We start from the raw sequence: 144,179 nt of genomic DNA, 5'->3' as shown, positions 1-144,179 counted from the left end.
CATATCCCTCTGCTCCCCACGAGGAGCTCTGAGTCCACTCTGCCTTCATTCAGTCCTTCCTTGCAGAGGCCTTTCTTCATCTTCCAGGGATGTCTTTGCCCGCACCTCCTCTCTTGCCTTCTCCTATTCATCTCTCCAGTGCCAGTTTACATGGCACTCTCCCTGTGAGTCTCCCTTGCTCATCAGCCTAAAGCTCCCATCATTCCCCCATCATGTTCTATGCTTTTTCTATACAGAATTTACCTAGTGTAATCACATAATTATGTGCATAATTTATTGTTAATTATGTGTTGTATTTCTGTCTCTTCCAGTAAATTTTATAAAGACTATGAATTCCATTTGTCTTGTTTATAATTGTGTCTTCAGGGTCTACCACAGAGTCTGTTATAGCAGGCATTCAATAACTATTTGTTAGAACAAAGACATAAAGAAGAAGGAAGGAAGGAAGGGAGGGAGGGAGGAAGGAAAGAAGGAAATAAAGGGAAGAAGAAAGAAAGAAAGATTAGCACTTCTGTCACCTATCACCATTCTGCACAATGGCTACCCTTCTGTAAAAAAAAAAAAAAACTGGGTGGGGGGGCATTATTTCCATTTCATTTTCCCTTAATCTACAAGAACACTAGAAACTAGTGAGTTCTTTTATTTCAATCTGTTTAAAAAAGAACGACAAGTTTCAACAAAAGAAAAACGACAAGAAGCCACATCTATGGGCTCTGGATCAGACTCTGCCATTGGATGAGCTCTGGGAGGTCTGGCATCTGGTCCAGGAATAAGAAGGCTTTTTGAACAGCCACAACACCCTCTTTGCTTGCAACTTCTGATCTGTGGCAGCTGCATCTTCAGAGTGGCAGTAAACCAAAAATGGGTGAAATTAGCAGGAAAACACAGTTATTTTCATGTTATAATCTAAAATAGGCCACGGGATGGTGGGAAGGAAGGAACAGTGTGATCCAAAATTACTGTAGACTGTAGCCAGAAGTTGAGCTGCTTCGTTTCAAACGTGTTGTCAATAGGTGATTGTCAGACAGCTTGTGCTTTTATATGTAAGCTAAATCAGAGGTCCAAATGCAAAACCCAGCACTCAGGGACATCATTTGGCTTTTTAATGCTCCCTGGGGAACCCAGAGCCCTTAAAGCAATGAATGGATTACAATGAAGCATAAATACGGTATTTTCATTTCTGACAGGTATAACCTTATTCTAAAATGGCCTGTTATTTAAAAGAAAGTTATATCCATTTTTAGCAGCCCAACATTGAAATTTCAAGAGTTAAGAACCCCCTCAGCTTGAACAAACTCATAAACATATGAAAATTAATTTTGTATTATCCCTTGAAGCTTTACACTTAGCAAGACAAGCAGCAAAATTGGCACTGTCGTTCAGTTATTCCATCGACTGAAAAGGAAAGAGGACAATTAGGGATGTGGCAACTTTTCCACTCCTTTTTCTGTCCCTCAGCAGCTGAATGGCATCATTGTGCAGCAGCAACTTAAATAACAAACAGAGATGATCCATGCATTGGGCAATCTCACAAGATCAGGTTCAATAGCCAAGTTTAGGAATCTGTTGCTGGGAGAAGCAACACACACACACACACACACACACACACACACACACACAGCATCTAGCAAAGAAACCATTAAAAAGTTGCCTGAATAGATGTAAAACACAGAGGTGAAAAGTATGGTCTCTGAAGCCAAACTGCCTATGTTTGCATCCCTGGCTCTGCTACTTCACAAGAGTGCAACTCTAAGCGAGTCATTTATACCTCTGTACCTCAATTTTCTCATCTGTAAAATAAGATTAACACTATTATCTTTCCTAATGATTGTTGTGAGGCTTAAATGAGCTAGTGAATATGAAGTGGTTATGACAGTCACCTGAAGCATAGGAAAGCATAGATAAATGGTACTATTATGTTGACAGAACTTTCCTAAGAAACTGTTCTAACACTTGGACTTCTCCTCCAAAACAAACATATTCATGAGTACCTTTGGGTATCTTCATTCACTGCTAAGTACTATATACTTTTGTAATTATGCCCTGAACGATAATAATTCTGTGTTTATGATGCTGAGTCACACATAAGTGTTCATCTAAGGCACTTTCTGCAAAGGGCTAGAGAATAAGTATTTTAGGCTTTGCAACTACGTAAGTCTGTTGTTGTGTAAAAACAGCTATAGGGCTTCCCTGGTGGTGCAGTGGTTGAGAAACCGCCTGCCGATGCAGGGGACACGGGTTCGTGCCCCAGTCCGGGAAGATCCCACATGCCGCGGAGTGGCTAGGCCCGTGAGCCATGGCCGCTGAGCCTGCGCGTCCGGAGCCTGTGCTCCGCAACGGGAGAGGCCACAGCAGTGAGAGGTCCGCGTACCACAAAAAAACAAAAATCAAACAAAAAAACAGCTATAGACAATACTTAACAAATGAGCCTGGTGTGTTCCAATAAAACTTTACTTACAAATACTGGAGGTCGGCTAGACTTGGCCCCCAGGCTGTAGTTTGCCTACTCCTGATCTAATGGATCGATCATTCAACTAAGAAACCTTTGCATAAGTAGTTTCCTAAATGAAAGGATTTAGAAAAGTAGAATTCAAATTTCTTTAGTTAATTAACCCAGGGCTTCACAAGGCTTTCTGTACATGTGAGTGAAGTCCTTCCTGACATCATATTTAAATCCTCCTGAGACATTTAAGAAGCCTCAGTTTCCTCACAAATTTGCAAAGGAAATTTCAGACTGATACCAGTTTACCTGTTAATAAATGTTTACTCTGCAGCAGTCAATGTTTCAAAGGCATTATGGATTATCTTACTTAATAATGTTAACGGCAAATTCCAACATCAACACTTTCAGAATGTATCTACATTCTGCTCACATCTCCTCACCTCCTCCAGTACCACTGTGATCCCAGACACCTTCATCCCTGATCTGGTTTCATAGGTGTAGCCCTTAACTGTCCTCCGTGTTTTTACCTTTGCTTCCTATGGTCCCTCGAAACTTAGCAGTCAGGGTGTTCCTTATAGAATGTGTCAGATGATGTCGTTCTTCAGCTTGAAACCCTTCCACAACTCTCCTTTTCACTCACAGTAAAAGCCAAACTCCTGATGGTAGCCTGTGAGACTGTCAAGCTGGCTCTTATCTTCTCTCTGGCCTCATCTCACACTATCGTCACCCTCTGCTTACTCTGAGTCTCCTGCCCAAGGGTTTTGAGCCACATGTGGCCTTTCCTAGACCACACGACGTGAGCCTCCCATCTTCACGTGTTTGCTCAAATAACATCTTCCAAGTAAGCCTACCTTGACTATTCTATTTCAAAATGCACCCCTACCTGTCACCCTCCTTATCCTTTTTCTCTACTTCTTTTTTCTCTATACCTCTTGTTATCTATTTATTTGTTTTTTGTATGGTGTGTCTGTTTCTACCCACTAGAATGAAAGCTAAAGGGGGTAGGGACTTCTGTTCACTTCTGTGTCTCCAGCACCTAAAATAATTTGTGCCACGTGGTAGGTACCTCACAAATACTTGTTGAATGAATGACTCTATGAGACCCCTTCCCATATTCCAGGCGTGGTTATTAGTGCTTTAAAGGTATAAAAGTGCTTTAATCCTCACAACCTTGTGAGTGGCTCCTATTACAATCAACATTCTCAAATGAAACTGAACTATTGAAAGATTAAATGATTTGCCCCAAATCACATGACAAGTAGTGGAGGAATGCACTTGAATGTAGGTCATTTAGCCCCAGTGTCTGTGCCCACAACCACCATGTTCTCCTCCCCTTATTTATCCTCTGTTCTCCTGAATGAGGGACTATAATTATCTGGTTTTACAGGTAAGGAAAGTGAAGCTTATAGACATTAAGTAACTTGCTCAAGGTGACAAAGCCTGGATATTAGGAGGCTCAGATTCAAAACTGTTAGCCTATCTCAAAAATTGAAAATATTAATCATATTTTTGAATGCTATGAGATGTGATGGGCTTTGACAAAGGAAGGCTGATAAAATTTTACAATCATGCAACCGTTCACACAGTGATGGGTAAGGCAAACATCTAGAAATCACTTTTCTAACATCTCACTGAATGTGGCCAGTTCTCTGGAGGTTCCTCCAGAATTCAGGGAGTTGTCAGACAACCCCCAATAAGCCTGGGTAAAGATATTGTTATCATCTTCACTCCATTAAGGAAAAAGAAGGACACAATGGTACCATCTTTGTACAAGGTGATACAACTGCCTATAAGAAAGGAGAAAATAAGTCTAAGGACTTAACATTTCAAATTTGGCCAAGTAGCTCATTCTGATGCTCCCAAATTAAATTCCAACCACCTAAGTTCAGATATACACTAGCTGGGACTCAAGAAGGACTCAAAGATGGTGACAATGTGCAGGGAAAAATGAATAACTCCACTTGGAACACAAATGAAAGCAGTTCCTACCACTGAGCACATGTTGAGTCAGGGACCTCTTTTACTTGAAGGGAAATGACTGAACAAATATCAGAAGCAGGAGCAATGGTTGAACTAGACTCTGCTCATCAGAAGCAACGACGGGCTGAGCAAATCCAAAGGTGACAAACACACAGGAACAGTTGTTTTGATTCGGAAAAGCATAAAAAAGAAGGGACCATCAGGAAATTCTAATTTCTAAAAGGACATGGATAAGCACAAATGCTTTATTTTATATTTTATAAAAAAAATTTAGGTACAAAAGGAGGCTATACATACTAAGGATGTGTTCTTGCTTGCATTTTAAAGCAGTTAAAATTCCAACAATGCATCACAAAAGACCTGGAATTTTAATAATTTGGAGAGGGCTTCTGATGCACGAAGGCAAGGGGAGGGATTAGATTCTTGATATCCAGTTTTCATCACACCAGGAATCTCATATTAATGTTTGTTAGGAAAAGGAATCCACCATAATTCCTGCAGCCTTAATGTTGAACAGAAATGTCAATATGTTTTATTCAACCTTTTATTTTTCTTCATAAGGTAAAATCTGGCCCCTATATCTCAGTGTATAATAACCCTCAAAAAGTCTAAAGAAAGACAAAAATTTATACTTTGATAATTACTAAGCTCCTATCATTATTCAGAATGCACGACTACAACTACAAAAATATTTTATGTACATATGTGTGTCTGTACGTGTGTGTGTATATAGTGTGTGTATAAACACACAAATCTTTTAAAACATTTCTCAAAAGGTTAAGGAAATAAAATACTATAAGAAAAATCTAATATTATTTTAAATGTTATATGTAGAAGAACATTTTAAGCTGGTTCCACTGTGTGCAGATATATATACGTCTGTACACAATTAGGATACGTATAATGAAAAGCAATCACAAAATCTCAGAAACTCGACAATGATGAAGGGAAATAATTTGATTAGAGAAGGTAACATTTGAGGCTAAAGAAAGTTACATAAAATCCTCAAAGCTGAACTCAACACCTGTGGGTTGGAGGGGAGGAAAAGAAATGAGATTTTTAAAATATTTTACTAAAGATTCATAATTCAGAATGTTGCTCTGGAACCGTTCAAAAAATATGGGCCATATCTTTACTATTATCTACAGCCACAGCCATGCGTGCATGTGTACACACAGATACACACACACACACACACACACACACACACACACTCACACGTACAACCCTAAATGGAATTTGTCACTATAGGATATTTAAAAGCCAGACTTGCTGCATTTAAAATGTATGGAATTTATTTTTAAATGAGCCATATCTGAATTCAATGCCTTATATTTTGAGTTTTAATTCCAATCATGCTAATTTTAAGTCACAAACATATATCTGCCGGTAATGAAGGTGGTTTAATTAGGTCCAGATAAAATAGCTCCAATTCTGTTTTTGATCCACCTGTCAAAGCAAATCAGTCTTTTACATGGCTAAAAAAAAACAAATTAGACTAGCTGATGACTTTTTGAATATTCAAGTAGACACACCGAGGATAAATCCAAATAGAACTTGTGACTGAACAAAAGCCTGAAATGTGACCTCAGAGATGAAGATACCGTATTTGGCCAAAAGCAGATTTGCAGGCAGGTTCTCCCAGTATTATGAAGTCAAGGACGGGGTGCTAAAAAGTAATGGAAGGATAACAAAAATGAAGCAAGCACCACAAGAAATCAAACTGAGCAATGCACCAGGTCAAACCAGTGCAAAATAAACACAAACTGATGAAGTTGTTACAGAGGGGGTCGGTTTAACATTCTTTCTGCCAAGGACATTTCAAAACAAGTGACATCCTAGCTCATGGAGTATGCATTACCCAGAGTTACATATAAACTATTTTCAAGGCTACTAAAGATAGACACACTGTCTTCCTTACAAGTCTAGTATGAATAGTTTTAGAGTATCCTAGTCTTACAGATCTAGTTTACTTGTGTATAAAGCACTATACATTTGGGGACAGATCCATGGAAGCAGAGGGGTAAAGTGTTTTGAAACTGGCACAGTGGCCATGTGAACAGGGTAGATGGGAGGATGCAGAGGGGAGGAGAGAAAGAATAACCAGAAATCTAAACCTGTGGAGTCTGACTAGTAGTTGCTTCTACATAAGACCCTCAGAGCATTCTATCCCGAGCATAGATGTGAGATGGTATCAGTAGTCCAGGCTCCAGACGTATAGCTCTCCTCCTAATTCCTCACTACTGCATCCAGAAAAGAGACTCATGCTCAGCTCTCTCATTCCCAAAGTGCTTCAAACAAGAGACACAAAGTTAAAAATAATAATCTATGGTGTAAACATTTCACAGAAGATATATAGATTATATATATATACACTCTTCTTATGTTATTATATTATATATATATAATTACTTGTTACATACAGTAATTATATATATATATATATATGCTGCAAATAATTTAATGGGGAAAAGATAAAAAAACAATAGAATAGTTGAACATTCATTTGAAATAAAATCAGTCTCCATCCTTACCTTACACCATACACAAAAGTAACTCAAAATGGATAATAGACCTAAATGTAAAAAATGAAACTAAAATTTTATTAAATAAAATTTTCAGATTAGTGTAGGACAAAAAATCTTCCCTGGGGTAGGTAAAGATTTCTCAGATCAAGACACCAAACCTTTGAGTCATAGAAGAAAATATTGATAAATTGGTCTTCAAAGTAAAAGTCTTTGCTCTTCTAAACATATTAAGAAAATAAAATACAAGGTACAGCCAAAAATTTTTTGCTTTATCTATAGCTGACAAATAAGAAAAACAACTTAGTTATAAAAATGGGCAAAAGATTTGAATAAGCACGTCACAAAAGTTGATTGTACAAATGGCTAATAAGCACATGAAAAGAAGTTTATCATCATTAAGTCATCAGGGAAATATGCAAATTAAAACCACAATGAAATACCACTATACACACACTAGAATGGTTAAAATTAAAGAGACTGACAAAACCAAGTCTTGGCAAGGGTGTGAAGTAGCTGGCATTTTCATATATTGCTGCTATAAAGTGATACAAACAGAACAGCTTGACAGATTTTTTTTTAATATAAAGTTATTTATTTATTTATTTAGGCTGCGTTGGGTCTCCGTTGCTGTGCGCAGGCTTTCTCTAGCTGCAGTGAGCAGGGGCTACTCTTCATTGTGGTGTGCCGGCTTCTCATTGCGGTGGCTTGTTGCGGAGCACGGGCTCTAGGCATATGGGCTTTAGTAGTTGTGACTCACGGGCTCTAGAGCACAGGCTCAGTAGTTGTGGTGCATGGGCTTAGTTGCTCCGTGGCCTGTGGGATCTTCCCGGACCAGGGCTTGAACTTGTGTCCCCTGCATTGGAAGGCGGATTCTTAACCACTGTGCCACCATGGAAGTCCTTGACAGCTTCTTACATTAAAAACACACTTACCATATGACCCAGTAAATCTATCCAAATCCATTTCACCCCTGACTTCAGCCATGCTTAAGTTATTTGACCCAGAAACTAGAAAAAAACCTAAGTATCTATCAACAGAATATTGCCTGGGAAGGAGCACAGAGTAATGTTCTCAAAGATGGAAATTTTCTGTATCTTGAGTGTGTTAAATTTGTCAAAAACTATTGAAATATACATTTAAATCGGTAATTTTATTATATATAAATTATACCTCAATAAAGTTGATTTTAAATTGGAATTGAAAAACTCTTTAGAAAACACCTGTTGTAACCCTTTAATATAATAGGTGAAGAGTGAAGACCAAGGAACTTTGTCCAGCTGAGTCAGACAACTGATAGAGCTAGTAGAAGTCAACCAAAAATCCCACCTCCTAAATCCCAGCCAAGCACCCTCTCTGTGCAACTGCTACCTTTTCACTGAACAAAAGAATTAATTTAAATGGAATATAGCTTAAAATGGCCTGGAGGTTTGGAATTTTAATTCCTTGAAAGTTAGATTTTGTGAGGGTGACGATGATGATCATGACGGTAAAGATGATTTTGCTTCTTCAGGGTCCATTCTCTCTTTTCTAAGAAATAAACCCCAGTTTCCATTCATTGGTCCCTGCTGCTCTCCATCCATGTATTCTGGGCACTGAACCCCAGCTCCTGTTCGAAGGGACAGCATATGACCCAGGTCTTAGGCTGTCATTTCAATACAGTTGCCACTAGCCACATGTGGTTACTTGAAACATGGCTGATTTAAATTGAGCTGTTCTATAAGTATAAAATACAATCTTTTACATTCTCTTTTTGGTAAAAAGAAAAAAAGAATGTAAAATACATATTAATAAATTTTATATTGACTATATGTTAAAATAATAATATTTAGGATATATGATTGAATAAAATGTACTATCAAATTAAGTTCACCTGTTTTTTTAACATCTCTATAGAAAAATTTAAATTACATATGCAGTTCACATTTGTGGTTAGCATTATATTTCTGTTTGGAAGTGCTGGATTAGACAGCTATTGTATCCATAACTTTTACTGTATGGGTTTTAGAAAGGCATATGTCATGTTATAGCAGAACTGACTGTACTCAATCCAGTAAGTTATCATACCTTAGTCAGTTGTGTTGGATTATTTGTGACTTGCACTTTAAAGTGTCCTACATATTACTGTTCCCAAACTAAGTGTAAATCAAAATATCGAACTACATTGTATAAACCATAGTAGAGTTCTCAGGCACTTTCACGTTCATTATCTCTTATTTTATCAGGTAGTTATTATTATTATAAGGAAGCTGGGGTTCAAAGACGTTAAGTGAGCTGACCAAGGTCAAGCTAAGAAACTGACAGAGCTGAGTTGCTAAACTTAGGTTTTGTCTGAATTTCAGACCCCAATTCTTTCCCCTTTGGTACCACACTGCACTGATCCACCTAGAATGTTACCTTTTGAAGTTGAAGGTAACAGAATCAATGTAAATGGAAGGGACTTGCCATTTGTGGCTCCCTGTCCAGGAATTACTCCACCTAAAAGGTGATTTGCAATGTGTCTCTGATGTTAATATGCATTCCAAATGTTATTAGGCCATATAAAGCGACTGGTGACTACTTAAGATACGGTCAGAGAAACACTATTCTATAACAAAAGAAACAGAAATTAAGAGATGGTTTGTTGGTGAAATGACCAAGGTTTCTTTGGAAGTTTCTGATAACAATGTAAAAAAGTGGAAGGTTAAATAATAAAGAGTTTAATACCTCTTCAGGGCTGTCCAGTGGAGAATTAGAGTCTGTACATCGGGCCCAAGAATTCAAGCCACCAGGCAGATATTTTCTATAGATTAAAGGACTAGGAATAATTCTGTGGGTGAACAATAGCCTTGGAGACCTCATTCTATGGTCTCCAAGCTTCTCAGATTGTTTATTTGGTTTCCTAGATGCCATGACTCAGATATAAATAACATTTCATAGAGGTATAACTTAAAAGGCATATTTTTGAATGAAAATAAGTAATTCTACACTCTGTATTGTGTATTAATTGAAACTAATTCCCTGGAGCATGAATATCCTATAAAGAGTGATGATACTGACATTTTGAATATGTAACACAGAGTACTAGGCCCCAATTCTCTACCAAAAATGCACACACCCTATAAATTTAGCCTAAAAATGACAGAGCAGATTACTCTCCTCTTGGCCCTTCCAATAAAAGAAAGGGCAATACTGTAGTCCCCCCTTATCCATGAAGGATGTATTCAAGACCCACAGTGGATACCTGAAATTGTAAGTAGTACTAAACACTATATACACTGTGTTTTTTCCTGTACATACATGCTGACGATAAATTTTAATTTATAAATTAGGCACAGTATGAGACTATCCAAATTGCCAGCATCACTACTCTTGCACTTTGGGGTCATTATTAAGTGAAATAAGGGTTACTTGAACACAAGCACTCTGATACCCAGTCAATCTAATAACCAAGGGCTACTAAGAGACTAATGGGAAGGATACCCTGGACAAAGGAATGATTCACATCCCAAGTGGAACAGAGCTGGCTGCAGGACATTTCATTACGCTATTCAGAACGGCCACACAATTTATAATGTATGAATTGTGTATTTCTGGAGCTTTCCATTTAATATTTTCAGACCACAGTTGACCACAGGTAACTGAAACAGCAAGAAGTGAATTCATGGGTAAGGGAGACAACGGTAATTACGGTGACATATGTTCCCAGTTTACCAGAATGGTCCTGATTTCAAAATCATTTATCATTGTTCCCATGAGAAAACACCTTATGCCCTGATTAAAATATATGTCCTGGTTTTTAGTTATAAAAACCTAAGTTTTATAAACCCAAGCTCAAATCCTCATCCTCACGGAGATTACAGTCTATTGGGGAACTGAGGAAAGTACATGTACCAAAGGAATAGAAGGCAAGGGAATTTGCATTAACTGCCACATGTAGAGGATTCTCTTATGAGCATGTGCCAACAGTTGCCCAGCTTATTCTATTCTCTTCAGGCTGGAACCCAGAGGGGTCACAGGTGGGAACATTTCCTAGCAGGCATCTGGGCAAGCAGGGATAGTTGCTTAACCTCTCTGTGTCTCAGTCACCCATCTAAAGAATAAGTATAATCACACCAGTTTCACAAGGATGTTGTCGAAATTATATGTGTGCATGTAAGCACTTAAGACAGAGCTAGGCACACAGTAAGTGCTCTGCCATTGGCAGCCAACAACAGCAACTCTCGTTACTACTTTCTCTCAAGTGGGACTTAACTTCACACTGTAAGGAAAGGAAGACTTATTTCTTGCTCTTTAAAAAACAGACAAGGGAACAAAAACTTTACTTTTCTTCTATGTAGGTCCAGAAATCTTTGGACTGAAATTCTCTAAGGTGAGTGACATTAGCTTTGACTCAGCCCCCGGCCCCCAGCATGGGAGAGAAGCAGTAGCAAGACTAAAAAGTTGTGAGCCAGTAATTTTACCTCAACTATGGCTTTAAAGCTTCCTTTCCAACTCAGTTTTCTCTAATAAAAGTTGCTGTATAAGCAAAAATATTATTAGTATTAATAAAAATATTTCAGCCGTGCTGCTTCTTGCATCATATGTAATTCATTAGCAGCAGCTCATAGGCGAGGCAAAATTTTCATGTCAAATAATGTTTTATGGGTTTTTAGAATATTTTTACTCACTGGGGGTCCCCAAATCATGATGAGAACTCGCTAGGAGGGAAGACAGACAGAGGAGGCTTTTTGAAGCCCTTTCTTTTTCTGATTTGCTTGGGGAAAAGGTTAGTTTCTACTTCTTGTCCAGCAGCCACCGTGCCAGGAAGTTTAGGTGCTCCTCGAAAGGGCGCCTGTTGTATTGTTCATGGAAATAGGATTTATATTGATGTTAACTCAAAACAAGAAATTAAATATAAAAAGGTTAGTGGAAGGTTTCAGTCATGATTACAGTCACCATGATCAATCAAAGGCCATAGAAATGGCCGTTTTACAATTAAAATATCCCAACGCATTGTTATTTATCGCTATTGCCTTATTGCAGCAGCAGGCCACAATTAGTCATATTAAATCAGCGGTCCCCAACCTTTTTGGCACCAAGGACTGGTTTCGTGGAAGACAATTTTTCCATGGGGGGTGGGGGCAGCAGTGAGAGGGATGGTTCAGGCAGTAATGGGAGCGATGGGAAGCGCAGACGAAGCTCGCTTGTTCACTCACGGCTCCCCTCTGGCTGTGCGGCCTGGTTCCTAACAGGCCACAGACCAGTCCCAGTCCAAGGCCCGGAGACACCCCTATAAATCACCCTGATGAGCTAAATTATGAGATTCCCTTTTGTCATATAAGATGGCTAGTATTGTTAAAGCTGACAAAAAGACATTTTTTTCTGATATTGATTTAAAATACTCTTGTTTAAACGATCTCTTGGGCAGAGATTATGGAGAAAACCTAAGCAGGGAACTTCAGGAATTTTTTAAAAGCTCATTAGGTTTTAAGAGTAGATAGATACCTCCCATTCAAACGCATAACAGTGTTTTCATAAAGGTCTATCAAAAGATGCATTAACTAGGCCTTATGCCTGGTAGCCATTCCTTCATTCATTCATTTATTCATTCATTCATCAACCAGCTTGAGGGACTACTACATACCAGACCCTCAGCTGGGCCCCAGAGCTGTAGCATCCATGGCCCTAACCTCATGCAACTTAGAGTCTAGCAAGCAAGAACGCCATTGCAATAGTAATTGCAAAAGTGGAGAATGATATGAAAGACAGTATTAAAGACCCCTAAAAGTTACAGGAGTTTGGGTTGGGAGGGTGAAGAAAGGGCATTTCAATTGAGACCTGACAGAAAAGGAAGAGGAGTTGGACAGGTCATGGGGAAATATTCAGGCAGAGAAAATAGCTTGAATTGATCACTGCTGTGTTGTTGGGACCTGGCACATTGTAGATACCTGATTAATATTTATGGAATAGATTAATGTCAACCATTAAATTTCCAGAGATACTTGGCTTCATATACTCAGAGCCATGCCCTAGAGATTGATGGGCCCCCCAGGACAAAACCCACTCAGCTACCTCCTTTCCCTGCCCATAATCCTGCACAGATAAAACCTGACTAAGATGAAAATGCCAGATCGAGGGTAAAGAAAAAGAGAGATGTCATAAAAGAGCAACAGAGAATCCGTGTGAGGTAGGAGACAGGTGGAGAGGAAAGAACTTGGTGTTGAGAGTAGCCACTCTATAGGCCCACTTGACACTGGCGTTTGGCAGCCTGGTACAGCAAGTCCCCTACACACAAACCCTCAAATCGCGAACTTTCAAAGATGCTAACTTGCGTTCGAACGTCCAATCACGTAAGTTAGTTCACATGTCTGGTGTACACTGTCACATGTGTGCATCCTCTACAAGTGGTTGTGCTTTTGTGTACTTTACTGTACAGTCCTGTATAGAGTACAGTAGTACATATCTTTATTTCAAGCCCAGGATGTCCAGAAGCAAGTGCAAAAGCAGCGATGATGTAGCTGGTACGTGAAGGTTGCAGCAGCGTTCAGAATGCAATCCAGTGCTACTGTGTTATCTATGATGAGATAAAAAGAGCTACTACCCAAACATCACTGGATCATTTTTTCAATAGGGTAGATAGAATTGAATCCAGCAAGGAACCAGAACCTGTGCCATCAGCATCAGGCACAACGTCAGGCGAGTGAAATTGCAGCTCGCCCTCCGTCCCCTATTGCTGACGATCCTTCAGCTCTACCGTCTCCCACCTCCTCTCCCTCCTCCAGTCAGTAACTCTTCTTGACTGTTCACTCGATGCCAGCCCCTATATGCCAGCTATTGTACTGTACTACTGTACTTTTCAAGGTACTGTACTATAAGATTAAAAATGTTGTCTTTATTTTTGGTGTTTGTTTGTATGTATTATTTGTGTGAAAAGTATCATAAACCTATTACAGTATAGTACTAAATAGCTAGTTGTGTTAGTTGGGTACCTAGGCTAACTTTGTTGGACTTACGAGCAAATTGGACTTATGAACGTGCTCTCAGGGTGGAACTCATTCGTATGTAGGGGACTTACTGTATATGTTTATCGGAGCTTGGGGGTTTTGTCTTCCCACTAAGAGAAATGCCACCTTCCTCTCTCAGTGATGTCTGATTTTTCAGCAATAAAGGACGTCACCTGTTTTGCTTCTCCCCTTCTCCAAAAGCCAGGACCCAGAGTCATCACTCTACTGGTCCACGTGGTGGGATGAGGTCTGTGTATGCTCCATTCAATGGCAAATGAGCTCCTAGCCCCTTAGGTACAGGTTTACAATGAATGTGTCACTATGCAGTTTGCACCCTGCACAAAGGCAGCGAGTGGCAGCTGAAACAAGCCCAGACTCTTTCCAAGTTGAAGGCCCTGGTATCGTCTGTTCCCTCACAGAGATAGCACCTTTCCCTAATTTGTTCACCTGCAGATGATACTGTTTTTAAACTCCCACAAGTCATCTTATAATCCAGCTGCATCCCTGTTCCTTTGTATTCCTCTTCCTCTTGGATGGTTGGATACATGGATATTAGTTTCATATTTGGCACTAATGTCTTCACTAAAAATAAAAAAACAAAAAAACTGATCGAAACCAAATGACTACATCAGCAAAATGGAAAAGTGGAGCAGGGCTATTCTGGGGATGCGGGTGATATTACCAAAATGGAGGCCTTTGTAGTCCTAGGTGCATGGTTATAATTTGTTCTTCTCCAATGTCCCTGTGTAGACTCAAAGGCATTATTGTAACACCATTGCCTCCATGACAAAGTACCACACAGCACTGGAAAGCTCTAATTTCCCAAGCCTAATACATAAAGACCATAGAAAGTGCAGAGTTAATGCCAACAATGTACATTCCTCAAACCAAACAACCACCAAGCCACCGAACGGAGGCACTTGAAGCTACAACACTTCCCAGGTGCAGGTTTCAAAGAGGAAAGAAAGAAGAATGAAATTTTGTGCCTTTAGATAGTTTACATATAGTAAAAAATGTGAAAATAACTGTTTTTTCTACTATGAACATACAGATAAAAATTGTTCAATAGCACAAATATAACATAGAAAATAAAACTGTTTCTTAGTGTGTATGAATATAACATCAGGAAAATAAGTATCAAGACTAAGAGTAATCGCGTGTCTCATTTTGCCCCTGCTTTACCTGTTTCCGAGTGCATTCAAATATGATTCCCACTGAACCTCACGATAATCTTGTGAAGTTAGGCAAGCCAAACACTTTCATATTCATTTCATACCTAAATGAAGTAGTTCCTGGGAAACATTAGTGACTTGCCCAGAGTCACGTGGAGCTCAGACCAGAAATCAGGCAGCCTGACCCCAAGCTTTCATTGACAAAATGCAGACTAGAAAATAAAGCTACGTGTCACTTGTATGTGTGATTTTATGAGGCCGTGGGGTTGCCGTGACAATTCCTGGCAGGACTATTTTTGTTATAAATTATTATAAGTATCCAACAGAAGAAAACCTGGTGGATGAGAGGTACTGACAACATGTGGCAGTTAACTGAACATATAATCAGAGGCTGCACCACTGTAGTGGCTCTGGATTATATCAACAGGCATGATGATGTTGCTAAAATTATGCATCCACAATTACCCCTCAAAGGTAGGTGATAAATGAATTAACTAAGTACTGGAAGCACAAACCTTCAAATATTTAGAAATTGACTGCTGCAAAGTGTACAAGGACAACAACATATCAAGGAGTAGGCATTCCAGGCGATTAGTATGCTCTTTATTCATAACAATAATTTAGTAATATATTGACATGGGTGTTCCATGTAGTTGAAACGTAAAAAGGAAAAACTGAAGCGTTTATATGTTTGCTCTGGCAAAAGGGGGCAAAATCAAGTAGAGAATTTAAAAAGCATCCAATTAAAGCAGAGAAGGTTTCCCAGACTGTAGAGTATAGGTGATCACTGTTTGTAAAAAGGGGTCATCTCACGCACCAAAAGCATTTCATGATATTTCAGTACCAGAAACCTGTACACGAGAGGTAACCAACCTCTAAAAGTTGTTGAATCAAGGATGGGTGCTTGCCAAGAGGATGGTAAACAAGCAGGTGCCCCGGGCATTGTGGTGGATTCTTGGGAGCCTCACATGAGGCGAGGCATGGTGGGAGTGCCAATTCTGGAAGCAGAGGAGAGCTCAGGGGTCAGACATACCTTACTTGCCGTCCCCACATGGTCCTCACTAGCACTGCATGCAAGGTGAGTATTTAATTCCTGTTAAGCTTCAGTTTCCTCATTTAAAACAGAGGGATGGGCTTCCCTGGTGGTGCAGTGGTTAAGAGTCCACCTGCTAATGCAGCGGACACGGGTTCGAGCCCTGGTCCGGGAAGATCCCACATGTCGTGGAGCAACTGGGCCTGTGAGCCACAACTACTGAGCCTCCACTCTAGAGCCCACGAGCCACAACTACTGAGCTCACGTGCCTAGAGCCCGAGCTCCTCAACAAGAGAAGCCCCCGCAATGAGAAGCCCGCGCACCGCAACAAAGAGTAGCCCCTTCTCGCCGCAACTAGAGAAAGCCCACACGCAGCAACGAAGACCCAACGCAACCAAAAATAAATAAATAAAACATAGGGGTAACAATAACTTCATTGATTTGTTGTGAAGATTAAGCAAATAAATGTGAATGTTTAGTCCAGGCCTTGGCATGGAGTTAAGAGCTCAATGAATAGACACTGTCACCATCACTATCGTTATTATTGTTCTGTCTCAGGCCACCAGGACATATGTATGTTGTAGATGACTAGGAAAGCCTTACTCTTCTCATGGCACTGTGTCATTTATCAAGTGAGTTCCTACATCTGTCTCCATCAGTATCTCTACACTCCTTCGTGTTTCAAAGGGATACACATGGTCATCGGTGGGCTGTTCTTTTTCTGTTGTTGTTTATAGCATTTTGATGGGAGGGTTATCAGCCAAAATAAATAGGAAAGTGACCAAGATCAGCCATTGCAGCAGTTATACTCAATATTTGATAGGGATGAAGTATTAAAAATAATCACATAAATGAGGATAGAGAACTGCCTCTGTCTTATGCTCATCCATGCTGGCCAGGTCCCCATTACCATAGATAATTGAGAACTGACTGCATTTATTCCCAAAGACTTCCTTAAAATGCAAAGATCTCTGTGGCACCTATAAGATTCAATTAGAGGACCTTTATAAACACACATCTAGTTCAACCAAATGAGAGATAAATTAACCTATAAACAGCATGCTCTTTCTTGTGGAATCCTCTAATGGCCTGATTTAGGATATCAGCAGATGGCAGGTCAGTGCCCAGTGCTTTCAGAGTTCAACCCATTCATTACAATCAGGTTCACAATGCCATGAGAGGTTCTAATGAAATACACTCCAGTAAACCTCAGAGGGGGACAGTTCATGCGTGCAAGAGGCATGAGTTTAAGGCAGCAGACAATGATTTTGTATTTGTAGACAGGTAGGGGGTCCAAGCAGAGCCACTGCACATTTATTAAGTTGTATTCTTTCAGGGGAGAAACCCTTGCCAAGACATCTTACCTGTAAGCTCCTTTAAACTTTTAGCTGAAATGCTCTAGTTCACATACAAAGAAAATTGCACTGTTTGTCACTAGTCAACGTCCTCTAACATCAGGCCTTTAGTGGGAAAAAAAAAAAAAAAAACATTAAAAAGGTACCTGATCTTCCCTGTATCTCTCCATATACCAGTTGAGAGTGCTTTCTCTAAGAACTTTTTCTCAAGTCTAGGGGGATACAAACTTATATACCTTGCATCCTGCCGAACTATAGCTCCAAATAATACAAAATATGTGTCTGCATTTTTTTAAAACCAATTGACTCCAGAGGCCTGAAAAAATCTGCTTTTGTGGCCATGTCCACTAACAAAAAGCTTTATAAATTGTCTGTAAACCAAATTAAAAACATCACAGCAAGAAAACATCCACTTTTAGCATACATGTATAAGATCACAGGGCATCTTGTTGGTTTAGAAATGCCCCGTTTTATGTGGTGCTAGCAGATGAAGGATAAAATGCCTTTTACATGTGCTATACAGATGATCCTGGGGTACAATGAGATGGGCATGGAAATGAATTGTAGATAACAAATTGGAATCTTGATCTAACGCTTCCCCTGAGGACTCATGCTGAGAGGTACTCTTAGAGATGAGATGGCTTCTTCTTAGTTTGCATTAGTACTTCAGTAAATGAATCCCTTCAGATAGAAGTTTCTAGTTGCTCCATTTTATACTAAATTCCAATGTATAATGAATAGTTTTATGGCATAGTTTAAAAAATATTTTCTTCCTATTTTGTTATTAATAGTTTGTGTTTTTACCCATATGAGTATATTTATAAACCTACACTTTTTACCTCTCTTCTCAACTAATCAAAATCTTTATTGAGTTCTGGACATTCTTTCGCTATTCCTGAAGTTTACAGAGGTAGGTCAGCTGATTAGCCTTTATAATATCCAAGTTAAAAAATTAAAATCTGAAATTTTGGCACTTCATAATATGTATTTTAGAGTAACTAAATGGCCTGTTTTGCCTAAAAATATTTGGTGGTGTATAGAAATTTTTCCCCCCTAAAAACAAATCAGTAACTCTAGTGTCAAGCTTTCTTCCGGGCAACAATGGTTATAAACAACCAGGATAAGAGATTTCCTCTTCATAGTAATTAATATCTACCCCTTTGCCATGTATTCACTACTGTCCCCTTGACTACTGTTGACCTCACCCCAGGAAAAAAAAATCCCAGTTGTATATAGATAGTATACTTAGTATAGCCCCTTCACTGTGAGGTTGTAACATGCTTAAGGGCTCCTTCAAAAGCATTATAGGGCTCCTCTTCTATGTTGCACAAAATTCTTCAGAAATTTGAAATATTTGCTCATGCTATTCACTTAACTGTGCAGGTCCTCCTCTTCTTTCATCCCGAACTTACTCATTTGTTATGATGCATGCATTCTTTCAATGAATATGTCTTTGACAAGCATTATATACCCAGCACCATGCGAGGTAACAGGGAAATAGGAGAAAATAAAATACACCAAGACCATGGTCCTTGCAAAGCTTCGTGTGTCAGGGAAGACAGGCAATTATTACATGTGGGACAGAGTAGAGGAACCACATAGGAGGGACACCTAATCCAGACTTGGGGAAGACAGCAAAGGCTTCTAGGAGAATGAGATATCTCAGTTTGACCTAATGGAACACAGGTACCAGCCAGGGAAAAGAGAGAAGAGTAGGAATTGATTGAAATAATCAAGGCAGAAGAATAGCATGTGTGAAGATTAAGGAACACTAGAGTGAGCACAGCATGTGAAAGCACCTGAAAGAGAAGCTAAAGTTTACAAAGGCAGTGCCAAAAAGAATGCCTGTGCTGATCACCCAAGCTAACACTGCCCCATAACACACACCCCATGTTGCCCTCCACGACATTAGCTTGTCTTATTTTTCATAGCTTTTGTCAGTACAGTAGAAGCTCATTATCCATTAAGATTTGGAATCTTTGTGATAAACTAAAATGGAAAAAATATGAAAAAATATATATATAACTGAATCACTTTCTGTACACCAGAAACTAACACAACATTGTAAATTATACTTCAATTAAAAAAAAAAGATTTGTAATCTGTATTGGATCAGTTGATTAAAAATGGTATTTAAGTGAAGAAACATAAAATGTAATATCAAAAACCCTCAACAATTTTTTAACTTACACCATAAACACATGTTCATCTATCAATCATTTGAGATAGAGATAAGGCCTTTTCTTTAAGAATGAACCCTCTCACTGGCATCTTATTTTCTTTCTGTTGCATAAACCATACCTGTAATACATCATCTACAATTTCCTGTTTAGATATTTTTCAGGGTAGAGAAAGAACTTAAAGACATTTTGAAGTAATTTGAATGCAGATTTTTATAGAATTCTCCCAAAACTTTATAGCTGTCTTATCTACACCTGATTTGACAACTAATTTTTAGCAGTTTCTGTTGAATCTTTTCAAAGTTTTCAAATTATTTTTCACAGAAACAACTTTTTCTGAAATTATCCTAATCCTTTGTTTATTTATTTATTTTTTCAACTCCTCCTGAAAGTGAAGGCCTCAAATTTAGAGACCCATTGTATATGTAGCATTTAGACTATTGTCTGACACATAGTAGATATCAGTAAATATTTATTGAATGAAAAAATAAAAACATAATGCTAGGGAAGCAAATTTTGAAAGAACTAGCAAGCCAGGGTAAAGAGTTTGAATATTATTCTAAGAGAAATGGGTAGTCACAGAAAGATTTTGAAAGAGGATAATGGCACAGTAGAGGTGATACAATTTTATTTTCTAAAAATCCTTCTCATTGGGGGAGGAGAGAATGTGAGAGACTGAGGTTGAGAGACAAGTTAAGAACAAACAGTGAGCCATGACCTAGGCAATAATGATGGATGTGAATTGTGAATGGATATTAAGTGAATGGTTATTAAGAAGTGTTTGGGAGACAGAATTCACAGTGGCACTGGTTGTTTTCCTATGTCTTCCCGATAAAATTAATATCTACCCCCTGACAACTCTAGAAGGACAGGAGCTAGAAACCGCCTCTCATTTATCTCGGGATCCGCCCATAAAAACCAGCAGAGTTCTTATGCATAATATATGTTCACTAAATGTTCCAGGGTCCAATAACTGTTTAAACTTCTAGTTTGTTTTGACTCATACAGGAAACTTGAGCTGAATGTCAGAGAATCATAAGTAGCTTTTACCCATGTTCTTAGGACCTAAAATAAACAAAAGTAAGTCCAAAGAAATCAAGCAGAAAAGACATTCAGAAATCAAGCTGTTTATAGTGTCTTTTCCTTCTTTTCCCCCAGGAGATTCTGTAAAAGTAATAGATTGGAAGATCTGTCTTAGAAGATGGGAAGAGAGATGCTTGGTGGTTTTACCCAGTATTTTGGGGAGGACAGTGTAATGAGTTAGAGAGCAAAAGTGAATGCAACCAGCAGCAGCATTTCCTGAAGCCAGCAGTGAATTAGGCTCTCACAACTTCCATCCTTTCAAAGATGCTTCTAGAAAGAAAAACTTTCAGGAAGACTTGAAGGAAAGCAAGGACTAGGATCAATGGAGAGGAAGGGAGTGTCCTTTAAGCACAGAAATAGGAACATATGTGATATCAAGAGGAAGCCTTTTTTTTAATCTCCTCACTAAACTATAAGCTTCCTGAGGGCAGAGACTTTGTCTAATTATTCTTAAATCATTGTATCCACACTGCCTGTTATGGAATCTGGCATAAAATAAATATTTGATGAATGAATGTAAGGTAATGATGAGAAGTGAAATTAAAGTCTTAAATGTCAGATAAAGTGTCTCTGTACTTCAGTAGGCAATGTTTTCTGAAGGGGGTGTAGGAGTGAGAGTGATAAGTGAAAAGCAGCACCTTGGAAAGATTGAGGTAGTACCTGTGTACAAGAGAAGTAGGAAGAGGGAGGGAGCACACCTGTGGAATAGTGTGAAACTGTAATGGAATGGTAACAATGAGATCAGAAAGGAAGTGACAGATGTAAAAGATGTAATAAAGAATTGTCTGAACTTGAAGATGAATTGATGTGGGAAGAGAGAGAAGGCAAGGAGTACAAGATGAATATGGGATTTGGAGTTGCTACAACTGGAAGAGAGTAGGTCCAATGAGTCCGAAAAAGAGAAGACAGTTCTGAGCTCCTATGAAACTGAATTCATCCAAATCTTGGGTCAGTGGGCTCATGGTCAAAAGGCAAAGCAAAAGGGACAATAGGACAACAATGTAAACTACCAAGTCAGAATTAAAAGGCAAAACTGAGATGAAACAGATTCAGCCAACAGAAAGCAAATCCTTTTCTAGGGTCTCAAAATCAGGAAGTAACCCAAGGTAAAGTCAGAGTAAAGAAGGAGGTGGAATTCCAGGTCATAATGATAACAATAGCTACCACTTATGGAGAGTTACTATGTACCAGGCACAATGTTATTTTGTCGTCATATAGATGGTGTCTTTTAACCCTAATGGTCTGATTTCTATTTTACAGATAAGAAAACCAAGGTAAAGAAAGGTCAGATTTCTTGCCTAAGGTCACACAGTCAGGGCAATGCCAGAATTCATTTTCATTATCACCTGTCCTTGCTGCTGTGTAAGTTTATTAATCAGAGCAGTTCATACCTGAAAAACCAGGTCACCAACAGAAAGAGAAAAACTTAAGTGACCCCTTCTCTATGTTAGCCTGGCTAACCCTGGCTACCCCTGTAAGGTCAACCAACACCATTCCAGACCTACCCTAAAAGTAACAGAGACAAAAATCTTTCAAGCCAGGATAGATATTTTAAGTCCCTATTAATTTTGAAAAATATGAAGGTTACTGATAAAGAACACAGAATGCATAGGATATACTAATAGAGACTCTCAAATACTTACTGCATAAGTTAATCGGAGCTATAATTTACATCTTTCTTAAATTGCATATCAATTTCCTAAGTTTTTACATCTCACAATTGAACTGCTTTCTAGTATACCACTATCTTCCCATGCAAACCTGTGTATGATTCCATCTATTTTTACTGTTTAAAATGTATATATATGTAAATTATTATTCATTGGATACTTTTGCATCTGAGATATAAATGCTGAATCAATGTGGGAAACATCAAGTGTCTGTTTTAACCTGACTTGATTATATCTAAATATAAAATATAAATTAGCATTTTATTTTTGGTTGTATTTATTGTTGTATTATATCATGCATTAATTAAAAACATATGTGTTTTAAAAACACCTAATTTACAATTCACCTGTATACACCACCATAATGTCATAATTTGTAAAGGCTGAAAGATTTACGCTAAATTTTTAACAGAATGTAATATATCTTTATTGATTATTTTTTAGATTTATTATCAATTTTAGCTCGGTATTAAAGGTTTAAAAAATAGAAAGTAACAGGTTCTAAGATGTCTGTGTTTTGTAACGTTGCCAAACAGCATTTTTGTAGTCTATTGATGTGATTGACATGTAGATATGATTCAGAGGGGAAACCATTATTAATAAGAAGAAAAGTTATGACTATTGAATCATGACACTTTGCTGTTTTAAGTAATTTGCTGGCTCTGTGTTCTTGAGGAGAACATCGTTGAAATGGAGAACAGGTTAAGGAGTCTGCACCTTTTTACAAAAGCAAAACACTAATGGAATGAGACACTGAGATTTAAAATAAACTAAGTACCCAGAGGTGGGAAGTGTCAAGATGGCTACAACACCAAATCAAACTCTGTTCCCAGCTTTCCACTCCCACTCTTTCCTCCTCAATCCCCACTGCTCGTTACGGGAATGTGAACCTTCCACTGTTGTCACACAAGTGAAAATTACATCCACACGATTGACCGTGAATTATCAAAGACATTTCACCGGATAAAACACGACCTACCTACAAATTTGAGACATAGAACTCTCTGAAATGCAACGAGAAACCCTAGTGGGAGATATCCCATAATTTATTATGGTGGTTCTTTTTGTTCAACTGTAGAATTGATTAAAATATAGAGCTAAAGAGAAAAGGTTTCAGCTTTATCCTTATTTTGGTCCACTGAATTGTGTTCTTTTTCTCTATCCTGTAGCGCCTCCCTCAAACTTAGAAATAATGAGGTACTCTTGGACATAAGAGAAGCTGAGGATGGTGGGTGAATACAACCCTGCAAATCATTACGATGAGGGCAAAGAATAACTGACAATATAATACAATATTTGACAATATATATACAACAGTAATTGACAATATACATTGTCAATTGATGTATCATCTTTGGAATCTAAGTAGTCTATCTCTGAAATGTGTTGGGAATCCATCTTACCATCATATCCCTAATTTAAGTGCCCAACATTTATTGCTCAAGCTTAAAATTGACCTCATGCTGGGTTCCCTGCTCCTAGGCTCCTGCATATGAAACCATTTGCCACATTACAAACAGAATTTCTTTCAAAAGCATGGTTCTAGCTACGCTATTTGCAGTTCCCAAACCTCTGATGGCTTCCCTTTGTCTCTCAGGTAAACTTCAGAGCCTTTACAGGACATTCAAGACCCTATATAAACTGGCTCCAGTCTCATCTCCTCTAGTCGCCCTCAAGCTCAGGCCATTCTGTGCTACTTGCTAAATGTGCACACCCCATCACATCCCTGAGCCTTTGCTTATGATGTTTCTTCTGTCTGGAATGCTTTTCCTTCTATTCCTCACCTCATGAAATAGTATTCCTTTTCAATGCCCAAGTCAAAAGTTTCCTTCTTTGTAAAGACCTCTGACTACTACCATCCCAGAGAGAAATAATATCTTTCTTCTTTGTCTTCCCAGAGCACTGTCATGCCATGAGAATTTTTCTCATCCTTATAGTCAATTGAATGTCTTTATTTCCCCCTAAGAGATATTTAGGTTTTGTGAAATCATGTCTTACTTATCTTTATGTTCCTAGGGCTTAACATACAATAAGTGCTCAATAATTCCTTGTTAAATTTAATTAGAGGGAAGTAAGTTGTGCTTGTATTCCACATAAAATAGAGTAATTACAAGACAAGTAGAATAAAATACCTAGGTATTCAGGGGTCCTAGATTAAGTCATAATCAAAGATAGTGTTTATAGGTTTGCATAAGATGTGATCCCTAACTTTTATAACATTACAGACTCACTAGGAAAACTTATAAATAAAATAATACATGCATTCATTTGACAAGGATTTGTTAGGAACTATGTATAAGGCATTTTAGTAAACAAATATCAAATAAATATTGCAGATAAGTATTTCAAGAAATTCAGAAGAAGCTGAGATTATTATCAAATGGAGCAATTGGGAACAGTTTCACAGAGGAGCTAAGATACGACTTGGACTTAGAATAAGATTAATAAGTTAAAAAAAAACAGCAAATGGATCATGAGTGTAAAAGACAGCAATGGTAAAGCAGATTGCATAATAGGGGAAGCAGTTAAGTGCACTTGGCCAGAAGGTAGCATATATTTATGGCTGTATTTAGAGCTGGACAGACATTTAGCTGAAGATGGGATTGGAGAGGACCCTAAAATAAAGTTTAGCAGATGGATCTTATTTCAGAGACATTGTTGAGTCATGGAAAGTTAGAGTAGACAATAGTATTTTGAGGCCATTGTAAAAAGCAAGGAAAGAAAGAAATAAAGAGAAACTTTTTGAGAAATCTATAATAGTGCAGGCTCAAGGGGATGAGGAAATGGATTGGATGGTAGCAATGGAAAGAAAAACTTCCAGGTAGTAAATAAAAATGAAAAGCAGTTCTGAGTCTAAGCTCTGAATTCTGATATACAAACTTGGTCTTAAATTCCAGCTCCACCACTTTGTAGTCATGTGAATTTGATGAAACAATTTATCTACGCCTCAAAGGGGAATCCTAATATACATATACATATATATATATATATATATATATATATATATACAGTATAACCCATAGGTATGCTATGGGAACTAACATGAGATAAAGCATACGAGAAATAATGAGATAATGTACATAAAGTAAATAGAAATTCATAGAAGGAAAATGTATATAAGGCAAATAGAAAGGAGTCAAGAGTGAGTCAATAATTTAGAATCTCCGTAACTGGGGAAATAATAGGGTCACTGACAGTCTTAGAAGCTGGATTCAGATATGGTTTGGGAAATAATGACCATTTGGTTTTAGACATGTTGCGTTTCAGGTGACAGGGGACACTAAAGTATAGGCATCCAGTGGGCAGCTGAAGACCTAAGACAAGTGCACAGGAGAAATGACAAGATGGAGACATAGAAACTTCTCATTTATTCATTAATTCACTTATTCTTTCAACAAATAGTTATCAAGTGCTTTCTCCATTCCAAACACTGTGCAAAATGCTAGTTGGGAACTGATGAGAAAAGTAAACACAAATGCTGTATTCACATGGCAAACAATCTATTGAGAAATCAATAATCACACAAAGAACTACAAACTATGACAAGTAATGTAAAGGAAAAGACATTTTCCTAAAAATCACACAGGACACTGCCAGTGTGGCTAGCAAAACCAATGCAAATTGCAAAGAATTATATGTAGAAACTAAACTTAGAGGTATGGTTTATATTCAAGTAATTGGAAAAGACGATGCAGTCCATGAACAAGATCAAGGAGAGTAAGTCAGAGAGCTAGAAGGCAAACCAGGGCATGAGAAGATTGTGGAACCCATGGGAGAAGGATTTTTCAAGAAAAGAGGGAATTTTCAACAATGTCAAATGATGCAGGGAGGTCAAGGAGAGCTAAGAGTAAGTAAAAACACTGGATTCAACAGTTAGGAAGACACTGAATATCTTTGAAAGTACATTTTCAGAAGAACTGCAGAGAAATCATCAACATTCAGTGGGTTAGGAAAACATTGGGGAAAATAACATGGAAGTATAATTATGCTCAGATCAGTTACTGGATAAGTCCAATACAAGAAATCACTAAAATTAATAAAGTAAATGAATGTGAGTCTTAAGGGCCTCTGAGCAGTAGATTAAGAACAGGATGAAATATGAAAGTGGAGCGTATATTATTGTTGGGATTATCAATGAACACTTCCAATGTTTCATTTAATTTAAAAGCATCTGTTAGCCTAATGATCCCTCCCCCATTTAAAATTGTATGACTTCCGATGCTTTAATTTTCAGTTAAGCAAATAGCTAAGACTTCTAAATATGTTAAGTAAGAAAACTTTATCATCTGTTGTTCTGGGTTTCGGTAACTTGGAAATAAAGTGAATGGTGTAGTTTCAGGGTTTTTCAGTCCCAGTCCACAAAACATTTAATATGAAATGATGCAACTGTAATATCAGAGAACGGCTAGATCTTCATTGCCATTGCTAAATGAAATTCAGCTACAACCGAACAAAACACCACCAAGAAATCCCTTAGACAGCCTCAGTTATCCCCAGCTCCTTTGGTTAACCCTGCTGAATGAATGTTCATCATGTTAAACATGAGGCCACACAGACAAAAAGCATGAAAACTTGTGCGGTCAACTACGTCAATACATCTGACCTGTGGTCACATGCATCTACAGAGAAAAAGCCAAGAACGGATGGTCGTAAAAGGAATAATTTGAAAATAAAAGTTTGTTGAGTGCTGCTGTATTATTTGGTTTCCCTCTCACATCTGGTAGAATTTAAAAGAAAAAAAAATCAGAAGGGGAATGAAGAAACAACCTCCTTTACACACACACAAAAGGGAGGGAGAGGGCAAGGAAAGACTTTCTTGCAAATCTTGTTTAGAACAGTTATATGGAGATGTTTAGTATTCCCCTCCAGGCTTCCTTTGTGGTCTTAGAGTAGATCAAGTCCTACAGCCATTCTTCCTTCTCAAAAAAATTTCTGGAGGCTAGTGTGACAATGAGGGATCATCTTTACACATCACATCAGTATTTTATTGTAAACTCAAATTTCTCAAAACACAAAAGAACCTTTAAAATTTTTGCAGCCTTTCTCTTACATGGGGTATACAACCTGAGGATAGACCTTTTTTAGGGCAAGAAGAAACTTGAATACCATTGGGTCTCTCCCAGAGATGTTGGACCTGATAGTAGTTACCATGTCCACTGGGCCACTTCATAGGGGGCTGATGACAACACTAACATAAATTTCCACTCATATATAAATTCCCATTCAAACACTAGAGCAACAATTATTTTCCCTAAATTGAAACATAATTGAAATTTCCCCCTTGTATCTCATGTCTCCAAAATTTTTTTTTTTTTTTTTTTTTTTTTTGCGGTACGCGGGCCTCTCACTGCTGTGGCCTCTCCCATTGCGGAGCACAGGCTCTGGACACGCAGGCTCAGCGGCCATGGCTCACGGGCCCAGCCGGTCCACGGCATGTGGGATCTTCCCGGACCGGGACACGAACCCATGTCCCCTGCATCGGCAGGCGGACTCTCAACAACTGCACCACCAGGGAAGCCCCAAAATTATTTGATTGACATGCAACAAACATTTTAGATTCTCAAATAATCCAAGTCTATCTATACTCACAAGTTGAAATGCAGAAAAGGGGGACCTAGACAGAGCAATCATCCTTGCCCCTGTCATCTTTCAGCACGGTGATTAAGAACACAGGCTGTGGAGTCAGACCATTTGAGTTCAAATACAGCTCTGTCACTTAGTTTCTTCTTAAATTCTCTTCCCCAAATTTGGCATTTGTAAAATGTGGATAATGATTGTATTGAGTGGGCCAAAAAGTTAGTTTGGGTTTTTCCATAAGATGTTACCTTGTAGAGTTGCTTGGAACGTTAAGTGAAATCATTATTGTACTGTACTTAGAACAGTGCCTGGCACATAACAAACACTAAAAAAAAAAAATAGCTGCTGTCATAATAGGTCATTTTATTCTGTTTATTCAACAGTCAACACATTTTGAGCACATTTTAAAATTCTTTTATTAATCTCTATCTCCATCTAAATAACTGGGGTTACTCTCTTTGGGAAGCTTATGGTTTAAGGACTGAATTTTGGTTCCAGCAGGTAAACGCTGGGGTATTCAGTGGGAGCAGGCAGTGACTCATGGTGTTATCTGTATAATCCAGCACACGTGTGAACCCTTTCCAAGGGTTGGGCAACCGTTCCTCTGCCCACAAGCACTTCTGCATACAGGAATCATATTTTCTTATTGCCATTTGCCTGGGTATTAATCTTACAATTTGAGCTCATTGAGTTGAGCTTCACTGGTGCAACTCTTGTACAGTTGCACAGGGCCCCACTCTCAACAGGCCCTGCACTTGACTTAATGCTCTGTCATGAAATCCGTGATGAGTTTTGCACGAGACTCCACATTTTCATTTTGCATCAGCCCTGCAAATTATATAGTTGGTTCTGCCTGGAACCATGTCTTTTTCATCTCTATAACCCCAGGAACAGTACTAAAAGCTTGATAAATTTTATTGGAGGAATGACATTTATGAACAAATGAATGAGTTAAATGCATGGATGAATGAATGGCTCTGAAAACAGTCAACAAGTGAGACATTTAAACCCAAATTACATTGTTCTTTCCCTAAAAGGGACAATGAGTGGTCAAGCCAGGATCCCATAAAGCATTGCCAGGGATGCTAACCCTCCAATGGCACAAAGTGCCTGGCATCGCTTTGCTGGGTTTCAACCCTGGAGCTCCCACCAGTGTTAATGGGCACTAGGAAAGGGAATTGATAGTGGGCCCAAGCAAGACCTGCAGTATTCATTTTGATAACTGAATTCAGTCACATTTACTCCTTAAAGGTTATTAGTTATTTTAAATAATTTTGTTAAATGCTCGAGAGGGAAAATAAAGACATATTAATAAACACACAATTATACAGGTTAGAGCAACAGTGCAGTGCTGGTCATTCAGGAACCTTGTGCTAATTTTAATTAGCTGCTTTCCCTTGCTTTCAAATGTAATTAAAGGAGCTTAGTTGTGCTCAGTGATGCAAGCCACCTTATTTAATCACTAACATTATTTCCCTGAACTATTAATGATTTTCAAAACGCTTGTTTATGCAGAATTAGAACAGTAATTACCTTACCAGTTAATTTTGTACCTTCACATTTCACACCTAGCTCAAACGTCATTCATTTACCATGGCTTCTCTGTCAAAACAAAGAAATCCTTGTTCTAAATGTGCTTCTGAGTGCCAAATTGAAAGCCAAGTTTTGTAACACTAATAAAGTAACTCCCAAGTGAAACAGGTGTAGTAATTTAGACCCTTCCTGTCTCAAGCTTGCACATACATGCTATGTCTTTTCTTTATTAGCTTTAAAATGAGAGCTTGGTGTGCAAAATAAGCAATTTAATTCAGACTTGTGGAGCAGAATATAATCTTTAATTTAAACTAGTGCAGTAAAAAGAGGCCTTTAATTTTAACTGGCATGTGCGTGTGAATTTGAATTAATAATCCAGAAAATTGAAACTGTTTTGCCGCTGTTGGTAGATATTGACTGTTCTTCACATGCCCTTAGTTTCACTCACTCGATTTCTCTCCCTAACCATAGCTAGTGCTTTCTTTCCCATCTTTTTTTTTTCCCCTTATGATGTAGCTGCTTTATGCAAAGCAGAGCTTTCTGGAAAAAAAAAAGTCTCAGTTGACTGAACTCCATTTAAAAAAAAAAAAAAGCACTTTAATAAAGAAATGTTGAACGTGTACTAATTTAGTTTACAAAAAGAAAATAATTGGTGTATTCATTATACCTACTTAAGACCTAATTCAAGTGCACTCTGAATTCATGCCTGTTTGAATCCTTAGATGGGAAGACTATCTACCCACATTCCTAATGACAAAACATCTCTGAATCCAAAGTCACCAATTTCTACTCTGAATCTTGTTCTACTCTGAAGCTATGATTCTGTATTGATTATGATTTAGATAGCACTCAATCTTATTTATTCTTCATGGCCTTTGCATGAGGATTACCTACCCGGGAAGCCTCCAGGTGTGCTGTTAACCCTGACTGAACGTTCCTTCCCTGCATCCCAGAAACACTGAGCATGTGTGCCACACAATTAGGTCCTATCACTATGTATGGATTCCTCCATTAATAGGGGGCCTTTGTAACTGATAACACACCTCTTTGCTAAAAACATTTCCCAGATTCTCAGCACCTCGGGGCTGGGGCCATGTCTTTTCAGTTAATATCTGCATGTGATGTAATAACTTTCTGAGGTGGAAATTCATAGTAGAAGCATAAATGTGCACTCCAAAATGTCAAATAGGTGGGCTATTGTGCAAAAATGCACTGAACTGAAAGAATGTCGAGAATATTGGGGAACATAAAATATGCATTCTAGGGCAAAGAAAGGGAGGAAATAATTTGATTAGGATTAGGAGAGTTTACTGCCTTTATCTGATATGCATTTAGACTAGAAAGAGGAAAAGCAAAAAAAGAAAGCTTCCTCAGGCTAGTACATCTGGGATCAAACAACATTGAGTGCAAGCCCCTGACAGAGTTGACAAGGAATACACACAGCTTCCTCTTCCCCAGGAAGCATCTAATCAGGCCTTCAGCACTAGGAGCCAAGATCCCTATGAGAGAGGAGAGCGCCCTTCTGAGGGAGAGACCATGGATGGAATCCCAAAGGCCCCACTGTCTGCCAAGCCAAATATAGCTAGATGATAGATAAATAGACAGCCAGAAATAGATATGCACTCATGTAAATTTCTATACCTTTTCGCTAGTTCATAAAGCTCTTTTAATAGAAGGCAAAACTTTTCATTAATTAAAGCTCAAAATTTTAAATTGCTACAAGGCAATCATTTGCAAAGGTAAGACTCCTTGACACCAAAATGCAATAGTCGACATGAATGTCAACATGGGTACATAACAGTCCTATGTGATTTCAGCTGGATGGTTACACAGAGAAGACCTGTACAGAGGCAATTTGACGTTGTCCATAAGACCAATTCTTCTATTTCTGCTTCATGTGTACTTTGTTGTAATGAAACTCCATTTCCAGCAGAGACCTCGATCAAGGTATAACTACAGTTTTGTACGGTATAGCTTTTATTTCTTGTAATTTGGTTGTATCTCCCCACTCTAAGGTTAACTGCAAAGAACAAGCTCCTGGAAGGCAGGATCCATGTTGTATGCATCCATCTCCTCTTTAGTACTGTGCTCAGCAAATAAAATAGTAAATAAAACCCCCAAATTAATAGTATACTGATTGATATATTGCTTAAATCAATGGCTAAAAAAAAGCTAGATTTTACCAAACCTTCCAACCTGCTTTATTCCCTGTGAATACAGCTCAGCACTGGCAATACCCTTAGCCTGTGTCATGGCTGTGTATTCTACAGATAATTTCATTTACTGAAGACTGATTATGTGTTTACCAGGTGCCAGGCACTGTGCTGAACTCCGAGAAAACAAAGATTAGTAAGACCCAACCTCTGCCCCTAGTGAGGGAGAGAGACACATAAAATAAGTTGAACATGATGTGGCATGAATCACAAGGGGAGGAAAGAATCTCTCAGAATAGATTATCAATTCTTTCAAAAATTTCTAGGAATATTTGGGATATTTGTACTTTGTTCCATGTTGTGGCTTTATTCCTTACTATAGTTTTGTTCTAGAAGATGATTGAGAATCCTTTTCAGTTCTGAAATGTTGACTAGATTTTCCTTAAGTCACACTGGAATATATTCTAATATAAATCCACTTCCTATTGTTAAAATCTCCTTACTACTCTGACGAGTCTTTCTTCATAAAGGTTATTTCCCATTCTTTAATAAGTATAACCCTTTAATAAGTATAAAGTATACTTTACAAATATAATTGAAAGTAACCTTCAAGTTACTTTTCTCTTTTCTGTATAATTCTTCTCTTCTATTTTCTCTTGTATTTCTTTTTTTCCCCTTTCCTTTCTTTCTCCATCCCTCACTTCCTATAAATATATGGTCTCATAAGATATTCTACATGGAATACGAGGGCTGATGAATCCACTCTTGCCCTTAAGGATCTTATAGCTTTGTCAGGAAGATGTGTACATATGTTACTAAAGTAATCACAAATAAAGTACTTGGGAATTCAGAGTGAGTAAAAATGAATAATCAGAAAAAGAGTGATGGAGGAAGTAGATATGTGTAATTCCCACAGGAAGGAGAGTTGAGGAAATGAATTCTAGGAAAAGAAAGCAGGTAACAAGCAGTAGAGAGTGATGAAGAAAGAAAGAAAAAGAAAGAAAGAAAGAAAGAAAGAAAGAAAGAAAGAAAGAAAGAAAGAAAGAAAGAAAGAAAGAAAGAAAGAAAGAAAGGAAGGAAGGAAGGAAGGAAGGAAGGAAGGAAGGAAGGAAGGAAGGAAAAGAGAAAAGGAAAGAAAAGAAGGAAGGAAGGAAGGAAGAAATTTGGTGTGCTTATGGAATTCCAAATAATAATCATCATTATTGGGTGGATGTAGTAAGACATTGTAATGGAAGGTGAGGCTGCAAAAGCAAGTCGAAGTCAGAGGTTGGGTGCCCTTGCATGTCCTGTAACAGGATATTCTCCAGGGCGATGTAGAGCCACTGAGGACTCTTGAGCAGAAGAACAAAATTAATAAAAACAAATTAGTCTCTCCTTGCATTTTAGAAGATAGAGAGGATAAAGCATGAACTTCAAAATTAAGAAGAACCAGTTTAAATTCCAGCTATTCCATCTGCTAATTGCTTAATCATAAAACATTTCTTAAACCTCTCCCTTAACCTGTTTCCTCATTTGTAGTATGGGATAATAAACCTCCTTCACTGATATGTCCTGGAAGTGAATTACTGCACTATAGCAAAATGCCTGTGCCTGGTATAGAGGATATGCTCAACAAATGTTGTTTCCCATACCCTTTCCTGTGTTTCCTATTTGCATGGATGACATATCTTACTCATTTTGACACCTCAACTCCCTTTCCCCACCAAACCAGTGAACAAATCCTGTCAATTCTATCTCTGTACTAGCTCTTGTATCCATACTTTTCTTCACCTTCTCCCATCCTCTACCCTATTTCAGACCTTCTTTCCACTTGTTTGAGCTATTGCTTTAGGCTTCATCCTGATTTAGGCCACCTCTAGGCCTTCGACTCTCCAGCCCACCCTGCTGACAGGCTGGATTCATATTCCTATAGCCCTTTCCTGGTTCTATCACTGCCCTAGCTAAAATGTACCCATGGTTCTGAATAGTCTGTAGAATTAAGTCCAAACTCCTTAGTTGCATATTCGGGGCCCTACAACATACCTTTTTCAATATAAGTCCCATTAATTACTATATTTCAGTCAAATAAGACAATTTCTTATTTCCTATCTTGCCTTGTGGCCTTCAGACTTCGTGCCTTTGTTCACGTCATTCCACTGCCTGGAATCTGTTCCTTCTATCACACTTCATTCAACCACGAATGAAGCTGACTTGCTGAGAAAGACACTGGAGAAAGTTAGAAAGAGACTGAGTCCTTGGTGACATCACTGAACAACTGAATTAACCAATCCTAGGACCACCCAACCTCTGGACTTCTTATGTGAGTTAATAAACTATTTGTGGTTTAAGCCAGTTGTGTTGGGTTATTTTATGACTAACAGTTGAAAGCATCTTATATGATAATGTGGCCACTCCCTTAATGAGCTCATAATTTAGCATGATAACACAGTAGAAATAAGTTGTAAACAACTATTTGTATATTGGGATCAAAATAAAGCTTATCCTCTAGAAGGATCGATACCTCCATTCTCTGTATCCCTACAAAACTAGAAATGTTGAATCATTCTGCTCCATTGGCCACAGGAAAACCAAAGACTTAAGAAATAATTATAAAGTTCACCAATGTTCCAAATTCACCATAACCCCATCCCACTGGTCTAGAAGTTGTCCCACTTCTCTCCTAAAAAATGTATAAAAGCAAGAGAAACTACCTGGGGGCTTCCTTTCCTACACAAGGTACATGCTGTACCTGCTTTGGTTTCCATGTCTGGCTTTACTGCTGCTCGCCTTTCAGGAGAATTTTCTCTCCTGGCATGCAAATTATTTCAGAAAAATTTAGATATTACGCATTTAGAATGAATAAACAATCCTTTTCTTATCCAAAATTTAACTTTCCTTCTCAAGGAACACAGGCTAAATCCTCAGAGCCTAGGAGGGAGCAATGCAATACCAACCACAGCCCTGAGTCCCAGAGATAGACCAGTCCCTCTGCTCCCTGCCTCAGGGGACTTCTAGGAGCATGACTCTAAAAAAGCTAATGTGGCCATTTTCTCCTCTTTTTATTCTTTACTACAGTTTATAGTGCTCAGCCCCCAAATTTCTTTCCCCCTATTTCTAATGAAGCCCCCAAATAAGACTTTGATGTCACAGAGTTCATCTGGTAGGTGATCCACCATGAATCTTGTGATCTAAACATCTCCAACTTCATTACTAACTTCTTACATTATAGTGTAGTTTATTTGAGTGAGTGCATGCATTATCTTCTAAAACAACAAGCTTTCTGAGGGCAGTTTTCTTATTTGTTTCATCCTTGTTCCCCTAACACAGTTTCCTGAATACAACAGTTGCTGTCAAAAATAAGGAGGATATAGAATAGCCATGTGTAGAATGCAATGAAGGGGAAGGAGACTGAAGACAGGAAGGCTATTAAGGCGATGATCCAGGCAAGGAAGGAAGTGCCTGTCTAGGCCAATGGTGATGGCAGTGGACAAGTGAAATAGACTTGGGAGATATTATAGGGGTAGTATTGTCAGTGATTGTGATGGACTGGATATAGGAAGTTAAGAAAGGAAGAGAATCAACCTGATTAAGGAATATAAGCACAAAATGTTAGGAAAGAACTTTAAATGAAAATAAGGAAGAAACGAAGAGCAGATATGGAATCAAAACCAGAAGAAATGAGTTTAGTTTTAGTTTCTCTGCATTCCCGCAGGTTAGATCACCAAAATTCAACTTAATGTGCTACTAGGTATTCAGCAGACGGACAAGACCTCAGAGCTATGAAAATATTTCTTCTAAAAGATTGATACTTTTCTATCAAAATCCATTATTCTCTGTTCCCTGAGAACATGGCTAGTCTATATTTCCTAGCCCCTCCTGAATCTTGGAACATGGTGGTTCTTACCAATGGACTATGGATAGAAGGAAAACGTGTCACCTCCAGGCCTAGTCCTTGAGACTGGGTGTGACTTCTCAATGCTCTCGCCCCTGCAGCTGGTTAGATACCACAGCAACCTTGTATCACCTGTGAAATGATGGGAACGCCCTGAGAATGGTAGAGCAAAGGGATGGGAAAACCTGGATGCTGAATGTGGAGTAGAGCCACCTGCTGACCTGAAATGCTCAGCTTAGGTTGTTACATCAGAGGAAAATGAACTCTATATTTTGAGGCCATTGAATTATAATTAATTACAGCACAAATACTATGTTCTGTTTTTTGGGGGCTCCTATGGCATCAAAATGAGTCATCCTTATCCAGAAGCTGAGGAGAGTTCCACTGTCTCTAAACTATTTACTCATTAAAATGAAATAAAAATACAGAAAAATTGGGTAGATCTTAGGGTTAACCTTTAGGGTAATCTAAGGGTTAGAGGTTAGATTAGCTATACAACTTTAAAAGAAACTTTTCCTTGCTCTCAGTATCACAAAAATCTGAGTTGGTCCAGAGCAGAAAGTTTGTTTTTATTTATTTTTTAAAATTTTTATTGGAGTATAGTTGCTTTACAATATTGTATTAGTTTATACTGTACAGCAAAGTGAATCAGCTATATGTATACATATATTCCCTCTTTTTTGGATTTCCTTCTCATTTAGGTCACCACAGAGCATTGAATAGAGTTCCCTGTGCTATGCAGTAGGTTCTCATTAGTTGTCTATTTTATACAGAGTATCAATATTGTATATATGTCAATTCCAATCTCCCAATTCATCCCACGACACCCCCCCCCACCGCTTTCCCCTTGGTATCCATATGTTTGTTCTCTATGTCTGTGTCTCTATTTCTGCTTTGTAAATAAAATCGTCTATAACAAAATTTTCAGATTCTACATATATGCATTAATATACATTTTTTTTCTTTCTGACTTACTTCAATCTGTATGACAGTCTCTAGGTCCATCCATGTCTCTACAAATGACCCTATTTCGTTCCTTTTTATGGCTGAGTAATATTCCATTGTATATATGTACCACATCTTCTTTATCCATTCCTCTGTTGATGGACTCACAAAACCAAGCACATTTCCCTCCTTGCCCTGGTTGCTAGGAAACTCAGAGATATATTTGTGCTATAGAAAATATGCTAGCAAATACATAGGACCATGGATACATGATCTTTGAATTCTCGGTCACTGGTTTTCATTTACTAACTCTTATTTTCTCTCCTCTCTATCTCAACTATAAATTCTGCCCCTCTGAACTGAATAAGCTATTTATAAGTCACTTTAAATAATTTCAAGGATGAAATGAGACACCAGAAAAAAATAAGTAAATGCATTTCAAAAGTACCCATTTTTATAAAACTGAAGTTTTATATGCAGAAACTTTAAACTCGATGAGACAATGTGTACCGTTCCAAAGGTGAATTTGAAACAGTACCATTTGGATAATCCACTTTGTAGTCTGCAATTTTCTGCTTTTTACATGAAAGAATATATTTATTAAGCTATTTATAGACATTTAACATATAATTTACTGTTCTAAACACTCATTTCTTGATCTTTGTTCTTTATACCAGACATCCATTTAGTACAGCATATATTACTCAACTGTCATAATAAGAGAGGCAAAATGAAAACACTCTGTTTTAATTTAGTACAGAATTATGTTTCAGTAACTCTTTTCCTGCTTTTTGGTTATATTATACATATAAATTAAATAAATCATTTTCAGAAGAGTTTTAACCAAATTTGAATGGGCTTTTTGTAATGGTTTCCACCTCCTACAAGTTTAATGATACCATGTTGAAGGAATTCTACAATCTCTGAAAAGATTCTAGAAGGTAGCACAGTAGTCGTGTTGCATCTATTCCAAAGTGATACGAAAGGTCAATTCCTTTTAAGATTTAAAATATAGTCCCTGATCTTAAAGCTGCCAAACACCTTACATATAATCATGAACACTTTTGTATAATGGTGGCAGTGTTAAAGAAAAATATATTTTGAACTTTACACTAAATACAGTGAATATTTAAATATTTTCTATACTTTAAAGGGCTTAGGAAACTTAAGGTGACAAAAAATATATATTTCCAATATTTCTACGATGCCCAAGATTCATGGTCTCCAGGCAACTCGGGAGCACATGGCCGCACAGGGTGTGGCCTGTTCTTCCAGCACTGTTATGTGCTTGGTTGATGATTTATTCAAACCCAGTCTCAAACCTGCTATTAGCTCCCTCATTGCTTTAATGTGACTAGTCCACCATTCATAACTGTCAAGGACCAATTCATCAGAACTGGGACAGTTTAGGCCTCCAAACTTGTAAAAATATCTTTTTTCTTGTTAGCATATATAAGACTACAAACACTATTGTTCCATTCTTTCACAATCTCCCCTTTTTGTAAATATTTTTGAAGACACCCAATTTTTAAACTAACCTGTCAAAGGAAACATACTTGAATTATAAGTACACATGGCAATTTTAGAGATATTTTTTGTTTGTGGTTGATAGTGGTGGCCCCCGAAGGGCTCTCAACTAATCATGGATGAGTAATATTTGCTTTCATAAAATACAAATAAACCACAGCATGCACAACTTGAGAGAACTAAGTGACCAAGCAACTAAAAACTTGATGAGCTCACCTAAAAAAGGTAACAGAGAAATGACCACTTAACTTAGATTTCTGGTCTTCTTCCATTTAAAAAAAAATAACTTACAGTAATGGATGAATCTCAAAAGCATAACAGTTTAGGAAAGAAGTAAGTCACAGAGGAATGAATAGAATATATGCCATTTATTTAATGTTAAAACTTGGCAAATGAAAAAAAAAACCAGAAGAATGAGTAACCAAAAATTCAGGTATGGTTACCCGGGGGATGCAAGGCTGAGAGAATGAGATAAAAAGGCACATAGGGCTTCCCTGGTGGCGCAGTGGTTAAGAATCCGCCTGCCAATGCAGGGGACACGGGTTCGAGCCCTGGTCTGGGAAGATCCCACATACTGCAGAGCAACAAAGCCCGTGTGCCACAACTACTGAGCCTGCACTCTAGAGCCCTCGTGCCACAACTACTGAGCCCGCGTGCCCAACTACTGAAGCCCGCGTGCCTAGATCCCATGCTCTGCAACAAAAGAAGCCACCACACCACAACAAAGAGTAGCCTCTGCTCGCCGCAACTAGAAGAAAGTCCGCGCGCAGCAACAAAGACCCAACACAGCCAAAAAGAAAAAAAAAAAAAGCAGATAAGACTTCCAAAATTCCTGTGAAAACTTTGAGAAACAAACCCCATGAATCAGAGAACAACATTTTGAGTTTGGTTGGTAGATAGCAGGCAAAACCTTCTTTCTTTAAAATTATTTTGGTAAGAAAAATTTATCAATATTTTCAGGGGAAAAAAGGATTACGGTATACTAGTTCAGTTTGAAAATGTTAGTCCTAATGTTATAAAAGCTTAGAAAGTCTTCTCAGGAGAATTTCCTGATGTTTTGCCCATTTCATCAGGAATGTCAACAGAGGAATAAAATGGCACTCGATCTTCTGGACAGCATGGTGTTTGTCTTTGGCTGTCAAGTAAAAAGGGCTGCAATTCCACTCATCTGGAGAAGATTAGAACACTCTGCAAAATCAGAGAAAATTGAAAATGGAATCACAGAACGCTGGCCAGTCATTCTCCCCAGCTCCCTTTGGAAGAGGGCATAGTCCCACCTCATAGCACAGGGGTTAATAAGCTACATTCTCAACAGCATAAACACTGTGAGACAAAATGTACCTGGACCCTTACATTTCAAGTCATGAAGCATAAAGATTATGTAATATGGAAATTCTTCATTCAAAAGGGAAAAAATCCACTAGATACACAAAATAGCACTTTATTTTTGAATCTGAAAACTTCTAGAAATTAATCACTTCAGATAATCTGAAGGTTTTTATGTGTTAAAGTGCATATACTTAGTCAGGTGCTATCTGTCAATAGAAAGGTCACAGTTTAAATTCCAAGTTTAAAACTGAATACTTTCAACAGTTTTTCATGTGTCTCTCCAAAAGCAACATGCACCTGCTCTAAAAAGAGGGTGTTTACTATTATAATTATTTAGAGACCATTCAAATTCAGGATGAAACATGTATGTATGCATATATACATACACACACAAATGCAAACATATACACACAGAGACAAGCACACATGTATATACATATTACATATATACATATTACATATAGATATATGTATTTGAGTGAAAATTTGAATAAAATTACTTATTTTTTGTTGCCTTAAAATTAACTTTAAAGGATTTAAAAATTGCATTCCTCCTTTAATACCATGTACTGTGCAATAAGCCTTGTATTACATCATTATATCACTGAACACAGATATCCCCCAAAGAACTGGCTCAGGAAAGTGCCAAAACATGGCAGCCTGTCCTATCCTCGTTTGGGTTGGATTCCAATTAAGTCTAACCAGGAGGAAATGGCTTCCTGCCAAGAGCAGAAACAAAGGGACAGGACAATGTTCGTCTTGGGCCATGGGAAAATTAAAGGCAATAATGGAGACTCATGCTTCAGGAATTACCCGTCTGCTCTAACCTGGGAAATGCTGAAGTGACTGGTGTGAACCAATCGTGTCCTCTTATGTTCTGATTTGTTTGTTTATTTTTCTATAATAAACCTTCAGTACATAAGGCTTTAGAGTGAAACTCCAGCACACACAGGCTAATGAAAGGATGATGTCTCCTGGATCAAGTGTTCTCATCCTTGCATACCTTCTGGCAGCTGTGTAATACCACCACTCCATCCCCCAGAGCCTAGTGAACTACCTGAAGCCAAGTTTCCACAGTAGGAAACAAGTGCAGACCTCGAATTTTGTCAACTCCTCAAGTCACAATGGGGGCAGAGTTGTTCCTTTGGTAATTGAATCTAGATACAGTGAAGAGACAGGATAGCTGAGTTCTAACCCCACTTCTGCCATCAACTTACTGTGTGCCCATGGGGAAGTCACTTCACTTCTCTGAGCCTTTGTTTCCTCCTCTATAAAATGAGATTCTTTAATTGTTTTCAATGTGGTCCAAGGACACTGGAAGTCTCTGAATTCCTTTCAGTTTGTTTGTGAGATCAAAACTCTTTTCATAATAATACTAAAAGGTCATTTGCCCATTTTACTCTCATTGGCTCACAAGCATCCACTGGAGTTTTTCAGAGGCTCCATGACGAGGCCATTAGACTGAGGTAGCTCTAATGCCTTGGTAGCCTATATAAGCAAACCAAATCCTAAGCCACAGCCAATGCACCCAAATCCAAGAAAGTAAAACTTAAGAACACCAATCACAAACAGCCAACTTAGCTTTTCCAAATAAGGCAACCTTAAGCTATAGGCAATCAAATAATTTCTTTGCTTGGCTCTCATCTTCCCTATAAAAGCCGTGCCCTTAGCTCCTGTTGGTGGACTGCTCCTTACCACCTTCTTGGCACTGACCAATGTGAATCCATGCATGCTCAGAAGAACTCTTGAAAATTTTAGTGTGCCTCAGTTTATCTTTTAAGACATGTAATATCACAATAAGAGTAAATGCAGAAGCAGGTATGAAAATCTAGGTATCTCCCATTAAACCAGACCTTAAAAATATTTACCAAACAAAGTAAAACAATGTCACTCTTCTCATTAATAAAACTATAGTGCTTCTCATAGAAATATGTTATTTTATTTATTGATAACATATTATTATTTTTAAATGAATTAATAAATACTTGAAATTTTATCTTTCAATATCTAATACAATAGTAATGAGAGTTACGAATCACATAAACCAAAGCTCTTTGGGTTCTCAGTGATTTTTAAGATTGTAAAGTAACCCTGAGATCAATAAGTTTGAGAACTACTGAATAAGATGATTTCTATGACCGCTTTCAGCATTATGATTCTTTGATGTCCTATATATCATCAGATATTGTTACCTATAGTGAGCAACTCCATAGGAGAACTAAAATCTCCCGTTTACCTTGTATAGACATAATTTATAAATAAATAATTGACAATATTTTCTAAATTAAATAAAAATTGGTAAATAATTGTCTACCCAGAGAACCTAGTAGACACAAAATCTTCTCCTGAATAGTCACAACTAATTAGTTGTACACTGGTTACCCTGCAGTTTCAGATCTCTATTCCTAAAATCTTTATTTTAAATGTATGTACCAGGAATTAGTACCTGTTCCAAAGTCAGCCACTTGTGGAACTGACGTACGGGAAGTCCATACAGTGACTCAGTGCAAAATTCTAACCAAGAGTGTCTTTATATATTGAATACTAAACTAGTCAAGCAGGTCTTCACCTTGGGGAATTTGAAGGTGACATGTGGAGAGATCTATAAAGAGCTGCGTGCCACACACTCTGAAAGACACATGGGCAGAACTAAAGCCACAAATTAGGAAGAGCCATATGGTAGTAGAAGCAACAATTAAACAGAAGCCATGAGATAGAGAGAAGGAACAGAGAGAAAAGCCACCAGTGAATGCATCAGGAAAAGGGAAGTGGAAACAGAGGGAGGAGCAAGGTCAAAAGGAATCTGCCACACAAGAAGGGCATACCTCTGGAGTTGCTACCAGCCTGCTGGAAAAGTTTCCCACATGATGGTTCAGGTGTCCAGAAGCCGACTGCTCAATCACTAGAGTGAGTACCTGTTCTTATTTCCATGCATCTGTGCAATGGCCAAGGAAACTGCGATGTGTCTCTTTATTTCCTGGAAACTCTTAAATAACACAGCTCAACACTGCTGGAGCATATATTAAGAACTGAAATTTAAAGGGATGAGCAAGGGAAATGCAGTATATTTGCTTAAAGCAAATTCATATAAATAACCTTTAGAGAGTTATGTATATGGCTCCCTACACATGCTATATGTTATACACAAATGCATAATCTTAAGAGAGTTATAGTTTCCCTAAAATTTAAGGAAATAACAATATAAAATTCTCTTTAATAGCAGGGAATGGAGAGAAACTGACCAATGCTAAGACAGGGTGAAAGAAAAGGAGAAAGTACAAAGGTAATAAAAGGCAACGATCTGACTCATAAGAGTCTTATTCTTTGGGTACTTGTAAGAGAGGTAAGCTAAGAATGGCAGCTGAGAGCAAAAATCATAATAACTTGATATTAAAAGAACCTACATTTCCAAAGAACTCCCTTTGTTGCTCCTGAGAACTAGGATACCTTAGATTTTTAGACGCTGATCTGACTCCACTGCCAAAAGGAATCAAGAGTAAGGACATCACGAATTTCACTGGCTGACCATTCATTTACTAACACACTTCTTCACCTGTTTACTACTTCATTCAATATATGCGTGCTGAGTGTCAGGTATGGTGTTGGAGGCCCACACAGATTAGGCATTCAGGACCTTTTGGGGAATGAGAGAGGTAAATGTAGACTGCTAGGCACCACCATATACAAGCATGGTATAAACATGGTCCATGCTTCAAAGAGCTGATAATCAAGGAAACAAGAAACTAAATTCTCAAGGTGCAAGGCAGATGTGATCTATGCCTTGAAATGGCCATCAAGTCTTGACCAAGGATAGGGATGATTTCCACCTGTAGGGAAGAGGAAAGTTTTTGTGAAGGACTATTTAGACTGGGTCTTGGAAAGTGAGGAAGATTATGACAGGAAAAGCTATGGTAAGAGGGCATATAAATGGATGGGGAAGGCATAGGCAAGGCCACACAAACTGACATAAATGGGGCCTATTTGAAGGACATCAAACAGGTTGATGGATACACTGAGCATGGAAGTATAGAGAGAGATGAAGCTAGAAAAGATACATCAGGGTCAAAGCATCAGGGTCCAGAGGCTAGGTCTGGTATAAATTTGGTTTCTTAGAAGATAACAAGCAATTGTGAAGCCTTCAGTATAGAGGAATAAAATAAAAATTAATTACTATCATTTTAAGGGCTTATCCTATGCTAATATAATTTTATACAATCATTACAACCTCATAATGAAATAGTTATTTTTATTCTTCTTTTACCTAGAATAAAACTAAGGCTCAGGTTACTTCCAGAACTTGTCCAAGATCACAGAGCAAGTAGATGAGCTGGATTCAAGGTCACATCTGTCTCACTTCAACACCTGTGGTCTTAACTTGTAAGAGTGTAAACTCAAATGACTTCAGAGGCATACAAACAATGTAAGGAAGTGAGGCAGACTGCGTGTCAAACAACAGGGAGTGGTGGAAACTATAGCAAACAAGAGATATACATACAGGCATTCAAATTAAAGGGGAAAATGTGCTATCTGGCTGAGGCCAAACAAAATCCACTCAGGCTAGAGCAATTTTCTGCTGATGAAACTCCATCCTTTCTTTCTCTAATACGATTAGAAGTGTGTTTTAAGACAATTAATCTGAAGTCCTATGAAGATTATATTGGTCAAGAAAAAGGCAAGGGGCAAGGAGGCCAGTTAATAGGACCTCACCACACATCTCCAGATGACAGAAAATAAACTTGGTGGCCACGGAGAGAAAAAGGCTCATGGGACATTACTGAGGAAAGGTAACAGTCTTTAACTGTGGGAATGAGAGGAGTGGGGTAAGGCAGGAGTCAGCTGTTCCCTTGTTTCCAGTCATTTCACCCCCAAGAGATGTTTTATTTTTAGAGCCTCCACAACCCAAGCTCAGGACTCAGCATCTGTTGAACTTTTCCAAAGATTTCAATCTCAAAAAACAAACAAATCAAACCATTAGTGTATTTGGAGTTGTCACTGAAGATTTTATGAAGAAAACAGGTGGAGATTTCCTTACGTTTGTACATCAAGGTAGTCACTGCCTTCAAAACTCCCTAACCAAATATTTACCTTCTCCCAATCTTTTCTCACCCACCTGCCACAAGATGTATATGAAATTTTACTTTGCCTTTCTCTCTCTCTTCACTCTCCAACATAGTATCTAGCCTTGTTAGCATTTATCTCCCATTTCTGGATTTTTCCCCTAAGAATTTAAAATTTATCAGCAAATTGATTGTGCAAAGCAACACAGTCCTTACCGGCTACTACTCCAGATTTTGCATAGCCCAACCCCCCAAGGCCATGCTTATCAACTCTTGGGGCTCAGGTCCCCACTCAGAGAGGAGCTCAAACACCATATTCTGTTACTCACCGAGCCCTGCAAGGTGCTTAATATCTTTTCTAAGCACTTTCTGCAAAGAAGCATCAATTGGCCTCTCCCCAAGAGAAATCCTAGTGAAGAAAATTTTCTTTACATAGTTACATAGGTACTAGTTCAAAAGGACAAAATTTCAAGCCTGGATGACTGGGAGGGTGACTGTGCCTTTAATAACAATCTGAAAATAAAGAGCTGGAAATACAGCATCAGAGCCCAGGAAAGAGGTTAGCACTGGAGATGGGAATTTGGGTGCATTCAAGATAGAGTTGAGGTCATGACAGGGAATGAGGGCGAGAGCACAGGAAGAGAGAGAAGCCTGAGGTAACAGCAGAGGTAAGAGCTATGATAATGAGGCAGAAGCAAGAAAAGATCGTGTGAAAAAGACAACAAAGCCAGAAACAGAAGAGGAAACTGGAAAATGCTCTCCTGGAAGCCAGAGGAGGAGGGTTGCACGTTGCTCAATTGTACGGGCCAGAAACATAGAAATGATTTTCAGCTCCTCTCTCTCTCACACCTGTATCCAGTCCATCAGGAAATCAGGTTGACCCAACCTTCCAAATCTGTTCAGAGTCTGACCACTTTTCACCCTTGTCATTTCCACCAGTCTCATCCAAGCCTTCATCTCCTCTTGCCTAAGATCGAGGCAATCATCTCTGCTTCTACCCTTGTCCCCACAATGTTCTCAACCCAGCACCACAATCCCAGAGGGACTTTTTTAACTGGCAGGCAGATCACATCAGTCCTCTGCCCAATAACCCTTCACTTGCTTCTAGTCTTTTAAAGCCAAAGACCTTGTAATGACCGACAACTACGAGTGCCCAACTGATCTCTCCATGCATTACCTCTCCAATCTCATCTCCCACTACTTGCCCCAGCTCACTCTCTCCACTCTACCACTGTTCCTCCTAGAACCTAACAAGCACACTCCTGCCTTTGGGCCTTTGCACTGGCTGTCCCCATTTCAGTTCAAGTGAGACATCTAGGGCACAAAATTTAAAGATGGAAGGTAGTACAAGAGCCAGTCCTCAGAGCGAGTGCCACCTTAAATGTTGAGGCATCTCACTCGCCTCATCCAGTCCTAGCCTTGGATGTCTCACAATTGATAATATGGTTCTTGTTTAGTATATCAATTACTTATTGCCTGCATTCTTCCTTTAGAATACAAAGACAGAAATTTTTAGTTGCAATGTTCATGGATACATTTCAAGTGCCCAAATCAGTGCCTAGAACAATACAGGCACTCAATAAATGTCAGAGGAACAAAAGAGTGTGGTGTGGCCCAAAAATATCACATGTTGCAGGTAAGTCATGTAACTTAGAGATTATAAAGTGGTTAAAAGATTTGGGAATAAAATGATCATTGCTTCTTTCTAAAAACAGAGTCAGGGTCAAAAACCAGAGTGTAGATGGTTAAAGAATGATGATTAAGAAGTGAAAGCATGCGGACTGATATGTACACATGTTTAGAACGGATAACCAACAAGGACCTACTGCATAGCACAGGGAACTCTGCTCAATATTATGTAACAACCTAAATGGGAAAAGAATTCAAAAAAGAATAGTTACGTGTATATGTACAACTGAATCACTTTGCTGTACACCTGAAACTATCACATTGTTAATCAACTATAATATAAAATAAAAGTTAAAAAAAATTTTTAATTAAAAAAAGTGAAAGCAGTGAATACAAGGTCCACTTTTTAGAAACAAAACAGCAATATCCTGAAGAGTAAGGTGGTAAGCATCAGTTACCTGTTCTTGGAGTTTTGCAAAAGGAAGGAAAGTTGAGAAATAAGACCTTAGCTTGTAGGGCAGAGGCAGGGTGCATAGTGAGGCTGGACTGGTATTCAAGGTTTGTAAGGAGAGGGAGATCCATGATTTATACGCAAAAGGGAGAGATCCAGAGAGGATTGAGTTGTTGAAGATGCAAAAGACAAGTGATGATTGGTTCTGTGACAGGTAGGGTGAAAGAGAAGAGAGGAAAACAAACCAGGAGGAGGAAATAAAAAGACATGAAGCAGATTAATAAAAGGATTCACTTTGAAGAGACGGTCGCAAGGACGCAGTGTGACACAATGCTCATAAGACTGTTACCACATCACATATTAGTTCTCGATCCTGTACTGAAAGCAGGTTTACCGCAAGGAGGCGTATGAACTAACTAAACTGAAGACTAGTTCGCAGAGGAAAGGTGCAAAGGTAACAGGTAAAAAAAGCAGGTGAAAAACGAAAGAGTAGTCAAGTCTAAAGATAAATGCAAGTGGGATGTCCAACTAATAACATCAAATTGACAATCCTTTTAGTTCTTTAACAAAGGACTCCCTGCTGTTGGAGCCATTAAGATACCCACTAACCATCTAAACTTGCAACTTCAGTTGTAAATTAGGCCCGCTACCACAAGCTGTGAATGAAGGGTTCTGGTCTTAAGGAAGTTGGAAAACAGTATGGAAAAAAGAGAGGCAATTTTCATCGGTGTCTGAGGCCAGAGGGATATTCAAAATCACATTTCAGATGAAGTATGAGCATCAGCAATATATTCACCTGGTGCTCACAAATCCCAGGGAAAGTTAATTAGCCACTTGGGGATGCACTTACATTTTCTCCACCTTAGATGCACTGTGAGAAAAGGGCAAAAAGTTGGAATCACTTCTGCTAGGAATGAGATTAGTTTATACATTGGTTTCAAGCCCTAGTTTTCCACACAAGTGAAAAATGAAACTAGAAACATATGTGCTCTGAGGTTGCACCTGATTCACTCCTCATTTTAACAAGGACATCTCGAATGGCGATCAGGTCTGCTGTTTCATAGCGGGACTCACTCAGTCTTTCCTCAGAGGGTTCATCAAAGTACTCATCAATATTTTGCACAAGAGGACCGTGGTCCCTTTTCCCAGGATCTTGAAGGACATGTATTTCCTCCCACCCCCTGCCCCCTACATCCCTGGAAGATCCATCTGCACATTGTATCACTTAGTTATTTCAAACCTGCCCCAACTGGGCACATTTTCATTGTTACAGCTTCAGAAAATTCTAAGAGTGGTGAATTTCATTTCTATTGTATCAAAAACATTTAAAAAATAGGAACACTTCAAGTAAAACACATATCATATGTATCCAAAGTAATCAACGTCTCTTTCCAGGCTTACTCAAAATCTTTGTGCGCTCCTACAGACATTGTAACTGGGTGCAAGTGTTTTATCTTCTAAAGCTCAACACAGCTAGCTTACACATCACGAACAGTAAGCACATACCCTTTTTAGAAAATTCTATTACTATATAAAGTTTCAGCCCAATAGCCACAGGTGCAAGAGGCAGTGTGTCTGCAATTCTCAATCCCATTCTCTTTTATTATGGACTATGTCAGTCGGCACGATCTATAATGAATGTATGGGGTTTTGTGCTCTTTCAGAAGTTTCAGCCAGTGTCTATATGCCTTTCCCTTGGTGCTCCTGGGTACAGGAGAGCCTCGGGGAGGGGTGGACGAAATTGGAAAATATAAATAACAAATCAAAAATTACAATTGATTGGATAAACAATTTCCCTTAGTCTGTTTCTTAATAAGTGATCGATTTTATGATCAATCTTCATTATTTCCCAGAACATACCAAACTGCTTATTGAACAAATGAATGGCTGAAACTACAATGACACAGAATCAAAAAGGTGAACCAATTTCTTTAATAACATGGGTTGAACTGACTGTCTCATCTTACTTGGGTGTTCCACAACAATGCACTTTTCTGAATAGCCTTTTGGAAAAAAAGCTGCAGTTCAGGAAAACAGGGGAGGTAATTCATTACTCATTAAAAGAAATGGGTTATGGGAGCACGTGTTTATATATGTGAGGGCTGAGTTGCAGTTTGTGCTGGGCTGTCTTTTGTCTGTTCACAGTAAATTCTCCAAGCTGACAAACCAGGGTCTCCCTAAAGGCATTGCCTTTTAAATCTGGTGTATTCCATGGATGTGCAGAGAGTTGGAAAACCCAGAGCATATTCACTTTCTAGAAATATATTTATTAAAAGTCAGGAACATGACTAATGTAGAATCGAGGTGAAATAAGGTTAAATAAACTACTTGGTAGCCAACATCGTCATTTTGTTTGCTTGTTCTATCATAACTATCAAAGCAACTAATTGAATTTAACCAATTCTGATAAACTGTTATAGACATCCAGGATCTTCTACTCTGTGGTCCCCTTCATCATCTTGAAATAATATGATGACCAATAGATTTTTCAGATGGCTGTCTCCTCCCTAATTTTTAGTGATTTCCAATAGTCTTGTGTACGTAAAGAGAGAGCGTGGAGAAATGCAATTGCTCTGGCAGATGATGTTAGCACTAACTTCACCAAATTTCACACACTAATGTGTGAACAAACTCCAACGTTTAGCAGAAGTAGTAAGCAGGAACCCTCACCTGGTGATGACTAGTGTCACGGGTAGGCCTCCAACTCTGGTTGTCACAAATCCCCTGCCCCTTTGCAGCCTGCAGGGGGGTGAGGACCCTCAGCTGCTTGTGAGTTCCTTTGGGCTCTTCATTCTCATGTCTCATCTCATAGTCCCATTGTGTCTATAACAAATGCCTAATTACCCAGCTCTACAAGAAATGCTGGACTGATCAATTATGAAAGCAACAAATGATTAGTTAAAAAAAAACAGACAAACAAAAAAAACCCAACATATCACTTAAAGTCAGTCATCCAAGCCTTATCCAAACTATTCAGGAAAATCTCATTAAATCAGGCTCCCTTAATTAGAAATTAGATAATTCCGACAGGAGCAAAGCTCAAGTTTACCTCTGTACTGTCTGTAAAAAATATAGTTTTGTGAAGCAAAGGCATAACATAAACAAGGCTTAATGATTTTGTAAACCTCAAGTTCCAGGGTAGATTCAGCATTCTCCTAAGTACCTTGACAGCAAGTTGTCAACCTTGAAGCTATCTTCATGCTGTATGTAAACCTCCACCTACAGGAAACACTCAAAACTTTAATTATAAAAACATTCTTATCTATCACTAAAGAAAGTCTGGGAATGACTTTACTAGGCAACATAACTGCAGCCTAGTTGTAATTAAGGGTTTTTTAATATACGCATAAATATCTCATTTATATGCATCGTCAGGAATTCATACAAGTAACATTTCTAGACAACTGAGATTTTAACTTTAAGCAGTAATACTTATTTATTTCAATTAGGGAGGTGTGGCACAGTGCTTAAGTGGGGGCTGAGACAGAGTCTACTTCTTCCTCCACCTTGGGAAAGTTAAGGACTTTTTGCCTCAGTTCCTCATCTGTAAAATGGGGGTAATAACGGTAACTTCATAATGTTGCTCTGAAGATTTAATGAGATGATGCTTAAAAAGTCTTTAGGGCCTTCCCTGGTGGCACAGTGGTTGAGAGTTCACCTGCCGATGCAGGGGACACAGGTTCGTGCCCCGGTCCGGGAAGATCCCACATGCCGCGGAGCAGCTGGGCCCGTGAGCCATGGCCGCTGAGCCTGCGCGTCCGGAGCCTGTGCTCCGCAACGGGAGAGCCACAACAGTGAGAGGCCCGCGTACCGCAAAAAAAAAAAGAAAAAAAAAAAAAAAAGTCTTTAGATCAGTGTTTGTTCCATAGTAAATGCTCAATGAGTGCAAATTACTATCATTTAATCCTTTTTGAAAAAACTTAGAAAAATATATTGCATAATTATCTGCCTTATCAAACAGAATGCACTGAACATAATTTAACCCATTCTTATTTATTCAAAGTCGCCATCATGAAATTAATTCTATTATGCTTTAGGGGACCACTTTCTCCTTTATTGTCACGTCAAATTATCATACTTATATTGGCCTTTAATAGTTCTTCGCCCTCTTCTCATCACTGTTCATTATCTGCTATCAATATGTCCCTGGTATTTACAATAAAGTGTCTTATTTTATACGCAATGGTCCAAATGAGGTTCTGTGAGTAATGCAGTGCTCTCCTATGAAGTACGTTACATGCTCTTTCTGGAAGGTTTTTTCTGCACTGTTAGTAAGAGCTTTCCTATGTTTTGAATTTTAGAGTCTAGTCTTGATGACTAAATTTGCTAGACACCTGGGTTCTCCATAAGTACAGTGCTATTATATTTGAAAGCATTGGGTATATATTTACTGTACTTAAAGTTCTATAATCCAGAATTTTCACTGAGATTGATCATCCCCCAGATAACAGTATTGTATAGAATTCATTTCTATGTTTCATGAGCTCCTTTTAACTGGTACAGGGCCACTGTAATAAGAGTTGCTTATTTGGGGCTTCCCTGGTGGCACAGTGCTTGAGAGTCCACCTGCCGATGCAGGGGACACGGGTTCGTGCCCCGGTCCGGGAAGATCCCACATGCCGCGGAGCGGCTGGGCCTGTGAGCCATGGCCGCTGAGCCTGCGCGTCCGGAGCCTGTGCTCTGCAACGGGAGAGGCCACAACAGTGAGAGGCCTGTGTACCGCAAAAAAAAAAAAAAAAAGAGGAGTTGCTTATTTGGATTCTGTAGAGGAGGATGACTTGATAATGTACTGTTTTCAGTTCCTCTCCATCACCCACTTTCACCTATGAGTTATATCAATTTGAAAAGTATACAAGGTTGGGGGATTTTTTTTTTTTTTGGTAGACTTTTTACCCAGGCTTTCATCGTCTAATCTGAATTCTCTGAAATAAGGCTCACATTAGAGAAACGAGATATGGAAAACTGTTAACAGCAAAGTCTCCAAGCACGGTGAATGCATTCCTCTAACAAGTTTTCATCCATCGGCATCAGACTTAGCACAGAGTATAGACTTTATCTTACATGTGTTACATTGATGGTTTTTTCATCTCCTGGAGTGTAGCATAAGCTGATATGGCATTCAGGATTTACAGAAAATAGATGTATTTTTACTAATCAAGGGAAAATGTGTTTTCTCCAGAGAACACGTAGATGTTAAAAGACACATACGTTCTAAAATGTCATATTATAAAATGCCCATCTTACTCCTCTCAACGTCAAGTATAAAGGAACCATGATCTAATTACGTTATTTGATGGTGATCATCTGTGATGTTGAATACAAATGGTAGTGCCTTCCTGTGTCTGGTGGTACTGTTTCAGGGAATAGGTGAAGGAAACCAAGAAGAAATGGAAGAAAGAGGTGAGGTGATGGCACTACCATCCCAGAAATTAAAATAATACAGTGGACAAAATGAAATCCTCTACTTATGCTGCCAGCCTTAAAATAGAATAATAAGAATAAAGTTACCAACTCCAGTAGCTTTCCTGGGAGGACTTATGGAGTCTCTGAAAATACTGGTTTTGCCACTACCCTGGTGTGGGACCTTACTGTAACACAGTTAAAGTGGACAGTCACCTCAAACTTTCCCATTGGAAAATGGCATAGCCCAGAAAAGCTATTTGAACACTTAAATTTTAGACCTCAGAATGAATGCCAGACCATATTCATAATTCAAGGGAGGGCAACCAACCATCCATGGGAAGATACCATCGTTTGAGATCAAATCACCTATGCTTTGACCAAACACCTTTGCCATGGCTGGGGACCATGTCCAGACTCAATGTTGAGGATTGGCTATGCCTTGGCCCAACACCTTTCCTTCTGGTGGGCCCAGTACAGAGATATTCTCTGGACTGGAACATTAAGAGGACAGCTGCAGTGCTTGCTTTGTCCTGCCCGACAGTTCTGAATTCTCACAAAAGTAGAAAGAACTGACTATTGCAAAACCCTAGAATTTGTGTTTCATTCTCCCAGCTTCCTAGTTTTGTACATTATCTTCTCAGTCTCTCCTCGAATTCCAGTAACCACTCACCACCTCCAAGGGTCAAGTTTATTTACTTCACTCATGTTCTCAGTCTATCAAATCCTGCTTTCAAAAAAGTCGAATTAATTCATAGTGAGTGACATAATGTCTTCAAGAACTTCCACGACCCAAGGATATTTGCTTTGTAACAGGATCAGTGCTATAAAGGCACTGACCAGTTTCTAATCTGGGATGTATAGTGATATACTGGGGTAGGGAAGGAAAATATTAATTCTTCTATTCATATGTATTTTTCATGTAAAAAATTTCAAAGTTTACTAATATCTAACACCTATATTAGATTGACTCCAGTACCCCCATTCAATCTGCCTTTCAAGTGGTCACAGACCACATAAGTTACACAAGGTACCCTGAGGAAAGGACAGGAAGTCAAGTGTAGAAGAGTCAACAGGGGGCCTCAGAATGCCTCCCTTGGACTGTGAGGTTGTACAGTTTGCTTAACCTAAGTAGATGTATGTGCTATGTTATCAAGTTGTAACTAAATTAAGCCTCACAAAATGGATTAGAAGATTTAAAAAATTATGCAAAAACTCTTTTCATTGGCATCGGTCACAAGCTGTTCCAAGCAAAAAGTTGAAGCTAAAAGTCCCAGAGTCTTACTGTAGGATTAACAACAGCCATGACAACCACAAAACCTTTAAAATATAGTAAAATATTTATAATTCCCTACAATGAGATAGAAAGGGCCCATAAAAATATTTTGTACCACACAGAAGTAAACTAATTATCTCATGACCAAGAACTAGAAAATCTTGAGACACTTATGTTTTCATTTTTCTTTTACAAAAAGTATGACTTTGTTGACTTTCTTTGGAAAGAAAACATACTTCATCTGGCCTTTAATGTTTAACGGGATGTTTTAACCAGGATAAGAAACACTGTATTAAAAACAAAAGCAAAAAACGAAAACTTAGGCTATGGAAAGAATATTTATAAATTGGTATGTAGAATCATTTCCATTTTAGTATGATTTTACTACTGAAAATATGTCTGTCACCTGTTAAAAATCTCATATCTTCATACTTCTTAACAACTTAAAAATAGAATATTGTAACCTGTTTAAAAATCCTCCAGGTCAAAACTCTCAGAGGAATTTAAATCCATTTGTTAAAAATATTAAAATGTATACCTTCTAATTAGTTTGCAAATACAACTAATCAGCATCCAGAAAGAAGGACATTTTCTTGCCAAGGAGCAACACAAATGCCTGTATAGTGGTTTTAGTTTTAGGAAACTAAAAACTGGGTATCACAAATTGGTAAATGCAGTCACAATGCCTTTTTTTATTTTACCGACATACTTAAATGAAGTATTCCTTTTAGCTATAACAGACATTAAAACAAAATTTTAAAGTAAGCTGAACTTAGAACCAAACCAAATGATATCATGAAGTATTAAACCAAGATGATAAAAATTTTGAATTATAACTAATCATAGTCATAATAATAATAATTTTGTGAAAGTAAAGGGCTTTGTACCATTACTAAATAAAATATTTTATTCCACTTTTTCTCCTTCAGTTAAAATGTTTTCACATGTAACTTATAAATCAATAAATATGCATATTTTGGGGTAAGTACTCAAAAAAGTTTATTGATGTGAAATATAATTTTAGAACTTTGGACAACTACTTTTAGGAGGTTCACTTTTATTTCCTTCTTCTATCCCTTCCAATAAAATTTCTCAGGTAGAATGTCAAATTTTAGTAAATAAATGAAAGACGTGGGCACAAGAAGGTCTTTCCTTTTACCACTGAAAGTGTGCTCGGAATCCACCTATGTGTGGAGCAATCTTCAGCACTCATCCCACCTCGAACTAGATAATTGTGGTGGGGTTAACAGATATAAATAAAAGTTTGTATACAACGGGGTTAGTGGTTAGCCTCAAGCAGAAAAACGCGACGTTTCTAGTTATTCATTTTTTTTCAAAAGATTTTTGTGTAGTTCCTACAAGCTCTACCCCAGATTCAGGAAAAACAGAGTTGCTTTAAAATTCATTCATTCCTGAAAGAAGTAGACATAGCTCATCTTTTCTTTGCCTAGGGAATGCCAAGAACCCCATCTTAGAAATAAGAAAGCCATGTAACCCCACTGCGAAACAGTTATACAAATTGCATTTGCAATGTATCTTTAAATTGCAGGGAACAGAAGCACACCTGTGATTTTAAAATATTCCTAACAGTGTCCTCTGGAGATGCTCCACCTTCAGCTACAAACACTGCCGGCAAAGCTATTCCAGTCACTCTATTTCCTTCCTCGGCCCTTCTGTTCCTCTGCCCACACGTTTCACGGAACTACCAAGAAGCCACCAGGCAGGCAGCTGCCACAGAGCACCAAGCAAGAGGATGATTTTAACTTCTTGGGGTACATTTTCTAAGTGCCAGAAAATGCAGAATCAAAGAAAAATAGCCATTCTGACAATCACATGGTGCGGACAAGAGAGCAAATTCTATCCTGCCCCCAGTTACAGGAGAGGGCAACTATTTCAAGATCTGTTTTGTGTGCTTGTGGTTCAGAAACATTTTCCCTGAAAATACACAGGCAAAATCGCTCAGACCTTTAATAAAGTCCTGAGAAAATACTGAAAATCTGTAAAACTGGCTTACCACTGCACGACAAACTCCCACAGGCCATGAGCTCTAGGGTTTCCCTCCTCTCTTTAGGTTCTTTCTTTCCAACTTTCAAAGAAACATTCGTATCAGAACTTAATTAAAGGCAATGCAAAACCACAAGGTACATTGTTTAAGGATAGATATGTATGTAGCAAAAGTATAAAGAAATGCACCAACCAAATTCATTATCATAGTTATCACTTAGAGGAGAGGAAGAGCAGTGGCACCAGGGAGGGTAGGTACCCTCTACTAGGAGGTAAGCTCTGCGGTCTAAGCTGGGGGATGGGCAATTGTCTCAACTCATTACACATGTTGAGAGTCTTAAGTATAGTTTGTAATCTTTTTTTTTTAACCCTAATGCCTTCACTAACCTTTTCATTACCTAAACACTCAAGGGAAAGCGACTGAGTCCTGGAGTCAGATAAGCCAAAGTCAAAACCAACTCTGTCACTGGTTATGCAATTTCCTTAACCACTCTAAGCACTGGTTTATTCATGTGAAAAATATGCAGAAATAATAGTATCTATTTCAAAGATGTGGAAGAAATAAAGTCCTGTATGCAAGAATTTAGTACCGTGCCTCACATGTGAGAAGTACTCAATAAATGTTAGCTACCATCAATTATTATTTTATGCTTTCTCAATGACTCGCCTACTAACAATCCACTCGACTTTGGACTGTATTCACTGAGTAGCCCTTTCATCTGGCCCTTCAGAAGCAACAAGCAAAGTATGTATAGAGTCCCAAAAGATATGAGTATCCAACAGAGGAAAGCCATACCCTTTGAACCCAATTCCACATTCCCAATGTTTTATTTATTTATTTATTTATTTGTGGTATGCGGGCCTCTCACTGTTGTGGCCTCTCCCGTTGCAGAGCACAGGCTCCGGACGTGCAGGCTCAGCGGCCCTGGCTCACGGGCCCAGCCACTCTGCGGCGTGCGGGATCTTCCTGGCGCGGGGCACGAACCCGTGTCCCCTGCATCAGCAGGCGTAATCTCAACCACTGTGCCACCAGGGAAGCCCTCCCCAATGTTTTAAGACAAACATCTTCTGCTTCAGAAAGCAGCCAGTTGTATTATTTTTAGCTTCAGGGATTAGGAATGGATTGGCTCTGATGCACCAGAAAGTGTTTTTATTTGACACTAACGTAGGAATAATTTCACTGTGAGCTAGATTATATATATATATATATATATATATATATATATATATATATTCAGCATGTTGGTTTTTCCACAATTCTAGACCTGAACATTGTGATAATTATATACACACAAATATAATGACCACAAACAAGTACCCGGTATCCGTGTCTTTAGCTGTCATAAACCAAGAACTTCTGTAGCACACAAGGCAACTTCTAAGATTCTCCCCTCAAGACAAAACTGCCCAGCATTCACCAATACTACCTGGTAGCATAAAATATCATCAGATAGCCTTCCTACTGAAAGGTCTCCCATGGAATAATGCAAACCCGACATACAATGGGATGCATTCAACCCCTAAGTTGCCATCTCTGCAGACAGGCTGGCTGTTCTCCGTGGATTGAGGATGGCTCTTCGTGAGGCCAAAGAGGTAATTTCAGCAGCAGCATCAGTCTCTTGGCTAGTTGTTACCCTCATCACTCAGGGAGCTGTGAGGCTGGGAAGTAATCCAGGAGAGGTTTCAAAGCCTTTGCTAGTAACATAAGACCACGTCTGCTGCCCGACCACTGGCCATGGCCAATAAGCACAGCCAAGATGCAGTCTATTTTCACCTGATTTTGTTCACTCTTTTCGTGGTGGTAAATCTACCCATATTAACTGTGGAAAGTTCATTTTACATATATTTGTCTTCTGGATTTGTGGAAATGCTACATTTTTCTTTGGAGTTGCCTAATGCAGGAACCTTAAGCAGGTGTGTCCTCTGGTCTCAAGACATGGTTGATAAATGAAGAAGGCAACTCCTTTTATCTTTTAGGTTGATTATCCCTGATCTTTAAGATAAACTGAATCAATTATTATCATTGACTTTCAGCTCTCAGCCACAACCCACACCAGTCCATCTTTGACTCTGTATTGTGATCAGCTTCTCCTATTTACCGGCACTTCGTCCATCTAGGCTGTGGCTCTAGAGAGATTTCTGTTACCAAAAATCCAAGTCTGAGTCCTATTTAGAATCACTATTTCCTGATTGGCCCATACTTGGTCAACAGCAGGAAGGCCCTATCTGAATAAATCTGGTAAATCTGCCACATTTTTATAAGATGTGCCCCTGCATAGCTATCTTTAGTTTGTGATCTAGTCCTTCCAGATATCTAAAGAAATACATCTGCTCTTCAGCTCTGAGACCTCCTCTACTGGAACGTTATTCATGGATAACGAGGAGGAAGGGCCTCATTATCAAAAACAGCATTTCTCTCCACCAGATTCTGCCCTCTACACCACGCCCCCAGATCCCCACTCTCACTCAGTTTCCTCCAAATCCACAGCTCTTAGACACTGATATGAATGAGATCCAAGTTCAGAACTCATCATAACTTTTCACTTGTTAGTATCAAGCATAACATACGGAGAGTCAGGATGCCTTTTATTTATCTAAAGATGAGGCCCTAGTCTCCAGGAAGTTCCACTTTTAAAAAAACAAAAACCGCTTAGATGCAAAGAAATTGATTTCAAACACGTGAAACATAATTTAAGTACTAAAACAAAATATACAGTTTCATCTATAAGCATGTCTTTAGGTCGGTTTTGATGTAAAATTTCCACTGCTTTTCTGGATTGGCTTCAAAATAATCCTGTTTTTTTCAAAAAGCTCTGTTTAAGGAAAGATTTGTGTTGGTCTGAGCTCTTGCACTTTTCTGATTCAAACTTAAGCAGACCGGCATTGTGCATATCATGCATATAAATTTGTAAGCGAGACAATGTCTTGAAAATTGACCCCAGAAAAAAGTATACGAATGGGCCTAGTACAATGGCTCGCAAATAATAATAAGTACTCAATACATCTGAAAGATGAATTCAAACCACTTTGTCATAAATTATGATTTACATTTTTTCTATGAAGCACTGTACAAGAGAAAATGATTTTTTTTTCTCCCATTAACTATAGAAATTCTAACTCCAGAATAAAACTTGGAAAATAGAGTCAGGGACACTTACATATGTATTCTGAGAAGAAAATAGAAGTATAGGCAAATTCTAGAACAACCTGTAACTGGTGAAACTGTTACCAAATACTTTCTTCCAAATTTCTATATCATTAAGAGACCTATTTTCATGGGGAAAAAAATCATAGAAATCTTCTTTAAAAGAAATAACTCTCACAAGAGAAAAAAGATTCATTAAGAAATATGGTCATTCAGTTCCTCTCTGGCGGCCATCTTGTCTCCTACTGTAGTATATAAAGTTAGTAATTCTAAAACAATAAAGATGGGATGGGGAAACTTCTTACTAATGAAACACTTAAAATGAGCTCCCTAAATACTTTAACTAGCATTTAATTTATTTTTAATCAGGTGCTTATCATTTGTTAAATAAATTCCAAAGGCCCCAGGATTCCACAGCCCTTACATAGGCTAATCTCCCATTGGGAAGCAACACATATTAAATAGTTGCTAAACCCTGGTAAATACACTTTTAATAATTAATTCTAGAAGTATTTAACTTGCAGTAATATACCGAATATTTTCAGCAATATTGTAATCCATGGGATATTGCCGAGGGATTTCTCAGATTAACACATTTGGGTCCCCGAGTCCCATCTGTATACCTCAGTCTAAATTAACAGCAGGTGATTCAACACATGGCTCCCAGCCTCTGTGTGTCTGAGTGACCAATGATTTTATTACCCTATCAGGGAGATCAAATCAGTGAAATGCATCAGCTGAGGAAACGCTTAGTAAGGGATGAGACAGACGGTGGCTTACAAGTCAACCCGGGTTTTCAAAAATGATAACTACTGAAAAGAAAAATTACTTTTCCTGTTGAGATGTGTAAATATTATGTAGATATTCTAACTCAATCTCTGTGATGAATGGTGCTCAATTTTAAACATATTTCAGTAATGCCTTAATTTAATAGAATGGAAGATACGCAAGATGTTGAAGGATCAAGGTGAGAATAAATTTTCTTGCACAGATGGCTTAGTCTTGTTCTAAAAACCCCTGGGATTCTTACACTTCTCACTCCATAAAAACAAGGCTTTGCTTTCTTTCCTTCTTTAAAAAAGACGTGAATAGCCAGTTTCATATATATTCTATGTGGCCCATCCAGTTCCGTGACTTGCCTTTGGTTCCCTGCCCCCCTTATTCGGCATAGATTGCAACTCATATGCTGTATGTTAAAACTGAAGTCAGGCAGTGTGACCTTTGTCTCGGAGCAGAACGGGACACTTCGTCACCAGGACTGACAGACACCACAGGCTGACCAGCAGATGGTGCTACAGAGCAGGCAGCCGCAGGGGCTGAACTCCTTGGAGCTCCAGGACTGTGTCACTGACTCTTCTCCAGAGGATGTCTTCTAGCTACTCAGTTATCCCATTGAGTAAGGGCTTCTCCTTTCCCCATCTCCTTCTCCTCCACTCTTTTTTTCAGTTTCATAAATGTGTTCTTTCTAGTCTTAAAAAAGTCATGGCCTGTCCCCAGCACTGTTCCTGCGGGGCATCGTGGAATACCTGTGTAAACATGAACATGCTAGCTGTCTTTTCACTCAGAAAGAAGTATCCTGCTTCCCGCAGTGGCTAACGGAAGCACGCGCCACGATGATGTTTCAGTAGTGATAAAAATCAAACATTTTCTGCAGCCATTATAGTCTAAAATGTTAATGCAGTTTACTTTTTAAAATGTGATCGATAGATGCGGGGGAAGTGCCCATAAATTACTAAAGGCAAAAAAAAAAGTTCTATTAACACATGGTGGATTTTGCAGTATTTGTCAGTCCGTGTTTTACTGGGGGGACAATTTTTAATTTGCTGAAATCTTGAGGGTTTTTTTGTTTTGTTTTAAATACCTGTCTTTGTCTTTCTCTCTTCAAGAGGAATATTTTTAACATGAGTCATGTAGGAAATGTAATTCTAATGCAGTATAGCTATAGGTTTCAATTAACGTTCTACCTTTCTGACAGCCTTTACATTACATGTTTTATGAAATCATTAACTATTGTCATGTTTCTATTATGATACTATTAGGAAATAAAGAGACTTATGTAAATGGAGATGTAAAAGAAATGTATGACAGTTACCCGGAGCAACATCTGTGCACTATCATACATGCTCACACTAATTTTCTAAAGATTGTTCCATTCATTACGGAGCATTGTTAGTTGCAGTGGCACAACCCTTATTTCCATGCATTTAGGGAATGAGGCAGAGAGTGGGTAAATGAGAGCCTAATCAATACCACTTTTCATTTTGCATCTAATGTGCTGCCTTTCCCTTTCTTTTACTCATGCACAAATCCAAAAAAGATCCTGACGTTACAGTCATAAAATGTAATTCTTCTGCAGAAACACAGACAATAATGCTTTCTGTATTCAGGCGTATTGCATATTCTAATGGCATTTGGCTAAATTGAGTATGGATTTAACATCAAAGGCTTCATGAATTTTTCAAATGAGATATTAAAGTCAATATTTCAAGTGAAAGATATTTCAATTTAGTTGCATACACAACAATAAAAAACTTCTACAAGGTGGAGGTACTAGGGGCTGTAGCAGTATTAGTTCATTCAAGAAATTATTAGTTTATAAGAAAATCAAACACAAGGTTGTGATATGGCAATGACTCTGAATAAATTAGACTAACTGATATGCACTAGTGTACTTTATCTCTTGCAGGCTGAAGCAGTACACTTGCCACGGGCATGTTCAGGGCTCCTGGCTGATTTTTTCCTAAACTCTGTTGATTAGCGTGAAGATTTGCGTTGCCATTTCATAAATCTCCTTATTTTCATTTATACGTGTGGAAGATTTAGAATATGTGAAAAAAAAAAGCTGTTTTTCACCTTGTTTTTAAGTGGATCTTACTTCAAGGTGTCAATCCCTGCAGTGGTTCTCCGCCGTGATGCTGAATGTCGCTTTCCAGGCAGGCTGGAGAATGCTCGGATTCAGCATGTGTGTGTAGGGCTGTGGCTTGCTGACCGCCGTCCACACCATGGCAGGGCGCCAGTACCTTCAAACAACATATGCCAGCTTGTATTTCTAGAGCACCTTTCCATGGAAGAACTCAAAGCTCATCCACACACTTTATCTCATCCACCTAACCAAATCCCCAATGAGAAAAGGAACAGCAGAGAGTGTCATCATCCCCATTTCACAGATGGGCAAATGTAAGCAAAAAACATGAAAATGACTTGCTTTCCTACTGACCTGTGGCTTTGGGGAGAATGCTTTAACAGAGACGTCAGCACTAAAACTGGGATTGGAACTACATCTTCTGATTTCCAGACCAAAGTTCTAAATATTGAACAAACATCCATCTTCTTCGACCATGATGACAGCAGGTTAGTCTGTTTGAATTTGCATTGTCTGCTTCTACAGGCACATAGAAAGGCGTTAGCCTGAAATTTCTGCATAGTAGTCCCCATTGTCCTTCTTTGTTTTGACTCTTGCAAACTTACAGTGCCTTTTACTCAGTATTTTCAAGCCCTTCATCAGATTAATTATGGATTAACTCTAAACCTCAGATAAACCCTCTATTCACAGACACTTTAGGATAAAGAGTAAAGCAACTCACACACCCACCATTCTAGAAGAAATGACCATTTCTGGGTGATGACAAGCAGCCCACACAGCTGAACTGTATGTAAAAATCCCTTCCTAGAGTTGATAGCTAAGGCAAGACACCGAACAATGCATGTGCACTCAGCTCTGCTTCTGCCTGTTAACCCGTCTGCTACCAGTGCATTATTTAAACCAGGCTCATTGTCAGAATCCCTCATTTTATGGAGGTCTCTTAGAAGAGATTTTAAAGACCCAACAACCCTGAAATGCATGAAGATTTCATTCTGTAATTTGAAGGATGATTGCCCATCTTTAGAACAGGAAAAATCCTAACTCCATAAATGCTCTGTAATGAGGATGATAGGAAGATACACACCCACCACAAATGTTTTTTGTTTTTTGTTTTTTTTCACAAGAGAAAAATACTAGAGCCATCACTTCTTGCTGTTTCAAAGGACATAGAGTCCCCTAGGAGAGTGTTTTCCATTGGCCTAGTACACACTGTACCCACAAAATACTCATTTCACCTGTTCAATACAAACTCACATGCCAGGATTTATTTTGCAATTGGATTGCACAGAGCTATTTTTCAATGTATCTATACCCACCCTGATAGCAACAACAAAAAGCCTCCAGAACTGAAGATTGTTTCTTTGCTTCATTACATTTAAATGATCAGACTCATTTCAGTCTCAATTCTCAAACTTCCCTCCCTCTTTTTATCCCCCTTTCTTTTTAAGGGACCCTATTATAGGGAGGAAAAACAAACGGGAACAAAGCTACAATTCAATGCTCATTGTAAGGTTTTCAGTTATAACAGTGCTCCTGGGCATGACTATTACCTATTGGCTTCTTTGGAAAACTGTTGATCTTTTGATGTTTATCATTTCTTTATTTAAACTGTAAAAGGGAGCTTTGTGGAGAACTAGACTTGTCTCTAACCAAGATCTGTATTAAAACTCAGCCCAGGCCATGAATGAAAGTGGAGGCTGTGGACTCAAACTATTCCCTCATCAGCCCCTGCCCACATCATAAAACCAAGCTATTTGAAAAGAAAGAAGCTATTTGGCACAGAAGGAAGGCGATGGGAAAACGCAAGAACCAAAAGCCAGGGCCGACCCCGTACCTAAGAGCCACGAATATAAACCCAGAAGCAAGTGTTAGCTTAGCTCTAGCAGGTGGCAAGGGGACCATCAGAGGTTTATGTGATGTTCAGTGTTCACAGTCCTAAGAGAAAGTGCACATTTAAAAATTTCCACTGCACATCTGTGCGTTGCTACATTTTTAAGGGCCTGCTAGGACTGGAATTACAGGAGCTTTGAAGCCCACAACTGAGTGGCTCTGGCAAGGCTGCATGGGGGAGGAAGGCTACTGAAAGTCATGGGCGAAAGGCAGACCCTGAGCCAAAGAGGAACATTAAAAAGGGTTCTGGCGGAGAAGACAGTCAGTTTTCTATATGGGAACTTGAAATGCAAAACTTGGCCGTGCCACTGAACCTGAACAGCAGCTGTGAAACCAGCACTCACTCCGTAACCTGAATTAACTGACCAAACCCAGCTCACTCCTCTGCCTTCCCTCCACTACCCACCGCAATGCCCCTGGGTTATTTTTCATGACCAATCACCTTCTGCAGCAAAATAAATAAAGAGCAACAAAACCAGAAATACTAAAGGTCAAGGTTTCCCCACAGGACCCAACGCACTTGAGATTTATCAATGGAGGAAAAAACACACATTTTGTACCTTTCGTCTTTTCATCTTTGTGGTGCATAGACTTAGTGAAAAAAAGCAAGGCTACGTCCGTATCACCAATGTACTCAAATAGAAACCAAGAATGATTTTTAAATGACAACTTCTGAGATCTCAGCTCGAAAGAAAACTCAAAGGGAAGGGCTGCATGATGCAAAAGGACCACTGTACTAGTAATTTTTTAAAATTCAGATTTGTGGCTAATTTCATACGCAAGCACTTTTTGATCAAGCATAAGTATTAAATAAAATTGTACTGGTAAATTCTACAAAGAAGTACAATAAGGGGTGTACGCTAGCCAAAGCACGATGTGAAGCTCTTATTAACTGGTGATTATCTTCACTGATCCACATTACCATTCCGTTGCAGATGTTACTGACATTAAGATGTATGATGCAGAGGCTGGAGAAAAAGCCCATTTAAGACAGGTGAATACTTAATAGTAATTCAACATATGCAGCACAAAATGTCTTTCACAGGAGTTCAAGGATTTTCCCTTTTTTCTCCTTACAATTTTATGGGAATGTTTATAAATAAAATGAGAAATGAAACCCCATATGGTAGCCATTTGACTTGCTCAAGTTTAATGGCCATTTCAAACTTTGCAATTTATCATCGTAGCCTTCTTTTTCATCTGGATTTTTAAAAATTTATTTATTTTTAAAATCTTCCTCTCTTCTGAATTCTCATGGGAGATCCATATTTTAAGTATGCAGATAAAATTCATCTGTCTTAGAGCAGTTATCTTTCAGTTTTGGTAACTCTACATCCGATGTAATAGTTAACTGACTGTCCACTTGATGTAGAACCTGTAGAACACGTTCACCTGCTCAGTATTACAGAAGGACCCACTGCCTTTGTCCCCCTTATACCCCTACCCCTTGCTATGTAGCACAAGATAGATAGAGAAATCGATCTAATCTCTGCATTTCTAGGTGTAACAGAACAGCCAATAGGTTATTAGGGATGCTTTTCTCAAGTTTTCTCTTTTAGGAAAGAGAACCTAGATATTTCAGTAAGAAGTAAAGAGATTAAAAGTAAAGAGATTTGTGAGGAAGCAAATCCACACAATTGGAAAATTTTGAGTATGACTCAGGCCATCTAGTCAATCTCCCTCTCACTGTCTTCCACATATGAATACCAATTGATTACTAATTTTATATACAGGCTATACTCACACAGACCCTAAGTAGTTAAACAACTTCAAAAGCAACAAAGATTTCCTCCGCATATCTATCCTCCTTTCTGGACAGTTCTGATTTTAAATGTACAACTGTCTCCGATAACCTGTGTCCCACTGCAGTTGGTCAGAGTCTCTCTCTTCCAAATCCAACCTAAATAATGTTCCCCCAAACCCAGCTTCTTCTCCATACCTTTTATTCTCTGAATCTTTTCAGTCCTGTATTTCACAAACTCCCCTAATCTTCCTCTCTGCAGGCTTGGTTGAAAATAAAATATTAAAAGTCAATAATGGCAAACTATATGCCATAACCCAGCTGATAGTTCTTTTTCAACAATTTCCTCTACCCAAAGGAGCAAGTAATGGGAGATCCAACACATGCAACAGGGCCAGTGGGAAGTATATTTTGTCTGAGGAGGTTTTTTCTAATCACACAACATAAGCATCTACTTATTCTGCATAAGCATAACTCTGATCCTATAAACATACACATATGTGTATTCATAGTTTTCCTTTCCATATTTGGAAATATATGTGTGTTGCTAGTTATTGTTGTATATAAACAGAAATTCTACTCTCTTTAGGGGAATCTATATTATAAAATATCTTACATATTCCAACATGGACTTTCCAGTATTTCTCCTTATTCCATCAGACAAAATAGAGAGCAAAGAGTGACTTCTCTTCAGGTCAAGGGAAATGTGTCCCAGGAAGTCTGAGTTGCCTTGAGTCAAAGATTTTCAGACTGTGCTCAGGGAAGCTGTTAGCTTCTACCAAGGTTTCCAAGGAGAAAAGACTTGGGGAAGACAAGGTGTGGAGGTTGAGTTTGAAGGAGGTTCTGTCCTTCAACTTCCTTCCTTAGCCAGAGCAATTCTACTTTTATTGATTTCACATAAAAGAAATGTGTGAAAGATTTTGCCTATACACAGGTCTCCTCTACTCAAAGACAGAGTATTAGTCTCGTTCTAGGGAGAATGGTACTGGGGAAGTGAAGGCTGACCCCATGCACCCAAAGGGAAAGGAGACCGAACCATCTTTCTTCTGTAGTTGTAATATTCAGCAAATTCCCCTATCTTGGATAATGATCCTGCCAGGTTCTCTTCAACTATTAGGCCCAACTTAACTTTGTCTCTTCCTAGGCCACTTAGAAGTGCACCTAGAAGCTGTACTCAAAGTCTTTCAGCAGACCTCATCCTTGGACTTCTCAGGAATAGAAATGAATATATAAATAATCTATGTTTATTTTACTTCCAAAAGGACAGAATACCTAGTGGATGACATCTAATTTGTTTTTAAAGTCAGTGAGCTGAGATGTAATCTAAATATCCTTGCAAAAATATCACTAAGCGATGACCCTTAGTCCAAATTGTTAAACGTTGTACGTTCAAGATCCACTCTATTCATAAGTGCCCCCACCATCAGGGTTAAACATGCATTTTACATTTGTGGCAAGGGAAAGCCATGACATACTTTATAAGCTCCTTTCCTGCTGGACAGCCTATTAGATAGTAATATAAACATAACTGGGATCAAATGAACACAAGACACCAAACTTACGGTAAATACTTCGTAAAAGCAAGTGTCATCTCATACTGTCTGGTCCATCAACATTTCAGTGTACATTTTGCCTTCCTCACTGGAGAGCTGTTAAACTAATTACCTCAAATTCTGAAAGTGTGGGTAAAAGAAACAATAAAAACATAGAATAATAGTAATGAGGATTAAACAATAATAATAAATGTGCTCTCACTTTGTCAGAGTCTGATAAATTTCCATTTTGCAAAAGATTTCTCACTTCCTACATCTCTGTAGAACAGACGGTATGTTCCAGTGTAATTAGAGTTCATGTTTGACTGTTGATTCATCACTGTTTCAGAGCCCAGTGTCAGGAAAAGGTGCACACACAAGTTTGGAGCTACCGGGCACCAGTTAGTCCTTCACTTAAACTGATATGCAATCTATTAAGTTCCACACTTGAAATTGCATCAAAAGTACAGAAACAAAACACTGCCAGTGGGTTACCAAACTGTGCATGTTCAACAAAATGCTCCCTTTGGTTCTATATTTGAGAAGGTCTGTTGTCTCATTTCTTAACAAAGGAAGACAAAGGTCTGGTGGAACATTAAGGACACACAGTGCTTCCCTTGTGAAAGTGATTACGTGGTACAGGAGGGGCTCTTTGTCACCAGGTTGCTGTATCACCACCAAAGAATGCTCTTGTAGAATAGTGTGGTGCTTAAAATACAGTAATTACTGTTACAGTGTGTGCACAGGAAAGTAAGAACCATATCTAGAGCTATATGTGGTACCAAGAGTCAAGAAACAGCTGTAATTTTGGCTTTAAATATGTTTATGAGCATTCTGAATGGTTTAAGCTTGCTGTGCAGCATATGATTTTAATTTTGTTTATGGATATGGGGGGCCATGAAATGCTGACTTTTGATACAATAATCTTTCAGGTTTCAGAGAAACTATAGGAGACCAATCAGTCCTCATGCCTGCCCTCTTAAATCTCAACTTATAAATTTCTCAGTGGTAGATGTAAGTTAAAAAAAATCATACTGCACACTGTACAGTAAGCCTCATATCCCTGATTTGAATGAATGCTTTCAGTTGACTACTTAGGCTTTGGGAAATCAAAGAAAACCCGTAAAATGGAGCCACATATCTTATTTACCAAATCGTGACTCCTTCCTTTGAAACAGAAGAAACAGAGTATTCCAAAGGAAAATTCAATATCCTTATTGACCATATACAAAACTCAAGGAATAGTTGTTTTCATATTGAAACTAATATTTAAACACACTTCAAAGCAAGTGCTAAATTGGTCACTTCTCAGGAACTGCTAAAGCAGATTTGCTTACAATTCAAAAAAGAAAAACATTTGAATTGCCTCTAGTTATTGTAAGTTAATTGTGCCTACTTTGGTTTTGTTTCATTTAAAAGAACACATACCAGAGCAGGTAGTAGTTGAAAGATTAGTGGTGGAGAAGAAATGGATCCTACAAAAAAAGATGAACTTAATGAAAAAGAAATGATGTTATTTCCCTCAAATGATTTCTATTGTGAGAACCTTATAAATACCCATTTGACTAACACTAGAGAAAATAAACCTTGACAGACAAGCATTACTAGCTAAGGTGTGGACTCAGGCAGGTAATTCATCTGCTCTTTAAAAACATTTTACTGCATTATAATTTTTTAGCAACATGTCTTATTTCTGTCATAAAGGTACAAAGTTACTTCTCAAATTAAAAAAAATACATCTGTCAATCAAATATCCCTACCAGCTTCTGTTCACATCAAGACAGTATAATAAATGACACACTGAAAGCCCAGGAATATGTTGACAATTAAGTCCCAAGTAGCTGATAGCCAATCTGTTATGATTTTTTAAAAAATACTTGTGATATATAACCATTGTATGACAGGGGCAACTAGGTCTTATGCTCCCTGGATGGCAACGTGGTGGCTACAAGCCTAGGTTAACCAAACTGCATTTTATTTTTCTCCTGGAACATAACTGGATTACATTTCCAAACTTTCCTTCAAACTAGCTGGAGTCACGGGACTGAGTTCTGGCCAATAAAATATGGTTGAAGTTACATGTGCAACTTCAGGCTTTCTCATTCTTTCTCATCTCCCACACACTGGAGGAGATGGCAGAGCGATGCGGCAGAGCAACACTGGTTCTGAAGGACTGTGTGGAGCCAAGTGACGAGGAAGAAATCTGCTTTTATTATGTAAAATCCCTGAGATTTTGACTAATGCAAGCAGGGACATTGTTGTGTCTCCCACATATTAGAAATCCCAGTTTTCTTAAAGACCCCTCAGAGAAGTAGTGAGTACATTTGTTTGAAAGCCTGTATTTATACCTCATTCCAGGCACCATATGGAGTTGAAAGATGCAGGCTCTTCCCTCATAATTCTTAAAGTCCAAGGGTGGCGGGGGGGGGGGTGGGGTGGGGGGGGAAATGTTTGTGGGATTACAAAATAGCCTGCTAGGAGGATATACTGTATAGGGTGCTAAGTATGCACATAGAAAATGCTTCTAACACAGGCTAAAGGGGTAATTGAAAACTCCACAATGGTGGTTATAATTCAAATGAAAGGGTTAGTAGGGTGGGCCACATGAAAAATGGAGCCATGAGCAATGGTGGAGGGGCCTAAGCATTTAATACCTGACTCTGTGCCATGCTGAGGGCCTGATTGCTCAAGGAATTCAGTGTCTAGTGGAATTATAACATATCAGAGTCATGCCATAGGTTCCATCAAATCAGCTTCATCACAGAAATATCTATTTCACTACATTTAAACATATAAAATCTCTCCAGAAAAAAATAAAAATGAAAAGTACAGCCATAAAAAAAAAAAAAAAGAAAAGAAAGAAAAAGAAAAAAGTCCAAATGAAGGTCATATAGATTTTCCTGAATGTGATAAGTCTGGTCAGTTCCCTGAAAGGGATGAAGATGAGGCAGCCTTGTTAGTCTTCAGTTCTAGAAGAAACATTTTTATAGCCTACCTGTATGACATTCAATCTTTTTATGTTTTCTGAGAATATTATTAGAATTATTGCTGTGCTGTTAAAATTCAGACTAATATATGTGTACAATTATATATAGATATTGCTGAAAAAATTTCTGTTGTATTACTTTTTGAGTCCCATATGTGTCAAGTTCAGATATAGTAATTATTAATATAAGTGTGCTGTGTTCTCTAATGTAATGGGATTTTTTGTTTATTTACTTATTTTTGGTTTGGAAAGGGGATGCTAGTTTTCATTTATGCATACTTTTTTGACCAGAAGGCAAGAGGAAACAAAGTGGTACAGTTCTATTCTGGGTTTAAAGAAAATGGTTTAGAGAAAGGATCTACTAAAAACACTGAGAACTGGAGTTTCTCTGAATCAGAGAAATATACAGAAGGAGGGCATTTAAAAAAACAACAAAACTCTCTGTATTAAGAATGCCGGCAGATGAAAGTGGTCAAGGTAACATAAATAAGCAGACATTATGTTACAAGTCATTAGTCACCAGCTTTAGGAAATATACCAGCTTCAGGCAAAAGCAACCAACAAAATGCACTCCAGCCAATGCTATGCTGGATACGTGCCAAATCTTTCATAAAACTTTGGACATCATGGAAAATAGAAGAGAAGACAACACCACCCCAGGAGATAATTGCATGAATGCTATATCAACTCCAAGACACCTGCAGTGTTTCTTATCTAAATCTTTACTTAAAATAGAAAGGCCTAGATTATTCTGATCATGTAGTAAGGCTTATATATTATTTTAAGTAACAGAAAGACCACATTTCTATAAAAACATAAAAGAAGGTTTCTTAATGTGAAGAATGTATTTAGGAATCTCAGTCTAGATCTTGCTACATTGGATTTTAAGCCTCTGAAAGCAGAGGCATTGTGGTAGAATGCAACATGTACTTGTCACATACCTCCTTCTACAAACAGAGGGTAATATAAGAATAGAAAAACAAAAGATCTGATTAGACTTAAGACCAAGGTTAGGTCCTTTGGACTCCAAAAGGAACAGAAATGCAAAGCTGTGTGCTGAGCTGAAGCTGTACACCTACTGGCTTTCAGGTCTGGAGGCAGCAACGGCAATTGTGAGCCCAGCTGTGGTGTGTAAGTGGAATTAAAGTGCTTCGAATGAGATTGGGGTTTGGGGGTGAGGGGATGGAAGATGCTGTGAGAAGAGAAATGAGATCTTGGCTTACTGCTTGATGGTAGAAGGTAAAACTTGTTAGTATGCTCTATAAAGATAGCTTAAAAAAACATAACAACATAGCATAGCACAGTGTAACATAACAAGCAAAAATATATTGCTAACCACCATAGTCAGGTATTGAATCAAGCCGTCCATTGGCTCAATGAATGCATCTATGAGATCTCCAGCATCACTGTAGAGTATCTTGAGAGGACCTTCAAGATGGCGGAGAAGTAAGATGTGGAGATCACCTTCCTCCCCGCAAATACATCAAAAATACATCTACATGTGGAACAACTCCTACAGAACACCTATTGAATGCTGGCAGAAGACCTCAGACTTCCCAAAAGGCATGAAACTCCCCACATACCTAGGTAGGGCAAAAGAAAAAAGAAAAAACAGAGACAAAAGAATAGGGATGGGACCTGCACCTCTGGGAGGGAGCTGTGAAGGAGGAAAAGTTTCCACACACTAGGAAGCCCCTTCACTGGTGGAGACTGCGGGTGGCGGAGGGGGTAAGCTTCGGAGCCATGGAGGACAGCGCAGCAACAGGGGTGCAGAGGGCAAATCGGAGAGATTCCTGCACAGAGGATTGGTGCCAACCAGCACTCACCAGGCTGAGAGGCTTGTCTGCTCACCCACCAGGGCAGGTGGGGGGTGGGAGCTGAGGCTCGGGTTTCGGAGGTCAGATCCCAGGGAGAGGACTGGGGTTGGCTGTGTGAACACAGCCTGAAGAGGGCTAGTGCACCACAGCCAACTTGGAGGGAATCTAGGAAAAAGTCTGGACTTGCCTAAGAGGCAAGAGAACATTGTTTTGGGATACGCAACGAGAGGGGATTCAGAGCACTGCCTAAATGAGCTCCAGAGATGGGCATGAGCTGCGGCTATAAGCATGGACACCAGAGACTGAGCTGCGGCTATCAGCATGGACACCAGAGATGGGCATGAAACACTAACACTGCTGCTGCAGCCACCAAGAATGCTGTGTGCAAGCACAGGTAACTATCCACACCTCCCCTCCTGGGAGCCTGTGCAGCCTGCCACTGCCAGGGTCCCGTGATCCAGGGACAACTGCCCCGGGAAAACACGCAGCGTGCCCCAGGCTGGTGTAACATCACGATGGCCTCTGCCGCCACAGGCTTGCCCTGCATTCCGTACCCCTCACTTACCCCGCCTGAGTGAGCCAGAGCCGCTTAATCAGCCGCTTCTTAAAACCCCTCCCATCTGGGTGAAGAACAGACACCAGAGGACAACCTACATACAGAGGTGTGGCCAAATTCAAAGCTGAACACCAGGAGCTGTGCAAAAAAATAAGAGAAAAGGAAATTTCTCTGTGCAGCCTCAGGAGCAGCAGATTAAATCTCCACAATCAACTTGATGTACCCTGAAACTGTGGAATACCTGAGTAGACAATGAAACATCCCAAAATTCAGGCAGTGGACTTTGGGAGCAACTATAGACTTAGGGTTTGCAGTATGTGACTGAATAGTTTCTGATTTTTATGTTTATCTTAGTTTCGTTTTTAGTGCTTCATTGGTGGATTGGTTTATTGGTTTGGTTGCTCTCTTCTCTTTTTTTTTAATTACTTTTTATTTTAATAATATTGGTTTTTTTTATTTTAATAACTTTATTTTATTTTTCTTTCTTTCTTTTCTTTTCTCCCTTGTCTTCTGAGCTGTGTGGCTGACACAGTATTGGTTCACCAGCTGGGTGTCAGCCTCTGAGGTGGGAGAGCCGAATTCAGGATATTTGACCACAAGAGACATCCCAGCTCCACGTAATATCAATTGGCAAGAGCTCTCCCAGAGATTTCCATCTCAACTTTAAGACCCAGCTCCACTCAATGACCAGCAAGCTTCACTGCTAAACACCTCATGCCAAACAACTAGCAAGACAGGAACACAACCCCACCCATTAGCAGAGAGGCTACCTAAAATCATAATACGTTCACAGGCATCCCCAAACACACCACCAGACATGGTCCTGTCCACCAGAAACACAGGATTCAGCCTCATGCACCAAAGCAAAGGCACCAGTCCCCTCCACCAGGAAGCCTACACAACCAACTGAACCAACCTTACCCACTGGGGGCAGACACCAAAAACAACAGGAACTACAAACCTGCAGCCTGAGAAAAGGAGAATGCAAACACAGTAAGTTAAGCAAAATGAGAAGACAGAGAAATATGCAGCAGATGAAGGAGTAAGGTAAAAACCCAGCAGAACAAACTAATGAAGAGGAAGTAGGCAGTCTACCTGAAAAAGAATTCAGAGTGATGAAAGTAAAGATGATCCAAAATCTTGGAAATAGAATGGAGAAATTACAAGAAATGTTAAACAAGGACCTAGAAGAACTAAAGAACAAACAAACAATGATGAAATAAATGAAAAAATAAATGAAATTAAAAATTCTCTAGAAGGATTCAGTAGCAGAATAACTGAGGCAGAAGAATGGATAAGTGACCTGGAAGATAAAATAGTGGAAATAACTACTGCAGAGAAGAATAAAGAAAAAACAATGAAAAGAATTGAGGACAGTCTCAGAGAACTCTGGGACAACAGTAAACACACCAACATTTGAATTATAGGGGTCCCAGAAGAAGAGAAAATGAAAGGGACTGAGAAAATATTTGAAGAGATTATAGTTGAAAACTTCCCAAGTATGGGAAAGGAAATAGTCAATCAAGTCCAGGAAGCACAGAAAGTCCCATACAGGATAAATCCAAGGAGAAACACACCAAGACACATACTAATAAAACTATCAAAAATTAAATACAAAGAAAAAATATTAAAAGCAGCAAGGGAAAAGCAACAAATAACATACAAGGGAATCCCCATATGGTTAACAGCTGATATTTCAGCAGAAACTCTGCAAGCCAGAAGGGAGTGGCAGGACATATTTAAAGTTATGAAAGGGGAAAACCTACAACCAAGATTACTCTACCCAGCAAGGATCTCATTCAGATTCAACAGAGAAATTAAAAACTTTACAAACAAGGAAAAGCTAAGAGAATTCAGCACCACCAAACCAGCTTTACAACGAACGCTAAAGTAACTTATCTAGGCAGGAAACACAAGAGAAGGAAAAGACCTACAATAATGAACCTCAAACAGTTAAGAAAATGGTAATAGGAACATACATATTGATAATTACCTTAAATGTAAATGGATTACATGCTCCAACCAAAAGACGTAGACTGGCTGAATGGACACAAAAACAAGACCCATATATATGCTGTCTACAAGAGACCCACTTCAGACCTAGGGACACATACAGACTGAAAATGAGGAGATGGAAAAAGATATTCCAAGAAAATGGAAATCAGAAGAAAGCTGGAGAAGCAATTCTCATATCAGACAAAATAGACTTTAAAATAAAGACTCTTACAAGAGACAAAGGACACTACATAATGATCAAGGGATCAATCCAAGAAGAAGATATAACAATTGTAAATATTTATGCACCCAAAATGGGAGCACCTCAATATATAAGGGAAAAGCTAACAGCCATAAAAGGGGAAATCAACAGTAATAAAATAATAGTAGGGGAATTTAACACCCCATTTTCACTATGGACAGATCATCCAAAATGAAAATAAATACGGAAACCAAAGCTTTAAATGACACATTAAACAAAATGGATTTAATTGATATTTACAGGACATTCCATCTAAAAACAACAGAATACACTTTCTCCTCAAGTGCTCATGGAACATTTCTGCAGGATAGATCAGATCTTGGGACACAAATGAAACCTTGGTAAATTTAAGAAAACTGAAATCATACCAAGCATCTTTTCTGACCACAGTGCTACAAGACTAGATATCAAATACAGGAAAATACTGCAAAAAATACAAACACATGGAGGCTAAACGCTATATTACTAAATAACCAAGAGATCACTGAATCAAAGAGGAAATCAAAAAGTACCTAGAAACAAATGACAATGAAAATACAATGAGCCAAAACTTATATGATGCAGCAAAAGCAGTTCTAAGAGGGAAATTTATAGCAATAAAATCCTACTTCAAGAAACAAAAAAAACTCAAATAAACAACCTAACCTTACACCTAAACTAATTAGAGAAAGAAGAACAAAAAAACCCCAAAGTTAGCAGAAGGGAAGAAATCATAAATATCAGATCAGAAATAAATGAAAAAGAAATGAAGGAAATAGCAAAGATCAATAAAACTAACAGTTGGTTCTTTGAGAAGATAAACAAAATGGATAAACCATTAGCCAGAATCATGAAGAAAAAAAGGGAGAAGACTCAACTCAACAGAATTAGAAATGAAAAAGAAGTAACAACTGACCCTGCAGAAATACAAAGGATGATGAGAGATTACTACAAGCAATTATATGTCAAGAAAATGGACAACCTGGAAGAAATGGACAAATTCTTAGAAAAACACAAACTTCTGAGACTGAACCAGGAAGAAATAGAAAATATAAACAGACCAATCACAAGCACTGAAATTGAAACTTGGTTAAAAATCTTCCAACAAACAAAAACCCAGGACCAGATGGCTTCACAGGCGAATTCTACCAAACACTTAGTGAAGAGCTAATACCTATCCTTCTCAAACTCTTCCAAAATATAGCAGAGGGAGGAACATATCCAAACTCATTCTACAAGGCCACCGTCACCCTGATACCAAAAACCAACAAAGATGTTACAAAAAAAGAACACGACAGGCCAATATCACTGATGAACAGACATGCAAAAATCCTCAACAATATACTTGGAAACAGAATACTTCCAACAGCACATTAAAAGGATCACAGGGCTTACCTGGTGGCACAGTGGTTGAGAGTCCGCCTGCCAATGCAGGGGACACGGGTTCGTGCCCCGGTCTGGGAGAATCCCTCGTGCCATGGAGCGGCTGGGCCTGTGAGCCATGGCCACTGGGCCTGCGCGTCTGGAGCCTGTGCTCTGCAACGGGAGAGGCCACAACAGTGAGAGGCTCACGTACTGCAAAAAAAAAAAAAAAAAAAAAGGATCTCACATACCATGATCAAGTGGGTTTTATTCCAGGGATGCAAAGATTCTTCAATATATGCAAATCAATCAATGCGGTACACCATATTAACAAATTGAAGGAAAAAAACCATATGATCATCTCAATAGATGCAGAAAAAGCATTCGACGGAATTCAACACCCAACTATGATAAAAACTCTCAAGAAAGTAGGCATAGAGGGAACTTACCTCAACATAATAAAGGCCATATATGACAAACCCACAGCCAACATCGTTCTCAATGGTGAAAAGCTGAAACCATTTCCACTAAGATCAGAAACAAGGTTGCCCATTCTCACCACTATTATTCAACATAGTTTTGGAAGTTTTAGCCACAGCAATCAGAGAAGAAAAAGAAATAAAAGGAATACAAATCGGAAAAGAAGTAAAATTGTCACTGTTTGCAGACAACATGATACAATACATAGAGAATCCTAAAGATGCTACCAGAAAACTACTAGAGCTAATCAATGATTTGGGGAAAGTAGCAGGATACAAAATTAATGCACAGAAATCTCTTGCATTCCTATACACTAACAACAAAAGATCAGAAAGAGAAATTAAGGAAACACTCTCATTTACCACTGCAACAAAAAGAATAAAATACTTAGAAATAAACCTACCTAAGGTGACAAAAGACCTGTATGCAGAAAAGTGTAAGACACTGATGAAAGAAATTAAAGATGATACAAACAGATGGAAAGATATACCATGTTCTTGGATTGGAGGAATCAACATTGTGAAAATGACTATACTACCCAAAGAAATCTATAGATTCAATGCAATCCCTATGAAAATGCCAATTTCACAGAAATAGAACAAAAAATTTCATAATTTGTATGGAAACACAGAAGACCCAGAATAGCAAAAGCAATCTTGCGAAAGAAAAACGGAGCTGGAGGAATCAGGCTACCTGACTTCAGACTATACTACAAAGCTACAGTAATCAAGACAGTATGGTACTGTCAGAAAAACAGTACTACAGATCAATGGAACAGGATAGAAAGCCCGGAGATAAACCCATGCATTATGGTCACCTTATTTTTGATAAAGGAAGCAAGAGGATACAATGGAGAAAAGAGAGCCTCTTCAGTAAGTGGTGCTGGGAAAACTGGACAGCTACATGGAAAAGGATGAAATTGTAACACTCCATAACACACTCCATAATACACAAAAATAAACTCAAAAGGGATTAAAGACATAAATGTAAGGCCAGACACTATAAAATTCTTAGAGGAAAACATCAACAGAACAGTCTATGACATAAATAACAGCATGATCCTTTTTGACCCACTTCCTATACAAATGGAAATAAAAACAAAAATAAACAAATGGGACTTAATGAAACTTAAAAGCTTTTGCACAGCAAAGGAAACCAAAACAAGACAAAAAGACATCCCTCAAAATGGGAGAAAATATTTGCAAACAAAGCAACTGACAAAGGATTAAACTCCAAAATATACAAACTGCTCATGCAGCTCAATGTCAAAAAACCAAACAACCCACTCCAAAAATGGGCAGAAGACCTAAATAGACATTTCTCTAAAGAAGATATACAGGTTGCCAACAAACACATGAAAGGATGCTCAACATCACTTATCATCAGAGAAATGCAAATCAAAACTACAATGAGTTATTACCTCACACTAGTCAGAATGGCCATCATCAAAATACCTACAAACAATAAATGCTGGAGAGGGTGTGGGGAAAAGGGAACCCTCTTGCACTGTTGGTGGGAATGTAAATTGATACAGCCACTATGGAGAACACTATGGAGGTGTCTTAAAAAACTAAAAATAGAACTACGATATGACCCAGCAATACCACTACTGGGCATATACCCTGAGAAAACCATAATTCAAAAATAGATATGTACCACAATATTCATTGCAGTACTATTTACAATAGCCAGGACATGGAAGCAACCTAAATGTCCATCAACAGGTGAATGGATAAAGAAGATGTGGCACATGTATACAATGGAATATTACTCAGCCATAAAAAGAAACAAAATTGAGTTTTTTGTAGTGAGGTGGATGGACCTAGAGTCTGTCATACAGAGTGAAGTAAGTCAGAAAGAGAAAAACAAATACCATATGCTAACACATATATATGGAATCTAAAAACAAAAAAAAAATGGTTCTGATGAACCTAGGGGCAGGACAGGAATAAAGATGCAGACATAGATAATGGACTTGAGGACACGGGGATGAGGAAGGGTAAGCTGGGACGAAGTGAGAGAATGGCACTGACATATATACATTACGAAATGTAAAATAGATAGCTAGTCAGAAGCAGTCACATAGCACAGGGAGACCAACATGTTGCTTTGTGACCACCTAGAGGGATGGGATAGGGAGGGTGGGAGGCAGATGCAAGAGGGAAGTGATATGGAATATATGTATACATATAGCTGATTCACTCTTTTATACAGTGGAAACTAACACAACAATGTAAAGCAATTATACTCCAATAAAGATGTTAAAAAAAAGCAAACTCATTAAGAAACAAAGTAACCATTTTAAAGGAATTAATTATATAGAGCAGACTGACAATAACCTTAATAACATGTATGTTATTTATTAAAAATAATCAAGAAGTTATTTTTTAAAAGAGATAAAACAAAAACAGATGGATAGGGCTTCCCTGGTGGCACTGTGGTTAAGAATCCGCCTGCCAATGCAGGGGACACGGATTTGAGCCCTGGTGCGGGAAGATCCCACATTCTGAGGGACAACTAAGCTTGTGCACCAGAACTGCTGAGCCTGCGCTATAGAGCCTGCGAGTCACAACTGCTGAGCCCATGTGCCACAACTGCTGAATCCTTGGTGGCTAGAACCCCTGCTCCACAACAAGAGAAGCTGCCACAATGAGAAGCCCATGCACCACAACGAAGAGTAGCCCCCACTTACCACAACTAGAGAAAGCCTGTGCACAGCAAGGAAGACCCAATGTAGCCAAAAATAAATAAATAAAATTTAAAATTTTTTTAAAAAAGAAAAGACTTAAGAAAAAACAAAAACAGATGGATATGAAAAAGAACCAATTAGAAGTCTGGGAAGGAAGAAAGATTTACAGAAAAAAAAAATTAATAGGATTATAAACCCCAGGATGAAAATAGTGGAAGAAACAATTAGAAAATTGGAAAACAGAACAGAAATTTACCCAGAATGAAGCACAGAGAAACAAAAAGTTGTTTTAAATATAAAATATTAGATATAAGACATAAACAATAGATGACACGATCTAATTTATGTCTACTAAATGCTGCAGAAAATGGAAATATCATGAAGAAATATTATTTGAAGAATTAATAAGTATGAATTTTGCAAAAGTTAAAGAAATATATGAACACTTACATCTGAGTATTTTCTCTGGGTATTGAGCAGGGTTAATAAAGATAAATCTAGCCAAAAGGTGAGTTATCAAACGTGTAGGACATTAAAGATGTTTAAAAACAAAACAAAACAAAACAAAAAAACAATGAAACCTAACAGGAAAAAAAAGAGAGACTACCATGACAATTATACTGATAGTAAACTTGTCAGTAGTAAATAAATGTCAGAAAAGAATGAACAAATATTTTAAAAGTGCTCAGGGAAATTTTCTGTCAATTTATCAGTTTTTACCTAGTTAAGCTATTTTTCAGAAAGGAAAGCAAAATGTAAGCGTTTTCAGATATGCAAAAACAAAGGGAGTTTACTACTCACATACTTTCACTAAAAGATCTATTAAAGAATATATTTCAGGAAATTGACAAATTAACATATAAGGAAGTTGCCGAAATGAAGGATCAATGGTGAGACCAGAAATTGATAAAATATGTCAACAAATGTAATCAATGATTATCTTTGAGAGCAATATTTGTGTGTACACACATTTAAAACAAAGAAAATAAAAACAAGAAGTATTGTGTGTGTGTTGGGGGGAGGGAGAGAAGGTGTTCAGTGGCTGCTGAAAACTTGATCAATCTAAAAGTTAACAAAAAAAAAAAAGAAAACAAAACAGAATTCCAAAATAAGTTTATAGAAATAGGCCCAAATATAACAGTATTCTCAATAAATAAAAATGGAAGAGAGAGAATATCAGAATAGACTGAAAAAAACAATAGCACTGTATTGCTTACTAGACACAATCTAAAACAAAAATCACACAGAATGGTTAAAATAAAGAATCTGGAAAATATCAGAAAAATACAGATTAACACAAAAGGAAGTCTTGTGAATTAAGGAAAAAATGGTGAAACCAAAAATCCAAATAAGCTGGTCTATCTATACATTTTTTAATCGTAAGTATCTATGACAATGTGTTAAAATTTGATTAAGCTGATTTTTTTTGTTTTATTGCCCTCTGGAACTTTCCTTATAGTAGTAATATTTCCTAATAAAAATATTGTTTAAAAAATTATATTGGATACAGGGAGCCAGGAGTTTTACAATAACTTCTCAGCTATGTCACTAATTTTGGCAACTCTATAGTCTTGAGGTAGTACATCTAGAAACTTAGAATTTTGGATTTTCAGTGGTTCATGTATCTGTTGCATCAATATCATTGTCACATATTAAAAAATACCTCTTGGATCAGAATCTTCAGATGGGGTCAAGTTTGATATAGGGCAGGCATGTCTATTTTTAAAGCCCACTCCCCACCCCCATGAAGGACATCTGGATTTGGAAACCATTAATAAAGAACCTCTCATTTCAAAGGAAACTGGCTATGATTTCTCATAATCTCAAAAACAAACTGTTAATAATCTTTACTCTTCCTTTTATTGGGAAAAGATCCAAATACTAAACCAAATTAAAGGCTAAAGACATTAGATTTATATGTATTAGCAAAAAAAGCAGAAGCAGAGCATAATAATTATTTTTAGTAAATAATACTTTAAAAGCTTTCTATCACCTACCACAGAGGTTCTTAACACAGACTTGATAGGAGTTCAGAGGCTCTACAGAACCCCCTAAAATGTGTGCAATTGTGTGTGTATGTGTGCATTTTCAGGAGGACAGGGTAATTAGTTTTCATTTAGTTACAAAGATTTGTAATTCTAAATAGATTAGAAACCACTGATTTAAAAAAATGACCATAAGAAACTAAAAATACTAGAAAGAACCTTCCCCAAACCTTGTAGCATTTCAGTGTGATGCTAGAAGTCATGACTAAATGTTGCTTTGTGTGTAGGATTGAGGTCAGCACTAATTCATTAGGAGGTAGTGACTGAGGATCCAAGAGAGATAATTTACAATGACATGCCCTGACACCTTGAAACACCATAAATGGAAAAGGGGATTCTTTAAGCTGGTACTGTGTAGAAAAGGATGGTCAAATAGGAGACCATTATAGGAGGTTAGAAACTGGGTTCCAGTCCTGCCTTGCCCCACAAGGAGGAGTGTGGGCAAGTCACCTGGCCTCTCCTCATCAAAACGTGAAGGTAGTGGCAGGTCACTTAAAAGTGCCTTCCTGTTCTAGATTCCATAATTCTACAGAAACAGTGTTCTCTCCTCCAAAACAGAAGAAAAAGCAACATCACACCCCAAGTACAGATCTAAATGCAATCCAGAAAATCCAATGAAGGATCAGAAATAGAAAAATCCAATTTTAGGAAAAAAATTAATTTTGCTAATCCAATAATCTGAACATCAGTTCCATGAAAAATTAGCACAATACACTGTACCTCTTTGAGCAAATAATTAAGTTTCAGCAAGCAGACAAAGGCCATTAGGATGACTAAAAGTTAGGGATGTGATTCTCCTTTCAAGGTGTTCTCATTTCTCTTGAAAGTTCAAAATTAACAAATTAGATAAGCTTGGGCAGGCTAGTATTCAACTGGCAGTCAGCCCAAACCACCATTTATCCTAGGAGTCCTACAGTCAAAGCACGATCATATGAGCTTATGCCCACTAGATCCTTTGAGTTGTGAATGCATTAGTCTTTAGCTGACCCAAACTATTAGTATTTATTATTCCTAAAAGTCTATCTAGTTAATCCCCTGGTTTCCAAACTGTGTGCCAAGCCATCATGGAATATCTGAAGCAAATTCACAGGGCACAAAAATATTTTAAAATTAAAGGGACACACATCCATATTTCTCAGACCTCCTTTGAACTGCTAGCATGGTTTCAACTTTAAGCCTTGCAACATTCCTTTCTATGACATTGGATATTGGCAAAGTTAGGTTTTTGATGATTGCTATGTAACACATAAGTGTAAACTAAGTAATACACAAAAATCATTGTGGAATAAGAAATGAGGGAGGCAATATCCAACCTGATTCCAGAGTTTTAAAAGTTGTAAAGTATCCAACAGGTACACATATTCCATTAGTAAGTAATTGTGGTTATTTAAGAATGAAATAAAAATATGATTTTGTGTTTCAATTTCTGTGTATTAGCTTTTTTTCCAAATGTTATGTTAGGACATAAATACTAAGTTATTTGGACTTAACCAACTTAATGAACAGAAAAATCACCGAGACACCAAAAGTCACGAGAAAGTTTGGGAAGCACTGGTTAACGGTCAAGAGTGGTCCAAAGCTTGGATGGAAAACAAGAGACATTCGAAGTTGTAGGGCATATATTTGTTCTTGGATTATACAATATAATAGGAGGGGAGGAAGAGGAGGGAAAAGAGGAGAAGAAGGAGGAGAAGCAGTAGAAGAAGAAAAAGAGGAAATAGTAGTGGTGGTATTATTAGTAATAATAGTATTAACTGAGTTCTTACTACGTGACAGGTATTATGTTAAGCACCTTAACTAACTTAATTTCTTTCAGTCTCATGACTGTTCATCCAGCCTGTATGCTCTCATCGGTGTTGAATGTCCTCTGTTCTGGTTAGTAAACAGCTGTTATTTCAGTCCTTCAAGGGCTCCCCCACTACTCTGGCAGTCTCAGCCCCTTCCCCAGGTATGCCCCTGGACTACCTACAATACAGCAATTAAAGTAGCCAGAGAGGGAGTCCCCAGAACCCTGCTCCAGCCCTATGACTGGCATTGCTATGATTGATCAAGTCCTGGGCCTTCTTAATTGTTAATGAAATATTTAGCATTCAGCTAAGTTGATTCCTCATGGGAATACTATGAGGAAGGTGCTTTTACTCTCAGATTTAGATGTTGATCTTGATTCCAGTTCTATGTGATTCCCAAGTCTGGGCTCTTCACCACCAAACGTAGGTAACTAAATACCATCTAGTTAAAACTGCAACACATTTCTATCACACGTTTGACCAGTAGGCCTAGGCCTATTCCAGTATCTGGAACACCTTGGACCTGCAGCCACTTCACATTCCTCTTGATTTGAGGAGCAATCTTAAACATAAGGGACGCTTTCCAAAGAAGTTCTTCATTAGCTGACATCAACTTTCCAACTTGCAAGCACACTTTCTAATATTCTATAGTAGAATTTTAAAAATCAATAAACATCATCTATTCTGCAAGAGGCAAATCACAATCTCACAGTGTCTTGCTTTTCGATGGAAAGAATCATCTTAGCAGGCTTGGCTGGCAGGAGCAGCTTCCACAGTTGGCTATACCTTTCCCAAGTGATGCTGGCAGAATGACCCTCTCCTGGTCCCAGGGTACCTACACACTCTCAGGGCACTCTCAATGTTACTAGAAGGAACCTGGGAGTTTCCTTTCTGAGTTGACATAGGAGTATAACTTTTCCAGAATACAGCATATCTACTGACAGTAAATCTCGTCAAGAGAATTGCTTCCTCTCCTTGCAGAATGAGGTTTGGATCCCGATCCCTTTGAGATTGGTGGGAAGAGTTGTCAAGAGCAATTCATCTATTTTTAAATCAGCTATACTTCAATAGAAAAGGGCAATTATTTTTAACCAAGGAAGGGTGAAATTCCACTCCAACCACAGAGTCCTTTTTCTGTTGACTATAGGACATTGTTTCCTCCCTCTCCTAGTCTAGGATTTCTTCAGGCTGACCCCACAGTGTGCTCCTATTGAGTAATACCATGAGATTCTTTTTTTTTTTTTTGTGGTACGCGGGTCTCTCGCTGTTGTGGCCTCTCCCGTCGTGGAGCACAGGCTCCGGACGCGCAGGCTCAGCGGCCATGGCTCACGGGCCCAGCTGCTCCGCAGCATGTGGGATCTTCCCAGACCGGGCACGAACCCGTGTCCCCTGCATCGGCAGGCAGACTCTCAACCACTGCGCCACCAGGGAAGCCCTACCATGAGATTCTTGATGGAACAAAAGCAGCTGCTGCCCTCCTTCCCAGAGGAAGGTCTTCACTCTTCTATTTGTATCTGTTCTCACCTATCATGAGGTCACCCTTCCACTCCCCTAATATAAATCCGAATTATCCATTAAATTGAAGTGATTATAAAATGATCACAGTAAAACAAATGTCATCAGGCTTGATTTTGTGTGAATAAGCAACTTTCTGGAAACAAAATGCCCTTCACTTTTCCAGGCACTATTAAGTAAATTTCCTTTTTCAGGGCTCTAATCAGCATCCTTAAAGGGCAAATTCATCTCCTATGGGTAATGATTTGCTCCCACTGAATAGTTTAATTTACTGCAGCTCACCAAAGGTTCAGGTCCAGTGTAATTAGAATACTAGCAACTGGGTATAGCAAGGACAGTCATTTTTGTCTTTACTCTGCCCTAATTTTACAAGTTCTCAGGGTAAGTTTTCAAAACTCCAGGTATTCAGAGCCAGATATTCAGAGTGGATCTGCTTGATGCAATTAGAGAAGAGCTCCCTAGGCTGAGAAAATTGGAGGGTAGATTAGTCGTTTGGTAGAAAATTTAGTGTCTAAAGGTAGAAATGAATTGATACCTTTATTTAGGTAACCAACACATGTAAAAATTAAACCTAGAATAAGAGTAAAATAAATATTCAAATGAATGTATTTTAGAGTTAATAGGCACTTAGCTTCCACGTCCTCAGTTTGAAGTTCAGACAAATTAAGGTTGGTGGAGGTTATCAATCAAAGGCACATAACTAGTTAATGGAAGAGCCGAGTTAGAACCTAAGTTTCTTGCATCTCAGGTTTCCATTATTTCCCATATACCATATGGCCCTGCAAATGGTCTAGAAAGAAAAGCTATACTTTTTCTTTTTAACTCTTTGTATATTCTTTGAATAAAAATACAAACAACGAAGTCCAAACATCCAATTTCATTCAAAACCAACTTACTAAACATTTTTCATGTGCAAGATATTATGTAAGGTACTAAAAAGGGGCTGGAAAGTTGACCACCATATATCCTCTGTACTCAAGGAACATACAATCTAACAGTAATCTAATAGTAGTGTCCTTTTTTTCCTTGAGCAAAATATTCTAGTTAATCGCTAAATTTTTACCAAGTTTTTTCAAACGGGAATTGATTTTATTTTTGAGATTGGACAGCTTCTATCAGACTATAATCCTTCCTGATATGTAACATTACTTTTGGACAGATTTGTCCTTAAAGCTAAGCATTCCCCTTTTCCCTTGCAAATTTGGAAGTCAGTTTACAGGAGCCACACCTGAATGAATTCCTAATGACCTACTTTAACTATTGTGAATTTGCCTTAAGTAGTGTGATTAACCTCTCCTGTAAAAGATCTTTTTCTAAATATAGAGCAGAGTTACTGTAATGGGAAGAAGCCCTTTTGGATGCTGAAGTTCTCACTCAGTCAGGGAGGACAATGTTGGGGGGATTCACAGAAGTAACCTAGAGAAACGCCAAAATCAACTCCACTATTTTAACGAACTCTGAAATAATCCTATACACTCCCTGAAAAAGAATAGATGGGTTTCTTAGTGGAGAGGGGAAATAAAGAGCTTCCACTGATGATAAAGCTCCCCCCACTTTTTTGCTTATCTATAAATTTTATAGATAGAAAAACTGTATTAGAAAGAAGATAGGCAAAGAGGATAGGCAAAATCATAAGTCAAAGAAGGAGCTTTTTTTTTTTTTTTTTTTTTTGCGATACGCGGCCCACTCACCGTTGTGGCCTCTCCCGTTGCGGAGCACAGGCTCCGGACGCGCAGGCTCAGCGGCCATGGCTCACGGGCGCAGCCGCTCCACGACATGTGGGATCCTCCCGGACCGAGGCATGAACCCCGCATCGGCAGGCAGACTTTCAACCACTGCGCCACCAGGGAAGCCCAGCATTTGTATTTTTAATTCCATCACTAGCTTACTGACATTGAGCAGGAACAGAAGTCCAATGTCCCACCTGATCTGTAATACATATGTGTCCTGTGCCTACTGAGTCAAAGAATAACAGAAGTAATCAGGACAGTGATTTTTATGCCGGAGCCTTCACAGGAGAGCATTTAGACTGTGAAGCTTAAGACGGTGAAAATGAAGAGCACATAATGTCAGCAGAGCTATAAAACTTGAAAGGGCTGAGAGTATGAGCAAGTTCAGGACAGAGCTGAAACTTCTTATTCACAAATTTCAAAATGATGTGTCGAGACCTATTTGTACCATTTGGGACTTAGAGTCCAGCAGCTCTCAGACTCCATGTATAGCCTAAAAACATCTGGCATGAAATTGCAACTGCTCTAGATCAGATTGTCTAATGGTGAATCGCACAGTTGGTGTCTCAAATTAGGCCAGGACCAATGTCAAAATGGTGCTTTATCTTCTGTGCAACCAACTCAGTGCAGCTGTTTTCCTTCCACCGTCATGAGATTTCTCATGTCAGGACTGCCTCAGACGTGCCAGTCCTGTTTTGCCCATACAAAGTAGGACGGGGAGTCAGACGTTCAATCATGTAGTACATATTTATTGAGCACCTGTAATCAGCATGTAGAACGCAGGGCACTGAGAAAGCAGGATAAATGAGACCCATCCAGCTCCTCTGCCATTCACAGTAGTAATGATCCTACATACAGGATTCCAGAACATATCTTTTCCCAAATATTCTGTTCCATTGTCAGACATGTCCTGCCTCTTAATTCATTAAATAGAGTCACTGCATAACTCTTAAAGAATGGTAAAATTGGAGCTGTTGAAATTTCAGCATGTGACATTTAGGATGTAGGGATTTGAAGTAGGAGAAGAATCCTTGTACTTTTAAAGGTAAGATGGCATGGAATTGAAAAGGCCTTGGTTATAAAAGGCAACCAAGAATCGTGCAATTTCAGATGGTGTTAAATAAACTTTACCCCCCGTTGGACCAAATAAATTAGAAAACATGTAATAGGGCCAACTCACTGCATAACTTCGGGGATGCCCTTTATATCATAGTCTAAATCAATGGCACCCTTGAAGTTGTGCAGTGCACAGCGTGCATGGGCTATATGCAGAAAGTCTGTATGGATGTAAATAATACAGTATGAACTATCAGTCACCTTTGGACCTGCACGCTTTCCCAGTTACATCTAATGTTCTTCAAACTTCTTTCTCACTGCCTGTCACAGGGTCATACCCAATAGGATGTGGGGTATGAAGATCTTTCTTCCCATTACCTCATATCATAGGAACAAGACGCCTTTAATAGGAAAGCCCAGCACTGCAGGAGACTTACTATATGCCAGATACTTTACTAAGTACTTCACCTTTAATATTTAATCCTCAAAACCATAAAGAGATTATTATTAATATTCCCATTCTATAAAGAGAAAATTTGTCCAAGGTCACATAGCTAGTAAATCTAGCTATGTCTGGTTCATAATGCCCACCCTTTACTGCCTCCTGTTTTTTATCCATTCAATGATTTGATCATCAGTAAATATTAATTGTGTGTCTACTATATGCCAGGCACCGTTCTATAGTGAACAAAACAGAAGTACCTGTCCTTGGGGACTTTACATTATAATGGATTAGACAGACAATAAGCCAATAAACAAGCTTTTTTTTTTTTAAAGATAATTTCTCAAGTAGTGGCAAGCCGTATGAACAGAATGAAATGGGTAACAAAATACAAAATGACTGGGTGAGGGTGGGGAAGCCTACTTAACTGCGGTGGTCAGAAAAAGATGATGACGAAGTGAAAGCTTAGTAAAAAGAAAGAGCCAGTCACGCACAAATAAGGGGGAAAATACTATAAAAGTTCAAAGGCCATGAGGTGAGAACAATGCTGGCATGTTTCAGAAGAAAGAAGAAGGTCATGTGGTCAGAGTATGTGAGCAACAGAAAGTGTGGTACAAAATATGGTCAGTGAGGTAGGCAGGGACATACTATGGGGGCCTGGAAAGGTGTTTGGATTTTTTTCATAAATACAATGGAAAGTTACTGGAAGGTTTTAAGTAGGAGATTCATATGACCGGACTTATGAAATACAAAACAATATTATCTTGGTCTCAACATGGAATGAATTATATAGGTGGGCAAGAGTGATAACAAGGAACCAATTAAGAGACTCTTGCAGTTCCACAGTAAGAGATAACGGGGATTTGACCTAGGACATAACAGTGAGGGCAATAAGAAGTGGTCTGAATTCAATGGCATAGCTGTCAAAAGTTGTGGATGGCTTGCATATGGAAAATGAAGAAAAGAGAGGAATTAAGGATGTCTCCTAGGTTCTGCCCTGAGCAATTAGGTGGAGATGGTGCCTTTTACTGAGCCAGAGAAGAGTGTGGGAGTCTTGGTTTGAACAGATATTTGGAAAAACAATCATTTGTTCTTGCTCATGTTAAGTCTGAAGTGCCTTCAAGACATTCAGGTCAAGTGGAGATGCTGAGTGGATGTCCCAAACTTAGAGGGAGTCATCGATGTAGAGATTTGATACTTATCAACTTAAAAGTCAGAAAAGTAGAGATTTATTGTCATCGATGTGGAGTCATCAATTCATTCAGTAAAATGGGACTAGAAGAATTCCCTTGGGGAGATATAGTGGGCAAAGTTAAAATAGAGAAGAGGGTTGGAGATAATCCTTCAACATTGAGAGGAACAGCCAGGGGACATGGAAGAGAAACTAGCACAGCAGGAGAAACCCAGAATGATGCCCTACAGAGTCCTTCCCTACCCTTTAAAATGGAGAAAAAAATACCAAGCTTGATTACCACCCCAGGAGAGTTATAAATGTCAAATGTGACACTATAGGTTAAAGAAAGGAATTATAACTTAAAAAGAGCAACATAACTGGAGAATATTTTTTTAATTAGTTCATCTCTGCCATGTACTAAATTTATGAATTTGAGCAAGTAATTTTCCTCTCATTCTCAGTTTACGAATCTGTAAAATGATACAGCCTCATAGCATTTTTGTATTTTTTTATAGATTAAATGAATATATGTTAAGCACTTGGGTTGACTGGCTTATAGTAAGTGCTAAAAACATGATGACTTGGAGATGCCTTATTGGCATCATGGTCCAATAGAGAAAAAGCCTGGACTTTGGCCTTAAATAGACCTTATTTTAAATCCCAGCTCTGCCAATGGACCTTTAGAAAGTTGTTGGACCTCTCTGAGTCTACTTCCCCATCTGTAATACAGAGAAAATAATACCTACCACTTGGTGGCATAGAGAGGATTATAATGACAGATGGAAGGTCCTGGTAAATAGAAACCACTTCCTAATGTATAGCTTTTACTTTATTTATGGTCGTTATCATTGCCTAAGTCAAATGGCTAGAATATAGCACAGCTCAGAGCACAGGTTCCAAATTCCAGCCCTTGGACTCTAAGATCAGTGCTCTTCTTAAAAGATCCTCTCACTCAATAAGCACTCTCCAAGCAATCTGATTGTCGTCTTTAATGAGATGAGTAACACCTTCCTTAGAATTCGTGTCCCCACCCCCTCCCAGACCATAAGTCCACAATCATTAACATCTATGATCTAATGGTTTCACAATGCCTTGGCGCTCAAAATAGCTTCCCTGGGAGGAAGAAACATCCTCCTGCCTTCTCCACTGAGATTGTAATGATGAATAACAAAACTCTGTTCTCTAACTGCACTGAGTAGCTAGCTAGCAGGAATGGAGGGAGAGATGAATTTCCATATTTACCCATAAAGAGGGCATGACTTCCCATGTACCCTATCTATATTTTAGGATTAAAAAAACATTTGGAGTCTTCAGTCAAAAACTTAATTGCATATTTGACCCATCTCTGTTTTGACATTAAAAACTGGTGAGAAAAGGATGGTTATTATGAATAAATATTACAATTATCTTCAGTAAATTTCTTTGAGTTCTGCAGACAAAAGATGTTTATGTGGCGTATAGATGATGATTCTTCTATGATTAGCTATATTCTATCCCAAAAGCACTTAGCAAAGTGTGTGAATAACATTACTAACCCTGGGTATTGTATTTTATATTTATATTTTCAAGGTTTTATTGCTATACGAATATTATTCAAATAGTTTTCTCTAGCCAAATTTTGTGTGTTTATTTTGAATAACGGACCCTCACTTGAAACAAATACTATTAAAATGGCTCCCACACAAGGAAATTAAAAGAAGTGAGATGAAGTTGACTAGTTATACACACATACACTGAGCGTGAAATGAAACATGAGAAAGAAATAGAAAGCTTTTGAAGGAGATAAAGTAGAGTTTGAGTGGTAGATGTAATAAAGCGAGGAATCAGAAACAAATTCTCTATGAATTAAACTAGTCTACAGTTATGCTCTTACTAGAATCTAAATCCATCTGATAGGCACTATGAGGGATTGCAAAAGATCTAATTTTTACCCTCAAGGAGTTTATAGGCTAGCCAAGAAAGCAGTGCGCACACACACACACACACACCACACACACACACACACACACACACTTAAAATACTTATAATGCAATATAGGAAAATGTGTAAATCATATAGAAAAAAAAAACTTAGTTTAGGGTTAGCTTTGTAATAAAACCCAGAAAGCCGTCTATGTATATAAATGGCACAAATACCTGATTTGATTGTGTGTTACCACATTCGACTTATTTATTCTTATGAACTAACTTACAATTCTTTGGGACAGTCAAATTCTACCTCCTAGTTTCTCTGTCCCACTGTCCTGATGCCCTGTTGTGATGCACTAGATAGTGGACAAGCTGTCAAGAATCCCAGCTGTTCAGCCAAACTAATTGAAGAGGCCACAGTTGATATGCTTCAGGAAATAGTTGAGGCTCTTTAGGTTCATGTATATTACATCATAGATGCAATACAACATAGAAAAATATTCCTTTGGAAATCCCAATATCCCAGAGGAAAATCAGAATTTTAGAATTAATAGTGTAACAGCCAATTAAGATGACTACCTAGGCCTCCTAAAGGGGAGTGATGGGGCAGTGGACCACACTGCTGGGGAAGCTGGACAATCTGATAATGCAGCTAAGATAGGGAACGGAGGGCTCTGGTTCTGTCCATGAAAAGCCAGGTGAACTTGTGAAGGCTGCTTCTCTTTGGATTCTCTGTACCACACTGACAGCAAGACTGCAAAAAACTAATCTCTTTCTAGTCTTAATGGAAAGTCTCACACAGGTAATTCCATTAACCTTGGAATGTTTTTAGGGTAATGGAGTTCTTCCACAGAGAAAAGGCCAGTTCCCCACATCAAGGCCTGTGGAGATCAGCGATGTACCTCTATACAGTACATTACCCTTTTACTCTATTCAAGTTCTGTGTCCTCATCAGCGCCCAGACCAAGTCTCAACTCATCCAGGTAACCCTCTCCTCCTCCCCCTTCTCTGGTTTCCAATAACATTTCCTGTGCCACATGATTTGTTCTTCTTAGTTAATATTGACTATTATGATTTACATGCTTTCTCAAATTTGCCTTGTTCCTTTCCCTAGAATGGTAAGCTTTTCTAAAACATGGACTATATTTCAATAGTACTTCTGTTTATTTCCCGGGGAACCTAAGATGGTCCTTTGCATTGCATCTTTTAGATTTCTTCATGGTACATATTAAGTGAATCATAAATAGTTATTGAATTGAGGTTGTTACACCTTGAGTCTTTAATAGGTAACCAAGGATAATATCAGACCCAGGACTGAGGACAGTCATGAACACCATGCTTCTCAAGCAGCAGGAAGCATGATAGAAGGCAATGAAAAAACCACAGTGGAGGACAGTGACCGACTGTTCAACACATATGATTGTCTTCTAAGTTAGGCATTAGAGACAAGATGTGTTATCAGCTCTTCACTCTAGAGCACTGGGTTCCTGCAGGTGCTCTGGGTCTGATATCTAAAGTCAGTGAAGGTCTGGCCACACAGAGTCTCTGAAATGTGTTGAAATTGGTGATTTAAAACAGCTATAAATACATAGATTAAAACTACTCTGGGTCCATCTAAGAAACTAGGGCAATAGTGCCTAGCCATACAAATCTGCAAAATGCTTCAGATAATTCTCTAGTTGGGTAGATACTTCTATGCCCAAGACCTTTATCACTTCAAAGGAGCAAATGAAAACTGATAGGCACCAAGGATGGCCAGTCTATCCCATACTGGCCCTGTTTTTGACATGCTACAAAGACCCATATTTGGCTTGTGGACTTTCTTTAAATATGGTATCTAAGACCAGAAATCATTTTTAATTAAGAAATTTCCCCATTGCATTTGTACAACAGTCAAAATTTGTTCATTTAGGAATTCTGTTTAAAAGCAATCTAGTTTTGTTGAACTCTGTATAAAAAAAAAATCTGAGTCAAGTTTTGGGTACCCCTGGGATAAACCTTGGGTAAATGTGCCCCCTCATGACTAGGAATTCACAAGAGATTTACACCATCATAGAGAAACCATTCAACACCTGATGATTTCTTCTGATTTGGCTTTAACCAGGAAATAAAATTCTCCTTGAACAATTTGATATGTTTGAGCTAAGACTCCAAGAAACATATGGAGGCAAATGCATTCTGTCTGAGCCCAACAAAAGATTTCCTGAGCTCCTTGCAAACTGGGTTCTGGGCACACACTTCTGATATCTCCCTATGATAAACCCAGCCCAATAACTCAAGTACATCATGTATAAGAAATAGCACATAAAAGATACTGAAAAATATCATATAACTACATGAATAATTTTGTTTATAAATTTAGTTCTACCAATTATAGAGAAATATAAAAGATGCCAAATTTCTAGGGAGAAGCAGATATACAATAGAAGATGGATTATCCATTATTCCTCTGGAATAGTTAATTGTCTACAATCTAATACTCCACTGGACATAGGCAGGCATATCCTGTAGGATCCCACCTGATGCCTTCATATATTTCCATGCTACTCTGGGGATCATTCCTTAATCTGAGAGTCTCATAATATATAAAATCAAAGTTGGAGCTATGTGTCTGAGAGCAGGGCTGAGTGATTAAACTAAGGACATTTTTAAGACTGAAATGAGGAAGGCCAGAGTTCTTCTGGTTCTGCCTGTGTCAGAGGATATGCAACCCATCCCACTTAAGGTACCATAATCTTGCTCTATTTGGTTTGTTAAATAATTATTTATATATTGTGCCAGGTCCTTTGCTAGGTACAGGAGGTACAAAGGTAACTGAGACAGGAACTCATTCTTGAGATGAAGGTAAAACTGGCCACATATGCACAACAAAGCTCACACAGTCAGCCTCTGACTATTTCCCAGGCTCTGTAGCACTCCACACATTTGGCTCAGACCTATCTACTACTCCCACCTTCTTTTGTTCTCAGGATCAATTCTGACCATACGTGAAAGTGACTGAACATTCAGCAGCTGGTCATCAATCTTCTTGGACTGGAGCCACAATTTGCCTTCCAATACTAATAAAAGTCAAGGGACTAGACTCAGCTCTTTCCAAACATTATTTTCTCGATTCCTCAATTATTATTCAATCCATTTTACAAAAACAGAAACTGAGAATCTGAGGAGTGATATATCTTTCCCCAAATCACACTGTCAAGTAAATGATGGAACAAGGATTTGGGTCTAGACTTGTAGGACCTCAAAAATCTATTATACAGGAAGCTCAAGGTCTGACTGCAAAGCCCAGCACTAGACCTACTTTCAGTTTTCACCAGTGCTTACCCCTCCTTCCCTATTTCCTGTTCACCTAAGAATCAATACTTCATATTCCCCATGTCTGTCAACCATCTCTTCTGCCTCCCCAAGCAACCATAACTGACTTTTTGCCTGACCTAGCCATACCATTAGAAGGTCTGTGGCATTCCAGAAAGTAGGTCCCACAGCTCCTGTCCCTGCTGGTGAGGAAATCAGTGCCAAGGCCCTATGCCACCCCACCAACCATGATCATACAGTTTTCAGGGGGCACAGCTTTTAGGATAACACTTCTGTCCTCCTTTTTTTGTTGCTGTGTAAGATGAAGAGTACAGAAGGGAGCCCTCTCTGTGCTTACAAAGTACCAAAAAGGACATGAAGTAGCAACCACAGTCTCCCCATCTTCTTCTAAGAAAAAGCCAGACTTGAGGCTTTGTGAAGATTCTGGACCTCTCATAGCATACCATGTCAGGCAGTGCATGAATTCTACTCACTATTTTGAATAAGATGCAATCCTACATTTGGAAGCAAAAATAATTGTTTCAATATATTCAGTTGTTCCTTCTTCCTTTCCTCCTCCACACCTGTTCCAAAATATCAATCAAAATAATAATATCACAAATATAGAACAAAGAATAACCCATGATCTAAAATAATTCTAACTTGGGTTAGTGGTCTCACAAATGAAATCTGTTGAATGTCCCTTGTAGGTTTTAGGTAGATCCATGATTATTTCTTATATCATTTACATTTAAAAAGCTCCTCTTCGGGATTGGTTCAAGATGGTGGAGTAGAAGGACATGTACTCACTCCCTTTTGCGAGAGCACTGGAATCACAACTAGCTACTGGACAATCATCGACAGGAAGACACTGGAACTCACCCAAAAATATACCCCACAACCAAATACAAAGGAGAAGTCACAATGAGAAGATAGGAGGGGTGCAATCACAATAAAATCAAATCTCATAACTGCTGGGTGAGTGACTCACAAACTGGAGAACAATTATACCACAGAAGTCCACCCAATGGAGTGAGGGTTCTGAGACACACAACAGGCTTCCGAACCTGGGGCTCTGGCAACAGGATGAGGAATTCCCAGAGAATCAGACATTGACGGCCAGCAGAATTTGATTGCAGGACTTTGATAGGACTGGGAGAAACAGAGATTCCACCCTTGGAGGGGACACACAAAGTAGTGTGTGCATCAGGACCCAGCAGGAAGGAGCAGTGACTCCATAGTATACTGAACCAGACCTACCTGCTAGTATTGGAGGGTCTTCTGCAGAGGTGGGGGGTGGCTGTGGCTCACTGCGGGGGCAAGGACACAGGCAGCAGAAGTTCTGGGAAGTAAGTGTTGGCATGAGCCCTCCCAGAGTCTGCCATTAGCCCCACCAAAGAGTCTGTAGGCGCCAGTGCTGTGTTGCCTCAGGGCAAACAATTAACAGGGAGGGAACTCAGCACCACCCATCAGCAGATAAGCAGATTAAAGTTTTACTGAGCTCTGCCCACCAGAGCAACACCCAGCTCTATGTACCACCAGTCCCTCCCATCAGGAAGCTTACACAAGACTCTTAGTTAGCTCAACCACCAGAGGGCAGACAGCAGAAGCAAGAACTACAATCCTGCAGCCTGTGGAATGAAAACCACATTAACAGAAAGATAGACAAAATGAAAAGCCAGAAGACTATGTACCAAACAAAGGAACAAGATAAAACCCCAGAAAACAACTAATTGAAATGGAGATAGGCAACCTTCCAGAAAAAGAATTCAGAATAATGATAGTGAAGATGATCTAAGACCTCGGAAAAAGAATGGAGGCAAAGATCGAGAAGATGCAAAAAGTGTTTAACAAAGACCTAGAAGAATTAAAGAACAAACAGAGATGAACAATACAATAACTGAAAGGAAAAATACACTAGAAGGAATCCATAGCAGAATAACTGAGGCAGAAGAATGGATGTCACCTGGAAGACAGAATGGTGGAATTCACTGCCACAGAACAGAATAAAGAGAAAAGAATGAAAAGAAATGAAGACAGCCTAAGAGACTTCTGGGACAAAATTAAATGTACCAACATTCATATTATAGTGGTCCCAGAAGGAGAAGAGAGAGGAAGGACCCAAGAAATTATTTGAAGAGATTATAGTTGAAAACTTCCCTAACATGGTAAAGGAAATAGCCACCCAAGTCCAAGAAGCGCAGAGAGCCCCAGGCAGGATAAACCCAAGGAGAAACATGCTGAGACACATAGTAATCAAACTGACAAAAATTAAAGACAAAGAAAAATTAGTGAAAGCAACAAGGGAAAATTGACAAATGACATACAAGGGAACTCCCATAAGGTTAACAGTTGATTTCTCAGCAGAAACTCTAAAAGTCAGAAGGGAGTGGCATGATGTATTTAAAGTAATGAAAGGGAAGAACCTACAACCAAGCTTACTCTACAGGCAAGAATCTAATTCAGATTCAATGGAGAAATCAAAAGCTTTACAAACAAGCAAAAGCTAAGAGAATTCAGCACCCCCAAACCAGCTCTACAACAAATGCTAACGGAACTTCTCTAAGTGGGAAACACAAGAGTAGAAAAGGACCTACAAAAACAAACCCAAAACAATTAAGAAAATGGTAACAGGAACATATATATTGACAATTACCTTAAATGTGTATGGACTAAATGCTCCAACCAAAAGATACAAGCTCGCTGAATGGATAAAAACAATACCCATATGTATGCTGTCAACAAGAGACCCACTTCAGACCTAGGGACACATATAGACTGAAAATGAGGGGATGGAAAAATATATCCCATGAAAATGGAAATCAAAGGAAAGCTGGAGTAACAATATGCATATCAGATAAAATAGATTTAAAATAAAGAATGTTACAAGAGACAAGGAAGGACACTACATAATGATCAAGGGATCAATCCAAGAAGAAGATATAACAATTATCAATATATATGCACCCAACATAGGAGCACGTATCAATACATAAGGCAAATGCTAAGAACTATAAAAGAGGAAATCAACAGTAACACAGTAATAGCGGGGGACTTTAACACCTCACTTACACCAATGGACAGATCATCCAGACAGAAAATTAATAAGGAAACACAAGCTTTAAATGACACAATAGACCAGATAGATTTTTTTTTTTTTTTTTTTTTTTTTGCCTTATGCGGGCCTCTCACTGTTGTGGCCTCTCCCATTGCGGAGCACAGGCTCCGGACGCGCAGGCTCAGTCGCCATGGCTCACAGGTCTAGCCGCTCCGTGGCATGTGGGATCTTCCTGGACCAGGGCATGAACCCATGTCCCCTGCATCGGCAGGCGGACTCTCAACCACTGCGCCACCAGGAAAGCCTGACCAGATAGATTTAATTGATATTTATAGGACATTCTCCCTCTGAAAACAGCAGATTGCAGTTTCTTCTCAAGTGCACACAGAACATTCTCCAGGATGGATCACATCTTGGGTCACAAATCAAGCTTTGGTAAATTTAAGAAAATTGAAACCATATCAAGCATCGTTTCCAACCAAAGTGCTACGTGATTCGAAATCAATTACAGGGAAAAACAACTAAAAAACACAAACACATGGAGGCTAAACAATACGTTACTAAATAACCAAGAGATCACTGAGGAAATCAAAATATACCTAGAGACAGATGACAACAAAAACGTGATGATCCAAAACCTATGGGATGCAGCAAAAGCTTTTCTAAGAGGGAAGTTTATAGCAATACAATCCTACCTCAAAAAACAAGAAAAATCTTAAATAAACAATTTAACCTTACACCTAAAGGAACTAGAGAAAGAAGAACAAACAAAACCCAAAGTTAGTAGAAGGAAAATCATAAAGATTAGAGCAGAAATAAATGAAATAGAAACAAAGAAAACAATAGCAAACATCGGTAAAACTAAAAGCTGGTTCTTTGAGAAGATAAGCAATATTGATTGCTAGACTCATCAAGAAAAAGAGGTAGAGGACTCAAATTAATAAAATTAGGAGTGAAAAAGGAGAATTTACAATGGATACCACAGAACTACAAAGCACCATAAGATACTATTACAAGCAACTCTATGCCAATAAAATGGACAACCTGGAAGAAATGGACAAATTCTTAGAAATGTATAACCTTCCAAGACTGAACCAGGAAGAAATAGAAAATATGAACAGACCAATCACAAGCACTGAAATTGAAACTGTGATTAAAAATCTTCCAACAAGCAAAAGTCTAGGACCAGATGGCTTCACTGGTGAGTTCTATCAAACATTTAGAGAAGAGCTAACACCCATCCTCCACAAACTCTTCCAAAAAACTGCAGAGGAAGGAACACTCCCAAACTCATTCTATGAGGCTACCATCACCCTGATACCAAAACCAGAAAAAGATACTACAAAAAAAAAAAATTACAGACCAATATCACTGATGAATATAGATGCAAAATCCTCAACAAAATACTAGCAAACAGAATCCAGCAACACATTAAAAAGATCATACACCATGTTCAAGTGGGATTTATCACAGGGATGCAAGGATTCTTCAATATATGCAAATCAATCAATGTGATACACCATATTAACAAATTGAAAAATAAAAACCATATGATCATCTCAATAGACACAGAAAAAGCTTTTGACAAAATTCAACACCCATTTATGATAAAAACTCTCCAGAAAGTGTGCATAGAGGGAACCTACATGAACATAATAAAGCCATATATGACAAACCCACAGCAAACATCATTATCAATGGTGAAAAACTGAAAGTATTTCCTCTAAGATCAGGAACAAGACAAGGATGTCCACTCGCACCACTATTATCCAACATAGTTTTGGAAATCCTAGCCATGGCAATCAGAGAAGAAAAAGAAATAGAAGGAATACAAATTGGAAAAGAAGTAAGACTGTCACTGTTTGCAGATGACATGATACTATACATAGATAATCCTAAAGATGCCACCAGAAAACTACTAGAGCTAATCAATGAGTTTGGTAAAGTAGCAGGATACAAAATAAATGCACAGAAATCTCTTGCATTCCTATACACTAACAACAAAAGATCAGAAAGAGAAATTAAGGAAACAATCCCATTCACCACTGCAATAAAAAGAATAAATTACCTAGGAGTAAACCTACCTAAGGAGGTAAAAGACCTGTACTCAGAAAACTATAAGACACTGATGAAAGAAATCAAAGATGATACAAACACATGGAGAGATATATCATGTACTTGGATTGGAAGAAACAATATTGTGAAAATGACTATACTACGCAAAGCAATCTACAGATTCAATGCAATCCCTATCAAATTACCAATGACATATTTTACAGAACTAGAACAAAATAATGTTAAAATTTGTATGGGGCACAAAAGACCTGGCATAGCCAAAGCAATCTTGAGGGAAAAAAAGTGGAGCTGGAGGAATCAGGCTCCCTGACTTCAGGCTATACTACAAAGCTATAGTAATGAAGACAATATGGTACTGGCACAAAAACAGAAATATAGATCAATGGAACAGGATAAAAAGCCCAGAGATAAACCCACGAACCTATGGTCAACTAATCTATGACAAAGGAGGCAGGATATACAATGGAGAAAAGACAGTCTCTTCAAAAAGTGGTGCTGGGAAAACTGGACAGCTACATGTAAAAGAATGAAATTAGAACACTCTCTAACACCATACACAAAAATAAACTCAAAATGGATTAAAGACCTAAATGTAAAGCCAGGCACTATAAAACTCTTAGAGGAAAACATAGGCAGAACACTCTATGACATAAATTATAGTAAGATCTTTTTGACCTACCTCCTAGAGTAATGGAAATAAAAACACAAATAAACAAATGGGACCTAATGAAACTTAAAAGCTTTTGCACAGCAAAGGAAACCATAAGCAAGACAAAAAGACAACCCTCCGAATGGGAGAAAATATTTGCAAACAAATCAACAGACAAAAGATTAATTTCCAAAATATATAAACAGCTCATGCAGCTCAATATTTAAAAAAACAAACAATCCAATCAAAAAATGGGCATAAGACCTAAATAGACATTTCTCCAAAGAAGACATATAGATGGCCAAGAGGCACATGAAAAGCTGCTCAACATCACTAATTATTAGAGAAATGCAAAGCAAAACTACAATGAGGTATCACCTCACATCAATTAGAAAGGGCATCCTCAGAAAATCTATGAACAACAAATGCTGGAGAGGGTGTGGAGAAAAGGGAACCCTCTTGCACTGTTGGTGGAAATGTAAATTGATACAGCCACTATGGAGAATAGTATAGAGGTTCCTTAAAAAACTAACAATAGAATTACCATATGACCCAGCAATCCCACTCTGGGGCATATACCCATAGAAAACCATAATTGAAAACAACACATTCACCCCAGCGTTCATTGCAACACTATTTACAATAGCCAGGTCATGGAAGCAACCTAAATGCCCATCGACAGACGAATGGATAGAGAAGATGTGGTATGTATATATGATGGAATATTACTCAGTCATAAAAAAGAACAAAATGGGGTCATTTGTCGAGACAGGGATGGACCTAGAGACTGTCATAAGAATGAAGTCAGAAAGATAAAAACAAATATTGTATACAAACGCATATATGTGGAATCTAGAAAAATGGTACAGATGAACCGGTTTGCAAGGCAGAAATAGAGACACAGATATAGAGAACAAACGTATGGACACCAAGGGGGGATAGTGCGGGGGGCAGGGCCGGTGGTGGTGGGATGAATTGGGAGATTGGGATTGACATGTATACACTCATATGTATAAAATAGATAACTAATAAGAACCTGCTGTATAAAAAATATAAAGTGAAATTCAAAAAAAATTCCTCTTGTTTTAGCATTCTTGAGAGCTTTGTGGACATCAGCATTTATTATTTCCATTTTACAAAAGAAAAATCAAATGCCCAGAGAGGGTAAGGCATCAACAAAAAGCCACAAAGTGATATATTGGAAGTGCTGTGAGGAGGCTTCAAGAAGCCTAATTTGTAAAGTAGTGTTCTATCCACTCAACCATGCTGTTGCTCATTAAGATGGCACCTCTCATTAAAATGAGGCATACTCATTAAAAAACCTTTAGGTTTCTAACATTAACTACCTTTGTGTATCTCAGGTCTAATGCTTCACAAAGGCTTGTAAGGGAATTAGACATTTTATTTAAGTGCTACTTAACTAAAAGTTAAAATGTATAATTTTCTATTGCAGAATAAGAACCGAGAGACTAATTTGGTGGAGTAGTAAAATTTTACAAAGCCTGAGTCTCAATTTTCAAAAAATATTGTACATTTATTTATTGAAGTGAATGAAACATTTGCTATAAAACTATTCAACGGAAAGTTTTTTAACAAAGCATAATTTACTTTTCATTTACAGAACAATGGAAAGTAGAAGGAAATCTCCTCCAAGGTATTAGAATCATGTACAGTTTCATATTTGACTAAAAAATTATTTCCCCAGCCTGTTTTCTCAATACTAAGGATATGCAGAAAAGTATCACTTGCATTCATCATGAAAATTACAGAAAAATGACTGAAACTACTGAGAACATTATTAAATAAAACATACACTTATTATCTGTCTTTTTGTCTCTGTCTTTTATTCTACGGTTTACAGAACATTGATTCTTCTTTACCAGTCCTACTCAGAAATTAAATTTCACTCTGTGCCCAAATGTAGGGAGTCAACTTCATGTGGGGCATTTGAGGGTGAAATCCACACCTGGGCTGTGGATCCAAGCTCTCGACCGCCTGCTGGGAGTTCACCCTTCAATTTAAGTGTGGTAAATGGGGCAGTGGGAGGCCTTCTCATCCCCCAGCAGATGGTAAGCAGAATCAGAGGTTCTTTGTTCCAGGTGCATTAAGTTTCAAAATGAGAATGGAGCCCATTTCTCCTTATCTGATTATGCATGAGCACAGCATTTCAACCCAGGAGGCTAAGACAAGAATATGTACCCTGGTACATTCAATGTGATCATATGGAATTAGGAAAAAAAGAAAAAAAATGTGTCCTTTTCATATTCATATCCAGACACAGAACCAGTGAGCTGAGCTTTGCATCTTAGGCACTTGTCAACATATATTCCAGGAACTCCTAAGAGACCCCAGTCACCTAGTCAATGCAAGTGTAAATGTTTGGGGGCATGTAACAGGAAGTCTTAGAATCAAAGAGGTAACTGATATATAACTAAAATCCTCTTTTCTGATGGAGTACAATAGAGCAAGCATTATGAACACACACACACATGTGTCTGTGTGTATGTCTGCGTGTGTGAATGTTTGTGGGAAACCTGTCAGTTACATGAGGTATGATGATGCCCCCATAGGGTCTTGGGCAGCCATGGAAGCTTACTGCTGACTTCAGTGAGCACAGGCTTCCAAGGTGGGCTCACAGGGGTCAGGTAGAAGACCTAGGCAGCAGCAGTGGGGTAGTAGTAAGGGGAAAACAGGATGGGGCTAGGATCCAGAAAATAGACAGACTCAGTAGGAACCAGGGTAAACTCTCAAGGAAGGTTCCAGTAGCACACAACAGGTGAAGGCATTCACAGGAAAGTGGGGTGGCATTAGACCCTATGCTTCCTGAGCAAGGAACACTATTTTATCCATTATTGTTTTCTCAGCAATAGAGTAAGCATACAGTAAATGTTTGCCCTATGAATGAATGAATGAATGAATGAAAAACAAGGCTCTGCTCTACCTGAGCAGAGGCTTAGGTAGCTACAACTAAGGAGATTCAACTGTAGGTAGCAGGGCTCAAAACAAAAGTATTCCTGTTCAGAATCTGCTGGGGACAGGAAACTGGGACCAACAGGGGTTGGGAGGCACAAAATAGAAATCAGTTATTGCAAGTGGAATAAATGGACTCGGCTACTCAGAACAGCAGGAGAGTTCAGATCCTGTAATCAGCATACACTGTCAGAGGAAATCTGTAAACTGGGTGACATGATGTTAAGACCCTGAGTTGGTGAGGGGAGGGATCAGTGCATGGACCTTGGTGCATAATTGGACACTCCCAGGTAAGTGTGTGTGTGTGTATGTGTATGTGTGTGAGACAGAGAGAGAGAGAGAGAGAGATAAAGAGACAGACACAGAGATAAAGAGAGGAAAGAGAAGGAGAAGAAGAAGAGAGAACGACTTTGGGGATTTTCTTTATTTACCTTTTCATTCAATCACCAACTGTTTATTGAATGTCTATTTCATATTAGCCACTGTGTGGATACTGGGGAGGCAAAAAGTCTATTTCATTTGGAAGGGTATTCATCCACGAGGAGAATATGGATGAACAAACATTAATAGATGTTCCTTCCAGAACCTGGGAAAGGAGGTCAGCCATGATGGCAGTAGCCATCAGCACAATTCATTGGTGGATGTAGAGTGGGCAGAAGTGTCACCTCAGATAGTGTGCAGGTCACTACCAACTGACACTTCCCTTTCCATACGTATACTATATGTAGTCCCTCAGGAATCAGAAATGTCTCTCTCAATCAAGATCAAATTATTGCTCCAGGTCCAGAAGAGTAGCCAAATAAGGAAGCAGAGGATGATGGTGCCAAGGAAATTTATCTTACTCTGAAGTTCCTATAGAACTTCTCACAGAAGTTCTGGCTCTTGAAGGTTTTAGGAATTTTTTTTAAGAATAGAAAAACAGGGCTTCCCTGGTGGCGCCGTGGTTGAGTGTCCACCTGCCGATGTAGGGGACACGGGTTCGTGCCCCGGTCCGGGAAGATCCCACATGCCGTGGAGTGGCTGGGCCCGTGAGCCATGGCCGCTGAGCCTGCGCGTCTGGAGCCTGTGCTCCGCAACAGGAGAGGCCACAACAGTGAGAGGTCCGCGTACCACAAAAAAAAAAAAAAAAAAAAAAAGAATAGAAAAAAAATTTCTGCAGATTATCAGATAAACAAGTTTTACCATGTAGTATTAAAAATAAAATGATAAATGTATCCTGAAAAGAAAATATACAATATGAAAAGATAAGGCTCAGTGAAGATATGAGGTCTGTCTTCAGATACCTGAAAACATGAGGTTTGTCATGCAGGAAAGAAATGTATGCTGTTCCGTGATACCCTCAAGGAGCAGAATTAGGACCATTGGGTTACAAGTTCTGCCTCAATATATTATGAATAAATTGCCATCTCAGAGCTATCCATGGAAGAAATGGACTATCACAACATGAGTTTGTTCAAACACACAAAGCATGCCTGGACCGCTCCAAGCAGAAAATAATACGGGAACCTTCTGGGTTAATATCTGGAGAAACTGACCAGCAGCCTTTAAGACTGAAAACTAGAGTCCAAAGTGCCAACTTAGACCCAAGGATGGTGAGCACAGAGCAGTGCTATACCATAGATGACTCTCCTGAGTCAGGTTAACAGCTACATATATCAAGTAATCAGTCACTGGGAGTAGGACCCTAGCCAATACCTGGTTGACAGAAAGTGAGGTAGGGGTCAGTCCTCCCATGAGCTAAAGGGTAGTAATCCTGAGCAGGCCTCTAGAGGGGTAGCCCACAAAGCTCATCAGGAGAAGGAGGCAGAAAACTTGGCCTCTGTGTCACCATATTGTCTTACTTCTAATTTAGTGGTTTGCAGCTTTACTGTGAAGAACTTGTGGTCTAAGAAGGTGCCTCATTGGAGCCCTGAGGAGGAGAAAGCTGAGAAATTAAGAATTTGAGATCCTCACTTCCCACTTCAAAGACTATCTTCTTATTTGTTTTATTTATGTAAGATTTCTCTGAAGAAATGTCAGTCTCCTTGATTCCAAGCAGAATGCCCAGCACAGTGCTCCACTAAAGTGTGAAAACCATAGCCATAGAAGAGTTTTAAGACCTTCACATCTCATTCCACCCCTCCAAGAAGGAAAATCCAAGGACATAATGAAGTCCTCCTAGACACACAGTTGTGCTATGATAACTGGGGGAGGAGCTTTGGGTATGAACAGTCAAAAATTAAAGAGCTATCCCTGCTTCTCTGCCATGCCTGAGAGTCCCTATTTGGATGGATTTATATTATTCTCCTCTTTTCTATCTTCCTCCAATGTTACTGCTTTGTTGGCTCTAATTGCAAAGCCTAGGAGGACCAGGAAGGCATAGGGAAATGGAAACATTACTCTAACCAGCTCTGTTCCAAACCCCGGAAGGGATGCTATCTTCATCCTTCTCTCACTCTGAAAGTAATAAGTTCCTAAAAACCATGATCATCAGATGTGGCTTGGGGAAAGGAACTTCAAGTTAGAAAAATAAAAGCAGTTCTCGGAAACTATGTGTAGTCTAGCCTGGTTGACAAATGCAGGACGAAACAGGCATTAGTGCTAAGGCCTAAATTAAAACTTGTTTGCTCAACTTGATCAATCAAGATGGAGGAGTAGGAAGACATGGAAATCACTTCCCCCCACAAACACATCAAACATACGTCTACACGTGGAACAAGTCTCACTGGAAACTAACGAGAAGCTGGCAGAAAGACTCTTGTACAACCAAGGCTTTAGGAAAGATCCAAATGGAATAGGGCAGGAAGGAAAGAGAAGAGATCAGGTCAGGACCTGTGCCCCAGGGGAAAAGGGAGATTGCACAGGTGGAAATCCACCCTGGGGAGTGAGCAGTTCAAGTCACATAGAGGGCGCCCAAATCCTGGGGTCCAACACAAGGAAGACATGCCCCCTTGGCTGGTGGGAGGGTCACTGGGACTAACAGGAGGGCCGTGGGAAGCCTGGACTCTGCTGTGAGGAGCAAAGCACACACTTGCTCACACCCAGGCACGGTGGAGAAGGCAGACTGAAGCAGTTTCCCATGACCACCGTGGCAGTGCACCCCAACCTGAACCAAGCAAATGCTCCAGCCCCACTTCCTTTACCTTGTACCTCCCCACTGAAGCATGGGCTACCACAACTGGGGTGAGAGCTCAGCCATGGGACACAGGTGACTTGGACCTGGGTGGCATCTTAGCACAGTGGGAGTGGCTATTGCTCGCATTTACACAGGCTGTGCATAAGAGGTAGTCCAGATCTCTGAAGGAGGCCAAACCTCCACAGCTCCCACCCAGATAAACACTAAGAGCCCATGCAGGCCCTGCCTGCCAAGCAGCACAGCTCCACAACAGGGCAGTGAGAGCAGAGGCTGGGAGGAGTGATCTGCTATAAGGGGCAAAAGAGTCTTAGATCCAGTGGGGGCTGCCATTGCTGGTGCTTGCACAGGCAGCACATCTGAGGCAGCCCAGACCTCTGTTTGCGGCTAGCCCGGTGCAGCCCACACCCATCACAAGCACAGAGCCTGCACAAGCCCCTCTTGCTCCAGGACTGCTGCCCTCTGGGACAAGGGTACCAGTGCTGGGAGAAAGGAGAGTACATACTTAAAGCTAACAAAACCAGCTTGGACCTCATCCTCAGAGCTTCTGCTCCATCGACTAGGGACCAAGCCCCACCCCTGATAGGACAGGAATGGCCACTGAGCACAGAGGAAGCCCTGGCTCACACATGGCTCGGGCCCTAGCTCCTCCATCTCCAGCTCCAATTCCTACCAAGGTGACAGATGCCAGCACACCTTGAGGAAAGGTGTAACATCTGTTCCTGACAAATCCAGCTCTCCCACCAAAGGCAATGGGCACATGCAGACTGTATATGGACATTCCCCCACAAGGACACCACTTCAAGACTGCAGTAGGTACCTGTTAAACCTAAATTCATACAGACAGAGAAAGTTAAGCAAAATGAAAAGACAGAGGAGGTGATCACATTTGAAGAAGCAAGAAAAAAAAAAAACTGAAAAAAATAAATAGGGCTTCCCTGGTGGCACAGTGGTTAAGAATCTGCCTGCCAATGCAGGGCACATGGGTTCGAGCCCTTGTCCAGGAAGATCCCACATACCACGGAGCAACTAATCCCGTGTGCCACAACTACTAATCCTGTGCTCTAGAGCCCGTGAGCTACAACTACTGAGCCTGCGTGCCACAACTACTGAAGTCCGCACACCTAGAGCCAGTGCTCCACAACAAGGGAAGCCACTGCAATGAGAAGCCCGCGCACCTAAACAAAGAGTAGCTCCCACTCACTGCAGCTAGAGAAAGCCTGCACGCACCAACGAAGACCCAACGCAGCCCCAAAAAATAAATACATAAATATTTTTAAAAATCCCTAAAATAAATAAATAATAAAACAAATAAACAATCTACCAGATAAAGAATTCAAAGCATTAGTAATAAGAATGCTAACTAAATTAGGGGAAAGAATACGTGAACACAGTGAGAATTTTAACAAGGAACTGGAAAAGATAAAAAAGAACCAATTGAAACTGAAGGATACAATAACTGAAATGAAAAACACACTAGACAGAATGAACATCAGACTAAATGATACAAAAGAATGCATAAGTGATCTGGAAGACAGAATAATGAAAATCACCCAATCAGAATAGCAAAAAGAAAAACAAATTTTAAAAAATGAAAACTTTTTAAAACAAAATTTAAAAAATGAGAACTCAAATTTTAAAATGAGTTTAAGAGATCTCTGGAATAATATCAAGTGTACCAACATTCACATTATAAGGGAATATCATCAAGTGCACCAACATTCACACTATAGGGGTCCCAGAGGAGAAGGGAAGGGGGAAGGTCAAAAATGTATCTGATGAAATTATGGGTGAAAACTTCCCAATGCTGGAGAAGGAAACAGATATCCAGGTACAGGAAGAACAGAGTGTCACAAATAAGATGAATCAAAACAGACCGACACAAAGATATATCATAATCAAAATGGCAAAAGTTAAAGAGAGAATTCTAAAGACAGCAAGAGAAAAACAAAGAGTCATATAAAAGGGAATCCCAGTAAAACTATCAGCTAATTTTTCTTCAGAAACTGCAGGCCAGAAGGGAGTGGCATGATATATTCAAAGTACTGGAAGGGAAAAACCTGCAGCTTAGGACACTGCCCAGCAAGATTATCACTCAGACTTGAAGAAGAGATAAAGAACTTAGATAAGCAAAATCTAAAGGAGTACATTAATACTAAACCTACCCTAAAAGAAATCTTAAAAGATCTTCTCTAAGTTGAAAAGAAAAAGCTATAACAAGAAGTAAGAGTCCATAGGAAAGGACAAATCCCACTAGGAAAGACAAATATATAGTAAGGACTGAAGATCAACCACTTAAATAAGCTAGTGTGAAGATCAAAAGACAAAAAAATTTAAAGCAACTGTAACTACAATAAACAGTGAAGGGATAAACATGAAGATGTAAAATATGACACCAAAAGCATAAAATGTGGGGAAGAGGAGTAAAATAAAGGCAAATCTTTTAGGATGTGTCTGAACTTAAATGACTAAAAGTTTAAAACAAGTAAATATAGTTACAGGCCAATGTATATGAACCCCATGGGAGCAACAAATCAAAAACCTACATATACATACACAAAAACTAAAAAGAAATGAACAAACTACTAAAAAAAACCCCTCAAACCTACAAGAGAATAAACAAAAAGAAAAACAAATGAACAGAGAACTACAGAAACAACTGGAAAACAAGTAATAAAATGGCAATAAGTACACACCTATCAAAAATTACTCTAAATCTCAATGGACTAAATATTCCAATCAAAAGACATGGGGTGGCTGATTGAATTAACATTATGCTTACAAGAAACTCACTTCAGAGCTAAGACACACACAGACTGAAAGTGAGGAAATAGAAAAAGATATTTTATGCAAACTATATGACAAGAAAGCAGGGGTAGCAATACTCATATCGGACAAAATAGACCTTTAAACAAAGGCTATAACTAAAGACAAAGAATAGCATTGTATCATGATAAAAGGATCAATACAAGAAGAGGATATATGCACACATATATGCACATATATGCACCCAATACAGGAGCACTTAAATATATAAAGCAAATATTAGTAGACATAAAGGGAGAAATGAACATAATACAATATTTGGGGATGTAACACCTCACTTAAATCAATGGACAGATCATCCAGACAGAAAATAAAAAAGTCAACAGTAGTCTTAAATGACACAGTAGACCAGTTGGAGCTATTAAATACCTACAGGACATTGTATCCAAAATCAGCAGAATAAACACTGTTTTCAAGTGTGCAAGGAACATTCTCCAGGATAGATCACATGCTAGGTCACAAAACTAGTTTCAACAAATTTAAGAGGGTAGAAAGTATAAGCATTTTTTCCAGCCACAACAGTATAAAAGTAGAATTCAATTATAGAAAGAAAAATGGGAAAAGCACAAACACTTGAAGAGTAAACACCATGCTACTAAAAAACCAATGTGTCAATGAAGAAATCAAAGAGCAAATCATAAAATAGCTTGAGACAAATGAAAATGGAAACAACTTTCCAAAACCCATGGAATTCAGCAAAAGCCATCCTAAGCAGCAAGTTTACAGTGATGTAAGTCTTCCTCAAGAAACAAGAAAGATCTCAAATAAACAACCTAACCTACCACCTAACCTACCATCTAAAGGAATTAGAAAAAGAACAAACAAAGTTGAAAGTCAGCAGAAGGAAGGGAATAATAAAGAACAGAGAGGAAGTAAATAAAATAGAGACCAAAAAAAAAAAAAAGTTAGGAAAGCTCAACAAAACAAAGAGATGGATTTTTTAAAAAGATAATCAAAATTGATAAACCTTTAACCATGCTCATTAAGAAGAGAAAGTACCCAAATAAACAAAATAAGAAATGAAAGGGAGAAATAACAGCCAATACCACAGAGATTAAAAAATCATAAGAGAATGCTACAAACTGCTAACAAACAGTTATATTCCAAAAAACTGTACAACCTAGAAGAAGTGGACAAATTTCCAGAAACATACAACCTGCCAGGACTGAATCAGGAAGAAACAGCCAATCTGAATTTGTAATTAAAAATACTCCCATCAAACAAAAGTCCAGGACTAGATGGCTTCAAAGGGGACTTCTACCAAACATATAAACAAGAGCTAATACATATCCTTCTCAAACTTTTCCAAAAAATTAAAGAGGATGGAACACTCTCAAATTCATTCTAAAAGGCCACCAATATCCTGATACCAAAACCAAAGACATTACAAAAAAAGAAAACAACAGGCCAATGTACTTGATGAATATAGATACAAAAATCCTCAATAAGATATTAGCATATAGAATCCAACAATGTATAAAAAGGATCATACACCATAATCAAATGGGATTTATTCCAGGGATGAAAGGATGGTTCAATATTCACAAATCAATCAATGTGATACACCCCATCAACCAAAGGAAAGATAACGATCACACAATCATCTCAATACATGCAGAGAAAGCATTTGACAAAATTCAATATCTATTCTTAATAAAAACTCACATTATAGCTGCTATAGAGGGAACATATCTCAAAATAATAAAGGTAATTTGTGACAAACCCACAACTAACATCATACTCAACAGTGAAAGCTGAAAGCCTTTCCTCTAAATTCAGGAAGAAGACAAGGATGCCCACTCTTGTCACTTCTATTTCACATAGTATTGGCAGTCCTAGCCACAGCAATCAGACAAGAAAAGAAATAAAAGGCATCCAAATTAGAAGGGAAAAAGTAAAACTGCCACTATTTGCAGATTACATGATATATATATAGAATATCCAAAAGCCTCCACCAAAAACTATTAGAACTAACAAATGAATTCAGTAAAGTTACAGAATACAAATTTAACATATAGAAATCTGTTGCTTTTCTATACACTAATAACGAACTACCAGAAACAGAAAACAACAACAAAAAAAATCCATTTAAAATCACATCATAAAGAATAAAATACCTAGGAATAAACTTAACCAAGGAGGTGAAAGACCTATACTCTGAAAACTATAAAACATTGATGAAGGAAACTGAAGATGATTCAAAGAAATGGAAAGATATCCCAAGCTCTTGGATTGGAAGAATTAATATTGTTAAAATGTCCATATTACCCAAAGCTATCTACAAATTTAATGCAATCCTGATTAAAATACCAATATTTTTCAGAGAACTAGAATAAGCCTAAAACTTATACAGAGCCACAAAGACCCTGAATTGCCAAAGAAATCTTGGGAAAAAAATGAACAAATCTCAAGGTATCACGCTCCCTGACTTCAGACTATATCACAACATTACAGTAATCAAAACAGCATGACAGTGGCAAAAAAACAGACACATAGATCAGTGGAACATAATAGAGGGCTCAGAAATAATCCCACATGCCTATTGTCAATTAATCTACAACAAAGGAGGCAAGAATATACGATGGAGAAAAGACAGTTTCTTCAATAAGTGGTACTGGGAAAACTGTATAGCTATGTGTAGAAAAATGAAATTAGAACATTCTCTCACACCATATACAAAAGTAAACTTAGAAAGGAGTAAAGACCTAAATGTAAGACCTGAAACCATAAAACCCCTAGAAGAGAACATTGGCAGAACACTCATTTACATAAATTGTAACAATGTATTTTTGGATCTGTCTCCTAATGCAAAAGAAATAAAAGCAAAACCAAACAAATAGGACCTAATTAAATGTAAATGTTTTGCACAGCAAAGGAAACCATAAACAAAACAAAAAGACAATGGGAGAAAATATTGGCAAATAATATGACCAGCAAGGGGTTAATATCCAAAATATATAAACAGCTCTTACAACTCAACAACAAAAAACAAACAACCCAATTGAAAAATGGGCAGATGACCTGAACATGCATTTTTCCAAAGAAGACCTACAGATGGCCAACAGGCACAAGAAAAGATGCTCAACATTGTGTTGTTGTTGTTGTTATTAATTTTTATTGGGGTATGGCTGCTTTACAATGTTGTGTTAGCCTCCACTGCACAACAAAATGAATCAGCCATATACGTACAGATATCCCCTCCCTTTTGGACTTCCCTCCCATTTAGGTTACCACAGTGCATTAGGTAGAGTTCCCTGTGCTATACAGTATGTTCCCATCAGTTGTCTATTTTATACATAGTATCAACAATGTATATGTGTAATTCCCAGTCTCCCAATTCCTCCCACCCCACCCCTTTCCCCCTTGATATTCATCAGAGAAATGCAAATCAAAACCACAATGAGATATCACCTCACACCTATCAGAATGGCTAACATCAAAAAGTGTACAAATAACAAATTTTCGTGAGGGTATGGAGAAAAGGGAATCCTTGTTCACTGTTGGTGGGAATGTAAGTTGGTGCATTCACTTATGGAAAACAGTATAGAAATTCCTGAAAAGGCTAAAAATAGAACTACCACATGATCCAGCAATTCTAATCCTGAGTATATGTCCAAAAATAAAAACACTAACTCAAAAAGATGCATACACCCCAATGTGAATAGCAGCATTATTTACGATAGCCAAGATATGGAAGCCATCCAAGTGTCCATCAACAGACAAATGGATAAAGAAGAATACCACTGGAATACTCCTCAGCCATGAAAAAAATGAAATTCTGCCATTTCAAAAATATAGATGGACCTAGTGAGTATTATGCTTAGTGAAATATGTAGTCAGATAGAGAAAAACTGTATGTTATGGCTTATATGTGGAATCTAAAAAATAAATTGAATGTATGCAACAAAACTGAAACAGACTAGCAGACATAGAAAGAAACTAGTGGATATCAGTGGGAAGATGGGAGGGGGGTGGGGCAAGATAGGGATATGGGATTAAGAGATACAAACTACTAAGTATAAAATAGATAAGCAACAAAGATATTATTGTACAGCACAGGGAAACATAGCCATTATTTTTTAGTAACTTTAAATGGAATATAATTTATAAAATTATTGAATCACTATGCTGTATACTTGAAACTGATATAATATTGTAAATCAACTATACTTCAAAAAATTGTTTGCTTAAAGTAACACTGTGTTTTAAATTGTACTTGGGTAATGGGGTCAGAGTGGATGCTTGGTCTGGACTTAGACTCTTGGCTACCTGGTGATGGATTTAGATTTGTGTGATTACACAGCATGGCAAAGGAATATGGAAGGCTTCCATCTATCAGAGATGTGTTTACTTATGACTTATAATTAGGAATCCAGACACCAGGCCTATGGCAGCAAAATTAATTCCTGCTTCTGCCTCCTGGTGGGACTGAACCCATACTAGGATTGGATTTGAGTTGCTCAAGGATATTACTGCAAATCAAAAGTAAAAATACCTAGGAAAGACAGAGACAGTTCTCCTTAGATGAGTTCAAACTTGAGCTGGAAGTCTGTTTGTTGTGGAACTTAAGAAGGAATTCAGACATTGGAACTCATCCACTTTTCTCAAGCCCCATCGCTTCCACTCCCATCTCCAACTTGCATTGCCAAAGGAGATCTTTCTGATCCAATGCAATCCAGTAAGTACCAGAATGACTATTTTATGTGTGTGAACACAATAAAGTTGCATTTCTTTTCTATGTACAGTCCACTGAGTGTGTTCTGGTTGATGAGCAGATTTCGAGTTTCAGGAAAACATATTTTTTCTATTCCAGACTGTAACTTATTACAGTTTACTTGTCTCAATGTTTTATCCATTCAAGTGAAATATTTATCTGTTCAAGTGAATGTTATTTCCATTTAGATCACTTTATCTTCTCGATTTTTAAAATATAATTTTATTAAGTATTTCTTCTACATATATTAAGCATCACATAAGATGTATTGGTTTTTGCTTTAACCATCAAATATAATTTAAGAAATTCATGAGAACGGTCTCTTATAGTTGCCCTGATTTTTATCCATTCCGATGTCCTTTCCTTTCTAAAGTTCCAAGTCTTCTTCTGTTTTTATATTCTTTCTGTTTAGAGAACCTCCTTTAGCCATTCTTTGAGTGTATGTTTACTTTTAGTGACAAAGTCTTAGTTCTACTTTGTCTGAGAATTTCTTGATTTTATCTTTCTTCCTGAAGGAGATTTTTGCTGGGTTGACTGTTCTTTTCTTTCAGCACTTGAAAAATTCTGTGTCACCTTTTTCTGGCTTTCAGTGTTTCAGATGAGAAATTCACTATCATTTGAATTGATGTTCAATTAAAATTGGAGTTCAGTTCAATTGATAAGTAATGTGTCATTTCTCTCTGGTTGCTTTCAATTTTTTTTCTTTGTTTTTAGTTTTCAAAGTCTAATTTTAATATATCTTGAAATAGATTTTGGGGGGGGGGGCTATTCCCACTTAGAGTTTGCTCAGATTCTTGAATATGTAGGTTTAAATCTTTCATCAAATTGAGAAAGTTTTCAAACATGATATCTTCGAATATTTTTTATCCCAACTCTCTCTCTCTTTCCTCTCCTTTTTTTTTTGAGTCTATTCTAGATTGTTCAGATTATGTAAATTCTATTGCTGTGTACTGAAGTTTACTGATTCTGCCTTCTGTCATCTCTATTACTGAGCTCATCCAGTATTTTATTTTGCTTTTAATGATTTTCAATTTTATAATTTCCATTTTGTTCTTTTTCATAACTTCTTTGCTGAGATTTTCCATTTTATCGGTTGATTTGAAAGAATTTGTTATTGTGATTGAAGTATTTTTTTTATGATCTTTTTTTTTTTGCATGTTCTTTTTTTTTTTTTTTTTTTTTTTTTGCGGTACGCGGGCCTCTCACTGTTGTGACCTCTCTTGTTGCGGAGCACAGGCTCCGGATGCACAGGCTCAGCGGTCATGGCTCACGGGCCCAGCCGCTCCACGGCATGTGGGATCCTACCGGACTGGGGCACAAACCCATGTCCCCTGCATCGGCAGGTGGACTCTCAACCACTGCGCCACCAGGGAAGCCCTGAAGTATTTTTTGATGGCTGCTTTGGAATTCTTACCAGATAATTCCAACATCTGATTCATCTTGGTGTTGGTGTCTGTTGACTATCACTTCTTTTTCAAGTTGTAATTTTTTGGTTCTTGATAATGAGGGATTTTTTAATTGTATTGTATCTAGGTATTTTGTATATTGTATTAGTGGACTTAGATCCTATTTGATTTTTTTTTTTTTGTAGACAGTCCACCTGTTGAGGTATAAAGGCTAGGTAACTCTGTATGTCCAGCTTCCCACTGGGCCCTGTTGATATCCCCTAGGCAAAAATGGAGTGCTGACTTACACTGCCTCATTGCAGATGGGTGGAGTAGAAGTTCAGCTACACCTTCAGCCTCTAAGACACCTTCCTACTTAAAGTGGGGCACTGACTCACACCATCTCATTACCTTTGAGTAGGGCTGTAAGCTCAGTTCAGTTCCCCACTGTGCCCAGCTAGTACCAAGGAGGTCAGAAGCTCAGAGATGACTAGTACTAACTCACTCCACCTTGTTCAATCTCATTGATTCAAAGTGGGTATGGGAGACTCAGCTTGCAGCAGGACCCCACTTTTTTGTTTTTTCCTGGAGTAGAATGTGACCTCCATGAAGACAAAGATGTGTTTGTTCATCTCTATATTCTTAGAACCTCACAAAGCATGATGCAGCTATTATTGATCATTAAATGAATAAGTTAAATAATGAATTTAAAACATGGGATTAAACGAACTTTAAAGGGTCAGAGTTCCTGAGGTTCTATAGTCTACAATTCTAAATAAAGCATCACTAGAGGCTAAATTATGTGGTTCAGTGATATAAAAATTTAGGGGGTTCCCTGGTGGCCTAGTAGTTAGGATTCAGGGCTTTCACTGCTCTGGCCTGGTTTCAGTCCCTAGTCAAGGGACTGAGATCCCATAAGGCATGTGGCATGACCAAAAACTTTTTAAATAACAATAAAAATAATTAAAAAGAAAAAGAAATTTAGGAAAATTTTCCCACATCTGTGGTAGGGAAGGAAGAGTGTAGATAATCTCTTATATGATTCATTTCATATTTTAAACACAAGATTTTTAATTGTCACTAAAATACAGTGATCCGCCACTTTGCTGGGAAGATTTGATTTGAATTCTCAAAATTTCCACTGAGTAAAGTTTATATTGCCTCTTCTGAGGAACAATTTGAGTTTTTCAGAATTCAGAACTACATATGTCCCTCTCCTTTTCCTCATATAAATCTACCAGGAGGCCAGAAAGCCACAAGTTATACCTTTACTGGCTGTTTCCCAGTGGCCTCCTTTCAATTTTAAAGAATTATCTGGAGTCATTAAATTAACAACACTCTCCAGTGCACACACTCTGTCATCCATCTGCTTAAGATGCTTGTCAGATGATACCCTCCTGTATCTTCAGTCTTCATCTGATATTCAAAGCTATAGAACCTGGCTCCAAGACTACCTTCTGTTTCTAGCCACCAAACTGACCCTGATCTTTCAATTCTAATGACTACGTGATGACAAATAACACTCACCCCACCACTCCCCATTAAGGATTTTGGGTCTTTGGAATACATTTATACCTGGAGGATGGTAAATGGAAAATATTTTAGAGATCAGAATATGTAGAAAGGTGCTTCTAAAAGAGACTCAGATCGTCACGCTCACTCTCCTTCAACCAGAGAATCTGAATCCTGAGTTATTTTACCCTTTCTTATATTCCAGTCCATTTCTTACAATTTGAAAACGTTTTTTCCTTCTTCATCCCCAAGAATAAAAGAATAATAAAAATGTTTGGCCATCATTAGAATCCAGCCAAGACTTTGACTTTGCTAAAAGCAAATTAAAATATAACCCTTAACTACAGAGAAATTCAGTGAGTAAATAGGGTAAAGGGAATAAACTGGAATTGCTTTTTAAACATAAATATTCTTAAAAACTTTCAGTGGCTTCCCTTTATTTCAACCCCTTGATCTGGCAATCAAGGCCCTGCACAATAATATAATCCCAATCCCACACCTTCTCCCCCAAATCACAATTATACACCTTCACTCCTATCAGACTTAATTTAATTGTACTGTGAAAGGCCAATTGTGTCTCCCATGTTCAAATCTCTGCTCATACCTTCTGTCTTGCTTGGAAAGCCTGCACTATTTCTTTCTGAATGCCCATTTTCTCCATGAACATCCTTGCAATCATTGGCATCTTTGGTCTTCAGAGGTCCCTCACTGGGAACTCCTAAAATAGTTGTTTTCTACATCACTCACCTAACAACTAACATTCACTGCTTTTCTATTATCCTTCTAAGCCAGTAGTTCTCAAAGTTTATTATTCATCAGACTCGCTTGGAGTGATATTAAAAGGACATATTTCTTTGGCTCCACTGAAGAGACACTGATTTAGTAGGTGTGGTAGGCAGAATTCTAAAGATGGTCCCCCCAATATCTCTGTACCCTGTTTATTCAATTAAACACTAATCGAGGTACTGTTATGAAGGGATTTTGCAGATGTAATTAAAGTCTCAAGTGAGTGCACCTTAAAATATGGAGATTATCTGGTTGGTTCTACTCTAATCACCTGAGCCCTTTAAAAGCAGAGTTTTCCCTAACATGTAACAGCAGAACAAGTCAGAAAGATTCGAAGCATGAGAAGGCCTCCACATACCAGGCCTTTGGTTTGAAAATGGAGAGGGCCAAGGGGGAAGGAATGTGGGTGGCCTCCAGGAGCAGAGAGCCAGCCCCAGCTGACAGCCAGCAAAGACCCGAATTGTGCCAACAACCTGAGGGAGGTTTGGAACTGGATTTTTTTTCCCAGAGCCTTCAATAAGAACCTGGACTAGTGAGACCCTAATTTTGAACTTGTGACACCTTAAACAAACAACCCAGACACACCACCTGGACTTGTGACTTTCAGAACTAGGAGATAATAAATAGTTGTTTTACACTGCTAAGTTAGTGGTGATTTGTTACATAGCAGTAAAAAACTAATATAACAGATATGGGGCCGGGCCCAGGAATCTGTGTTTCAACAAGTGGGTGGTCCTGACCACAATTTAAGAAACCTCATTGAAAAATTTTATAATTTTCATTTAATCTGTCCAGTAGACTAGATTCACCACTAATTTGCTAACTGGGAAGATAATATATCAATAATTGCCCCTTTAATTTGTAATTAATTCCACCTCACACAGATATACTCTTAAATATCTTTTAACTTTGTAAAATTCTCCAAGGTGGATAAACTATTTACTATCCAAAATGTGATACCCAAGGTCTGTGTTTGGACACGTCTTCATTCATGGAAATGCTGTGAAAGCCAAGGATGACTTCTGGATGGGCCTTAACTTCATTGTAGCTGTTCTTTGACTCCACAGCAATAACAGGAGTCCCTGAGTCTGCTGGTCTGGGTTCTGTATGAAATCTTGACAAAAGTACCCTAAAACTAGAGTTATAAGTGCCATGCATTATCCTGGTCTCTCAGCATGACCAGCCACCCCAGGTGTTAAAGAACATTTGCCAGGTAACATATGGTAGCAGGGAGCCTGCTTTCCAGGCCTCAGAAAATGTGAGATACAGAAGAACAAGGACTTGAGATTCCTGAACATTTGAAATTTCTACCATCGTGGGAATTCTCCCACTTTGCTTGATGGAGGCAATTGAGCACAGCCTTTTCAAAAAAAGAAAATCATCAATCATGGTCATGGAAAGGAACTTGGAGCTTATATAATTCAAGCTCCCAGGCCAAACTCTGCTTTACCACTTTCGGTGTTGAGGAGCTCACCACCTTCAAGCCAGCCTATCCCAGGACTAGACAGCTCTGTTAGAGGGTGCTTCCTCAGGCCAAGCAATGAACTACCTTCCTGTAGCTTTCCCGTCTGGCTTTAGAGTGGCTTTTGCAGCCACTCCATAGTGCTGATCTGGCCTTGAGCACCCTGTCGACATTTGAAGACCACCATCGTACCTCGTCCCTTTGCTGCCTACGTTTTTAGGTAAATGTCTCCATTCTATCCAATACTGTATTGTCTTGTTGGATGTTTTTTCCCACACTATTCCCCATGATCAGTCTCTCAGAAAACTCAACCACATTAGTACTAGGAAGAAACGTGTGGGAAAGGCAGAGTGTTTACAAAAATAGGAGATGATGGTGAAGTAACAAAGGGGAAAAGAGAGACAAAAAAGAGAAACTGACACACAGGCCAAATAGTTGGTATCCAGTCCTTCATAGCTCTCAAGTTCCAAAAGAATACACAAGATTTGGAGTAGCATATTGAAGCTCAGTGCTCCCTTAAAAAAAAATAATTTCCTATCATCTCGCCACTATTTTATGGGCCCTACTGCATTCACGTCCCTATTTCTGCCGGAATCATACAGCAGCTGCAGTCAGAAGCCCTAATGGAGTTTCTAACCTGAGCTAGAGAACAAAGAAGATTTTAAAGACAAAACGAATAGATGGCAGAGGAAGAAAACAGCCCCAATCCTCTTTCGTCCAGATAATATAACATAATCTTTGTCTTATCTGTCAATATCTATAAGTCTGAAAAGCTAAATATGTACAGTGCTTATGTGTCTAGACAGACAGTTCTAGACAAATCGCGGAGCTGAATTTTTATGCTTTGGCAATAATTTAAACAAAGGTACCGCTGTGGTGGTTTTAAATCGCATATGTTGGTAGCTCCCATGCAGCAGGAATTCGAGCAAGCGTTTTCAGGCTCTGATGGAAGGGGAAAGATCTGACGTTACAAAAAAGTTTTCTTTTCTGTTTGCCTCTCCCCTCCCAGCAGCCCGGTGCAACACCTGTCTCATCAGCAGGGGCACTCGGAAGGGATGGGCCTCAAGGCACCTCAGTCCCAAGATTCTCCATGCCTCATTCTTCATCCACGCTGCTCGTAATGTTCCATCACTGGCACAGTTACACCTGAACACTCTGGTGCTGCCAAACACCTGGCTTGATTTTCCACTGTCCAAATGAAAAATAAGCATAATCTGCTTCTTGAGGATACAGCAAATGAGGGTGTTCATGACAAATTGTGTTGGTTTATGCAGAATAGCGATAATAAGATACAAATGAGAATTTTTTGCTTAATGAATAATACTAATCACGTTTCAACAAATGCTGTGCCCTTCTAATTAGAGAGACTGCATAAAATCAGCTTAATTTATTTGTGACTAGTTATACAGAGTTTAAATATTTACTGGAGATTTACTCAAATGTTTGAGAGGATTTTAAACATTTCCTACAGTTGAAGCGACCTGCCTAGTTCTGAGAGGCGTGGTGACAGCTCTAACTTGTGGGGGCTCTCTGATTTTGCAATGCGTCTTGAAAATCCTCGTTTCAAAATGAAGAAGAAAGGGTATTATTGATTTACATACTAATTCTCCAACTGTTACTCATTTTCTTGATTCCAGCTTCCAAACTTGCTCTCCCAACATTCATCACTGTAGTACACTGGAGGGGATGAGCATCTTTTTCAATAAATTATAGGAACTATGACTAATTACAGTGATATTAACTATGCAAAGTAATGTGTAACTTAAAATGGATACGTTCATCATTTCAAATTATGCCTTTGACTTTTGATGGTCTAACACAGGCATGCTCTTTTTGAACTGAATGTGTACTATATTTTCGAAGAATCTCTTTGCAATTCTACGTTCACTTGTGAACATACTGACCTACCAAAAATAATCTTCTGGAGCCTTTTTTATGATGCAAAGTAATTAAAAGAAGGATAAGCAGATGACCGTGAGATAAGAAGCAGATATATATGTGTATATATATATATATATATATATATATATATATACACACACACACACACATATATATGTATATATGTACATATATGTTATGCCTCCCTGGCATGGAATTAAATATAAAAATCCTGGTTATGAGAAGCTTTGCTGAAATGCCTTCTTATTTGTATTGATATTTTTCAAAAGCATTTTGACTACGAATTACTTTTATTCAATCCTAATGGCAACCCCGGGGGTTTTAGATATCTGTATCCTTATCTTCTGGATGAAGACACTGAGGCATCTAGGTTAGGTGATCTGTCCAAGACCACAGGGCTAATTAGTGACAGTCTGGGACTGGACTGCAGACTCTGTGCCATCTAGGCCATGGCATATTCTCTACACCAACTGAACTGATATTTAAGTGAGCTCATTATGGAAATTTAGAGAAAATTTCCAAAATTATCCCTTTACTTAAAGCAAGATGATTTATTCCATCATTCATTGATTCCTCAATCTACAATTATTTATTGAACACTTTTTTTGTGTCAGATACTGCAGATAGAATGTTCAGACACAATTCTCACCTTACAGGGCCCTTCCTCTGGTGAAGAAGATTGACATGTAGTCCAAGAATTACAAAACACCATGGGAAGGGCTGTAATAAAGGTTTGTATAACGTGTTATGAGAGCACAGAGGTGAGAGAATTATTTCTGACTAAGGGATTAGTAAGGAGGTGGTCAAAGGAGGATTCTCCAATGAGGTGATGGTTAAATTGAGTCTGAGAGGATTCAGTGGATTTCTCCCAGCAGACAAGAGCAGAAAAGGCATTCCAAATGCTTGAAAGAGCAAAGCATGAAGGGCACAATTCATCAGGGAAGAAAGGTTGGAAAACCATGCATAGGATTTTGTGGAGGGCCTTATATGTCACTGTAAGGACCTCAAGCTTTATTCTGTGGTGATGAAGAGTCAGGGGAGGGTTCTCAACAGAATAGTACTGGGGTCAGTTTTCTGTTTCATCAAGGTCACCTGGAGAGGGTGTGGAAATGGATTAGAAGGAAAGACACTGGAGGAAGAGAGACCAAGTAGAAGGCTACTGCGATGCTATGGGAGGAAGTGGTAAGGATCTGAGTCAGGACTAGGGAAGTAAAGGGCAGGGGCTGTGTAGGGAAAATGGATTTAAAGAATATTTAGGAATAGAATGGTTTATTGGATCACATTTATGGTGTACACAGGCATATTTTCCCCAGTCTTCTGTTTCTTTATTCTTTCTGTGTTTAGGTGACATGATTCATTAGCCCTTAAGCTTCTAGAAGGCAGGAGAACGTTTGTCAAAGGAAAATTCTTGTTATTCTCTTGAAATTGCACCTTTTACAGTGCTCACAATGTAGCAGGCATATTCCTGGATAAGGTTTTTTGTCCTACAGTTGGCTGACATGTTGTGACATGATGGACTTTCCTCCAACTTCCAAGGAAACCAAACAGCTACATCACAATAAAAATATTGTGTGCATAGACTCACATGCTTAATGGAAGAACATGTTAAATTCCTAAGGGCATCTTCCTCTAGATACCAATTACAAACAGCACTGCAAACTTCAAGGAAATTTTTTTCCAAACTATAATATATAGTCCAGATTTTAGGTGTTTAAGATGGCATATTGTATTTCAAGATAGCTGTGACAACACTTAATTCATAGTTAAGAAAATGATTGTATAATAAATAAGTGGTTTAAGTGCAGACTCCAGAGCCAGTTGCTTTTCTTCAAATTCTGCCTCTACCATTAAGCTGTGTGACCTTGGACGAGTCATTTAACCTCTTTGTGTCTCAGTTTCCTCATTTGTAAAATGGAGAAAATAAAAAACAGGAATGACCACAAGAATTGTTATGAGTATTAATGAGGTACTATATGTACAGAGTTTAGAACGACTTTGACATTATCATTATCATTGTTGTTACAATTGTCAGAATAAAGAAAGACAGACTTAGGCCTTAACAACATGATGTGGTTTTAGCCTATACTCTTAACTGTAATAATAATAAATAGTACCATCACTATTAATTATAAAGAGAACAAAGGAAGTGTCTTTCAATCACAGCCAGGCTCCTAACTCTGATGTTAGGATGGGTTTGACTTCGAAAACAGCAACCTCAAGATATTAGACCTCCTTCAAATTTTGAAGTTTTCCTTTAAAGTTTTAAAGTCTAGTAAATAGAGAGCATCTTTTAATATATAAAAACTTTTATGAACTTAGTGAGACTTTCAGTCTTGAGGTGAAAAGATCCATTCTTTTTCTACCCAGTATTGCTTTTCATTGGTCCTATGTCTATTTTTTCAAACTTCAGAAGATTTTAAATCCATTTAAATTCCTAATATTTGATAGCTAAATCTGTGCTTTAAAATAAAGAGAAGGAAACATTTATTGAAAACATAGTAGGTGCTCAATAAATGTTTATCAGGTTAGACTCTTGCCATGAGCAGAATGTATGCTTACTATACACATGCACTCCTATCTGGCCCTCAAGACATTAGGTTAGTTAGCAGTGTTGATCTCTGCTGTGCAGGCAAGAAATCTGGAAGATGCAGAGCCTTGCCCAGGGTCACACCATTAACAGGTAGCCCAGAAGGAATCACCTGACTATAAGTCCCTGTGTCCAGCCCCAGTGACCAAGGTGATTCTTGGACTTCAGCTCCTCATGATGAAGAATCTTAATTCTCTGAGGCAAAGTCGACCCTTCCAACGTGTTAAGTATTTTATTAGGCTTTTCTCAAAGTATTCAACTCCATTATGTCTTTTTCTCGTAAGGTCAACTCAGCAGCTTAAACAACATGCAGATACATCATGGTAGAATAGAATATTTTAAACAATCCTCTGGGACTTCCCTGGTGGTCCAGTGGTAAAGAATCTACCTTCCAATGCAGGTGATGTGGGTTCAATCCCTGGTCCAGGAACTAAGATCCCACATGCCACTGGGCAACTAAGTCCGTGTGCCACAACTCTTGAGCTCGAGCGCCTCAGCAAGAGAGCCCACATGCCACAAACTACAGAGCCCTGGAGCCTGCGTGACACAACTAGAGAGAAGACCGAGCACTGCAACAAAGACCCCTCATGCCACAACTAAGACCTGGCATAGCGAAAAATAAATAAATAAATAAATATTTAAAAAAACAAAACAATCCTCTAAGTATACAGCATCCTCATCTAAAAATCAATGTACTGAGTGTAGGTGGAAATTCAGAAACTAGCATGATTTTAGACCTTGGTCATCTCAAGCACCTCTCAGTGACTGCATGGGCTCACACTTCATTACTGTTATAAAATAAAGATTAGATAATCAAATAAAATTTAAAAGATCACTGGACATTTTTTTAAATGTTTAAGGAAATGACCCTTTAAAAACAACCTATTAGCTGTCACATGCCTTTCAAAAATATGTAACATCCTAATGAGAACAGAACAAACAAATAAACAGCTGAGGCCTTTAGGGTCCCTGAGATCATAAAACTTTCGGCCTCTTTTCTGACACCAACAGCTTTCGGCTTCACTGCACCCCCGGACGGTTGGCGCCAGAGGCTGCAGCCTTGAAAGGCAGCCGGCAGCAGCTCGTACTGAAGTTGTTCTGGCAGCAGAAGGAGGCCCCAAAAGCATCTGATTATTTTAAAATGTGCTTTCATTGTGCTGCTTGCAGCTGTGAGTTAATTTTGTTTAAACAAAAAAGGACCATTCGCTTCTTTAAAAATACAGGTTTTTTCCCCTCTGCAGAGCAGCTGCAAGGAGCTCAGCGTCGACTTCACAAGCCCCCTGCTTTCCTGAGAGCACCACTTTGGGAAGATGCCTTCCTCCCCAGCAGGGAATCAACACTGCACTCCAGAGGGCTCAGGCTCCTAGGGCTCTCCTCATTGGCTGACCTGTGCAGACAGGCAGATGGGTGGACCAACTGTAGAACTGCAGAGTTTCAAAGCAGGCCAAGTCCTTAGAGGTAATCTGGTCTGACTCTCAGCCCTTTTACAGATGAGAAAACTCAAGGACAGAGAGGTCAAGTGGCTGGCCTAAGATTTCGCATCTAGTCAGTGGCAGCCCCACCGTGCATGTAATCTGGAACCAGGAGCAATGGGGTGTGGGGAAATAGGGATAGGGGTGCCTTCATTAAACAGAGTCTGCCAGCGAGCATTCTTCTTCCCCAAGGTAGTATTTATGAGAGCTGTCTACTTGATACTCTAAGGCTGCTTGGCCGCTGGCTCCCTTGTTCCTCTCCAGTTCCATTTCTGAATCACCTTGTCAGTAGGGTTCTGGGGCTACTTCTCTATACCCTCACCATTTTCCACAGGCTCACCTCCCTCAAAAAGAACCTTCTCCCAAATGCATCATGCCTTACCAATTTGACATGACTGTAACTCACTGGATAGGAATATGTGCCTGGTTTAAGTTTACTTCTAGCTTTTGCAATCCACATTGCTCCCGGGGTTTCTTCCTTTGAGCACACTGCCAAATTAGGTACGGAGGTTTAGATCCTGGCTTTGGAGCTTCTTGCGTCAGCATACGGTAACCAGTGACTTTGAATCCTCCCAGGTTTCTATGTGTTTAGAATGAGCCACATGGTGATAAACGGTGATCAATCCCATTTCTGCCATTGCCCCTTTAGCAAGAGGGTAGCTCTGCCAGTCACTTGCCAATCAATTTCACAGAATGTAGGTTGTGCCTCACCCAATTCGTCTCCTAATTAATGGAGTGACAAAATTTTGACATTTTGTTGGCTTCTCTGGCTCTTGTGGGAATTGGGGGAAGAGAATTGAAGGAGATTCAGGAGAAGGGGGAGAGTGAGTAAGGAGAGAAAAATACATACTGATTTAATGGGTCCTTGCCAATTCTTAGCTAATAACAATTTTTTAAATAAATAATTTTTTAATTATAAAAGCAATATGTGTTTAGGGCAGAGAATCTTTAAAAAATACTGGAAAGTATAAAGAATAAAATGCACACCACTTTAAGTTTGATCTGTTTTTTTTTTTTTATGTAAGGAAAACCTCAATGCCATCTAGCTTAAATGATTAGATAATATATTAGCTCATTCTAAAATTAGGGAAGACTTCAGTGCCATTTTAATTCAGAAATGTGACAATGCCACCAGATACAAGGTCGCATGACCTTGTATCTGGTCAACCTCTGCTCCATATTCTGTGTGTCAGTTACCCTTAAGGCCAACTTCCTTCTACAGTCACAAAATCTCTTCTGATATCACCTGGGACTTCATAGTTCCTCATCCATGATCAGGGAGAGAGAATGGGTATCTACCACCCAACTAAAATCCTTCAAGTCTTTCTAATTGGTTCAAACGAAAGTATATGCTTATCTCTGAATCAGACATTAATGCCAAGATAATGATTGCACTAAATGGCATGGGTCTGGATTATGTGTCTACCTCTAACCTAATAAGCATAACTAGAGGGATGGGATCATGCTGATTAGCCTCTCTCAATGATGGGCCACCTATGGAACTCAAGGTAAAAGTCAACCTTATCAAATTGCATGGCTGTGGCACCTGGTATGGAGGTAGAGCGGATAATGGGATGGATAATGGGGAGTCAGTCACAACATCTTCCATACACTGGAAACCCAATTGCCTAGGGAAGAACCATTGTTGGTATTTTTGCTACATAGCTCTGAACATACACATATACTTTGCGTGTGTGTTTGTGTGTGTATTGAAAATTAGAAATATACTATATATACTATTTTATATACTCTTTATTTTTCACTGAAAAATATATCCAGAGTTTTCTCATGTCATCAAATATTCTAAAAATTAGTTAAAAGGCTGCATGAAATTTAAATAACTCCCCGAATTTGAAAATTTACTGAGTTGTTTCATTTTTCATCCTTACAAATTAAGCTACAATAAATAAATTTGCACATATATCAGTGTTCATATCCAAGCTTGTTTCCATGGGATAGAATAAAAGAAGTAGAATCAGAGAGTGAAAGAATATAAGCAAAGCCTTTGGACACTTACTACCAAATGAACACCTTAAAATATTGTGCCAATTTTACATTCTTGGTAATAATATACATTAGTGTATTTAACTATCCACACCTGTTATATTTCTAAAGCCTCAAAGTATTAAAAAATATTATTTGGATTAGTAGTTAAATCTCTGGGGGAAAGTGAAAGGAGAGATCAGTGATTTATTAAAAACTTGGAATTCAGAATACAGAAGCTCTTGATTTTTCAACCCTTGATGTCTGGGCCTAGACTAATAGGAAACACAAAATAACATCATATTTGTGTGAAGAAGAAAAGTAATTCCCAGGGTCTACATGCTACTCTACTAGTTTTGACTCTTTGATACGTAAATCACTGGGCTGCAATTTAAGCCGGCTTAGGCAAAAAGGTACATTTATTGTCTCGTGTGACAATGAAGAGTAAGAGTGTAATTGGGAATGACTAGAACAAAAGATTTGATCGTACCAGGATTGTTACCTCACCTTTATCCATATCTTCTACTGCAAATCGGAATTCTCTGAGAAGCTAGGACCCCAGTTGCCAAAACCTTCTGAGCCTGCATTTTCAAACCTTCACGACCAGAAAGCCTCACCTAAGCCTCAATTTCAAAGATCCAGGGCTATATCCTGATTGTTTAGGCTCAGTTCATCTGCAGATCCTTGCTTTAAAGATGGTTAAGGTGGGGCTTCCCTGGTGGCGCAGTGGTTGAGAGTCCGCCTGCCGATGCAGCGGACATGGGTTCGTGCCCCAGTCCGGGAAGATCCCACATGCCGCGGAGCGGCTAGGCCTGTGAGCCATGGCCGCTGAGCCTGTGCATCCGGAGCCTGTGCTCCGCAACGGGAGAGGCTACAACAGTGAGAGGCCCGCGTACCACAAAAAAAAAAGATGCTTAAGGTGGACTTCTGTAGAGCAACTAGTTGATACTTGATTGGCAGCCCCTTACATCAGAGACATGATCTAAGTAGGGAAGGGCAGGTTCTCTAGAGGAGAATGGCATTATCAGAAGAAGAGGGAAGACATGCTAAGTGGACACTAATAACTCATCATATAAATGTGATCTTTTAAAATCCTTAATGCCATGCCATAGTTACCACCATAAATGGGTAGAGAAGGAAACTAAGATTCATAGAAATCAAATTAATTGCCTTGGATCTCAGCGTCTCTCTGTCTCTGTTGCTCTCTCTCTCTCAGACACACACACATACACACCACAGTGATGGAGCTGGATATTAAATCCCAGTCAGTCTAATTCTAAGTCTTATGCTCTTTCACTAATTATACATTAAACACTCTTTAGCAATGTGGCGATTATATGAATAAAGATACAATGATTAGATAGCAGGCAATAACAATCACCCCGCCACCTCCATGCACATACACGAACAAGCTCCACCATGTGTTTATACACTCTCCTGGCTTGCTTCTAATCCAGGTGAGAGAATGTTTCATGTGTGTCCCCCATCAGCTCTGTCTCCATAAGCCCCAACTGCCTAGGGCTGCCATGAATCACAGAGGAACAAGAAGAAGGAGGGCACAAGTTGGAGGAAACAGACAACCTATCCTCAGCCCTCTCCAGGTCAAGATCTAACCTTCACTCTAGGAGGAGATGCTGAATTTCCATCTGACCACCTTTCAGTAATTTTCTCTTCTGCACTCCAGGACAGTGGGCTAACTCTTCCCAGAAGTGCGCAAAATGGCTTCTTAACATCACAGAAGAGCCTATAGATTTAGTCTAGTCTGTTCATCTCATTTTGTGGCCTAGGGGAATAATAACCAGAGAGATTAAATGACCTGCTCAAGTTAAAACCTAACGTCATAGGCAAATTCAAATTCAAGGCTTCCATCTCCCAAGCTAGAGATCTCCCACTCACACAAGGATGTTTCAGTCACTCCAGAGAAGAGTGAGCTCTGAGGGTAAAAATTAACATCAGGAAGAAGCTCCAGAGAAAATCATAAAGGACAATGAGTATCTGTGCAAACTTCAAAGAGTATCCCATTGTCTCCTTGGAAATAAATGAACTTGCATCTACTGATTGCAGTGTAAAAGGAGTAACTGAGGACAGTGGTGGAATTAGGAAGTCAACAAACATTTATTACGTACCTGTTAGGTGTCCAAACACCTTTTCTGTGCAAGGTGCTGGGGACAGAGCAATAAACAACACAGGTATGGTCACTGGCCTCAGTGACCATGCTAACAAAGATTGCTAACAAAGAAAGCAATCTAGCGGGGAAGATAGACTTTAAACAAAAAGTCACAGGTGTGATGGTTATTTTGAAAGGTCAGGTGCAGGATCCTGTGGGAATGCAAAGCCCATCTATGGCAGTAGGAACGGCCACTCAGAAGAGCAGAGTTTAAGCTGAGACTTGAATGATGAGTAGGATATACTCAGGGGCATGTGGAGCGGAGTAGTGAGCCAAGCAATAGTGTATCAAGGCCTGGAGGTGAAAGAAAGTGGTGATGTGGAGATCTAAGAGCAGGTCCCTGTGTCTGAGCGTAGAGTGAGGGAGAGATTGGAACAACTGCCTGGAGAGGCAAGTAGGGACCAGAGTATATAGAGCTCCATGAGCTATGTTCAAGAATTTGCTTATCCTAAGGACAATAAGAAGAGTTTTAAGCAGAGAGAGGCAGAATCATCTCTGCATTTTAAAAGATCATTCTAACATCAGCATTGAGAGATTAGAAGGGAGGGACTGAAATTGAACATGATGAAAAACCTCTTAGGAGGTGCTTACACTGGTCAGATTAAACCACGGTGGTGGCTTAGATGTGAACGTTAGCAGAAAGGAAGAGGGGACTCAAGATTTGCTTCCATTTTTCCCTGAGCCATGCATAACAGAAAAAGCAAAATTAAACCTAAAGTCTATACATGGTGGGCAGGGGGTCTCTGACAATTAAGATAAAAAAGAATCCAAACAGGAATCCCTCCTGTTTGCTGGGAAAGGATTAGAGAAATGAGTACACAGAAGAAAAATAAAATTAGGTGTAGTGATTCTTATTCACAGACACCATTTCCTGGCCAGATGCTGCTGTGGAACTTTCAGAAACACCCACTAAAATCATAAACGAAAATCACATATTCGTAACAATTAATGAGAATACAGGCTGAATATGCAATGTGGATGAAGATTTTGATTTACCCATGGAAGATGGAAATATATATGATAGAGGAAAACAATACCCAGAAATGTGATAAACATTTGCATGAAAATGAGCCACTAGAAAAACTCAATATTTCTTCAATACTTTATGCACCAAAGTATCTTCAGAGCAGTCAAAAAGAAATAATAATAAATAATCATAGTGAATTTTCCTGCCATTAATTTTGTCACAAAATTTCTGTTGACTGCAGTGGAAGTTCTGCATCTAGAATGTGGCCCAGGAAATATTTATAGTCTGTAACTCAGAGACCAAAGACCTTGAACATCAAGAAAATCTCTTACCCTTATTTATATACACTGTTCTTTATCACGAAGGAAGAGCTGGTACCCATTCCAACTAACCAATCATTATGCAAGGAATATTCTGACTCACCCAGCATCTTTAATCAGTAAACGCTGTGCCAATGGAAAGAGAGCGGGGAGAAGTCACAGCAACCATTAATAAAAAATGACTAGGGCTTTCTATCAACAGAAGCATCATTAGAAAATATATGGTAGGAAAATAGTAGGCTGTAGATTTGTGGTGGCAGGGATGGCAATGGAATACTAACATTTATACCCTCTTAACCACTTTGTTTAAAATGATGCCGGATTTCAGGTAACTACATATGTGGTTAATACAGCATTTTGCAGTTTCAATTTCTTGCTAAATTCATGACTACAGTCTCAAAAGATGGGACTGCCTTACCTGAGTCTTTGGCTCTCCCTCCAGCCTCCAAACACAAATTCTTCTATTTTTTTCCAGTTTTATTGAAGTATAATTGACATGTAACATTGTATGAGTTTAAGGTATACAACTTAATGATTTGATATATATATTTATTACAAAATTATTATCACAATAAGTTTAGTTTAAAAATAGGGAGTGTTTCACAAATTTGCATATTATCTTTGCATAGGGGCCATGCTAGTCTTTTCTGTATGGTTCAATTTTTTTAGTGTTATGTACTGTTGAGTCAAGCATCACAGATATTTCTAACACGTAATTGGCTGTCATTGTCTGAGCATATCTTCCATGAAGGCTTTGGTCAATTCATGGCAAAAGATAAATCAGATATGAAGGGGAAGGACCTCAGATTAATCCAATACGTTCTTGAAAAGTCTCTTCTTTTTGCTGCACTTCTACTCCCAACCATGAACCCTTGAGTAAATAATGAAAATACGATTCACATTTCCAATACACTGTGCAATCTGCATTTCAGCTGAGGATGCTTCTTGGTCACACAGTAGACTTGTAATTCCAAAGTAACTGTATTGCATTTTGAAAGAAAACAAGGCAGCCACATTCCATTAACAGAAAGCCTTCTTGAGCGTGTCTCTTGGTAGGTTAAATGGATCTGAGTCATGCGCTGAGGGTGAATGGGAGAATCATAAACGTTTATATAAAACACCTACAAATCTTAATAGGGGGAGGAGCTAAAACTACAAAAGTTCCCATTACTGTACAACTTTTCAAGTATCACTAATCATGTCACCAGTGGATTAACAGTATTCTGCTCTAATGACATTTCTGCCCTATCATTAACCCAAGCATGGTCCAAAAAGTTACTTGAGTCTCCATAAACGAGCTTACTGCAGTTTATGTGACTTCCAGTTCTATCAGTTCAATAGGAACAACAGCATCAAATTCCTCAACTAGGCTCAGTTGTATAGATCTGAAGTCTAGAGATCAGATTCCCATTGTGTCAGTTTTCCATGCCTTGTTTTCAAAAAAACATGGCTCTGACCCTGTTATGCATAGTAGCATACGACTGCTAATGATATTTCACTATTAATGTATATGCTGGCCTCAGACAGAACCTGGATAGATGATGTTCTCAAATCACTACTCAGTCTACACTGGAAATTGTACTGGTTTTGATAAGAAGTAGTTGGAATATACCACCCACAAAAAAAAAAAAAAAAAAAGTCCTATAAAATCTAAACTTCTATTGGAATTCCAGGATTTATGTCACTATTATAGAAAAACTCATTTTGGTTATAGCACCAACATGGCCAAATAAATGACTTCTAGATGCAAGAAGAAAATATTTGGCCAAGATAAATAGGTGTTCAAACAGGCCTCCCCAGCTTACTCGTTTTTCTATATGGAAAATGAACTAACCGAGTTTAATGGACATCAAATGAGATTGGAAGCCTGTTCTAATTCACTTCATTCTGTACCAGGAATGAGCAGTTTTTGATTTCCTTACGTCCACCTTTAGCCCCTACAGTGTATTCTCAACAAACTGGCCAAGTGATCCTTTTAAAATAGACACCAGGTCATGTGACTTCTCTACTGAAAATTCCTCCATGTCTCTCACTCTACAAACAGTGCAAGCCAGAGCCCTGGCAAAGGTCTACAGGGCTATACGGTCTGGCCTCTCTGGTCTATTTCTTACCCTCCCCTGCTCACTTTACTCCAGTTCCACTGGACACACTGCTTCTCAAACACAAACAGCATATTCACACCTCTGGACCTTTGCACTATTTGTCCCCTTTGACAGGAACACTCTTCCCTCTGACATCACATGACTCATTTCCTCACCTTCTTCAAACCTTTGCTCAACAGTCACCATCTCAACAGGCAACCCTGTCCAACCTATTTGAAATTATATTGCACCCCTGCTCCTCACACTCCCAGCTCCCCCTTGTCCTATTCTGTTTGTCCTCCATAGTACCCATCACCTTCTAACATTCTACACAGTTTACATATTTACTATGTTTATTGTTTCTCTCCCTCACTAGAATTTAAACTTCACAAGGACAGAAACTTTAGTCCATTTTGTTCACTACTATACACTCAGACCTTGAAACAATGCATAGCCCATAGTAAATGCATGCTTAATAATATTAGTTGAATAAAAGAATGAATTCCAAAGTTGCTGAACATGGCAAAGATCTCGCACACTGAAAATTCACAGCTGTTTTACTTTAAGCTATGATTTAAATTCTGAAGCCTCAGTTTTCTCATCTGTAAAATGGAATAATTATATTATTTAACACTTAGGCTTGTTGTAAAGATTAAGGGAGAAAAATGAGTGTAAAGTATTTTAGGCAATGATTCACATATTGATTAACTATTTTGATTGGTCCAAGAACAATGGCAAGCATACCTAACGTGTATATAGAATTTTACACCTTACAAAGAACACAATTGTTTTCATTAGATCCTCCCAGCATCCTCTCAGATTCACTCCAGGAAAATGTTAATAACTGGATCCTCAGTGTCTGTGCCTCAGCAATGTCAGGGATGTAGCCAACCACAAGGCTCTGAAAGATGGAGGCCGATTCAAACTGAAGTCCTCTGAGCCCAAGGCCGGTGCTCTCTCCTCAATATCAGACAAAGAAAGCATTGCTTCCAGTACAAGCTTTCAACGGAATGAAGTGATGTTTCCTATTTGTTTGTTTTTTTTTACTGAGTCTGGATGTCGGCACAGAATGTGGCTTAGATGAGGCAGTAGTCATCAGCACCAAGTACCCCTTGCAAATCCCAAGAAGTCAAGACTCAAGCCCTGGAAGAGATCTTCTCACCACTGATCACTGGTCACATGCGTGCAATCTGTAATACCTTTACTATCTCAGTGTTTCCTAACATCCCATAAACACCTCTAGAAAAGGCTTAGGTTTTCTGAGAGAAGCACCCCAATTCCTCATTCAGTCTTATTTACATAGTTGGCGTTCAGTAAATTCTTAATGCGTAATGAATGAATTTTAAAAATGGGTGTGTTTGCTGTTGCTGCCCACGTTAGCTTGCAACATAACATTTTCTCCCTTCTTTTCTACTAAAATAATTAGAGTACAAGCTGATGTCTACAGCGTCATGCCCCGCCCCATCCCTCACAATTGTGTTAATCAGAAAACAAGTTCCCCAGAATGTTGTGCACGAAAGAATTACACATTTAGGAAATGCTGAGTTAAACAATTTCAAACAGGCTTTTTTACTGCAGGACTTCTCAGAGCTTTTACCGCACAAATGTACACTGCAAATCTTCAAATTTTAGGTAGCATCTATAGCATTTTGCAAATGTATTGGAAAATTTGTGCACTTCCTCCCCCAGGAAACAAAGCTTTTTGCATGGAGTTTCTTTCAAGTTTACCAGAGAAGGCGTTTATCTGTAACAATTACACTCAGGGTCTTCAAAAGCAGATCCATATCCCACCCTCCCTATCCCACCCGGGAGGGAGGGAGATGCAAGAGAAAAGAGATATGGGAACATATGTATATATATAACTGATTCACTTTGTTGTAAAGCAGAAACTAACACACCATTGTAAAGCAATTATACTCCAATAAAGATGTTAAAAGAAAGAAAGAAAGAAAAAAAAAAAAGAGCAGATCCATAAAAATCTAAAATAAAATGCCAGGAACATGAAGAAGTCAAGGGGAGTTCACATTTTTTTTTTTGTAAAGCTGAATACCTTAAAGGGTAATTTTACTTAGATTTACTATTTAATTTCCATTAAGCCTAATACTAGGTTTGTGTAAGCCCACAGATCCTGAACGAGTATTATTCTGGAGGATGTGCTAAAGACTGATATTTATTTCACCTTTTTTTTAAAAGGAAGGCACTGGTTTGGGGTCCTTACATAATCTCATGGACTTTAAATAGAAGGCCAAAACTCCTCATAGGCAAAGTAGTTAAACTTATGATGGGAAGGAAAACAAAGGATGCTCCTGTCCTACTGGTCTTAGCACAGGGTCTCTTGGTCCATGTAAATGAAAATTTCTATCAAAAGGCAAACATTATCCAAAGACCTCTGTCAGTTAATAGCACCTTTTGAAAAAATATTTATTTATTTATATATTTGTTTGGCTGCGCTGGGTTTTAGTTGCCATACACGGGATCTTCATTGCGGCATGTGGGATATTTTGTTGTGGCATGTGAACTCTTAGTTGAGGCATGTGGGATCTAGTTCCCTGACCAGGGATCGAACCAGGCCCCCTGCATTGGGAGTGCAGAGTCTTAGCCATTGGACCACCAGGGAAGTCCCAGTTAATAGCATCTTATTTTTATTTACCAGGTAAGATTAAATAAACATAAAGTACTGAGAGCACAGGCCACAGAACTTATACATTTAAATGAGGCCAAGAAGAGGATGGTTGAGGGGTGAGGTATGTCAGGGAAGGATATCTGGGGTTGGGCTCCCTGAAGGAGGTGACAAGAAGGTCTTGTCAGGAAGAAGGATCCAGTAAAATGAGAATGAAAGACCCTTGAATTCCACTGCGTCCACTTTGTACATTAGCCTTGTGATAGCCATCATGACAGATCTTGAATATTAGAGTTTTTGTAGGAAACAGTAAGCAGAAAGCTAGGAGACCTAAACCTGGCTGTGTAGATGCTGCTGGCTGAAGATACAAAGGTACATAGAGAAGGAAGTCAGGTCCAGAGAAGACACTGCCTTTAGCTAATATGAGAAGCTACTGACAATGTGAGGTCCCCAGAGCCTGTCATAGGCATTTGAAGTTAAAATAAAACAAAACAATCATTTTCTCTGGCTTATCCAGGGGTATCCCATTCCCCCTCTTTCTCTACTCCACCCCACACCTCCACCCTTAGCCTTAGCCCCTGAATAAAGAGGGAATAGAAACTAGCCTGATAGTCTCTGCTGCTGTGACAGCTTTTAATATGTATATTAACAAATACCTTACTCGTCATTATTGTCCTAAGTCCTATATTTCATTTTTCAAGCTATAGAAATATATAGACTATTTGAACAGTAGGCAAATCCCCTACTCTCTTTCTGAACATAGATGGTTTGTGAAGCATTAATGAAATCACTTGATGCTGAAATTTAGTCACTTTATGTGGCAACCCTTCCCTAAACTTTAAATTTGAAATTCCACACCGAAGTCCAGTTCGTTTTTGTTCTCCACATTCCCACTATGCTCCTCCTTCCAGGCTTTTCTAAATGTCATGCAGGATCCTCTCCAGGCAATCTGTATTAAGCACAGCTATTTGAGGCAAAGCCTTTCTCTTAGGGCACCTCATTTTGGAATATTTTAATGGGAAGATTTTAAATGGGTTAACCCTGAACCTTGAACAAACCTTCATTCTGCTGAGGGAGGGTGCACTGTTCCCAGATGAGTAGAGCTCATCACTGACCAGCCCAGCAAGCCATCAACCCACTCAGTCTTACCCACAGCTCCCTCCTCAGAGCTGTTGAAATCTGCTCTTCCTTTGTCTTCTTAAGAAGATCTAGCTTCCCCTGGATTCTCTCCAGGATAAAACCCACTCATTTCCTTGACTTGCAATGTCCTCTTGAAAACTAAGTAATGAAAGCAGATGCTCTAACTCAGACACATATTTTCTCACTCAAATGTTCATCACAGTTTCCCACCCAAAGCTGAAGCATTAGATGTTGGGAAAATCACAGTCTCTAACGCACACAGAAAGGTTGGTCAGGCTGTTTTTGTGTGTTCCATAACTACAACTTTCAATTAATCTAAAAATTTTTTTCATAAAGCTTTTGTGTATTCTGTTTGAGTCCTTTAGGATATCCACAGAAAAACAAATATGCTTTTCTATCTGAGTATCCTGTATTCTTTTTGCATATTCATACCATTAAAAAAAAAACAACAGCAATAAAGGTATTCTTTTTCTTGGAAGGAAAACCTGCTACCTGGAGATTACTTTCTTTGCCCAGTCACAATAAATTAAAATGCTTTCAACGAAAATCGCAAATAACACCCATAAAGGCAAAATCTGAACAATTATCTCCTCATATTCCTGCTTTTTCTTCCTCCCCCAGAATGTGGGGGGAGAAGGCTATCATATAAGGGGCAAGTCATTTCTACTTGTTCCCATAAACCAGCTGGCCTTATGCCTTGAAGAAGACCCTTCTTATAACTGCATTATCTGCTACAGATCAAAAATTTTCCGTGTTAAAGATTCCAAAAAAGCAGGCTGTTACAGTAAACTTGTGTGTCTTATTGAATGGCTGATTCCAAAAAATAAATAAATAAAATAAATTAATTAAAAGACTCACATCCAGTATTTCATGTGACTGCTGTTTATCCTCCATGGCATGTACAAACTTTTTTTTAGAAATTGCGGGAAGTGTCAAGACCCTTACTTGTTACAATTTAATTTTCTGCTGCTAAGGCAATTACAGTTCAATGAATGATGATTCAAACACATCGAAGTTTTCATTACTCTTTGCTTAATTTGTCAGTTAATGCCTTTGAGTTCTATGGTTTCCCCGGCAGTCTTAACTTGCCCTTAAAAACCTGTCAAAGAAACAACCTTCTGATTCTGACGGGTTTAAAGAGTGTATATCCTTTCATTGTTAAGAAAGTTAGAACTCACTCCTCAACCAAAATATTCATACTTTAGGAATCCACAGTTAGGGAAGGTTGCAATAATTCTGGATTAGTGTTTTTTTTAATACAACAGCAATGCAATAAATACCAGAAATAAGAGTTCATGCTTAAAATACTATATATCACAAGAATGTTACTTTCTATCAATGTTTCTTAGTGGTTTATGGTTACCTGATAAATGTTGGACTTTTACATTCCTCTCCATGTCCCAAGCATCTATTACATTTATACATTTTATACGTCTCTAATGTTTTTGCAATACATTTTCCTGAATCGGCTGATGACATTTAATAGAATGTTTAAGACACAGTATAAAACCTTAAATGCTTTTGCTTATTCTGGGGGAAAAATGTGCACATAGATTGTATTTCAAATTAAAACCTACGATGGTATACCTAACATTTTTGCTTCTGCTATCCATATTAAAATAGAACTAAGTGCTCCTTATGCAATGCTGCAGCATCAGTACAAATAACAAGCTCTCGTACTTACAAGCAAGCTAGATGATTAAGGAGTTTTAATGAAGGGAAACAAAACCACAGTGCTGGGATGTAACAGTCCATGAAATTCTTATTGGTAGAAAGAGAATTTGCAGTAAATAAATATTAACCTAAATGTTATAGAAAACATAAAGCAAACAGGGGAAAAATGTATTCTTTAAGCTAAAATATAGGTTAAAAATTGCTGACAATGTAAGGAAAGTCTATTTGCATACCACAGGGCTCCATCTGCTGTGGAAAATATAAGCTGCAAGAATGATTTAATATTTAATAGAAGTAGTAGCCACTGTTAATTATAATTTGCACATTTACAAATCAGCACTGATAGCAATACAAATTATGAAATATAAGGGTGTTCTGCTGGATACTAGGGAAAATAAGATGACAGACAAAGTTAATGGAGTATCCCTAACCACAGCTCTGTCAGAACACATCAGAGAACTAATCCAGTTACAAAGAGCCTGCAATGGAAAATCTATTTAAAATATTAAAATGCTGTTTGGTAAAAGCTTTTTCATAGTGCATTTTACTTAAACAGTTGCTTATTGCTCATGGGTCATTAGCTGTACACCCAGATGCATTCTGCAAACTGCCATTTAAAAGAATAGTAGAAATTAAATAAGAAATATATTTCTGCAGCATTTTTTCTTGATATATAGAAAGAGTTCGCTTAATATCTAGTCTGGATATGGAAAAAATAGCGTGTGGTCACACCATAAGTGGAAAGCTGTGGAATTAAGCACTACACTTTGCCTACACAGGGCCATAAAATTCAACACAACTTCTCCCTCTAGACCCAATCTTATTCTCATTTATACTTAGATGCTAATAGTGATGATACAAATCAACTCTTGTTTAGTAAGAAGACAGAAAGTAGCATTGATTTTTTCATTAATCTTCTATTTCACCTCATTTCTCTCATCATCAAATAGTATGGATTAGTAGTAGGCACAATTTATGCACAATGTTTTAATAGTAACTTTTGTTCTCTATATCATTAATACTGTTAATTTTAGCCTCTGGAATCCCTAATTCATGGAACTGATCCTGTATCCAAACTCCTTCAATTTACTATGATTAGGAAATCTTTACTCTGCGACCATTATCTTTAATGTATGATAAAGATGTTTCTGCATCTTGGAAAAAAAATATAGAACAAAGGATATACCAAGAATAGAGTTTTAAATAGAAAAGCGTAAGCAAGTTAAACTGTTGTAGTTCACATATGAATGTGAAACTGGATGTTGTCACAGTACAGCAGGAAATATTAGCACATATTTAAGTCTACCTAAAGTATACTATGAAGGTATTTGTTGGGTGCAGGCAGAGTTCAAAAACCAGCAGTCTCAGGATCAAGTACTTACAGGAGACATTTTCTTAGCCATCTTCTTTTTTAAACTGGAATTGGAATCTTATAGACAGCGTACCCACCACCTCTTATTGTCTTATTTTTAGCAACTTCATGCCTTTGCATTTTCTTCCTGAGCTCTGTAAGTATTATTCATGACTTAAAAAATTTTTTTTCATCACTATTAATATGCTACTTTATCTGTTCTTGGATATGCTAGATGTATTTTTTCGTCACCCAAAACATCCAGGTCGTGAATTCACAGCTACAACCTAATAAAGGACCCATGAGTTATGGACTTCATTAATTTGAGGCCTCAAAGGTACTACAGCACTAGTAGAAAGATGTTGAAAATATCTGCATATTAGCAATGGAAACCTCTCAGGAACTTGTCTGTCTTCATCAGGTCTCTGGGTGAAACACACACACACACACACACACACACACATACACACACACACACACACAAATTATAATAGTTTCTTCTGAGAATCAGCCCCATTGACTTGCTATCATTCAGGTCACAATTTCAAATATATACCATCTGCGCAGCCAGAGAAACCTGAAGCTGAAATATTATATTCGAATGGTATCAACTTAGTAGCATCCAATTGTACCCATAAGGAGCAAGCACAAGATCTTTCTAGAGGAAAATATCCCCAAGTTAGGCCCTCAAGATTCCCACAGAATTTTAACAAAATATGAGCTCATAGTAAAAAAAAATTACCAAGCATATGAAGAAATACTCCACTATTTATGAGAATGAGCAGAAACACCACAGGTTTAAACCCCTAAGCCTTTAGAGTTCTAAAACTATCAGTTATAGAATGTAAAATAATTATGAATGGACTGTTTTAAAAAGAGAGAGAAATAGAAAAACAAGATACGTGAGCAAGGAAGAAACAGCAAAAATGACCAGTCAGATTTGGAAAATAAATAAAATGCATTGAAATAAGACACACACACATATTGAATTTTTAAAATCATTGGAAGGGAGTTCTGCTTCCAATAGTGGCAAACTAGATATTCCAGATCAACTCTCCAGCTTAAAACAACCAATAAATGTGAGCAGGGAGAACAGTATGAAGGTTCCTTAAAAAACTAAAAATCGAACTACCATACGACCCAGCAATCCCACTACTGGGCATATACCCTGAGAGAACTATAATTCAGAAAGAGTCATGTACCACAATGTTCATTGCAGCTCTATTTACAATAGCCAGGACATGGAAGCAACCTAAGTGTCCATCAACAGATGAATGGATAAAGAAGATGTGGCAAATATATACAATGGAATATTACTCAGCCATAAAAAGAAACAAAATTGAGTTATTTGTAGTGAGGTGGATGGACCTAGAGTCTGTCATACAGAGTGAAGTAAGTCAGAAAGAGAAAAACATATACCGTATGCTAACACATATATATGGAATGTTAAAAAAAAAAGGTTCCGATGAACCTAGGGGCAGGACAGGAATAAAGAAGCAGACGTAGAGAGTGGACTTGAGGACACAGGGAGGGAGAAGGGTAAGCTGGGACAAAGTGAGAGAGTGGCATGTACACTACCAAATGTAAAATAGATAGCTAGTGGGAAGCAGCTGCATAGCACAGGGAGATCAGCTCGGTGCTTTGTGACCACCTAGAGGGGTGGGTGGGATAGGGAGGATGGGAGGGAGACACAAGATGGAGGAGATATGGGGATATATGTATATGTATAGCTGATTCACTTTGTTTTAAAGCAGAAACTAACACACTATTGTAAAGCAATTATACTCCAATAAAAATGTTAAATAAATAAATAAATGTGAGCAAATTGTTTTGAATAGTATGTTTTAATTCACTGGAAAAACAACAAGAAAGTAAAGAATTATGAATTCAAAAATGCAAAAATTGAGAGAATTCAACCTATGGGTCTCTGCTATTTCCAAAACAAACTTTTCCACAGAGCTTTAACAGACTCATGAGGCTAAATGGAAAGAAATTCAAGTTCAGAATCTGCCAACGGGGCAGAGACTGACAAATCTCCTAGGCTTTGGAATAAGGGTGAACAAAACATAAAGCACTCTCAAAAGATCTAAAAACCCCACTCGATTAAAGCAAACCTTGATTACTAATGTCCTTAACTACCTATTAGAAATAAATATAAATTTTCTCTGGTGGAAGATAACCTCACCCCAAGCCTCAAGTTATCTTTATTTTTTTGATATGCAGTGATTAGAATTTATCAACAAAAAATAATAATAAATCAGGCATATAATTAAGCAAGATAATGTAATCAAAACCTAAGAGAAATAATAGGGAATAGAAGTAGATCCAGAGAGAATGTGAATAATGGAGTTATCAACTAGTAACTTAAAAATAACTATGCTTAATATGTTCAAATAAATTTTAAAAAACAGATTAGCAATTTTAACAGAGAATATAAACTATAAAAATGGCAATTCTAGAAATTAAAAATATAATAATTTAACTTAGAATTCAATGACTAGGATTAACTGCAGAATAGACAGAACTAAAAGGACTGCTAGTGATTTAAAATATAGAAATATATCCGGGATAGATTAGAAAACGTACCAATATTTCCATAGAAATATCAGTGTCAATAAACAAAAATATGTTAATTGAAAATATCCATTATAAAGCACAGAGAGGAAAAAGATAGGTTGAAAAACATCATAGAGTATAAGAACTCTGGTCAATGAAATTAAAAGGTTTAATCTACAGCTAATTAAGGTCCCAGAAGAGTTGAGAGAATGAACTTGAAGTATTATTTGAGAAGATAATGACCGAGAATGTTTTGAAATTGTTGAGAGACATTAAGCCATACTTTCAAAAAGACAAAATGTCAAGCAAGCAATGTCAAGCAAGATAAATATTAAAAATGTCACACCAGGTATAACTGTAGATCCTATAACCAGCTAGAGAAAAGATATTCACCTTAAAATGAGCATCAAAAAGACTAATAGCGAGGCTTCCGGGAAGATGGTGGAAGAGTAAGATGCGGAGATCACCTTCCTCCCCACAGATACACCAGAAATACATCTACACGTGGAACAACTCCTACAGAACACCTACTGAATGCTGGCAGAAGACCTCAGACCTCCCAAAAGGCAAGAAACCCCCCACATACCTGGGTAGGGCAAAAGAAAAAAGAATAAACAGAGACAAAAGAATAGGGACAGGACCTGCACCAGTGGGAGGGAGCTGTGAAGGAGAAAAGGTTTCCACACACTAGGAAGCCCCTTCGCGGGCGGCGACTGCAGGTGGCGGAGGGGGGAAGCTTCAGCGGAGGAGAGCACAGCAACAGGGGTGCGGAGGGCAAAGTGGAGAGATTCCCGCACAGAGGATCAGTGCCGACTGGCACTCACCAGCCCGAGAGGCTTGTAGGCTCACCCGCCGGGGCGCGCGGGGCTGGGGGTTCAGGCTCGGGCTTCGGTTGGAGCGTCGGGAGAGGACGGGGGGTGGCAGCGTGAACACAGCTGCAGGGGGGTTAGTGCACCACGGCTAGCCAGGAGGGAGTCCGGGGAAAAGTCTGGACCTGCCGAAGAGGCAAGAGACTTTTTCTTACCTCTTTGTTTCCTGGTGTGCGAGGAGAGGGGATTAAGAGCGCTGCTTAAAGGAGCTCCAGAGACGGGCTCGAGCTGTGGCTAAAAGCACGGAACCCAGAGACAGGCATGAGACGCTAAGGCTGCTGCTGCCGCCACCAAGAAGCCTGTGTGCGAGCACAGGTCACTATCCACACCCCCCTTCTGGGAAGCCTGTGCACCCCGCCACTGCCAGGGTCATGGGATCCAGGGTCAACTCCCGGAGAACGCACACCGCGCCTCAGGCTGGTGCAACATCACACCGGCCTCTGCCACCGCAGGCTCGCCCCGCACGCCGTGCCCCTCCCTCCCCTCGGCTCCAGAGACCTACACGCAGAGGCGGGGCCAAATCCAAAGCTGAGCCCTGGAGCTGTGAGAAGAAAGAAGAGAAAGGGAAATCTCTCCCAGCAGCCTCAGAAGCAGTGGATTAAAGCTCCACAATCAACTTGATGTACCCTGCATCTGTGGAATACATGAATATACAACGAATCATCCCAAATTAAGGAAGTGGACTTTGAGAGCAAGATTTAGGATATTTTCCCCTTTTCCTCTTTTTGTAAGTGTGTATGTATATGCTTCTGTGTGAGATTTTGTCTCTATAGCTTTGCTTCCACCATTTGTCCTAGGGTTCTATCCGTCCGTTTTTTTTTGTTTGTTTGTTTGTTTTCTTAATTTTTTTCTTGTTTTTCTCTTAATAATTTTTTTTTATTTTAATAACTTTATTATATTTTGTCTTACTTTATTTTTTTTACTTTATCTCCTTTCTTTTTTTCCTTCCTTCCCTCCTTCCTCCCTCCCTCCCTCCTTTCTTTCTTTCCTTCTCTCTTTCTACTTCTACTCATTCTTTCTTTCTAATTTTTCTCCATTTTATTCGGAGCTGTGTGGATAAAAGGCTCTTGCTGCAGCAGCCAGGAGTCAGTGCTGTGCCTCTGAGGAGGGAGAGCCAACTTCAGGACACTGGCCCACAAGACACCTCCCAGCTCCACATAATATCAAATGATGAAAATCTCCCAGAGATCTCCATCTCAACACCAGCACCCAGCTTCACTCAATGACCAGCAAGCTACAGTGCTGGACATCCTATGCCAAACAACTAGCAAGACAGGAACACAATCCCACCCATTAGCAGAGAGGCTGCCTAAAATCATAATAAGTCCACAAACACTCCAAAACTCATCACCAGACGTGGACCTGCCTACCAGAAAGACAAGATCTAGCCTCATCCATCAGAACACAGGCACTAGTCCCCTCCACCAGGAAGCCTACACAACCCACTGAACCAACCTTAGCCACTGGAGACAGACACCAAAAACAACGGGAACTACGAACCTGCAGCCTGCAAAAAGGAGACCCCAAACACAGTAAGATAAGCAAAATGAGAAGACAGAAAAACACACAGCAGATGAAGGAGCAAGATAAAAACCCACTAGACCTAACAAATGAAGAGGAAATAGGCAGTCTACATGAAAAAAATTCAAATAATGATAGTAAAGATGATCCAAAATCTTGGAAATAGAATAGAGAAAATGCAAGAAACATTTAACAAGGAACTAGAAGAACTAAAGATGAAACAAACAATGATGAACAACACAATAAATGAAATTAAAAATACTCTAGACGGGATCAATAGCAGAATAACTGAGGCAGAAGAACGGATAAGTGACCTGAAAGATAAAATAGTGGAAATAACTACTGCAGAGCAGAATAAAGAAAAAAGAATGAAAAGAACTGAGGACAGTCTCAGAGACCTGTGGGACAACATTAAACACATGAGCATTCGAATTATAGGGGTTCCAGAAGAAGAAGAGAAAAAGAAAGGGACTGAGAAAATATTTGAAGAGATTATAGTTGAAAACGTCCCTAATATGGGAAAAGAAATAGTTAATCAAGTCCAGGAAGCACAAAGAGTCCCATACACAATAAATCCAAGGAGAAATATGCCAAAACACATATTAATCAAACTATCAAAAATTAAATACAAAGAAAACATATTAAAAGCAGCAAGGGAAAAACAACAAATAACACACAAGGGAATCCCCATAAGGTTAACAGCTGATCTTTCAGCAGAAACTCTGCAAGCCAGAAGGGACTGGCAGGACATATTTAAAGTGATAAAGGAGAAATACCTGCAACCAAGATTACTCTACCCAGCAAGGATCTCATTCAGATTTGATGGAGAAATTAAAACCTTTACAGACAAGCAAAAGCTGAGAGAGCTCAGCACCACCAAACCAGCTTTACAGCAACTGCTAAACGAACTTCTCTAGGCAAGAAACACAAGAGAAGGAAAAGACCTACAATAACAAACCCAAAACAATTAAGAAAATGGGAATAGGAACATACATATCGATAACTACCTTAAA

Source organism: Grampus griseus, assembly GCF_964374135.1.
Source record: "Grampus griseus genome assembly, chromosome: 1".
Classification (NCBI taxonomy): Eukaryota; Metazoa; Chordata; class Mammalia; order Artiodactyla; family Delphinidae; genus Grampus; species Grampus griseus.
The sequence above is the reverse complement of the archived record's forward strand: the minus strand, read 5'-3'. Positions refer to the sequence as shown.